Source organism: Lissotriton vulgaris, chromosome 4_1 (assembly GCF_964263255.1).
Source record: "Lissotriton vulgaris chromosome 4_1, aLisVul1.2, whole genome shotgun sequence".
Taxonomy (NCBI): Eukaryota; Metazoa; Chordata; class Amphibia; order Caudata; family Salamandridae; genus Lissotriton; species Lissotriton vulgaris.
In genome coordinates this window covers 2,074,527,275-2,074,671,453 of record NC_141691.1, presented here as the reverse complement: position 1 = coordinate 2,074,671,453, position 144,179 = coordinate 2,074,527,275, and the positions used below count along the sequence as shown (strand labels likewise).

General features: G+C 48.7%; 1 protein-coding gene across 3 annotated transcripts; it reads right to left on the bottom strand.

Moving 5' to 3' along the window:
- Positions 1-26,083: 26,083 nt before the first annotated feature.
- On the bottom strand, positions 26,084-137,264 carry LOC147725048 (uncharacterized). Of its 3 annotated transcripts, none has more exons than XM_086966514.1 (9): positions 136,751-137,264; positions 99,026-99,081; positions 75,078-75,131; positions 54,785-54,823; positions 40,764-40,817; positions 35,118-35,303; positions 32,793-32,837; positions 30,345-30,389; positions 26,084-26,526 (listed from the first exon to the last, which is right to left on the bottom strand). In XM_086966514.1, the coding sequence occupies exons 1-9, from the start codon at positions 136,765-136,767 to the stop codon at positions 26,504-26,506; spliced, it is 519 nt and encodes a 172-aa protein (XP_086822640.1). In that variant the 5' UTR covers positions 136,768-137,264; the 3' UTR covers positions 26,084-26,503. The 3 variants fall into 3 exon arrangements, with proteins under 3 accessions (XP_086822640.1, XP_086822641.1, XP_086822643.1); XM_086966515.1 differs by having other exon boundaries at positions 40,764-40,814; XM_086966517.1 differs by lacking the exons at positions 54,785-54,823; positions 75,078-75,131; positions 99,026-99,081; positions 136,751-137,264 and adding an exon at positions 43,554-43,695.
- Between the last annotated feature and the right edge of the window lie 6,915 nt (positions 137,265-144,179).

The following is a 144,179-nucleotide window of genomic DNA, read 5'->3' as shown; positions in this document are numbered from 1 at the left end:
GCCGGACATTGTTCTTAACGGTGCTTCACGGTCTTTTCTATCTTTCACTTTAACTGCTTGTTTCCCCTGAAGTCCCTTCCCCCCCTCTGGGCTGCCTGACGCTATCTGCATTCCTTTTTCCCCTGTTTATCTTTCCCCCTCTACCTTTCATTCCACATATGATGTTTTGTATTTGCTACGTAAAGTGAAAATAACTTATGTTATTGTGTAATAGCATGTTTTTCGTCTGTCTGTTCTCACTGTGGAGTCGAACAACCTTGGCCGATGCCCGGTGGAGCTGTCCTATAAAGCTATACAGGAGTTTGGCCCTGGTTCACCTCCTCGGCTGTCGCCTGCCCAGCCGGACATCTGGCATAGTTTTCCTCGCGTCTCCGTTATGTTTCCCTCCCCCTATCTTTCTCTGATGTCTATACTTGGACTCTGTAACTGAAGTAATTATGTAATCGTTAACTTGCTGATCCTCATGTAAAGCGCTCTGATACCTACGGGTCTAGCCAGCGCTATACAAAACTTTGCAAATAAATAAATAAGTAAATAAGCTAGGGTGCTAAAATGTGCTTTGTCTGTGATTGGTGAATGCTATATTCAGTGCTTAATTTGTAAAAAAAAAAAAAAAGTGCCAGGGCAGTCGTCAGGAGGCACCCACAGGTTGCACCACCCGTAGCCACTACCTGCACTGCCAATGGCAGTACCAACACAAGTATCAACCGCCACACTCTACAAGTGTGACAATTCAGACTGTTTGATGCCCCCAAAGCTATAGGAATGGCTTGAGCAGCAGGTACTAGTTGTTTTTAATGTATGTATGTTGTGGTCCTGCTCAACTCTAAATTCCAGAAATAGTGTCACCATGAGGCAGCCGTCGTAAGTGCTGGGGCTGACAATTAAGTGCTGAAATCACTGCCTCTAAATAAGCACTGTATATGATGCACGATAATATCATTCCATGTCCAATTTAGGTTTTCCTGATATTGATTGGGACAGTGGAAGGAAGCAATTAGAGGCTACCTAGATGCAATAAAAGGGTGGGCTTTCACAGGACACGAGTCAGGGGTACACGCGGTGGACAGCGTCCACCCACTATTTTCACAGGGTGGACGCCGTCCATCCTGCCAAGAAGTTGGGTCCCACTGAAAAAGATGCTGAATGTGTCCCAGTGCAATTTGAAACACTGGGACACATTCAACAGCGCCTGCACATTGTCTGCTTTCGATCCACAACAATGTGCATTCACGGGCGGGACTTTCTTAGTTCAGACTCCTGCTGGGCCCATAACAAAGGCCGGATCTGAGGGGTCATCAGGCCTCCTTCTGTTTGAGTCTCCTTGCTGGTAGCAGCCAGGAGCCTCACACCTGATGCAAATGAAGTGGAGGGGAAACAAAGGCTCACACCTTGTGAGCACTCACACATACTTTGAAGAGGCAGCTTTTCATCTTTGTTCAGGCTCTGTTTAGGAGACACGAATGCACTGTAAGAATGTCAGATGTGTTGGACTTTCCCTGTATGTACACAAAATAAATGTAATTTATATAGTGCTTACTACCCCTGAGGAGGTGTTGAAATAATTTAAGTACCACTATTTTCTTCTTTTAAAGCACTATGGGTAGAGGAAGTTTAAGTTTACGCTGACAAAAGACAACATTGTAATATGTGAAATTTACAAAAGCATGAAACCTCTTCCTAAATCAGGAGGTTTTCCCTGTATACTCGAAATATTCTCCAATGTGCTCATGATAGACAAGTTAAACATATATGTGAGGGCTTAAGATCTGATGTCACTTCTTGTGATGCCACTTCCTGTGATGTCAAGCACTGTGATGTCATGCACCGTGATGTCACTTGCGTTCTGATTAACTAGGTTGGTCCCCCCTTATATTTTTTAGAACTTGTGCCCTGGGCTTTCACACAGAAAAGGAATTGACTGGACAGGGTTGACCCTGGAATGAGGAATGACATGTGGACTCAGTTATTTATTATTACTGAGTCCATTTGCTGCATTTGAAACTCCATCCTGGGCCCACAAGTGGGCCCTCCCAGCCACCTATTGATCACTTGCTTCAAGCATGTGGTAAATGTGGAAGAGATCGCTGAGGGTCAGAGAGAGTGGGACGGGTGTCAAGGTCTGGGGGATGCTGCGGACTCATGGAGAAGGTTTCTCTGCTCCCCGTGTGGTGGTTGAGGGGGCATCCAATGGCCAAACTGTGCATCTGCCTGTGGCTCCTGGTCCTATCCCTGGGAATACCACTCCGTAGTACTACAGCCCACCCCATCCAATACTTTCTTCAGCAGTCTCTCATTCTATTAGACACTTGCACCCTTTTCTCCCCACATCTTTCTGAAATCCTCCAGCCGTGTAGCTCACTCTTTTGCACAATTGCAATTGGCACGTATTGACCGTCACTCTGTGCATTCTGCAGAGCGGCCAAGGATTGGATGTGCATGTAGTCTGAACATCTTTATGAACAACTGTCAGAAACTCACACAGACTTCTGTCCCAGCTTCGAGCTCTCAATCGTGTCCCGTCATGGCCTATTGCTGGCTTAGACCCGCCCTTTTCTCACCATTGGTTGGCATCATTGTCACCCTCATTTGTTTGCTTCTTATTCGTCAGCTTTCATAGGCTTTCCTTCCTATTCTTGTGTTTTTCCTGTCCCTACAGAATGGCCGCATCAATTTTATCCTTCACTGTTCCTTTTTCCTGCCCTATTTTTTAGTCCACTGTCATTAGAATGAAAGCAAATTTGGTCCACTCTTCCAGGCGAGTAGACAGGACTAGGACTGAACTCATTACATGGAACCAGCCTAGACTTTTTCATACCCACAAGATCAGTGTCAGGTGAGGGCCAAGTTCGGAAACCAAGATACCAGAGACAGGCGGTCATGGCACTCAGCGCAGGGGCTCGCGACTGTACGCCATGTGGGGGACATTGCTGTTCCAACAGAATCTAAGTAAACGTCTCACAGGTAATAGAGGAATTCTGTGCCTTTTATCAGGATTCCAGTAGGCCTGGCATGATCGGATGGGTGTCACACGTGTCCTGTAGATTTGCACGTTTCTCAGGATTCGTAGAAGTGACATCGTGAGGGGATGGCACACACTGGGGACAATGCTTGGATGCACCTTGGAGTTGAATTCTCAGGAACCTTCAGTTTGGAGTTACTTTGGTGAATAACTGCACTTCAATCTGGTAGACGTATTATGCTGCATATTCCACTCACATCCCTATCCATCTCCTCTGCAGGAAAATCTTAGCAAAGCCGACTAATCAATCAATCAATCAATCAAGAGTATTTGTAAAGAGCGCTACTCACTCGCTAGGGTCTCAAGGCGCTGTGGGGCGGGGCGGCTGCTACTGCTCGAAAAGCCAGGTCTTGAGTTGCTTCCTGAAGGAGAGATGGTCCTGGGTGAGTCGTAGGTGGGTGGGGAGGGTGTTCCAGGTCCTGGCCGCCAGGTAGGTGAAGGATTTTCCTCCGGTGGTGGTTCTGCGGATCCGTGGGACGGTGGTGAGGGCGAGGCTGGCGGAGCGGAGCTGGCGGGTTGGCGTGTAGAACGTGAGGCGGTTGTTGAGGTATTCGGGGCCCAAGTCGTGTAGAGCCTTGTGTGCGTGGGTGAGGAGTCTGAACGTGATCCTTTTGCTAAAGGGGAGCCAGTGCAGGTCCCTCAGGTGGGCGGAGATGTGGCTGTGTCAGGGGATGTCCAAGATGAGTCGTGCTGAGGCGTTCTGGATGCGCTGGAGTCTTTTCTGTAGTTTGGCGGTGGTCCCAGCGTAGAGGGCGTTCCCGTAGTCCAGACGGCTGGTGACGAGGGCCTGCGTGGCTGTTTTCCTGGTTCCAGTGGGGATCCAGCGGAAGATCTTACGGAGCATGCAGAGAGTGTTGAAGCAGGAGGAGGTAACAGCGTTAACTTGCTTGGCCATCGTGAGGGAGGAGTCAAGGATGAAGCCCAGGTTGCGTGCGTGGTCTGTGGGCTTGGGTGAGGGGCACAGAGCAGTGGGCCACCAGGAGTCGTCCCAGGTGGAGATGGATGGGCCGAGGATGAGGACTTCCGTCTTGTCTGAGTTCCGTCCAGGGCCGGACTGGGAACCAAAACCGGCCCTGGCAAAGTGCTCGGCCGGCCAGGGGGGGGCGGCCGCGCTTTCTGCCAGGGCGGTTTTCGGCCGATTTTGTTACAGGGCCGTTTTTCAGCTATGCTGCAAAAACGGCCCTGTAACAAAAACGGCCCCCATGGGCCCCAAACCGGCCCCCACCCCTGCGGCCCACCGGGGGATTGCCCGGTGCCTGCAACGGCCAGTCCGGGCCTGGTTCCGTCTTGTCTGAGTTCAGTTTCAGGCGGCTGAGCTTCATATAGTCTGCAATGTCTTTCATTCCATCCTGGAAGCTGGCTCTGGCGGAGGTGGGGTCCTTGGTGAGGAAGAGGATCAGTTGGGTATCGTCGGCGTAGGAGATGATGTTAAGGTTGTGCTTGCGTGGGATGGCTGCGAGGGGGCTCATGTAGACGTTGAAGAGGGTGGGGCTGAGCGAGGAGCCTTGAGGTACGCCGCAGATGATCTAGGTGGCTTCTGCGAGGAAGGGCGGGAGACGGACTCTTTGGGTTCTGTCGGAGAGGAAGGAGGTGATCCATTCCAGGGCCTTTGGATCCCGGCGTGGCGGTGGCGGGTTGTCAGGGTGCGGTGGCAGACCGTGTCGAACGCAGCCGAAAGGTCGAGCAGGATGAGGGCGGCGGTTTTTCCGTTGTCCAGCAGGGTCCGGATGTCGACTAACAGCTGAATTGCTGTTGTTCTGACACCGCCACTGTCCTACTGGGACTACTACTGTGCACTCGATGAATGGATCCATGTGCGATCCATAGTTGGACACCAAACAACATCAAATAAACGTTAGGGGCAGTGCAGTGCCTAATTTGCAAAAAGAATAAGTACCAGGGCCCTCGTCGGAGGTCACTTCCTCTTGCACCACCCATTGCCCTGTCAGCACTTCTAATTACAGGTACAACACAACTACTAAATCAAGCGACAATGCTGACTATTCTAGGCCCCCAAAGCTATAAGAATTACTTTGGCAGCAGGAATTAGTTATTTTAATGTATATTGAATTAATAAACAACTGTTGTTGAGCTTGTTTCTAAATTAGACAAACAGCGCCACCATGTGACAGATGACCGTAAGTTCTAGTGTTGACAATTAAATGCCGGTGTCGAACACCGGAAGCCACAGGCTCAAATTAAGCACTGGGGCAGGAGGAGAGGTAGAAAATCTGACCACATTACATCCTCCTGGCAGCTGCTCCACTTCAGCACTTCTCCTAAATGGGGCACCATAATGCTGAATGTGCTGGCTGTTGAATTACAACTGGCATTGATACCTCTATTTTACATAAGCCTTAGTTCTTATATACTTATATGTTTCGGTGCACCAGGTCATTGCATTGTTATTTTCTCAGTAAGTTCTGGATTTCTTCTCTAGAATGAGATGACACCTGACAGTATAGTTTTCTTTGTCAACCTTTATTGTTCGCTCGCACTCTACATCACAGACATCATTTCTCTAGAACTGGGGGGGAGAGCCAACGCAAGAGAAGAACAGTCAAGGCACCAGGAGGAATTAGTTAAACGGAGAAAAGCAATGCGGCTGCATTATCAGCTCTGACTTCAGTGCAAGGAAGGACCACAGGTGGACGAGAATATTCAACCAAGGAAGCCTTAACAAATTCAGGTTCATCCATCCTAAAGGAACAGGTACTCTCATGTGTAACTCTTCAGCTGTTTTGAAACCTACTTTCTTTAAGCCACCATCTTTGTAACATGAGGAACATGTTAGCACCGTGAGTTACTGTCAGTGCAGAGCAGTCCAATGGATGTGGACTGTGATACTCACAAACTCCTTGTATACCGGTACATAGAGGAGGCTTACGCGGGTTCCAGCGACTCACCCAGGGTACAACACAGAACTGTAAATGGAGAGATGCATCATGGGACAGTCCAAACAAGAGCACAGTGAGTGTTGTTTCAGCCAGCATAGAAAAGCAATTTAAAACCTAGCCTTGCATAGGAAAGAGATTAAAGCTGTGGGGAAGCACAGCTCTCAAGGGAGGTGTGCCTCACACCGGAAGTATACGCCACCCTATAGCACCACTCCCCAAGCTAGAGGAAACCTTGCAAGGGAGGTGTGCCTCACACCGGAAGTATACGCCACCCTATAGCACCACTCCCCAAGCTAAAGGTAACCTTGCAAGGGAGGTGTGCCTCACACTGGGCGTAGATCCCGTCCTAGAGTACCACTCCCCAAGATAGAGGTATCCTTGTAAGGGAGGTGTGCCTCACACCAGAAGTATACGCCGCCCTAGAGTACCTCTCCTGAAGCTAGAGGTAACCTGGTAACGTTGCAAAAGAGGTGTACTCACACCGGGCGTATTTCCTACTCTAAAATAGCAGATACCATAGGTGCTCCCCCCATTATAAGCACCCCTTGTAAGGGAGGTGTGCGTCACACGGGAAGTATACGTCATCCTAGAGTACCACTCTGCAAGCTAGAGCTGCACCTTACAAGGGTGGTGGGCCTCAAACCCAGTGTATATTCCACCCTACAGTACCACTCCCCAAGCTAGAGGTAACCTTGTAAGGGAAGTGTGCCTCACACTGCAAGTATGCGCCACCCTAGAGTACCTCTCCTGAAGCTAGAGATAACCTTGAAAGGGAGGTGTGCCTCACACCAAGTGTATACCCCACCCTAAAGTACCACTCCCCAAGCTAGAGGTAACCTTGCAAGGGAGGTGTGCCTCACACCAAGTGTATATCCCACCCTAGAGTACCACTCCCCAAGCTAGAGGTAACCTGGCAAGGGAGGTGTGCCTCACACCAAGTGTATATGCCCCCCTAGAGTACCACTCCCCAAGCTAGAGGTAACCTTGCAAGGGAGGTGTGCCTCACACCAAGTGTATATGCCACCCTAGAGTACCACTCCCCAAGCTAGAGGTAACCTTGCAAGGGAGGTGTGCCTCACACCAAGTGTATATGCCACCCTAGAGTACCACTCCCCAAGCTAGAGGTAACCTTGCAAGGGAGGTGTGCCTCACACCAAGTGTATATGCCACCCTAGAGTACCACTTCCCAAGCTAGAGGTAACCTTGCAAGGGAAGTGTGCCTCACACCAAGTGTATATGCCACCCTAGAGTACCACTCCCCAAGCTAGAGGTAACCTTGCAAGGGAGGTGTGCCTCACACCAAGTGTATATCCCACCCTAGAGTACCACTCCCCAAGCTAGAGGTAACCTTGCAAGGGAGGTGTGCCTCACACCAAGTGTATATCCCACCCTAGAGTACCACTCCCCAAGCTAGAGGTAACCTTGCAAGGGAGGTGTGCCTCACACCAAGTGTATATGCCACCCTAGAGTACCACTCCCCAAGCTAGAGGTAACCTTGCAAGGGAGGTGTGCCTCACACCAAGTGTATATGCCACCCTAGAGTACCACTCCCCAAGCTAGAGGTAACCTTGCAAGGGAGGTGTGCCTCACACCAAGTGTATATGCCACCCTAGAGTACCACTCCCCAAGCTAGAGGTAACCTTGCAAGGGAGGTGTGCCTCACACCAAGTTTATATGCCACCCTAGAGTACCACTCCCCAAGCTAGAGGTAACTTTGCAAGGGAAGTGTGCCTCACACCAAGTGTATATGCCACCCTAGAGTACCACTCCCCAAGCTAGAGGTAACCTTGCAAGGGAGGTGTGCCTCACACCAAGTGTATACCCCACCCTAGAGTACCACTCCCCAAGCTAGAGGTAACCTTGCAAGGGAGGTGTGCCTCACACCAAGTGTATATGCCACCCTAGAGTACCACTCCCCAAGCTAGAGGTAACCTTGCAAGGGAGGTGTGCCTCACACCAAGTGTATATGCCACCCTAGAGTACCACTCCCCAAGCTAGAGGTAACCTTGCAAGGGAGGTGTGCCTCACACCAAGTGTATATGCCACCCTAGAGTACCACTCCCCAAGCTAGAGGTAACCTTGCAAGGGAGGTGTGCCTCACACCAAGTGTATATGCCACCCTAGAGTACCACTCCCCAAGCTAGAGGTAACCTTGCAAGGGAGGTGTGCCTCACACTGGGCGTATATCCCATCCTAGATTACCACATACCTTAGGTGCTCCCCAAGTTAGAGGTGCACCTTGCAAGGGAGGTGAACTTAACACTGGGCATATATCCCATTCTTGAGAACCACACACCATAGGTGCTCCTTGAGCTAGGGTACACATTGTGGTGGAGGTGTACCTCATGCAACAGCTATGCCATGCACTAAAGTATCCAATGCCACTGGTGCACTAAAAGCCGCAGGCGCACCTTCACAAGTGATGTATTTCATCGCGCCTTTTGCCTGCATGTATTCCCTCAGAGTGATAAATAATGTGGGGCAACAGGCTGCCATCACTCCTCGCTATGAGTTACCTCCACTCTGCCAACATTCCTCAGTGTTATCCTGACAGTATGTCATCATTCGTCAGTGAAATCCTGACAGTCCGCCATCATTCCTTAGTGAAATCCTGACAGTCACTCCTCAGTGAAATCCTGACAGTCCCTCCTCAGTGAAATCTGACAGTCTGCCATCACTCCTCAGTGAAATCCCGACATTTAGAGATCACTCCTCAGTGAAATCCTGACAGTCTGCCATCATTCCTCGGTGAAATCCTGACAGTCACTCCTCTGGGAAATCCTGACAGTCTGCCATTACTCCTCAGTGAAATCCGGACAGTGTGCCATCACTCCTCAGTGAAATCCTGACAGTCACTCCTCAGTGAAATACAGACAGTCTTCCATCACTCCTCAGTGAAATCCTGACAGTTTGCCATCTCTCCTCAGTGAAATCCTGACAGTCTGCCATTACTCCTCAGTGAAATCCTGACAGTCCCTCCTCAGTGAAATCCAGACAGTCTGCCATCACTCCTCAGTGAAATTCAGACAGTTAGAGATCACTCCTCAGTGAAATCCTGACAGTCTGCCATCATTCCTCAGTGAAATCCTGACAGTCACTCCTCAGGGAAATCCTGACAGTCTGCCATCACTCCTCAGTGAAATCCTGACAGTTTGCCATCTCTCCTCAGTGAAATCCTGACAGTGTGCCATCACTCCTCAGTGAAATCCTGACAGTCACTCCTCAGTGAAATCCAGACAGTCTGCGATCACTCCTCAGTGAAATCCAGACAGTCTGCCATCTTTCCTCAGTGAAATCCCGACAGTCTGCCATTACTCCTCAGTGACATCCTGACAGTGTGCCATCACCCCTCAGTGAAATCCAGACAGTTTGCCATCACTCCTCAGTGTAATCCTGACAGTCTGCCATCACTCCTCAGTGAAATCCTGACAGTTTCTCCTAAGTCAAATCCTGACAGTTTGCCATCACTCCTCTGTGAAATCCTGACAGTCTGCCATCATTCCTCAATGTAATCCTGACAGTCTGCCATCATTCCTCAGTGAAATCCAGACAGTCTGCCAGCACTCCTCAGTGAAATTCTCACAGTCTGCCATCACTCCTCAGTGAAATCCAGACAGTCTGTCATCACTCCACAGTGAAATCCTGACAGTCTGCCATCACTCCTCAGTGAAATCCCAACATTTAGAGATCACTCCTCAGTGAAATCCTGACAGTCTGCCATCATTCCTCAGTGAAATCCTGACAGTCACTCCTCTGGGAAATCCTGACAGTCTGCCATTACTTCTCAGTAAAATCCTGACAGTGTGACATCACTCCTCAGTGAAATCCTGACAGTCACTCCTCAGTGAAATCCAGACAGTCTGCCATCACTCCTCAGTAAATCCTGACAGTTTGCCATCTCTCGTCAGTGAAATCCTGACAGTCTGCCATTACTCCTCAGTGCAATCCTGACAGTCACTCCTCAGTGAAATCCAGACATTCTGCCATCATTCCTCAGTGAAATCCTGACAGTCACTCCTCGGGGAAATCCTGACAGTCTGTCATTACTCCTCAGTGAAATCCTGACAGTGTGCCATCACTCCTCAGTGAAATCCTGACAGTCACTCCTCAGTGAAATCCAGACAGTCTGCCATCACTCCTCAGTGAAATCCTGACAGTTTGCCATCCCTCCTCAGTGAAATCCTGACAGTGTGCCATCACTCCTCAGTGAAATCCTGACAGTCACTCCTCAGTGAAATCCTGACAGTCTGCCATTACTCCTCAGTGACCTCCTGACAGTGTGCCATCACCCTCAGTGAAATCCTGACAGTCACTCCTCAGTGAAATCCAGACAGTCTGCCATCACTCCTCAGTGAAATCCTAACAGTCTGCCTTCACTCATCAGTGAAATCCAGACAGTCTCCCATCACTCCTCAGTGAAATCCAGACAGTCTGTCATCACTCCACAGTGAAATCCAGACAGTCTGCCATCACTCCTCAGTGAAATCCAGACAGTCTGCCATCATTCCTCAGTGAACTCCAGACAGTTTGCCATCACTCCTCAGTGAAATCCAGACAGTCTGCCATCATTCCTCAGTGAAATCCAGACAGTCTGCCAGCACTCCTCAGTGAAATTCTCACAGTCTGCCATCACTCCTCAGTGAAATACCGACAGTTTGCCATCACTCCTCAGAGTAATCCTGACAGTCTGCCATCATTCCTCAATGTAATCCTGACAGTCTGCCATCACTCCTCAGTGAAATCCTGACAGTTTCTCCTAAGTGAAATCCTGACAGTTTGCCATCACTCCTCTGTGAAATCCTGACAGTCTGCCATCATTCCTCAATGTAATCCTGACAGTCTGCCTTCACTCCTCAGTGAAATCCTAACAGTCTGCCTTCACTCATCAGTGAAATCCAGACAGTCTCCCATCACTCCTCAGTGAAATCCAGACAGTCTGCCATCATTCCTCAGTGAAATCCAGACAGTCTGCCATCACTCCTCAGTGAAATCCAGACAGTCTGCCATCATTCCTCAGTGAAATCCAGACAGTCTGCCAGCACTCCTCAGTGAAATTCTCACAGTCTGCCATCACTCCTCAGTGAAATCCAGACAGTCTGTCATCAGTCCACAGTGAAATCCAGACAGTCTGCCATCATTCCCCAGTGAAATCCAGACAGTCTACCATCATTCCTCAGTGAAATCCAGACAGTCTGCCATCATTCCTCAGTGAAATCCAGACAGTCTGCCATCACTCCTCAGTGAAATCCAGACAGTCTGTCAATCCAGACAGTCTGCCATCACTCCTCAGTGAAATCCAGACAGTCTGTCAATCCAGACAGTCTGCCATCACTCCTCAGTGAAATCCAGACAGTCTGTCAATCCAGACAGTCTGCCATCACTCCTCAGTGAAATCCAGACAGTCCGCCATCATTCATCAGTGAAATTCTCACAGTCTGCCTTTGTTCCTCACAGTAAGACCTCAAAATTCTGCAATCATTCCTCATTGTGCGATACCTACAGACCACCATCACACCTCACATTGTATTACCTACACTCCTCCATCATTCCTCACAACATGAAACTCACAGTCTAGCATCATCCCTCACTGTAAGATACTAACAGTCTACGGTCGTTGCTTGCAGGGATTTGCTCACAGTCTGATGTTACTTCCCACAGTGAGATATCCACTTTGTGCCATTATTCCTCATAGTGAGATATCTACACTCTACCGTCATTCCTGAGAGCACAATACACAGAGTCTACTGACATTCCTCATGGTAAGATATTTACAGTCTAATGTTATTCCTCACAGTACGGTACTCACGGTCTACCGTCATTCCTCACAATAAGATACTCACAGTCTAATGTCATTCCTCACAGTAAGATACTCACAGCCTACTGCCATTCCGCACAGTAAGATACCCGCAGTCTACTGTCATTCCTCACAGTAAGATACTCACAGTCTGTTTCATTTCTCACAGGTATCGCTCCACTGTCTGCCATCACTCCACATAGTGAGATATGTTCACTCTACCATCATTCTCCGATGTGAGATGTTCACAGCCTACTGTCATTCCTCAAAGTGAGATGGCTACACTCTGCTATCATTCCTCGCTGTGACATTTTCACAGTCTAACCTTCATTCCACACAGTAAGATACTCTGTCTGTGTCATCCTTTGCATTGAGTTGCTCACAGTCTGATGTAATTTCCATTGAATGTTTGCCATCATTCGTCATAGTGAGATATCCCACTCTATCGTCATTCCACGCGGTGATATGCTCACATTCTACTGTCATTCCTCAAAGTGAGATCACACTTTATTGTCATTCCTACAAGTGTGCTGCCTACAGTCTACTGTCTTTTCTCCCAGTAGGAAAATCATAGTCTACTGTCATTCTTCACAGTACGATACTCACGATCTACTGTCATTCTTCCAGTACGATACTCACGGTCTACTGTCATTTCTCACAGTACGATACTCACGGTCTACTGTCATTCTTCACAGTAAGATACTCACGGTCTACTGTCATTCTTCACAGTACGATACTCACGGTCTACTGTCATTCTTCACAGTATGATACTCACGGCCTACTGTCATTCTTCCAGTACGATACTCGCGGTCTACTGTCATTCCTCACAGTACGATACTCACGGTGTACTGTCATTCTTCACAGTACGATACTCACAGTCTACTGTCATTCCTCACAGTACGATACTCATGGTCTACTGTCATTCTTCCAGTACGATAATCACGGTCTACTGTCATTCCTCACAGTACGATACTCACGGTCTACTGTCATTCTTCACAGTACGATACTCACAGTCTACTGTCATTCCTCACAGTGTGATACTCACAGTCTACTGTCATTCTTCACAGTACGATACTCACAGTCTACTGTCATTCTTCACAGTACGATACTCACGGTCTACTGTCATTCTTCACAGTACAAAACTCTCATTCTACTGTCATTCCTCACAGTGTGATACTCACAGTCTACTGTCATTATTCACAGTAAGATACTCACAGTCTACTGTCATTATTCACAGTAAGATACTCACAGTCTACTGTCATTCTTCACAGTAAGATACTCACAGTCTACTGTCATTCCTCAAAGTGAGATCGCACTCTATCGTCATTCCTTATAGTATGCTGCCTACAGTCTACTGTCTTTCCTCCCAGTACGATACTGACGGTCTACTGTCATTGTTCACAGTACGATACTCACGGTCTACTATCATTCCTCACAGTAAGATACTCACGGTCCACTGTCATTCTTCACAGTACGATACTCACAGTCTACTGTCATTCTTCACAGTACGATACTCACGGTCTACTGTCATTCTTCACAGTACAAAACTCTCATTCTACTGTCATTCCTCACAGTGTGATACTCACAGTCTACTGTCATTCCTCACAGTGTGATACTCACAGTCTACTGTAATTATTCACAGTAAGATACTCATAGTCTACTGTCATTCTTCACAGTAAGATACTCACAGTCTACTGTCATTCTTCACAGTAAGATACTCACAGTCTACTGTCATTCTTCACAGTAAGATACTCACAGTCTACTGACATTCCTCAAAGTGAGATCACACTCTATCGTCATTCCTTATAGTATGCTGCCTACAGTCTACTGTCATTCTTCACAGTACGATACTCACAGTCTACTGTCATTCCTCACACTAAGATACTCCTAATCGGTGTCAATTCTTGCAATGAGATGATCAAAGTCTGATGTCATTTCCAACAGAGAGATATCCACTGTTTGCCGTCATTCCTCAGAGTGAGAAATCTACTCCCTACTGTCATTCCTCACAGTACAATACTCACAGTCCTCACAAAAAGACGCCTACATTCTGCCACCATTCCTCATTGTGAGATACCCACAGCCCACCATCACTCCTCACATTGTAATACTTTCTCTCTACCATCATTCATCACAGTTCTACTCACAGTCTACCATTATTCCTAACAGTAAGATACTCTCAGTCTGTGTCATTCCTGGCAGTGAGATCTTCGCAATCTGATGTCATTTCCTAAAATGAGATATCAACTGTGTTCCATCATTCCTCATAGTGAGATATCTACCCTCTACCATCATTCCTCGCAGTGATATGTTCACGGTCTGCCGTCATTCCTCATAGTGAGATATCTACGCTATACTGACATTCCTCGCAGTGATATGTTCACAGTCTGCCGTCATTCCTCACAGAAAGATACTCACAGTATGTGTTAATTCTTGCAGTGAGATGCTCACAGTCTGGTGCAATTTCACACAAAAATATATCCACTGACTGCCGTCATTCCTCAAAGTGGAGAAGTGTGGCTCAATAATTAGAGCGGCAGACCCTGATGCAGAGGTCTAGTGGAGAAGTGTGGCTCAATGATTAGAGCGGCAGACCCTGATGCAGAGGTCTAGCCTGGGACCAGGGTTCAATTCCATGCCTCGTTGGGGAGTTTGGGCTCAAAAATTCCACGGACCTGATGATTCTCGCCTCGGTGCCTATTCCAATCATGGAGTCCCACTCTGCAACTCTGGGCAATAGCTTGCTTAATCTCCACAACGGCCCCCAGAACGCTAAGGATGCCTGGCCTCCACCTTGGGGGTGCCCAGGAGTGGACGCCTCACAGGGAAAGCCAGGATGGGTTCCACAGCGGTATTCATACAAGCGCCTTGAGACCCTTGCGGGTGAGTAGTGCGCTATACAAGTATCAATTTACATTCCTCACAGTGATACTTGTAGAGCCTGGCATCACTCTTCACACTGAAACCTACGGTATGCCATCATTCTTCACAGTTAAATATGCACAGTCTGACATCATTTTTCACAGTCAGATAAGTACAGTCTGACATCATTCCTCACAGTAGGATAAGGACAGTCTGACATCATTCCTCACAGTAGGATAAGGACTGTCTGCCATCATTCCTCAGAGTAAGATATGTATAGTCTGACATGATTCCTCACAGTAAGATACGAAGAGTCTGACATCATTCCTCACAGTAAGATACGTACAGTGTGACATCACTCCTCACAGTAAGATACGTACAGTGTGACATCATTCCTCACAGTGACACTCCTAGAGTCTGGCATCACTCCTTACACTGAGACACCTACATATGCCATCATTCCTCACAGTAAGATACGTACAGTCTGACATCATTCCTCACAGTAAGATACGTACAGTCTGACATCATTCCTCAGAGTAAGATAAGGACAGTCTCACATCATTCCTCAGAGTAAGAAACAAACAGTCTGACATCCTTCCTCAGAGTAAGATACAAACAGTCTGACATCCTTCCTCAGAGTAAGATACGTACAGTCTGACATCATTCCTCAGAGTAAGATACGTACAGTCTGACATCATTCCTCAGAGTAAGATACAAACAGTCTGACATCCTTCCTCAGAGTAAGATAAGTACAGTCTGACATCATTCCTCACAGTAAGATACGCACAGTCTGACATCATTCCTCACAGTAAGATACGAAGAGTCTGACATCATTCCTCACAGTAAGATACGTACAGTCTGACATCCTTCCTCACAGTAAGATACGTACAGTGTGACATCATTCCTCACAGTGACACTCCTAGAGTCTGGCATCACTACTTACACTGAGACACCTACATATGCCATCATTCCTCACAGTAAGATAATGACAGTCTGACATCATTCCTCACAGTAAGATACGTACAGTCTGACATCATTCCTCAGAGTAAGATACAAACAGTCTGACATCCTTCCTCAGAGTAAGATAAGTACAGTCTGACATCATTCCTGACAGTAAGATACGCACAGTCTGACATCATTCCTCACAGTAAGATACGCACAGTCTGACATCATTCCTCAGAGTAAGATAAGTACAGTCTGACACCATTCCTCCCAGTAAGATAAGGACAGTCTGACATCATTCCTCACAGTAAGATACGCAGTCTGACATCATTCCTCACAGTAAGATACGTACAGTCTGACATCATTCCTCAGAGTAAGATACAAACAGTCTGACATCCTTCCTCAGAGTAAGATAAGTACAGTCTGACATCATTCCTCACAGTAAGATACGCACAGTCTGACATCATTCCTCACAGTAAGATACGCACAGTCTGACATCATTCCTCACAGTAAGATACGTACAGTCTGACATCATTCCTCAGAGTAAGATAAGTACAGTCTGACATCATTCCTCACAGTAAGATACGCACAGTCTGACATCATTCCTCAGAGTAAGATACAAACAGTCTGACATCCTTCCTCACAGTAAGATAAGTACAGTCTGACATCATTCCTCACAGTAAGATACGCACAGTCTGACATCATTCCTCACAGTAAGATACGAAGAGTCTGACATCATTCCTCACAGTAAGATACGTACAGTCTGACATCATTCCTCACAGTAAGATACGTACAGTGTGACATCATTCCTCACAGTGACACTCCTAGAGTCTGGCATCACTCCTTACACTGAGACACCTACATATGCCATCATTCCTCACAGTAAGATAAGGACAGTCTGACATCATTCCTCACAGTAAGATACGTACAGTCTGACATAATTCCTCAGAGTAAGATACAAACAGTCTGACATAATTCCTCACAGTAAGATACGCACAGTCTGATATCATTCCTCAGAGTAAGATAAGTACAGTCTGACACCATTCCTCCCAGTAAGATAAGGACAGTCTGACATCATTCCTCACAGTAAGATACGCACAGTCTGACATCATTCCTCACAGTAAGATACGTACAGTCTGACATCATTCCTCAGAGTAAGATACAAACAGTCTGACATCCTTCCTCAGAGTAAGATAAGTACAGTCTGACATCATTCCTCACTGTAAGATACGCACAGTCTGCCATCATTCCTCACAGTAAGATACGCACAGTCTGACATCATTCCTCACAGTAAGATACGTACAGTCTGACATCATTCCTCAGAGTAAGATAAGCACAGTCTGACATCATTCCTCACAGTAAGATACGCACAGTCTGACATCATTCCTCAGAGTAAGATACAAACAGTCTGACATCCTTCCTCACAGTAAGATAAGTACAGTCTGACATCATTCCTCACAGTAAGATACGCACAGTCTGACATCATTCCTCACAGTAAGATACGAAGAGTCTGACATCATTCCTCACAGTAAGATACGTACAGTCTGACATCATTCCTCACAGTAAGATACGTACAGTGTGACATCATTCCTCACAGTGACACTCCTAGAGTCTGGCATCACTCCTTACACTGAGACACCTACATATGCCATCATTCCTCACAGTAAGATAAGGACAGTCTGACATCATTCCTCACAGTAAGATACTTACAGTCTGACATCATTCCTCAGAGTAAGATACAAACAGTCTGACATCCTTCCTCAGAGTAAGATAAGTACAGTCTGACATCATTCCTCACAGTAAGATACGCACAGTCTGACATCATTCCTCACAGTAAGATATTCCTCAGAGTAAGATAAGTACAGTCTGACATCATTCCTCACAGTAAGATACAAACAGTCTGACATCATTCCTCACAGTAAGATAAGTACAGTCTGACATCATTCCTCACAGTAAGATACGCACAGTCTGACATCATTCCTCACAGTAAGATACGCACAGTCTGACATCATTCCTCACAGTAAGATACGCACAGTCTGACATCATTCCTCACAGTAAGATATTCCTCAGAGTAAGATAAGTACAGTCTAACATCATTCCTCACAGTAAGATACAAACAGTCTGACATCATTCCTCACAGTAAGATAAGTACAGTCTGACATCATTCCTCACAGTAAGATACGCACAGTCTGACATCATTCCTCACAGTAAGATACGCACAGTCTGACATCATTCCTCACAGTAAGATACGCACAGTCTGACATCATTCCTCACAGTAAGATACGCACAGTCTGACATCATTCCTCACAGTAAGATAAGTACAGTCTGACATCATTCCTCACAGTAAGATACGCACAGTCCGACATCATTCCTCACAGTAAGATACGCACAGTCTGACATCATTCCTCACAGTAAGATATTCCTCAGAGTAAGATAAGTACAGTCTGACATCATTCCTCACAGTAAGATACAAACATTCTGACACCATTCCTCACAGTAAGATAAGTACAGTCTGACATCATTCCTCACAGTAAGATACGCACAGTCTGACATCATTCCTCACAGTAAGATACGCACAGTCTGACATCATTCCTCACAGTAAGATACGCACAGTCTTACATCATTCCTCACAGTAAGATATTCCTCAGAGTAAGATAAGTACAGTCTGACATCATTCCTCACAGTAAGATACAAACAGTCTGACATCATTCCTCACAGTAAGATAAGTACAGTCTGACATCATTCCTCACAGTAAGATACGCACAGTCTGACATCATTCCTCACAGTAAGATACGCACAGTCTGACATCATTCCTCACAGTAAGATACGCACAGTCTGACATCATTCCTCACAGTAAGATAAGTACAGTCTGACATCATTCCTCACAGTAAGATACGCACAGTCTGACATCATTCCTCACAGTAAGATACGCACAGTCTGACATCATTCCTCACAGTAAGATACGCACAGTCTGACATCATTCCTCACAGTAAGATACGCACAGTCTGACATCATTACTCACAGTAAGATAAGTACAGTCTGACATCATTCCTCACAGTAAGATACGAAGAGTCTGACATCATTCCTCACAGTAAGATAGGTACAGTCTGACATCATTCCTCACAGTAAGATACGTACAGTGTGACATCATTCCTCACAGTGACACTCCTAGAGTCTGACATCACTCCTTACACTGAGACACCTACATATGCCATCATTCCTCACAATAAGATAAGGACTGCCTGACATCATTCCTCAGAGTAAGATATGTATAGTCTGACATCATTCCTCACAGTGATACTCGTAGAGCCTGGCATCATTCTTCACACTGAAACCTTCGGTATGCCACCATTCCTCATAGTATAATACGAACAGTCTGAAATCATTCCTCACTGTAAGATACGCACAGTCTGACATCATTCCTCACAGTAAGATAAGGACAGTCTGACACCATTCCTCCCAGTAAGATAAGGACAGTCTGACATCATTCCTCAGAGTAAGATACGTACAGTCTGACATCATTCTTCACAGTAAGATATGTACAGTCTGACATCATTCCTCGCAGTAAGATACGAACAGTCTGACATCATTCCTCAGAGTAAGATACGTACAATCTGATAACATTCCTCACAGTAAGATACGAACAGTCTGACATCATTCCTTACAGTAAGATACGAACAGTCTGACATCATTCCTTACAGTAAGATACGTACAGTCTGACATCATTCCTCACAGTGACACTCCTAGAGTCTGGCATCACTCCTTACACTGAGACACCTACGTATGCCATCATCCCTCCCAGTAAGATACCTACAGTCTGACATCATTCCTCACAGTCAGATACGAACAGTCTGACATAATTCCTCAGATAAAGATACGTACAGTCAGACATCATTCCTCACAGTCAGATACGAACAGTCTGACATCATTCCTCAGAGTAAGATACGTACAATCTGATAACATTCCTCACAGTAAGATACGAACAGTCTGACATCATTCCTTACAGTAAGATACGAACAGTCTGACATCATTCCTTACAGTAAGATACGTACAGTCTGACATCATTCCTCACAGTGACACTCCTAGAGTCTGGCATCACTCCTTACACTGAGACACCTACGTATGCCATCATCCCTCCCAGTAAGATACCTACAGTCTGACATCATTCCTCACAGTCAGATACGAACAGTCTGACATAATTCCTCAGATAAAGATACGTACAGTCAGACATCATTCCTCACAGTCAGATACAAACAGTCTGACATCATTCCTCACAGTCAGATACAAACAGTCTGACATAATGGGTCAGAAAGCGCCGGGACACTCCTTGGAGTAGCCGTGCGCTATATAAGTCACCCATTAACATAACATAACATAACATAATTCCTCAGATTAAGATACGAACAGTCTGACATCATTCCTCACAGTAAGATAGGTACAGTCTGATAACATTCCTCACAGTAAGATACGAACAGTCTGACATCATTCCTCACAGTAAGATAGGTACAATCTGATAACATTCCTCACAGTAAGATACGAACAGTCTGACATCATTCCTCACAGTAAGATAGGTACAGTCTGATAACATTCCTCACAGTAAGATACGAACAGTCTGACATCATTCCTCACAGTAAGATAGGTACAGTCTGATAACATTCCTCACAGTAAGATACGAACAGTCTGACATCATTCCTCACAGTAAGATAGGTACAGTCTGACATCATTCCTCACAGTAAGATAGGTACAGTCTGACATCATTCCGCACAGAAAGATATGTAGTCAGAAAACATTCCTCACAGTAAGATTCAAACAGTCTGACATTATTCCTCACAGTGATACTCCTAAAGTCTGGTATCACTCCTCACTCTGAGATACCTACAGTCTGTCGTCAGTCGTCATAGTAAGTTACGTACAGTGTGACATCATTCCTCACAGTAAGATTCAAACAGTCTGACATCCTTCCTCATAGTGATACTCCTATAGTCTGGTGTCACTCCTCACACTGAGACACCTACAGCCTGACTCCATTCGTTGTACTCCTAGCGTCTGGCTCCCTCCCTCCCATACAAACACCTATTAACTGACATCCCTCTCACAGATAGACAGCCACTGCCTGACATCATTCCTCACAATGAACACCTACAGATTTCCATCAGTCCTCACAGTGATATAACTACTCCCTGCCCTCTGACACCATTTCCAGTACAGTTTTTTGGTAGTAGGGCTTGAAGCTCTGGTTACTGACAGACAGCTCTAGCTGGTTTCTCTGCACCCCTCCATACAAGGCCATTCACTAATATAAGCAGCAACCAGCTTGGCTCGGCACCCCATAGCACGCGAAGGACCATTGACCTACTCATGAAACGTCAATGATTGATGTAGTGCTCTGGAGACTGCGCCCATTCAGTGCTCTTGTGTCTGGCCCTCACAACACCTTCTGATACAATTGGGGGTGTCTACATTAGGTCTATGAGACCCACACTGTCTTCTTCTTTTCCTCTCATGGGGAGCGCCGAGCATGGCAGACGTGTGTCCCCCATCTTGTTCACACTGGTTGGCACAATTCCTAACGTCACCTACTGCAGAGTTGACTAGATGTTGGACCAGCTGAACAAACTCCGCACTTGATACTCTGTTCCGCTTGTTACAATTCATGGTGGATGCAGCTGAAGACATGAGCCAGGAAGTGATGGGGGTCCTGCCCGCTCAACTGGTGGTGGTCTCCATCTCACCCTTGGATCTCTGGTCAGATGCCATTGAGAAGCATCATCCTGGAGGAGGCTAAGCTCAGTCGTAAAGGGAAGAAATTTGTGGTTGTAGACGCTAGAGAGAGACTGACTTACAATACATAGACTAATGTTGTATCTAGATGTCTAACGTAGGAAACCTCTTACCAAAGAGTTCATGCCTACCATGATGGCTCTAGACTAGATCTAGAGGTTGCTCATCTCAACTTATACACTGAACTCTGCTTAGATCAACTCACTACAAGCTGGTGTGATATAACAGAGCTTCTACGTGAACCCCATTAAGACGCAGAATTCTACCAGGACATGGATGACCATGCGTGAGTCACAAGCGAGTTTGAGGGAAGCGGTTTGTATAGTAGCACATGATAGACTGAACGTCTCATAGATGCGTCCAGGCAGAAAAGAACAATTCACATATCTTTTGGGCTTAATACTGGTGTCCCATTTGGTTGTAAGGACCACAACCTTTGAAGGGTAAAGGTACAAACTAGGGAGGGGACAGCTCATCAGTGTAGGATCCCAAAAGTTGGTCAAGTGTTAAAGACATCGTTAGACTCCATGTCTTGTGGTTCCAGAGTCAGCAATGTGGCCACTAGAGCACATCTTTCTCATAAGAACACTTTCCATTCACTTCATTACATTGCCTCACTGCGGAAGACAGCACTGCATATGGGAGAGTGATGGAGGCCGTCCACGTGGGTTTATTCATCCAAAATCATTCCTTTCTAAAGATACATCTCTTGTATCAGAACATAACTGAAATCAGCAAGAGATTAGGTGCAAGGCTATAAAGAATTGAAATTGTGTAGGTTTTTGGGAGTATTATTAGCAATTAGGGCAGGGGAAAGCAAAGTGAAACATAATGTCCCCTTGTGGGGGCCCATATTGACACAGGTTTTTATTGCCAGCATAAGTGGTTGACCTACAAATTATCATGCTCCTACGCCAACTGTACAGTGACGCGTCAGCAAGCGTCCGTTTTGGCAAGAAGGGAGAAAGCACTGAAGCCTTCCCAATCAGGAGAGGGGTCAGACAAGGTTGTGTGCTGGCCCCTTCCTTTTTAACCTTTATATAAATGGACTTGAAGATGCACTGCTTCTCCAGGGCAAAGACTCTCCCCAAGCTGCTGGCCAATCCATTCCCGCACTTCTTTATGCGGATGATGCCGTATTGATGGCTTGCACTCAAAACAGCCTCCATAGAGCGCTGGATAATTTTAGCACATTCATGAGCGATCTCGGTCTCAAAACTAATATAACCAAGACGTATGTTATGAGGTGTAAGCAAGGGACGCTGAAGACCCGTGAAATGTTTATAGACGGGAAAAAGTTACCATCGACAAAACATTTTTCTTATCTAGGTGTACTTTTTAATAAGCATGATTCATGGGCCCCCACCATATCCGCCAAAAAAACAGCTTTTGCTACATCTACTGCTGCACTATCAAACTTGGCTAACAAGCTAGGTAGGAAACCGCCCACAGAATTGCTGCATATATACAAAGCAAAGTGCGTCACCATGGCAACCTATGGAGCCGGGGTGTGGGGCTTTGTGGATATTAATCCCCTACAAATGATCGAAAATGCATTCACAAGGTACATCCTCTCTGCTCCACCTAGTACATCCACCTTTATTTGCCACAAGGAGTCAGCTCTCCATCATATAGCATACTTGGTAAAACTAGAGCCCATTCTTCTGTGGCATAGAGTCCAGTGTAAGGACCAGACTTTAATAGAGAGATCTTAAAAGATACCTTAAGACTAGAAGGGGTCCTTACAATCCCATGGAATACATTTGTACTTGACTTTATGAATGAACTGGGCCACCCTGAATATTTTTTAACCCCATCTTCAATGATGGAGATCTCAAGAAAGTCTTTAAAAAAGGAGGGAATCCAGTTCCTAGAAGCTAAAAGACTGCACGGAGACTCTGTAGCAAAAATAACCGTGAGACGCCATCAATTGTTACGTACTACCATAGGGATGGAGCCCTGCTTATCTTTTGTACCAGGAACTTTCAATAGATTTCTTCTTACTAGGTTAAGACTGGGTATCATCCACAGTGTGATGACATTCCCGAGAATTAATGATTGGTCTCGTACTCCAATACTGTGCCCTTGCGATAACATCTGTGCCCACTCCGACATGCATATAGTCCTGTTTTGCAAATTTTATCAAGAGCAAAGGAAAGCCTGGATTATTTATTTTCTAAAAAAACTTGGGCTCAGGTAGTGTCGCCAAGCCATGCTTTTACTCTAGCTACTAGAGAATGAGCATATAGCATGGAGGGTAGCTCAGTTCTTAAAAGCTGCATTTTATATATGGATAAGTATTTTAATGTAATAGTAATGTATATTCCATGTCTCCCCTTTTTTTTATTGTAAAATTATTTGTACTATGTATTACATGTAAATAATATGCTCTGTCTTTTCATTTTTGTGCTTTTATGACTGTTTTATATTACAGCTGAATAAAGCTTTCCTTGAACTTGAACTTGAGCAAAGTGAAGAAGTGAGCATCTTGCATCAAACTGAAAGATATCTCAGCATCGATGAAATAACATGAGAAGCCCTAATGGAAAAAAAATAATAATGACCCCCACATCTTGGAAGAAAACTCCCAGCATGTGAGGGAGTCATTTGTTTCTGTTTTCCAAGAATAAACACCAACTTCAGCAACATCCTCACTGACCTCTTCACTGCATTCACCATAAACTCCAAAGCCTTCTTACTCCTATGTGACCTAACGTCCATCTTGACAATGCCATGGATTCCAGCACCACGGAGTTACTAGACAACCTACAAAACATCGAACACACTCAGCTGGTGAAGAGGCCCACGTACGCTGCAGGACACATCCTGGACCCCATCTTTACCTCCAAAATCGAGGTCAGCCACATTCCCCGCTCACTTGGATGGACCACTTCATCATACACTTCAAGATCTTGACCGCACCCGCCACACCGATGGATTGGCGACACACCCCCAACCGTAGCTGGAAGAAGGTTATCAAAGTCACATGGCTCAACACCCTCCCGCTCCACCCCATCTTCTCCTACGACACCAACAGAAACACAGACTGTTTTAATAACTGGATCTCCACCTTCGTCAACATCCTCATACCCCTAATAAACGCCAACCCAAAGAGGACAAATACACAAGCTGGTGCATCGAAGCACTCAGAAAGTCCCAGAGGAAATGCAAACAGATAGAAAAAAAAATTGAGATCCTCACAAGAGCCAGCCTCCAGGAAGGTTTACAAAGCCTCCCTCAGGTGCTACACCCATGAACTGAACGAGACCAAGACGAAAGCTCTCAACTAGAGGACTGAAGCCAGAAACAACAAATACAAAGAACCCTTCAGTATCATCTTTTACGCCGATGACACCCAACTCATCCTAGCTCTCTAAGAAGACACCAGCACCACCAAAAGTAATTTCAAAATGTGAATGAGCAAAGTGGCCATCTGGATGAGAGATAACTTCCTCAAACTCAACACTGACAAGACAAAGGTACTGCTATTCTGCAACAATACCTCACCTGGGGACCCCATTTGGTGGATCACAGAACTAGGCCCCACCCCTTTACCCTCCAACCATGCCAGAAACCTGGGCTTTATCCTGGATACCAACCTCACCATGAGACATAAAATCAACACTGTCCCCTCTGCCTACTTACACATAATTTGCATCCACAGAAAAATTGTCAAACGGCTACCTCCTGACACGAGAAAGAAAGTCACACAGGCCCTGATCACAAGCAGACTGGAATATGTCAACACCTTCTACTATGGCATCTCCGCACACCTGCTACACAATCTGCAATCCATCCAAAACGCCTCCTCCAGACTAATCCTCAACCTTCCTCACCGCATGCACATCATAACTCACCTCCAAAAACTCCAAAAAGCTCCTCATTTAGAAACACTGCCAGTTCAAGATGCTCACCCACGCCTCAAAAGCACTTTACAACCTGTGCCCCACCCACCTCAACCACCATCTGCACTTCCACCAACAAACCAGGAACCTCCGCTCCGCCTACACCTCCCCCGTATCCATAGAAGCAAGACAGGAGGTAGGGCCTTCTCTTTCCTAGCAGCCTAATCCTAAACAACCTCCCCCGGCACATCAGGACAGTCGCGTCACTTGTCGATTTTCAGCAAGAAACTGAAAACCTGGCTCTTCCACTGATCCTTTTTGCAGAACCCGCACCTACTCAGCACCTATATACCCTCACGGGTGACAAGTTTCGGGCTCTACTGGTCCATATTACATTGCATTGCATTACTTTGGGAGTTCACTTCTGAAAAATATAAATTGTTAAAAGATTGGTGAACTGCCGTCAAAACTGAAAAAGACCATCTACCAAACATTTTGTATCTTAAAGGAAAACAGCTGAGACTGGGTTTTCCTACAACGTACAGAGATGACCACTAGGATCACCGTCTTCTCTAAATCGGATGGACTATTGTCAGTCAGGGTGGTGGACACTAAGTCTGGAAAACCCTATCTGTCTCAATCCAGGATTCCATGAAATCTACAGTGTATAGGGACCAGAGATTTGAACTGAAGAGTTCCTCTTTCAGGCAAAAAAGGGGACAAACACAACAGCCCCAGTTTCAAATTACTATTGGTCAAGCGAAGGTAGACGGTATGAGAAGAAGTAGAATGGAGTCCATCAGCCTCAGACAAGCGCCGCAAATGGTTTCGACTTGTAGGAGCTCAGACTGTCTGTTCCGGGACACTGGAAGCAACAATGAAGTTGACTTCTTACCAGGTGCTCAGTTTGGCCAACAGAGGGATCATTCATTTACTCAAATTTAAAGCACAGAAAATGTGTTTCACCATAATGTACTTATACAAAAGCATATACATTGGGAATCATTGAAAAGCGGACCCCCAGAAAATGCAAACAAGAGAAATTCAAGCAAAAACAGATTGCCTATGAACTACTTATGGGCCACCCTTGCTTGTCCACAAGAATAAAACAAGCATCCAATCCTCACATGTGGGTCGCCCGGATGAAGTCTTTGGAGTCCAGATGGACAATAGACAAGCCGTCACTGAGGTTTAACAGTGATTCAAAAGAGTTCTTTGACAGACTGAGAGAGGGGTGACAGGAACAGAGGGGTGCTCTAAGCAAGGAAGCGAGCATCAGTCCAGGGGCAAACTGAAGCTTGGCAGGAGCCTGAAGACAAGAGGGCGTCCAATGAGAAGCTTCTAGGTGTCCTCCGACATCCTACTTCAGGGCTGCGACAGCACCTAAGTTACGATTGAAGAAAGAAAGGTTAATTGTAAATGTAGACTGGTCTTGCCATGGCAGTCATGAAAGCTTTGAATAGAAATTCAGACATGAAGGTTAGTAGCTACATGTGGAGAACATGAATGCGACTGGTATGAGTAGGACTGGAAAAAGCTTCAAATACTCACTTGCAATCTCCTGCAATTCCCCTTTTTTATGAATTAGGTGTATTTTATGTAATTTTTGCCACGAGCTTGTTTTGCTATTTTGCCTCATTTTTGGCAATTGGACACTGGTTTGAGCAAAAGATTTTTTTGGGTTGGCTTAGAAACATTATCATGCTCAAACCAGTTTCCCAACAGTAACTCATGTAACCTTTGTTTAAAGTTGCACATTTTTGTGTGTAAAAGTTTGGGTAAAATTACAAACAAATTACAAACAATAGAAAAAGTCTCTGGAGATACCAGCAGGACACTGGTTCGAGCAGCAAGCATCTGCCAAGTAAAATGTTTTCTGTGCGTACCAGTCTTCTGCAGCTGAAAGTTACAGGGAAAAGCATGATGCATGATGCAAAATTTCAGGAAATTCCACAAATATTTCTTAACATAAAATGATCTCTCGCAATTCACTGTGTTTTCTTTTTGAAGCTTTTTTCTATCGCTCTTGGTGAGTTTGCATGATTTTCAATTTCTGGCACCATATTTTCTTTCTTTCTTGGTGTTTACATTCAGTAAACACTTTCCCTTAATGTTCTACCTTAAAAACATTTCATTAGAAGTCCTCATTGTAAGCCTATATTACCTATTTTCAAAACATCTGTATTGTTTCCTTGCAAATCCCACAGCTACTAATTCCGTTCTTTTCTGTATTTTACTCAAAGTCTTGATTTATTCTTGCATTCCTGAGTACGGTGTCCCTTCTCTTCATACTATAGTGTATATTTCCCACTCATTGTTGACATTTATTGTTCATTTATCATTTATATTTAAGGTGCTATCTCCCCCCATGTTTGTCCTGATGAAGTTTCTCCTTAAGTTGTTCTCTTCAGGGAAGACACATTGACAATAATGATGTTTTGGACTATGATTACTAATAATTCTGCAATAAACACTGTGAGCAATAAGAACGTTACTCTTGTGAGTACTTATCTTTTATGTTTGAGTTACTTTTTAAGCTCTACGTGTTTTTTTTCATGTATTTCACATGTTTTCACCATTCATGCGCACTGCTTTGTTTTATCACTTGGTGCTCCTGCAGTATATATATATTAAAAAATGTATATTTTTATTGTTATGTAATTTCAAAATGTATAAATGTTTGGTTGTCTAACGAAATTGTGTTGGCTGCAGTGTCAAAAATACTTCAGATATTTTATTTAATTGTTGTTATTTGGGCTCATATTTGAAACTACAAGCGGCCGCAGCCAGCAATCTATCTCCTCATGGCTTGGTATGTACGGGCAGTAACCCTTAAACACCTTCGACTTGGAGTGTGGACACAATCTGGGTTCAGCCCCTTACCAGTGAACCGAGGTTGTACTGTTGAATGTTGGACAAAAACCCAAGCCCACAGATTCTCAAGTCCACCGGGGGAAACCTTAAACAGGTCCCAAAAATGTTAAACAGGGAATAGCATGCATGAATAACTGTCTGTTCCTGCTCCTCTGGAGTGCTGTCAGCTGTTTGGGGTTGGTAGATAAGCCTTGTACCACCTGACGCTCTCTCCTCCTGTGGTTAGGCACATGCTGTTAGCATCTGGGCAGGTATCACACTGAAAGAGGCTTCTGACTGAGGCTACAGGAAGCCAGGGAGCCTGAAGGTAAAGCTACCAACATAAAGCAGCTGCAAGGGCAGGGGCAGACCAGGCTTCCTAGCATTGGCTGTTTCTGTTGTCAGTCCTTTTCAGGTCCACTCCTCCTCTTACCATTGGATGAACCCTGTAAAGTTTATGACATATTTGCTTTGCTTTAAATAATTTCATTTGTCTTTCTTTTGCCATTTCCCCTCAATATTTCGGTTCAATTTATAGATCACATTTATTGTAAATGGCATGTTTTACTTTCCCTCCTTATTCCTCTTAATGTGAACAATAGCAGGGGATCCTCCTTGCCCCATCTCTCACCCCCACTTCCCGTCCCTTCCTACTGTTTTCCTTTCTTCTCCCTTTCTCTGCTCTTCTATACAACACATGCTCTCTCCTCTGGCTTACTCTAATTTTGCTAGCAGCTCCTTCAGACATTCTGATTTGTATGTTTGTATGTGTTATTTATGTACATGGTATTTGCATAGCATCATTCTAAAGACACAAAGGCTAGGTTGGAGCAGCGCTGAGGCTGTCCTGATCGATCCAAGGATGTTGTTCAGGGCCCTGGGTGCATAGATGGCAATAGGCCTGCTGCTTTCTTATGTCTTCTCACCATCACACCAATTGCTTTTTGGTTGACTGTTGAGTTTAAGTTGTTTAGGCCCGATTCACAAAGAGCCTCCACAGTCGTGGTGGAGGCTCTGCATTCCTGGTGGGATCTTCACACACGTGGAGGATCTCTGCAATGACAAACTGCAGTGCGGAGATCCCGCCATGACTGCATAGCCTTTGCCACGACGGAGGAGCCTGAGCCTCCACAGTCGTGGCGGGATTTCTGCACTTGTGGTGGGATCTCTGCAATGAGAAACTGCAGTGCGGAGATCCCACCACGACTGCGGAGCCTACACCATGAGGAAGGAGCCCAAACCTCCGCAATTGTGGTGAGATTTTCACACTCATGGTGAGATCTCTGAAATGAGACATTGCAGCGTGGAGTTCCCGCCATGACTGCGGGGCCTCTGCCACAAGTGTGGAGGTTGAGCCTCTGCAGTCATGGTGAGATTTCCACACTCGTGGTGGGATCTCTGCAATGAGAAACTGCAGTGCGGAGATCCCACCAAGACCACTGAGCAGCCGCTACAAGAGTGGAAAAAGAGCCTCCGCATTCGGTGCGAGATTTCCACACTCGTGGTGAGATCTCTGCAATGAGAAACTGCAGTGCGGGGACCCGCCACAGCCATGGAGCTGTCACTACAAGTTTGGAGGCTGAGCCTCCGCAGTCATGGTGGGATTTCCACACTTGTGGTGTGATCTCTTCAATGAGAAACTGCAGTGTGGAGATCCCACCATGACAGCAGAGCAGCCGCTACAAGAGTGGAAAAAGAGCCTCCGCATTTGATGCGAGATTTCCACACTCATGGTGGGATCTCTGCAATGAGAAACTGCAGTGCGGGGACCCACCACAGCCACGGAGCCGCCGCTACAAGAGTGGAGAAAGAGCCTCCGCATTCGATGTGAGATTTCCGCACTCGTGGTGGGATCTCTTCAATGAGAAACTGCAGTGTGGAGTTTCCGTCATGACTGTGGGGCCTCCGCCACGAGTGCAGATGCTCTTTGAGAATCGGGCCCAGTGAGTGAGACGCGAGGCACCGTAGAACCCTCTGAACAGTAGACATAGGAGATAGACTGCTGCTCAGCCCACTATTTTATCCTGGTTGTTTTTTTAATGAACGTAACTTTGTTTGGCCTTGCTGATTTTGATATAAAACGTTTAAGATCGAATCACTTCCTTTGTGAAACAATTGCACTAATTCTGTAATTTAATTATTATTATTATTATTAGATTTTGTAAAGCGCGTAGTCACCCGTAAGTATCCCAGCGCTTATCGACATCAAAAATTGTCTGCGCCAAACCCACACGTAACCGATTTAAGACACTTACTATGGGTGAGAAGCAGAGGCCAGAGATGGTCGGTAAGAAGCAAGATGCACAAATATAAAACAAGACCTGAGGTCGCTATCCTTCTGGACTCACCTGGAGGTGTGAAGGACTCCTCCGAGTCCACATCAATGTCCACACCTAAAAACAAAGGAAAGATCTGGTCACTCCACATATTAACTAATCTCTTTCCCGCAGCCCACCCTCTTGAGTGCAACAGTAGGGTAAGTGTTGGATAGTGTAGGAGTAAAAAATACTATTCTAACTCCAGTGAGTGCAACAGTAGGGTAAGTGTTGGATAGTATAGGGGTCAAAATTGCTATTCTAACACCAGTAAGTACAACAGTAGGGTAAGTGTTGAATAGGGTAGGGGTAAAAATTCCTATTCTAACACCAGTGAGTGCAACAGTAGGGTAAGTGTTGGATAGGGTAGGGGTAAAAATTATTATTCTAACACCAGTGAGTGCAACAGTAGGGTAAGTGTTGGATAGGGTAGGGGAAAAAATTCCTATTCTAACACCAGTGAGTGCAACAGTGGGGTAAGTGTTGGATAGTGTAGGGGTAAAAATTACTATTCTAACTCCAGTGAGTGCAACAGTAGGGTAAGTGTTGGATAGTGTAGGGTACAAATTACTATTCTAACTTCAGTGTGTGCAACAGTAGGGTAAGTGTTGGATAGTGTAGGGGTAAAAATTATTATTCTAACTCCAGTGAGTGCAACAGTAGGGTACCTGTTTGATAGTGTAGGGTGAAAATTACTATTCTAACTTCAGTGCGTGCAACAGTAGGGTAAGTGTTGGATAGTGTAGGGGTAAAAATGACTATTCTAACACCAGTGAGTACAACAGTAGGGTAAGTGTTGGATAGGGTAGGGGTAAACATTCCTATTCTAACACCAGTGAGTGCAACAGTAGGGTAAGTGTTGGATAGGGTAGGGGTAAAATATTATTCTAACACCAGTGAGTGCAACAGTAGGGTAAGAGTTGGATAGGGTAGGGGTAAAAATTACTATTCTATCATCAGTGAGTGCAACAGTAGAGTAAGTGTTGGATAGTGTAGGGGTAAAAATTACTATTCTAACTCCAGTGAGTGCAACAGTAGGGTAAGTGTTGGATAGTGTAGGGTAAAAATTACTATTCTAACTTCAGCGCGTGCAACAGTAGGGTAAGTGTTGGATAGTGTAGGGGTAAAAATTACTATTCTAACACCAGTGAGTGCAACAGTAGGGTAAGTGTTGGATAGTGTAGGGGTAAAAATTACTATTCTAACACCAGTGAGTGCAACAGTAGGGTAAGTGTTGGAAAGGGTAGGGGTAAAAATTAATATTCTAACACCAGTGAGTGCAACAGTAGGGTAAGTGTTGGATAGGGTAGGGGTAAAAATTATTATTCTAACACCAGTGAGTGCAACAGTAGGGTAAGTGTTAGATAGGGTAGGGGAAAATTACTATTCTAACACCAGTGAGTGCAGCAATAGGGTAAGTGTTGGATAGTGTAGGGGTAAACATTTCTATTCTAACTTTAGTGCGTGCAACAGTAGGGTAAGTGTTGGATAGTGTAGGGGTAAAAATTACTATTCTAACACCAGTGAGTGCAACAGTAGGGTAAGTGTTGGATAGGGTAGGGGAAAAAAATCCTATTCTAACACCAGTGAGTGCAAAAGTAGGGTAAGTGTTGGATAGGGTAGGGGTAAAAATTATTATTCTAACACCAGTGAGTGCAACAGTAGGGTAAGTGTTGGATAGGGTAGGTGTAAAAATTACTATTCTAACTCCAGTGAGTGCAACAGTAGGGTAAGTGTTGGATAGTGTAGGGGTAAAAATTACTATTCTAACTTCAGTGCATGCAACAGTAGGGTAAGTGTTGGATACTGTAGGGGTAAAAATTACTATTCTAACACCAGTGAGTGCAACAGTAGAGTAAGTGTTGGATAGTGTAGGGGTAAAAATTCCTATTCTAACACCAGTGAGTGCGACAGTAGGGTCAGTGTTGGAAAGGGTAGGGGTAAAAATTACTATTCTAACACCAGTGAGTGCAACAGTAGGGTAAGTGTTGGATAGTGTAGGGGTAAAAATTACTATTCTAACTCCAGTGAGTGCAACAGCGGGGTAAGTGTTGGATAGTGTAAGGGTACTATGCGTTGTAATGACTTGCGATGTAATGCCTGCGTTGTAGTGCCATACATTGTAATGCCTGTGTTGTAGTGACATGCAATGTAATGGCTGCGTTGTAATGACATGCGATGTAAAGGATGTTGCGATGTAATGCCTGCTATGTAAAGGTAGTGCGATGTAAGGACTGCGTTGTAAATGTTGTTTCCCCATTAAAACACCTGTCACATAGGATGCTCCACAGAATTCTTGGGCCAAGGTATGAAACAATAGGATGCAGATATAAAATAAGGAACGCTGTACATAGAATTCAGAGCTCAAGGTCTAGAACAGTAGGATACAGTATAAATCAGGGTGAATAAGTTTCAAAATCAAACCCTTAAGACACAGGTTTTTTAAGTAGAATCAGCCACAAGATCCCGGGATGCACTTACTTTCCTGAGACTCAACAGACTCCTCAGGCACGTCTCCAGCAGGACCTGGAAGACAGACAGAAGGAGATCATTCTGGCTGTGCTTGCTGATGTCAACTCATCAAAGCCCTTCAGAGATCTGGACATTCTGAGAGGCCAACACTAAACAGGTCTATCAGAGGTTGTCAGCCTCTTGATCAAGATAAGTCAATGAGTAAACATTCAGATTGATGGAAAAACAGGAGTGTGAAGTCCATGAAGTCTGCAACTTCCTGTGCCTGATGCCATGGCACAGCCTATCAGTGTCTCCTGGAAGCACAGCAAACAAAAAGCATCAGCACCTGCAACATCAGCACCATAAGGCATCCTCACCGCAGGCATCCTCACCACAGGCATCCTCACCACAGGCATCCTCACCTCTGCAGACAGTGTACGCAACAACACAAGAAACAACAGACCTTAGAGAAACACAAGATATTAACTGCTGCAGCATCAGCACCGCAGACATCCTCACCACAGGCATACTCACCACAGGCATCCTCACCACAGGCATCCTCACCGCAGGCATCCTCACCGCAGGCATCCTCATCACAGGCATCCTCACCACAGGCATCCTCATCACAGGCATCCTCACCACAGGCATCCTCACCGCAGGCATCCTCACCGCAGGCATCCTCACCGCAGGCATCCTCACCACAGGCATCCTCACCTCTGCAGACAGTGTACGCAACAACACAAGAAACAACAGACCTTAGAGAAACACAAGATATTAACTGCTGCAGCATCAGCACCGCAGGCATCCTCACCACAGGCATCCTCACCACAGGCATCCTCACCACAGGCATCCTCACCTCTGCAGACAGTGTACGCAACAACACAAGAGACAACACACCTTGGAGAAACACAAGAAATCAACTGCGGCAGCATCAGCACTGCAGGCATCCTCACCACAGGCATCCTCACCACAGGCATCCTCACCACAGGCATCCTCACCACAGGCATCCTCACCGCAGGCATCCTCACCGCAGGCATCCTGACCACAGGCATCCTGACCACAGGCATCCTCACCACAGGCATCCTCACCTCTGCAGACAGTGTACGCAACAACACAAGAGACAACACACCTTAGAGAAACACAAGAAATCAACTGCGGCAGCATCAGCACTGCAGGCATCCTCACCACAGGCATCCTCACCACAGGCATCCTCACCACAGGCATCCTCACCACAGGCATCCTCACCGCAGGCATCCTCACCACAGGCATCCTCACCTCTGCAGACAGTGTACGCAACAACACAAGAGACAACACACCTTAGAGAAACACAAGAAATCAACTGCGGCAGCATCAGCACCGCAGGCATCCTCACCACAGGCATCCTCACCACAGGCATCCTCACCACAGGCATCCTCACCGCAGGCATCCTCACCACAGGCATCCTGACCACAGGCATCCTGACCACAGGCATCCTCACCACAGGCATCCTCACCTCTGCAGACAGTGTACGCAACAACACAAGAGACAACACACCTTAGAGAAACACAAGAAATCAACTGCAGCAGCATCAGCACCACAGGCATCCTCACCACAGGCATCGTCACCTCTGCAGACAGTCCATCATCATAGTTACACAGCTAACAACAAGACATCATTTCCTGCAACATCGCCTCTTCAAACACTCCATATCCCAACACAAGACACAAGACCTTATAGAAATACAGGAAACAATAAGGCGTTAACTCCTGAAGTATAGACTCAATATACATCATCACCTGTGCAGACAATCCAGCCTCCAACAGAACACACAACAGACCTGATGGAAGCACACCACACCAAACAACAAGCCAACCTTGTGCCATCAGCACCAGAGGCATCATCCTCGCCACTTCACACACCCACACAAGACACCACAGAGATGCATGAGTTATGCTGCTGTCTGAGTGTCTCCTAGTGAAGCATTGTGAACTTCTGGAGCCAGCAATTATGAGGGCTGAAGGCCACTATATCTTGGTCGAAATTTCAGTCAGGAAACATAGTGCATCCACTATATCGCCTACCACCAGATTGTACAGGTACGTTTATATTTACTGTTCTTAACTTACCTTTACAATATGGTGGTAGTCACCGTAGTAGATGCTGTGCTTTTGGAGGTCGAAAATCAAAGAGTAATATAGTGATAGAACAACATCTTACAAGGTTTCAGGGTCTTAACATTAAAGATGGAAAGGTAAACATGTGCCTAGGATCTCACCAAGCCATAGAGGCCCCTCTGGTCTACAGTCAGGGTGCCCGTGATCCTCAGTCCTGTCCACCCTGCTCTCTACAGCATGGAGGTCATGGTCCTCTTACCACTAGGAGTCTCCTCGTTCAGAGGCAGAAGGTCAGCATTGGTTGGGTCCACGTTGAAGGAGTCACTGTTTTGGGCTTCGCTGTTAGATGAGTCGCTATTGGACGAGTCGCCGTGGGAGCTGCCTCCTGGACTCATCTTCTCTGTGAGGGACCGATCAGCACCTGCAAAGCTGACAGGCAACATCTCTGGAAGGAGAAAGGGCCAGTTGAGTACATCAATAGCGAGCTTCCAATGAACTGTACACAGCAAGACACAATGATGACACCGGCTGTACACAATGGAAGATATGTCAAAACTTTAGGACTCCAAGGATGGAGGAAAACTGGCATGAATAGAGTTAGTATGAGAGGAGGTTACAGGTATGAGAAGAGTAGGTTTGAGAGAAGTTTACAGGTATGAGAAGAGTAGGTTTGAGAGAAGTTTACAGGTATGAGAAGAGTAGGTTTGAGAGAAGTTTACAGGTATGAGAAGAGTAGGTTTGAGAGAAGTTTACAGGTATGAGAAGAGTTGGTATGAGAGAAGGTTACAGGTATGAATAGAGTGGGTATGAGAGAAGGTTACAGGTATGAGAAGATGGTATGGGTAATGTGACAATATATAAGTAAAAGTATAGGGAAAGGAGTAGAGACTTCAGGGGAAAAGGGATGAGAGAAGGTTACAGGTATGAGAAGATGGTATGGGTAAGAGATGTGACAATATATAAGTAAAAGTATTGGGAAAGGAGTGAAGACTTCAGGGGAAAAGGATGAGAGAAGGTTACAGGTATGAGAAGAGTAGGTATGAGGGCAGGTTACAGATCAGGCATATCTACGACAGCTTCGACACCCAAGACCCTTCCACCATTCCTGGCACCACTGCATGCAACCATAACGCAGATCATGCTCAACTGGACTCCGATCACCACAGACAACACTCTCAAGACCATAAAGAGCATCCACTCCGGAGCCCCCTCGGACCATTGCCCATATCACATCTTCCATAGAGCAGCTACTTCCATCGCCCCTGAGCTTCGTCGCACCATCAACTGCTCCATCGACACCGCCACCTTCCCCTACAACTGGAAACATGCCGAGATCAATCCCTGGCTAAAGAAACCGTCGGTCGACACAATAAATCTCAAGAACATCAGACCCATCTCTCTGATCCCCTTCCCAGTCAAGGTCATCGAGAAGGCCATCAACGCTCAACTCTCCGAGTTCATCAGAGTGAACCACGTCCTGGACATCTCCCAGTTCGGCTTCCGAAGCAACCACAGCACCGAGACCATACTCCTTGCTGCCACTGATGAGCTTATGCCTCGACCAAGGCCAACCAGCAGCCCTCATCCTGCTGGACCTCTTGGCCGCCTTCAATAGCATCTCCCACCGCACCCTAATCACGAGACTCCACGACACCGGCATCCGCGACAAGGCCCTGGACTGGATCGACTCCTTCCTTACCTGCAGAACACAGCGAGTCAGACTACCTCCATTCCTCTCTGAACCTACAGAGATCAGCTGCGGAGTGCCCCAGGGCTCCTCTCTGAGCCCCACCCTCTTCAACGTCTACATGGCCCCCCTCGCTGCCACGTCAGGAACCACAGAGTCGATATAGTCTCCTACGCTGGCGACACTCAGCTGATTCTTTCCATCACCAATTAACCCACAGCCGCCAGAATCAACTTCCACAGTGGGATGAAGGCCGTTGCCACCTGGATGAAAGATAGTTGCCTCAAACTCAACTCAGACAAGACCAAAGTACTCATCCTGGGACCCACCCCATCAGCTTGGGATGAGTCCTGGTGGACTGCCGCATTAGGAACCCCCTCACCTCCACGGACCACGAATATAACCTCAGCATCATACTGGACTCCTCTCTCACAATGAACCCCCAGATCAACGCTGTATCCTCATCAAGTTTCCACACGCTCTGTCTGCTTTGAAAGACATTCAGATGGATCCCCATAGAATCCAGAAAGACGGTCACCCATGCACTCATCACCAGCAGATTCGACTACGGCAACACACTCTACATCGGTGTCACTCAGAAACTACTCAGGAAACTACAGAACGTTCAAAACACCACAGCCAGACTGGACCTCAACATCCCCCACCACAGCCACATTGACAAACGCCTTTGAGAACTTCACTGGCTCCCAGCCAATGAAAGAATCACCTTCAAGCTCCTCCCACATGCCTACAAAGCTCTCCACGACGCAGGACCCGCAAATCTGAACCACCACCTCTCATTCCACGTACCCGCCAGACACCTTTGCTCCGCTCAACTGGCCCTGGCCACCGTTCCACGGATCCACAAGACCAGAGCCGAGGAAGATCCTTCTCCCACCTCACCGTCAAGACCTGGAACACCCTGCCCCTCCACCTCAGGCAATCCCCGTCGCTGACCCAATTCAGGGAGGATCTCAAGACCTGGAACACCCTTCGGCTCCACCTCAGGCAATCCCCGTCGCTGACCCAATTCAGGAAGGATCTCAAGACCTGGAACACCCTTCGGCTCCACCTCAGGCAATCCCTGTCGCTGACCCAATTCAGGAAGGATCTCAAGACCTGGAACACCCTTCGGCTCCACCTCAGGCTATCCCCGTCGCTGACCCAATTCAGGAAGGATCTCAAGACCTGGAGCACCCTGCCCCTCCACCTCAGGCAATCCCCGTCGCTGACCCAATTCAGGAAGGATCTCAAGACCTGGAACACCCTTCGGCTCCACCTCAGGCAATCCCCGTCGCTGACCCAATTCAGGAAGGATCTCAAGACCTGGCTCTTTGACTGAATCCCTGCGCCCAGACGGATCAGCGCTCCCCCCTCCCCCCCTTCCCCTGTCAGTGCCTTAAGACCCTTACAGGTGAGTAGCCGCGCTATATAAACCCCTGATTGATTGAGGTATGAGAAGAGTAGATACGAGAGGTTACAGGTATGAGGAAATTGTATGAGAGAAAGTTACCGGTATGAGATGTTATCTGTAAGAGATGTGACAATAGATAAAAAAATGTTTAGAGAAAGGAGTAGAGACTTCAGGGGAGAAAGGATGAGAGAAGATATGTCGCACCGGGTCACTCAAAGATGGCGGCTTCATGAGCGAGTGGCTCACGGTGTAGACCCTAGTACTGTGGGTTCCAGCGGAAAGACTGCAGGGCTGACGGCTTCCTGCAGGAGCGGGTGATGAGTAGTTTCTGAATCAAGGGCTAAGACACACCTGCAGCCCAGGGGGTTGAGGTCTGTTCTGATCCTGGGCCCTTGGTTGGAGCTCCCTTAGATGGCTTCCTGCGTGCGCCATATTGGAGCTCTACTGCGCTGGGTGACGGGAAGGAGTGGGGCCAACACTCATCAGCAACCCCAGGGCATTCCTGGGGGAAGAAGGCTACCGCTTGTCTAAAACCCAGTCAAAGCTATTTCAAAAATGTAATCCAGACCAATGTTTTATGTTGCACCTGGTAGTTCCAAGATGGAGGTGTGCTCTTAATTGTGTATCCCTTTTTCCACTCTGTCATTGCTGTCATCAGGTGATTGCTTTGCCATTTCCTTCTCCTGTCTGTGTATGACTGTGTACTGCCCTTCTTTCCCTTGACTGCATCACAGCCAGTTGTAGTATTTTTCAGCAGGTTCTAGACCTCCTAGTCTATATTTTTGTCCCCATGTTGTCTTCTTGTTTTGTGGGGGTTTCTCCAGACAGCCTGTATCCAGACCTTCAGGCTCTTCTCAAGATCCCTCTTCGCTGTCTTCTAAGGTGCTGTCTTCTAGTATTCTGAGCCCTTCCTGTGGACACTTGTCTTTCACTCATATATCTCGTAGTGTGAAGGCACAGTGGCTTCAAGAAGGGATTTTCCTTACCTTGGGCAGACAAGAATCCGGACAAGGAACCTTCAACTGCGTCCAGCGCGTCACGAGGCATGAGCGAAGGTATAGAGAAGGGAGGTGACAGTGCATAAAAGAAGGTATGAGGAAGGGAATAGACACTTCAGGGGCACAGGGATGTGTGCAGGTATGAAAGAATATATAGAGAACAGATGTGACAGTGTATAAGGCAAGGTATGAGGAAGGGAATACAGACTTCAGAGTGCAGGGATGAGAGCAGGCATGAGAGAAGGTATGGGTAAGAGAAGAGAGGGTGCATCAGAAATGGTAATTGGAAGGGAGCAGGCACTTCAGGGGCAAAGGAATGAGAAAAGGTATAGATAAGAGATATGATAGTGCATAAGAGAAGGTATAAGGAAAGGAATACAGACTTCAGAGTGCAGGGATGAGAGCAGGCATGAGAGAAGGTATGGGTAAGAGAAGAGAGGGTGCATCAGAGATGGTAATTGGAAGGGAGCAGGCACTTCAGGGGCAAAGGAATGAGAAAAGGTATAGATAAGAGATATGATAGTGCATAAGAGAAGGTATAAGGAAAGGAATACAGACTTCAGAGTGCAGGGATGAGAGCAGGCATGAGAGAAGGTATGGGTAAGAGAAGAGAGGGTGCATCAGAGATGGTAATTGGAAGGGAGCAGGCACTTCAGGGGCAAAGGAATGAGAAAAGGTATAGATAAGAGATATGATAGTGCATAAGAGAAGGTATAAGGAAAGGAATACAGACTTCAGAGTGCAGGGATGAGAGCAGGCATGAGAGAAGGTATGGGTAAGAGAAGAGAGGGTGCATCAGAGATGGTAATTGGAAGGGAGCAGGCACTTCAGGGGCAAAGGAATGAGAAAAGGTATAGATAAGAGATATGATAGTGCATAAGAGAAGGTATAAGGAAAGGAATACAGACTTCAGAGTGCAGGGATGAGAGCAGGCATGAGAGAAGGTATGGGTAAGAGAAGAGAGGGTGCATCAGAGATGGTAATTGGAAGGGAGCAGGCACTTCAGGGGCAAAGGAATGAGAAAAGGTATAGATAAGAGATATGATAGTGCATAAGAGAAGGTATAAGGAAAGGAATACAGACTTCAGAGTGCAGGGATGAGAGCAGGCATGAGAGAAGGTATGGGTAAGAGAAGAGAGGGTGCATCAGAGATGGTAATTGGAAGGGAGCAGGCACTTCAGGGGCAAAGGAATGAAAAAAGGTATAGATAAGAGATATGATAGTGCATAAGAGAAGGTATAAGGAAAGGAATACAGACTTCAGAGTGCAGGGATGAGAGCAGGCATGAGAGAAGGTATGGGTAAGAGAAGAGAGGGTGCATCAGAAATGGTAATTGGAAGGGAGCAGGCACTTCAGGGGCAAAGGAATGAGAAAAGGTATAGATAAGAGATATGATAGTGTATAAGAGAAGGTATAAGGAAAGGAATACACAATTCAGAGTGCAGGGATGAGAGCAGGCATGAGAGAAGGTATAGTGCATAAAATACTTTACAGGGAATGGAAGGTTGAATGCATGGGAACGGTATGGGAGAAGGTATAAGAGAATGTGTGGGGAAGGGAAGGATGCCTGGGAGAAGTTATGAGAAGGTGTGGGGGATTGAAGGAAGAATACAGTGCATAGAAGAAGGTATGGGGAAGGGAATAGAGACTACAGGGGAGCCAGGATAAGAAAAGCTATGGGGAAGGAAAGGAGACTGCATGGGAAAATGTATAGAGAAGGGATATGAGCGAGAATGAAATACAGTTTGAGAGGAGGTATGGCAGTGCAAGGGTCCAGGGCCCGTGTTTCACTCACTCGCCACTTACCTTCAGTGGTTGCTTCATACATGGCATTGTCCGCAATGGTTGTTCCGTCCGCTGCTGAGAGAGTCACAAGTAAAGGTACATGGTTACTACATGTGGTATCGACACATACCAACATAGACACATAGAGTGAGATGGCAGATCCCACGTCCACCCACTCTCCCTTCTACTGTTTGTTCTTTGCTGAGGTTAGCAGCTTAATGTAAAACCACCTCTGAGAGCAGCCAGGACACAGAGAAAAAACACAAAAATATCCATAAGGAGGAACTTGTACTCAGAGAATATAAACTCAGGAATGACTTTCTTGAGGTCTCAGACTCCTTTTAGGGGTCCCAGAGGTTGGATACAGCCCCCACCCATGGCTTCCCTGTGGACTCCTCTGCCCCACCGCTGAGATCTCTCTCCCATTGGTTCCACGGACAGTGCCAGGAACAAGAGGTGAAGACAGCTCCCCTAAAGCTCCATTAGAGCTCTCTGAGGTCCCCCTTGTCCTTCCACTAGCCCTCACAACTGGACAGGAGGCTGTTGCTAGGCTGGGGGTGAGTCAAGGGGTGATGACTGCCAGCCTTGGTGGTCTTCTCTGGTGGGAACCCTCATCCTGAATACATCAGGCTCAAAAACTTGAATGAACCTTGACCCAGAGTTCTCCTCTATCCACAGATACCCAAGCTGGGGTCCTCATTGCCCCTGTGCCCCTTTTTGGAAGATCATCCCATATCAGCATCATCCAGGGATTGACCTCCTCCTGGTAAGTTTGCAGGAATGCTGTCTACTAGGGACTTCCAAAATAAGGTTTGTAAAAATTGTAACTTATTTAAACTCAAGTACCAGCCCACCCCTTCCCAGGAGGGAGCACCTATTGCTGTTTGAGAATTTTGGTTGGGTTCCAATACATACATTTTGTTCACGTGCCTGTGTGTGTTCACCTTCCTTTACTATAAAAACCTATCTATTGATTTATTTATGTGTTTGCATGTGGCCCAGTCATTACCTTTAGTTGCTAGTGTCCTTTATCATTGCCTGAGGCACACGATTACATAATCTGAAGATGTTGCTAAATTTAAATGAACCAAGAACATTAGATCATGGTATAAATTATACATTTCAGCAAGCACAAAAATTGAGCAACAATATGTGGAATGATGCCAAGTACAAGATGCAGTGTAGTGAAACTGAGATGCAGAGTTAAGCCTCAAGGGACCAATCAGTGCTGAGACTAAACCAAAGAGATGAAAACTAGGGAAGAGAGGTTACCTAAAATGTCTTTGAAAGAGGACAGCTTTCAGCTCAGATTTAAGATACCCTTCGAGGTGGTGGTGCCTAGGTTCAGGCTTAAGGAGTTCCATGTTCTAGTTGAACTTTCTGAGAAATATTGAGCCACGAGACATTCCTTTATAAGGTCAAGGATTCTAGCAGCCCTGCTTCGGCATTCTCTGATGGTCTCGTGTCCGCAGGTAACTTACGTTTATCAGCCGGGTAACGTGGAGTAGTTGTGTGAAGGGCCTTGTGGGTAATACAAGCCATTTTATACATAATCCCGGCTTCATGGGAAGCCAGTGAAGTGTAACCAGTATCAGGGAAATATGGCAATTCCTTTTAGCCCTATAGACAAAGAGTGGCGATGAATGTAGAATTGATGTTAGAGGCATGAGTTGAATCTTGGTAAGATCAGTCAAGAGAGAGTTGCAGTGGTCAATTCTGGATGGCCCCAGTCTTTGAACAAGAGCTTTCTGATATTGCTCTAGGATGTGGTGGCAAATTCCCCTGAGAAGACACAATTGAAACTTCGCATTTTAGGCAATGGTGTTGATTTGTGATTGTAAGTTGACCCATCTATCTAGGATGACTCCTATAGATTTGACACTGTGTTACATCCTGATCATCTCCTTCCCTGCTGCTCAGCCTGTGTGTGTGTGATGTCATTGGAATGTTCCTGTGTGCATGGTTTGAATGTGTAGTCAGTTTGATTGAGTGGGCTGAGCAGCTGGATGCTGCTCCCGGTGGGGCCATCTTCCTTCCTCCTTTTATCTCCTTCTTACCTTCTTCATTACCAACGTTAACCAATAAATATCCATTTAAGAATACCAACGTCTACTGGATCTATTTACCTACTTAAGTACTTTTTGAATGCAATAATGGCGACGAGGCAGAAAGAACTACGTGTGCAGGAACTGGATTTGAAAAAGGAAATTACAAAGATGGAAAGTAAAACTTTTAAAAGAAGACAAGCAACGTTTTTGATGCCCCACCGGTGTCATGTCACATCTGACAGCCTACAGGAAACATCTATAAAGGTATGTTTCAAGCGTTGTACTTTGTGGAGCTCATTGAATTTTAAAATCGGCAGATTTAGTAATAAGAGCGTCAAATTTCAAGTTATGACTTATGCCAGTGTCAAACAATGGAAAACTTAATTATATTTCGTGCTACGATGTTCAGAACCCAGTTTAAATGACTATTTATATTATTTACGGCAGTAATGTGAACCTTTCAGCAATTTATCTTAGGCGGCTGTTTCATTTATAAACATGAGACCAATTACTGCACTATTTCAAAGTGGATTTTGCTGTGAAACAAATGAGCGGTTGTAAAAGCTGTCTGCAAGCATAAGTACACACTGCGACTTTTTCCGCTCTGAGGCTTCCGTTTTTCATTACATTTTTTTTGAGCAGTGTTCAGGAAGTAATTGACTGCCACCGCAATCAACTTAACAGGTGCCAGCGCGCTCAACTAAATGGAGCTGCAACATTCATTAAACTTACTTAATTTTTCATGCTAATGCCTGACACTCACCGTCCAGTTTGAGGATGACGGTTGAGCTGTCAGTTGGTCTGCAGCGATCCTTTCCCTTCCCCTGCTTCACGCTGTGTGATGACGTCTTCAGAAGGTTCAGAGGAGTTGGCGAAGGGGAGCTCTCCTCGTGTTCCATTTCCGTGATGTCAGCCTATTACTCACCGCCTTTGTTTAAGCACATCTTCTCAGCCTATGAGTCATCGCCTTTGATCAAGTGCATTTTCACTATGAGCCATCGGGCGAAGACGTTACTGACAGCGTGATGTTTGCTGTGTGCTGCAAGCGTTTCTGACATAAAACCTTTTCTTTCCAATGTTTGTCATCGTTTTCATCATCGTGTCACAGCGACTGCCACGCTATGTTATTTTGAAACCCTGCAAGTCTCCTGGATGTTTTCGTTTATTTTCAAAGAGACAAGGTACTGTTTATTTCTTTTTTTCAGGTCTCGCAATTCACAACGTCTAGCATGACAACGGTGACTACTTTTATTATTTTAGTTTCTTATTTTCTATTAGTCGCTACATAATATATGTTTTGATGTACATGTTGTGTTCTGAATGATTTATGGAACTGTTATCTGCTGAAATTGATGGATTAATTTATTTGTGTTCTGAGTGATTTTCTTATTTACTGTTACTGCAGGGACTGTTATGTCCTGAAATTTATGAATTAATTTATTTACACTTTTCTTTAAAGGTCGATTTTAATGGTCAAGTTTTGATATGCTGAGTTCTGGCAATGTTTGAATTTATTTATGGAAATGAACCACATTTGTGCTCAATTAATTTGAGGTGTTCATTAAGTGTTCAGATTTATTATGCTTATTTTTGTTGAACCACTTATTTAACAGTGCTCTATTTTAGATAGAGGAGTTCACATTTTACTGCGAAGAGTCTACATTTATTGCTTGAAATTTGAGGAGTTCACATTTTACTGCGAAGAGTCTACAGTCTACATTTATTGCTTGAACTTTGAGGAGTTCAATGTTAGTGTGTATTTTCTTGAACTTTGAGGAGTTCAATGCTAGTGTTTTTTTTTTTTTGATTGGTAGTTTGCATATTCTGCGGAGCCACATACGTGCTCATGGTTTGAGACGCTCCTGTATTTTCTGAAGTTTAGTTCTCCAGTTTGGAATTTTATGATGCATATGTTGCGGAGCCACATACGTGCTCATGGTTTGAGGTGCTCCATTTCTTTGTGATGAAATTATATGAGGATGCAGAGTCCTCAATTCTGTTTATTCATGTTTTATTTTCCTGAACCACGCAAGTGCTCTATTTAGTTAGAGGTGTTCAGTTTTACAGAGAGTCGTTAGGTAGCCATGTACCCCATGCATTAGCTGTTATGCGCTTTGTTCCTTATACTTTATTTAAGTGTGTTTTGGGTAGCGTGGTAACTCCTATGTCCTAAATTTGTTATTCTATTGGGACGACATTTTGTTTAGTTTGATGCCCTTTTATTGCTTTTCGTGACAGTCTGGCCAACTGGCATGATTGGTGATATTTTGGGTTTTTGTTTGAGATGGGGGATGGTTGTTAGGTGATTCCTCTCTGGTTTTATGCGAGAAGATATTATTCCTCTCCTCATCTTTTATGATGATATATTGCTATTTCTTGATATTATTTACAGTTATTCATTTATATGTTGACTGCTTATTTCATGATAATTATTTACAGTTATTCATTTTCTATGTTGACTGTTTATTCGATATCCTGATTTTGTCACCATCAGGACATACTGTATTTGGTTTCACTTTCTCTCTTTTGTTTTCATTGTTCTAAAAGAGGGAGATGTGTTACATCCTGATCATCTCCTTCCCTGCTGCTCAGCCTGTGTGTGTGTGATGTCATTGGAATGTTCCTGTGTGCATGGTTTGAATGTGTAGTCAGTTTGATTGAGTGGGCTGAGCAGCTGGATGCTGCTCCCGGTGGGGCCATCTTCCTTCCTCCTTTTATCTCCTTCTTACCTTCTTCATTACCAACGTTAACCAATAAATATCCATTTAAGAATACCAACGTCTACTGGATCTATTTACCTACTTAAGTACTTTTTGAATGCAATACACTGTCCATACAGAGGGTTTGCTATGAAGGATGTTGAATGTGTCCAACAAAGATTGTCCTGTGTGTAATGATTTTGATGAGAAACTGCTGAGGAGCTCAGGTTTGTTTTGAAATGAGGGGAAGTCCTCCATAGCGTGTAGGCAAGGTGCGAGATGGCATTCGGAGAGGAGACATTCAGGTACAGTTGGGTGTCATCAGCATACGGATGAGAAAGGAGCCCTGATGTTCTTAGTAAGACTTCAATGGGTTTGATATTAAGGCTGAATACGGTTGGGCTGGGATAGATCCTTGAGGGACCCCTTGAGCTTTGGCCATCGGTGATGAGAAACAATCATTCATGTTTATCCTCAGCAACCTGCTCATGAGTATTATTCAAACCCCTGTGGATCGCGCCCTCAATGCCCATTCCCCTTTGGAGCGTTTCAAGAAGCGTACAGTGGTTTCCTGTATCATCGACTGCTGATAGGTCGAGAAGCATCAGGAGGATGGAGTTGCCTGAATCTTGGTTGCAAAGTGCATCGCCAACCACCTGGAGCCGTTCTGTGTCAGTGCTGCAGCCTTGATTCAAACTCGATTGATTTTTGTCTAGGAGGTTGTTATATTGAATGTCATAGGTAAGTGAATCTGATACTCATATTTTGACGATTTTTGCAACGACAGAGAGGTTGGAGACTGCACTAAAATTGTTGAAGTTTTTCGCCTCTGCAAAGGCACTTTTTGAGCGGTGGGGTGACTTCTCCAGGCGTGAGGCAGTCAGGAAGCATTCCTTCGCTGAGTGAGAGATTCACCAACTTAGTCCATTAGGGGAGCAGGGGTGCCTAAAGGTCTTCAGCAAACTTACCTGGAGTTGGGTCCACAAAGTGACTTGGTCTTCATAATGGTTGTTAGTGGTTCTTCCTTCCCAATTATGTCAGAGTTGCCAAAGGTTCTTGGATCTGCATGTTGCGATCAGGTTGGGATGTCCATTGCAACACAAGAATGATTTCGCTTTAGAGTAAAAAAAGGTGCACATTTTTCTGCATTCACAGCTGAGTAATCGATTTTCATGGACGTGGACATAGAGGGGCTGTTAGCAGCTTTGACTAGTTCCAAAGGTTGTTCAGGTGGGTTCTTGAGTGAGCTGATGAGGGATCTAAAGTGATTCTGTGGCATCCATCTTGTTTCAGGTTCCATTTTGTGACACTCACTAAGAAGCCTGCAGAACATAGGCCTGTAGATGGAGTGGCTTTGCTCTCACTGCAACCGCAAGGCGTTGAGCAATGAGAGTCGCAATGTTGTTGACAAAGTGTTGCTATGCTTCGTCGACTGATCGCATTAGTCAACACCCACGTAATGCCTAATGTTTGATTCAGATTAATTGGATAAATCCATGGAAACTGTCGAGTCCCTCGGCATGCTGCGCAGCGCCCCAGCCGCTGCGCACAACAAAGGACTCGGGACACGCTTTTACTCTCCGCGTGGTCCAGACTAGTTCCGTGACCACGCCCTCTTTTATTTATAGCTTGCGCGGCCGTGACGTATCACGGTCGCGCTAACGCACTGCTAAGTGCGTAACAACTAGACCGCACGTATGCGGTCTCCAAACATTACACTCCTTTCAACCTTTATTAAATCAAAAGAGAAAAGGTGAACCACAACAATAGTCTGTCTCAAAGTCATTTGGTTAAACGGGGCATGTGATAAATCAAAATGGCCCGCAGGCCTGTTACCAGTTTGATGAGCAGGTACCACAGTCTCAGCCCACAGCAAAGTCCGCCAGCTGCGAAGAGGGAGCGGGGTTTCTTCTCAACCCATAGCCTGCAGCTTCCCCTCGGAACAGGACTCTCCGAGGAGTGTCTTGTCGGGCTGGGATAGGTGATAGCCCGTCGCCGGAGGATTGGAGGCTATCTGCATCTGACCTCCCAGAGGGTTCGCCTCTGCTCTTTCCTCAGGGCTCCCTTGCACACTCACTGGGGAAGTGGTGCTGGACGTCGTGGGGCTTGAGATGGCTCTGTCCTGGTCTTGATCCGGGTGATCTCCCGACTGGGTGAACGCTCGCTTGAAGAAGGATACATTTCGGGTGACGCTCTCGCCGTCGCGCTGGGCAGTTACCATCGTGCCAGGCCGGCGAGTGACAGTCCTCGGACGGGGCTCAAACGGGAGCCTGAACTTGCTCCCAGGGAAACGGTCTCTCACGTAGACCCAGTCTCTTTCCTCTATGGGCGAGTTCCTGCTCCGGCGCCTGAAACTGGCATACTCATTCGAGCGTCTTCGGTTGCGCAGGGTTTGCTGAGGGTCTGCCTCCTTTGGGGTCCAGGTGCGATGATGAGGAATGGTGTCTCAGACAATCCTGCCCATAGCGGAGGGTCCCAGGGCGGCAGTAGTTGTGCGATGGGGCGTTAGCCTGTATTCCCTCAGGAATGTGTACAGGGCCCTCTCGACTGGTGTCCCTTCTGCCTGAGCGATCCTGATGACTTTGTTGAGGGTCCTCATGAACCGCTCAACCTCACCGTTGGCTTGGGGCCATCTGGGGGTGATCTTCCTGTGTTGAATCCCCCATTCCTGGAGGTAGTCGGCAAACTCTTGGCTTATATCAGCAGGTCGTCGCTGACATTGAGAACTCCTGTTATTCCGCTCAGTACCTCTCGGATTGTATTTTGGAATACTTCTGCTGCGCTCGATATCCCAAAGTTGAGCCTTCGATAGCGCCGGAGTCCGACATGAGTGGAGAAAGTGGTGATATATCTGGAGTCCGGGTGCAGGAGCAGTTGGTGATATCCTGACCTCAGGTCCACTTTAGAAAACCACTTCGCTCCATTTAACTCTCCCAGGATGTCGTCTATCGTGGGCGTCAGATGTCTTTCTGTTTTGACTGCGGCGTTGGGCAGGCGCATGTCGACGCAGATGCGCACTTGCCCTGGCTGCTTGGGTTTTCGCGCCACCATGATTGGCGATACCCAGGGGGTGGGTCCACTGACCTTCTCAATTATTCCCTGCTTTTCGAGGGTCTCCAGCTCCTGTTCCACCTTCTTTCTCAGGTGGAATGCTATCCGTCAATGACGCAGGGCCACCGGCTGAATGGACCGGTCGATGTGTAAGGATACTTCCTTTCCACGGAGACATCCGATGCCTTTGAAGACGTCTTCAAATTCTTCAATGATCGTTTCGAGTTCTTCCTCCAGTACTGCCATTGCGAAAGATATCAGATGAAGTTCTTCGGCTGCTTCGCCGCTGAGTAGCATTCCACTACCTTCTTTGGTGACGTAGATTGTAGATGGTGCTCTCTTGTCCTGGTGTTGTATTTCCGTTTGGAAGCACCCGATTAGCTGTATGGGTGTCTTTTGGGCGTAAGCAAAAACTCTGATCTTCGCTGGTTTCAGACTCGGCTTGTCTCGCAGTTGAGCATAAACGTTTGCCGCCATAAGTTCGATGGATGCACCTGTGTCGATGGTTGCTCTCACCTCTTGATTCTGTATCATTATCCTGCACTTCGGGAGTCGCCGTTTTTTCCTCAGCGGCTGGTCTATGGCAAACACATAGTGTACCGGGTAGCTGTGTGCATCGTCGTCCATGTCTTTGCTGTCGGGGTCTTCCCGTATAGCGTGAGCAGCTTCGGGTTTGGGCCTGGACGACCTGCATACAGATGCGAAGTGATTCATGCGCCCGCATGACCCACACTTTCTTCCTCGGGCTGGGCAGTCTTGCGCTCTGTGTGGCACACCGCCGCAGTATCCACATTCTTTGCGGCGTTCTATTGGCCTCCCTCTCCCTGCCGGGCGTTGTTTGGGCCGCACCACGTTGACGTGTTCTGCTACGTGCACTTGTTCCGTTTTAATCGGTCTGTGGAGTGCTGCTTCCATATGAGACGCCCTTGCCTGGGATAATTCTTTAGAGCGGCCCAGCTTTAGGATTTCCACTAATGGTTTGCCGTCCTCTTGGAGGATTTTCACCCTCAGGTCGGAGGAGTAACAGCCTTGGATGATTTGTCCGCGAATTTCTTCTTGCTCGTCGCGGAATCCGCACGTGCTCGCGAGCTCCTTCAGGCAGCCGTGGAAAGCGTCGAGGGATTCTTCCGCTTCCTTTCGCGCATCCTGGAAGATGAACCGCTCGTAGTCCTTGCTTTGCTCGGCTCAAAATGGGTGGTTGAGCGCGTTAAGGAGCGTGACATATGTGTGAGGAGTAGCTTCCGTCAGGGTCTTGTAGATCCGATAAATGTCCTTCCCACCAAGATGTAGGAGGAGCGCCCTGCGTCTCTCCCTCACCGTACCTGCACCTTCGAAGTAGAATTGTAGCCTTTCAACCAAGTCCTTCCATCTTGGGGCAAGGGCTGCTGGCGCGCCGTCGATGGAGAAGGGTTCAATGGGGGGAATGGACGCCATGGTGGGAGGAGGTGTTGCCTCTCACTGCTTTGGGCACACCGGGCGAGTAGCCGCAGGGCCGATGCTCCACACTGTCCGGGCCGCCGGGACGCTTCTGCAAGGAGCACTGTACCGGGCCGTCTCCAGCGGGGCCTCTACAGGACACTGGACAGGATTGCACTTGCGCCGTCCCTCTGTACCACTGGGAGCGCGGGGAGCACGCAGGTCTGTAGTGCCTGGATTCTCTGCTCGGGCCGGGGCTGTGGAGAGGGCAGAGCCCACCTCTGACCTGCTGGCAGCTGGTATTGCTGGTGCGCTCTGTCAGCCGTGTGACCTTGGGCACCTCACACCACGTGGTAGCGCCAGCGTGGGCCCGGCCGGGCAAGGAACATCGTCAATCAGCTGAGGGGGGGCTGGGCAGGGAGTGGTTTAGGGCACCTCGCGGGCTCGTCAGGCCCTCGTCGCCATTGTTGAGTCCCTCGGCATGCTGCGCAGCGCCCCAGCCGCTGCGCACAACAAAGGACTCGGGACACGCTTTTACTCTCCGCGTGGTCCGGACTAGTTCCGTGACCACACCCTCTTTTATTTATAGCTTGCGCGGCCTCGACGTATCACGGTCGCGCTAACGCACTGCTAAGTGCGTAACAACTAGACCGCACGTATGCGGTCTCCAAACATTACAGAAACCTCTATCCTTTCACTGAGCAAATGTCTCTCATTGGCTGTGCATCTTTGACCAGAATGTGTGGCAACTTATTAAAACTTCATGCAAACTTCTGCATTTCAAGCAGGTCCGGGATGGCCCTTCGCTGCTCACAGCTGTGATTATAAAGTTACCCTTTGTATCTTACTGCCAGGGTGTTTAGTCATTTTTAGGCTTCCACGGATGTGGTGGAGAATGGTGGCCTGGTTCGTGGTGTGCTGGCAGCTGGCGTTGACTTCACACTGATAAGTGGGGATGGTCCAGCCTAACGGAAGGAACTTGTTTTTCCGCTTGCACACAGGTCTCTTTCCGTGTCCTTCCGCCCTATCACAGGTTAGAGCTGACGGTTCCAGTGTATGTCACTGTTTTATTTGCCGCTTGATTCCAACTGTGGCGTTTCGATAAAGACCCTATTACTGTTTAGTTCATGGAAATATTGAAGTGTCAGTATTATTAAAGTGTTAAGAGTGGGCAGGTAAAGCCTCTCTTTCTGTTTACATGTTCCTAAATAGGGCACTCAGTCTACACAGGTGTTGTGACCACATAAGAAGTGCATGACACGTTCCACCGAGTAGCGCACAACTTGTAAATAAATTGTGTGGTCACCTTTGGGGGTGTAGACGAGGCATGTTATCAAGAACGGCGTTAAAATAGTCGCCGCTTTAGCGGCAGGAAACTGCCACTAAAGCGGCGATAATTGGCTTGATAATATGCCCTTGAGAATACCCATAGGCGCCCATGTTCTGGTGTGAACCTGGGCTACCGCGGCAATAATTTTAACGCCGTTCTTGATAATATGCCAGACATTTGCATGCTTTCATGGGGTAGAAACATTTCCCACTGAAGTTTACTCAGTACTTAGGTGTCGATAGGTTTATCTGCGAGCAGTGCCCAAATGGTCTTGGGTAACGGGCACCATGGGTGTAGGATGGTATCACATCTTCAGATGGAATGTACTGTGGGGCTCCAGGATGGGTAGAGGTGTCCCATTGAGGTATGACTGGGTGCATGGTAGGTCCTGAGTCCTCCCATGTTGGGTTACGGAAGGATAGAACATGCGTGTGATCAGCTAGCTGCGAAGGTGGGGTAACTAGCAATATCCTGTTGGGAGTAGGACTTCCAATCCCTGGATGCGAGTCAGTAGGGGGAGATGTTGTAGGGGAATTTGCGAGGTCAATAGTGAGAGTTTGGTTGGCTGACTGATGTAAAGCAGGGATCTTGTGGTGCGTAACTCTTCCTGTGACATGACAGTGGATCTGCCCTTGATCTAGTGAAAGAGGGGAAGCTGTGTGTAGGTGCCTGTGGGTGTTGGATGCAGGAGGAGCGAGGGGGCAGAAGGATGTGAGTAAGAGTCGAGCAGCGCATGAGGAGGATTGGCATAGGAGACTCACAATACCGCGCTGAAGAGGACTGAGCATATGTGGTCGAATAATGATGGACACACTTCCGCAGACTGAGGGCCCGATTCACAAAAGTAATCTGAGACAAAATCTTAACTTTGTGACTTTTGGTTTTCACAAAAGGCATTTAGTAATCGTAGTAAAGCTAGGATTCCTAACTTTACTACTACTAAACTGAGAAAAACCCTAACTTTACGACTTTTGGTATTCACAAAGGGCATTTAGTAGTAGTAAAGTTAGGAATCCTAACTTTACTACTACTTAAACTGAGAAAAATCCTAACTTTACGACTTTTGGTATTCACAAAGGGCATTTAGTAGTAGTAAAGCTAGGAATCCTAACTTTACTACTACTTAAACTGAGAAAAATCCTAACTTTACGACTTTTGGTATTCACAAAGGGCATTTAGTAGTAGTAAAGTTAGGAATCCTAACTTTACTACTACTTAAACTGAGATAAATCCTAACTTTACGACTTTTGGTATTCACAAAGGGCATTTAGTAGTAGTAAAGTTAGGAATCCTTACTTTACTACTACTTAAACTGAGAAAAATCCTAACTTTACGACTTTTGGTTTTCACAAAGGGCATTTAGTAATCGTTGTAAAGCTAGGAGTCCTAACTTTACTACTACTAAACTGAGAAAAACCCTAACTTTACGACTTTTGGTATTCACAAAGGGCATTTAGTAGTAGTAAAGGTAGGATTCCTAACTTTACTACTACGAAACTGAGAAAAACACTAACTTTATGACTTTTGGTATTCACAAAAGGCATTTAGTAGTAGTAAAGCTAGGAATCCTAACTTCTGTGAATACCGAAATGAGTAAATGTCATTTGTGAATACAGAAAGTGGTAAAGTTAGGATTTTGTCTCAGATTACTTTTGTGATCGGGCCTGAGTCATTATCTTTCCACTCTGTGTATGGAGATGGTGATTGAGATTGATCCATTGAACTGAGGATGGATCAATTCTACGCCAGCAGCCATGAGGGATATTTGATGATGATGATGCAACATTAAGCTCACAGTGGAAAATGTCAGTCCAAGACCTGGTGTTATGAGTGAAGAAGACAGAGTCTGTTGTCAGCTGCCTATAACCCCCACTGTGGCACTGATTGGTGAACAGGGTATGCAGACACCTTTCCATACTGTGTTTGAATCTTTTTTCTGATGTTTTGGAGATTTTTTAAAGGGCCGAGGATCTAAGATGAGATTGATCCTGCATTCTCCAGCTTGATGGATATTATTGAGTAGTGGGAAGATGCTTGTTCAAGCTAATTGCAAGCTGGGTACAGGGCCTAAAACCCCTGGCATCTTTCGAGAAGAGCTTCTAGGAATATGGTCACTGAGGAAGGCTTCAGTGGGATCCACCGTGACAAACTAGTGGGGCTTTGAAAGGGTCTGAGGGCACTGTAATGCGGCAACAAACAGTGGTCAATGCCTACTACAGAGATGGCAGACGCGGTGGTGGGGAGGTAGTGGTGTGGTGCTGGAGAGACTGCAACGTGGTGCTGGAGGGAGAAAGATCTTCAAATGGTTGCCTCAGAACACTAGACAGACCATCACACAAGCACTCATCCCCAGCATGCTGGACCAAGGCACCACTTTCTATGCCAGAACCTGCAAACAACTCCTACACCAACTTCAGACAATCCAGAACACAGCCACACAAATCATATTTGACCTTCCATGCCGCACCCACATCAGACCGCACCTCAAGAAGTTTCCCTGGCTCGCCATTCACAAGTGCAGCCAGTTCATACTTCTCACGCACACATACAGAGCCCTACACAACACAAGACCAGAATACCTGAACAGCTGCATGCACTTTCACCAACCCACCAGACACCTAAGCTCTGCCTCACTCTCACTCGTGCTCACTCAACGCATTTGCAAAAGCAAAACTGGAGGTCGATCCTTCTCCTACATGGCACCCAAGAGATGGAACGACCTCTCCCGACACATCAGAGCCTCCGCCCCCCTTCTTGAGTTCCGCAAGAAGCTGAAAACCTGGCACTTCGTATAAGCACCTTGGGGCCACGCACCTTGCCCTAGCGCTTGGATACCCTCTTGAGTGTTAGAGTGCCATACAAATTAACATCACATAAGCATGGTCAGGTGGCTTAGTGGACTGATGCGTCCACTGCAGGGGCCTCTGTTTGACCTCATGGTTACCGGTACAACTTTCAGCTGATCCACTCAGCCTTTCATTCTTCTGAGGTTGATAAGTGAGAAACATATATGTGGGTATCATTAAACAACTGTTATTCAGCTCCAATATACTCTTCAGGGTGAACATGCGCATTACGAATACACATGTTGTGTCATTACAATGGCCAGGCGATGTAGTCGAAGCACACCTAACATATCACTGTAGTGCCCACAATCATATATGGGTAGTAAATAAAATAATTGTGATTATTATTAACTTTCTCTTCAAGTTCATGGGCATCAAGTCCTGTGAAGTCATCGGGGTCTACGGTCCTGTGAGGTCACTTCCTGTGTTGTTTGGGGGAAGAAGGGTCAAATGATACACAATGTCAGTTTTAATTTTTTTTTAAAGGATCACTCTCAGCTGTACTTTCCTCTCAACAATCACTGTTTCTGTAGTAGCTGTTTTCATTATGCCCCATAGATGATGTCATTTTTGCCAGCCCTGTGGTCAGATCTCCCCCCCATGTGCTGACTGAGCTCAGTCAGTGATGCCCTGATGGTCAGTCCATACTCACTCTCCTCCGGGGCCTCCGTCTTCTCCGGCTCCTTGGCTTCTGTAAGGGACAATGCAGGCCTCACATTAGCAGGTACCACAGGTGTGTCACAGCTCACAGAGTAAGGGCAGCTCGTGCAGGGGCTAGCAGGGGCCCCGGGGCCAGAGGCCCCACATGCAGCAGCCAGGAGTGAGTTTCTGGGGTCTGAGGTGTACCACACGCTGACCTGAGGAGAGGGGAGTGCAAGCAGGGGGCTCTCCAGGGATTCCCAAAGACATGCATAGAGCTGTGGTTTACCTTCAGAGGGGAATGTTACATTATTACGAGCCTGGGGTCATGTGAGCCATGGGAAGTGCAGGCACTTCAAAGTGATCCTGCTACATTAGTGTATTAAAGACAAATAGCCCTGCCTAAGCACGGGTCTTATTTTAATATTAAGAAAATAGTAGAAATGTACAAGTTACTTACCTTCGGTAACGATGTATCTGGTAGAGATGATTCTAGCTGCAGATTCCTTCACGTAGAATTATCCCCAGGCATGAGACTGGATCTAGAAACCTTTACCACAGCATCCCTGCGTGCCAGGGGTGGGGGGACACCACGCGACTCCGCCCAGGCGTCGTCCGCGTATGTGACATCAGCGAGGTCGCATAAGACCCACCCCGGCACGCCTACGTCAGTTTTCTTCGGAGAACTTTTCCGCACCACAACGCGGAGCCACAAGACAAAAAACTGAGGGAGCATGGGAACAGTGTGCGAAAGAGTAGAAAAAAAAGAGAGTGGAGACAAACGACACCATAAGGAACAGAGCAACACTGCAGTGTCCAAAGGCAGGATTAGAAAAAAGAACAGAGCAGAAGCCTGAGCAGCCACCCTGACAGTATGTAGACAGCCTTCCCCCTCCCCTCCCCCGTGTCCCGGCATGACCCATGTAGCAGGGCTACCACCTCCAGCCAGTCCCTAGACAGACAGGAACAACAAACCTCCAAGCAACCCAGCATAGAGGGCAACCACACACCAAGGAACAAGGGCAAGGCATGGCCAGAGGACCCCTATTCAGAGGTTAGAAGCGGGCCGGGACCCCTAGCAGCAAGAGGAAGGAAAGGGAGGGAAGGACAGAGATTGAAGGCAAACCCCCTCCCCCCCCAAACCTGGAGTAGCCAGAGCAGCTGGGCACAGGAGCACCTAACCCCATCCTCCAAGAACCAAGAGGAGGAATGAATCACAACCAGACGGAGCAGCCCGCCAAGAGCAAAGAAGGCACTCACAGGAGACACAGCCCCCCACCGGGAGGTGAGTACCGAAGACCAACCCAAGGGCGGGCCGTGAAGGAATCTGCGTCCAGAATCGTCCCTACCAGATACATCGTTATCGAAGGTAAGAAACCGTACATCTGATAGAGACTACTAGCCGCAGATTCCTTCACGTAGAATAGATACCCTAGCAATACCCACGGGGAGGAGGGTCTGCGAAAGGACCCCACCAGCCTGAACAGAATAGAGGGTCCCGCAGGGGACCAGATCTGTGGATCAGGTAGAACCTTGTCCCAGCCAGGCAAGAGGAATCCCACAAGCAGAACATCACCGACCCCCAGGAGATGTAGGAGGGAGAAAGAGGCTGAAGAGGGCCGCACACTCACGGCAGAGGAACCGAGGGCAAGGCGGAAGCACCCCACTCCCCTACAAGGCAACATACCTTCCATCCAATGCTAAGACAGGATGAAGAGAAGAAGAAGAAGCCTAGAGGGCCCATGGAAACGAGGGCAACATGCCAGGCAGAAAGGCGCCGACAGTTATAAGCCGCCAGAAGCAAGAAGAACAGCCCAGGGCCCCAAGAAGGCCAGGCAGGTGGTGCCTGACAGGGGAGAACACAAAATCACTCCAGCCCTCAGGACAGGGGCAGGGGGAGGAGGGAATGCCCGGCACACCACTACGAGAGGCTGTGCACGCGACCTCAAGAAGCAAAAGCAACATACGCAAACGCCATGGAGAACGGACACCCGAAGGCGACCAGAACTCCTCAGCAGAGCGTAAGCTATATAACAGCTACCACTACCCCACATAGGGTACGTTAAGTCCCAAGATATGGGAACCCTCTTTGGAAGAACGTCTGCAGCAGAGGAAAAAAACAAAAGAACCACAGGGAACAAAACGCCCCCGCGGAAGGCTTGACAAGCAGCTCAAGCAATGCAAAAGGCCAAATCTCAGGGCCAAGTCTGCGCAACAACTCCAGCAAAACACTCACACATAAACATCAAAGGGCCGTCCAGCCCAGAGTACACACTCCACAGCCAGACCAACCGGTCAAAGAAGGCCCAGAACCAGCCCAACTCAGCAGTCACTGAGGAGGAGAAGGAGGAGGAGGAGGAGGATAAGGCGGAGGAGGAGGAGGAGGAGGAGGAGGAGGAGGAGGAGGAGGAGGAGGATAAGGCGGAGGAGGAGTATGGAGCCCTGCCAAGAACCTTTGGATGGCCGAGTCAGCCGGGGCATGAAACAACAGGCTGCCATTAAACGGAAGGTCAATGAGTCGCTCCCGAATGTTCTCGGGTAACACTCCGTCCGGAAGCCAAGCATGGCGATGGAGAGCGACTGAGGAAGCCGTGGCCCAGCCCAGCACCTCTGGGATGTCCAGAGCGGAGAATAAACGCTGCAAGCTCCCCGCCATCCAACACATGACGCCGCATGATGCCGTAAGTCCACCTGAGCATTCTCCTGGGACGATGAGGATCCCAGAGACTCAGCCGAGTCCCAAAAACAGGAGGAGGCCCTAGCCAGAACACACAAGGTGTTAATAGCCCACAGGGCAGAGCTGGTGGAGCCAAACATGTTGCGCCCCCAAAAGTCCACCCAACGGGCCTCCAGGGAGGTTGGAGTCAACAGTGGCGGCAGGGAAGGAAAAGCAGTCCTCAAAAGCAGACTGGCGGCAGAGGGGTGAAGGGAAAGACATAAATATATATAGTAAGGGTACTCCCAAATTTGCTTTCAGGTCTAGAGGAGGGAGAATGAACAACAGATGCGAAAACAGAGCCTCTAATCTGGCCTAAAAATACTTCATCGTAGAGTTAATCTGAAACTTACACGGAGATGCAACAATGAGGGAACATATTCACATAGACATAGTGCTCTTTAGTTGGTCATTTATTTTCATTTTCATAGCTTAAGATAGAAAAGACATTTTTAGCCTTTTTTAGTCTTTTTGTAACACAAAACAAAAATATGAAACAATGTTTTACAGTAAAAAGACTTTTTCTGAACCCCACATAAAAGCTAAACAGTGCTGTCACTCTCTCTGTCACTCAATCTACATCTTTCATACAAGTTACACACATACTCTTACTAACGACAAAAATCCATAAAATACAACGACATCAATACATCTGAGTATCCCAAATGCTCTATAGTGATTGGACTTCCAAATTTTTCTCCACTTAGTGAGTTCAATTTCTATGTTATTTCTTGATTTAGTTCTTATTCCTTTTATATTTCTCTATGCCGGGGTCCCAGATGTATAGGGCCTTTACATCTGGGACCCCGGCATAAAGAAATATAAAAGGGACAATTAACCCTGGCCTCAGGCTCAGACCCTCATTAACCCGGCCCTCAGACCCTCATTCACCCAGGCATCAGACTCTCATTCACCCAGGCCTCAAACCCTCATTAACCCAGGCCTCAGACCCTCATTCACCGAAGCCTCTGACCCTCATTAACCTAGGCCTCAGACCATCATTAACCCAGGCCTCAGACCCTCATTAACCCAGGCTTCAGACCCTCATTCACCCAGGACTCAGACCCTCATTCAACCAGGCCGCAGACCCTCATTCACCCAGGCCGCAGATCCTCACTCACTCAGTCCTCTGACCCTCATCAACCCTAGCCTCAGACCCTCATCACCAGGCCTCAACCCCTCATTAAACCAGGCCTCAGACCCTCATTCACCCAGGCCTCAAACCCTCATTAACCCAAGCCTCGGACCCTCATTATCCCAGGCCTCAAACCCTCATTAACCCAAGCCTCAGACCCTCATTCACCCAGGCCTCAGACCCTCATTCACCCAGGTCACAGACCCTCATCAACCCTGGCCTCAGACCCTCATCACCCAGGGCTCAAACCCTCATTAACCCAAGCCTCAGACCCTTATTATCCGAGGCCACAGACCCTTATTCACCCAGACCTCAGATCCTCACTTACTTAGGCCTCCGACCCACATCAACCCTGGCCTCAGACCCTCAATCCCCAGGCCTCAGACCCTCATTAACCCAGGCATCAGACCCTCAATAACTCAGGCCTCAGGCACTCATTAACCCTTGCTTCAGACCCTCACTAACCCAGGCTTCAGACCCTCCTTCACCAAGGCCACAGACCCTCATTAATCCTGGCCTCAGACTCTCATTCACCCAGGCCTCAGACCCCCATTCACCCAGGGCTCAGACCCTCTTTCACCTAGACCTTAGACCCTCAATAACCCAGTCCGCAGACCCTCATTCACCCAGACCTCAGATCTTCACTCACTCTGGCCTCAGACCCTCATCACCCAGGTCGCAAACCCTCATTAACCCAACCCTCAGACCCTCATCATCCAGGCCACAGTCCCTCAATCACCGAGCCCTCTGATCCTCACTCACTTAGGCCTCTGACTCTCATCACCCAGGTCTCAAACCCTCATTATACCAAGCGCCAGACCCTCCTTATCCCAGGCCACAGACCCCCATTCACCCAGACCTCAGATCCTCACTCACTTAGGCCTCTGACCTTCATCAACCCTGGCCTCAGACCCTCAATCCCTAGGCCTCAAACCCTCATTAACCCAGTCCTCAGACCCTCATTAACCCAGGCCCCAGACCCTCACTAACCCAGGCTTCAGACCCTCATTAACCCTGGCCTAAGATCCTCATTAACCCAGGCCTCAGACCCTCATTAACCCAGCCTCAGACCCTTATTCTCCCAGTCATCAGACCCTCAATAACCAAGGCCTCAGACACTCATTAACCTAGGCCTCAGAAGTTCATTAGCCCTGGCTTCAGACCCTCACTGACCCAGGCCGCAAACCCTCATTCCCCCAGGACGCAGACTCTCTTTCACCAGGCCTCAGACCCTCATTCACCCAGGCCTCAGACCCTCATTCACCTAGGCCTCAGACCCTCAATAACCCAGGCCTCAGACCCTCATTAACCCCAGCTTCAGACCCTCAATAACCAAGGCCTCAGACACTCATTAACCTAGTCCTCAGACCTTCATTAGCCCTGGCTTCAGACCATCATTAACCCAGACCTCAGACCCACATTAACCCAGGACACAGACCCTCATTCACCCATGTCACAGACCCTCATTAACCCAGGCCTCAGACCGTCATTAACCAAGGCCACAGACCCTCATTCACCCAGGCCGCAGACCCTCACTAACCCAGGCCTCAGACCCTCATTAACCCAGGCTCAGCCTCTCATTAAACCAGCCCTCCAACCCTCATTCTCTCAGACCTCAGATCCCTAATCACTCAAGCCTCAGACCCTCATCAACCCTGGCCGCAGAACCTCATTCACCGAAGCCTCTGACCCTCATTCACCCAGGCCGCAGACCCTCATCACCAGGCCTCAAACCCTCATTAACCCAAGCTTCAGACCCTCATTATCCCAGGCTACAGACCCTCATTCACCCAGGCCTCGGACCCTCATTCACCCAGGCCTCGGACCCTCATTCACCCATGCTGCAGACCCTCATTAACCCAGGCCGCAAACCCTCATTCCCCCAGGACGCAGACCCTCATTCACCCAGGCCTCAGACACTCATTAACCCAGGCCGCAGACCCTCATTCACCCAGGTCTCAGACCCTCATTCACACAAGCCTCAGACCCTCATTCACCCAGGACACAGACCCGCATTCACCCTGGCCTCAGACCCTCATTCACGCAGGCCTCAGACCCTCATTCATCCAGGCCTCAGACCCTCATTAACTTAGGCCTCAGACCCTCATTCACCCAAGCTGCAGACCCTCATTCACCCAGGCCACAGGGTCTCATTCACCCAGGCTCAGATCCTCACTCACTCAGGCCTCTGACCCTCATCAACCCTGGCCTCAGACCCTCATCACCCAGGCCTCAAACCCTCAATAACCCAGTCCTCAGACCCTCAATAACCCATGCCTTAGACCCCCATTAACCCAGGCTTCAGACCCTCATTCACCCAGGCCTCAGACTCTCATTCACCCAGGCTCAGATCCTCACTCACTCAGGCCTCTGACCCTCATCAACCCTGGCCTCAGACCCTCAATCCCCAGGCCTCAAACCCTCAATAACCCAGTCCTCAGACCCTCAATAACCCATGCCTTAGACCCCCATTAACCTAGGCCTCAGACCTTCATTAACCCTGGCCTCAGACCATCACTCACTCAGGCCACAGACCCTCATTCACCCAGGCCTCAGACCCTCATTCACCTAGGCCTCAGACCCTCATTCACCCAGGCCTCAGACCCTCATTCACCCAGGCCGCAGACCCTCATTCACCCACGCCTCCGACCCTCATTCACCCAGGCCTCAGACCTTCATTAACCCTGGCCTCAGACCATCACTCACTCAGGGCACAGACCCTCATTCACCCAGGCCTCAGACCCTCATTCACCCAGGCTTCAGACCCTCATTCACCCATGCCTCAGACCTTCATTCACCCAGGCCGCAAACCCTCATTCACCTAGGCCTCAGACCCTCATTCACCCAGGCCGCAGACCCTCATTCACCCAGGCCTCAGACCATCACTCACTCAGGCCACAGACCCTCATTCACCCAGGCTTCAGACCCTCATTCACCCAGGCCTCAGACCCTCATTCACCCAGGCCTCAGACCCTCATTCACCCTGGCCTCAGACCCTCATTCACCCAGGCCTCAGACCCTCATTCACCCAGGCCTCAGACCATCACTCACTCAGGCCACAGACCCTCATTCACCCTGGCTTCAGACCCTCATTCGCCCAGGCCTCAGACTCATTAACCCAGGCCGCAAACCCTCATTCACCTAGGCCTCAGACCCTCATTCACCCAGGCAGCAAACCCTCATTCACCTAGGCCTCAGACCCTCATTCACCCAGGCCTCAGACCCTCATTCACCCAGGCCTCAGACCCTCATTCACCCTGGCCTCAGACCCTCATTCACCCAGGCCTCAGACCCTCATTCACCCAGGCCTCAGACCCTCATTCACCCAGGCCTCAGACCCTCATTCACCCTGGCCTCAGACCCTCATTCACCCAGGCCTCAGACCCTCATTCACCCAGGCCTCAGACCATCACTCACTCAGGCCACAGACCCTCATTCACCCTGGCTTCAGACCCTCATTCGCCCAGGCCTCAGACTCATTAACCCAGGCCGCAAACCCTCATTCACCTAGGCCTCAGACCCTCATTCACCCAGGCAGCAAACCCTCATTCCCACAGGACGCAGACTCTCATTCACCAAGGCCACAGACCCTCATTAATCCTGGCCTCAGACTCTCATTCACCCAGGCCTCAGACCCTCATTCACCCAGGGCTCAGACCCTCTTTCACCTAGACCTTAGACCCTCAATAACCCAGGCCGCAGACCCTCATTCACCCAGACCTCAGATCTTCACTCACTCTGGCCTCAGACCCTCATCACCCAGGTCGCAAACCCTCATTAACCCAACCCTCAGACCCTCATCATCCAGGCCACAGTCCCTCAATCACCGAGCCCTCTGATCCTCACTCACTTAGGCCTCTGACTCTCATCACCCAGGTCTCAAACCCTCATTATACCAAGCGCCAGACCCTCCTTATCCCAGGCCACAGACCCTCATTCCCCCAGACCTCAGATCCTCACTCACTCAGGCCTCTGACCTTCATCAACCCTGGCCTCAGACCCTCAATCCCTAGGCCTCAAACCCTCAATAACCCAGTCCTCAGACCCTCATTAACCCAGGCCCCAGACCCTCACTAACCCAGGCTTCAGACCCTCATTAACCCTGGCCTAAGATCCTCAATAACCCAGGCCTCAGACCCTCATTAACTCAGCCTCAGACCCTTATTCTCCCAGTCATCAGACCCTCAATAACCAAGGCCTCAGACACTCATTAACCTAGGCCTCAGAAGTTCATTAGCCCTGGCTTCAGACCCTCACTGACCCAGGCCGCAAACCCTCATTCCCCCAGGACGCAGACTCTCTTTCACCAGGCCTCAGACCCTCATTCACCCAGGCCTCAGACCCTCATTCACCTAGGCCTCAGACCCTCAATAACCCAGGCCTCAGACCCTCATTAACCCCAGCTTCAGACCCTCAATAACCAAGGCCTCAGACACTCATTAACCTAGTCCTCAGACCTTCATTAGCCCTGGCTTCAGACCATCATTAACCCAGACCTCAGACCCACATTAACCCAGGACACAGACCCTCATTCACCCATGTCACAGACCCTCATTAACCCAGGCTTCAGACCCTCATTAACCAAGGCCACAGACCCTCATTCACCCAGGCCGCAGACCCTCACTAACCCAGGCCTCAGACCCTCATTAACCCAGGCTCAGCCTCTCATTAAACCAGCCCTCCAACCCTCATTCTCTCAGACCTCAGATCCCTAATCACTCAAGCCTCAGACCCTCATCAACCCTGGCCGCAGAACCTCATTCGCCGAAGCCTCTGACCCTCATTCACCCAGGCCGCAGACCCTCATCACCAGGCCTCAAACCCTCATTAACCCAAGCTTCAGACCCTCATTATCCCAGGCTACAGACCCTCATTCACCCAGGCCTCGGACCCTCATTCACCCAGGCCTCGGACCCTCATTCACCCATGCTGCAGACCCTCATTAACCCAGGCCGCAAACCCTCATTCCCCCAGGACGCAGACCCTCATTCACCCAGGCCTCAGACCTTCATTAACCCTGGCCTCAGACCATCACTCACTCAGGGCACAGACCCTCATTCACCCAGGCCTCAGACCCTCATTCACCCAGGCTTCAGACCCTCATTAACCCAGGCCGCAAACCCTCATTCCCCCAGGACGCAGACCCTCATTCACCCAGGCCTCAGACACTCATTAACCCAGGCCGCAGACCCTCATTCACCCAGGTCTCAGACCCTCATTCACACAGGCCTCAGACCCTCATTCACCCAGGACACAGACCCGCATTCACCCTGGCCTCAGACCCTCATTCACGCAGGCCTCAGACCCTCATTCATCCAGGCCTCAGACCCTCATTAACCTAGGCCTCAGACCCTCATTCACCCAAGCTGCAGACCCTCATTCACCCAGGCCACAGGGTCTCATTCACCCAGGCTCAGATCCTCACTCACTCAGGCCTCTGACCCTCATCAACCCTGGCCTCAGACCCTCATCACCCAGGTCTCAAACCTTCATTAACCCAATCCTCAGACCCTCATTAACCCATGCCTTAGACCCCCATTAACCCAGGCTTCAGACCCTCATTCAACCAGGCCTCAGACCCTCATTCTCCCAGTCATCAAACCCTCATCAACCCTGGCCGCAGAACCTCATTAACCTAGGCCTCAGACCTTCATTAACCCTGGCCTCAGACCATCACTCACTCAGGCCACAGACCCTCATTCACCCAGGCCTCAGACCCTCATTCACCTAGGCCTCAGACCCTCATTCACCCAGGCCTCAGACCCTCATTCACCCAGGCCGCAGACCCTCATTCACCCACGCCTCCGACCCTCATTCACCCAGGCCTCAGACCTTCATTAACCCTGGCCTCAGACCATCACTCACTCAGGCCACAGACCCTCATTCACCCAGGCCTCAGACCCTCATTCACCCAGGCTTCAGACCCTCATTCACCCATGCCTCAGACCTTCATTCACCCAGGCCGCAGACCCTCATTCACCCAGGCCTCAGACCATCACTCACTCAGGCCACAGACCCTCATTCACCCAGGCTTCAGACCCTCATTCACCCAGGCCTCAGACCATCACTCACTCAGGCCTCAAACCCTCATTCACCCAGGCCTCAGACCCTCATTCACCCTGGCCTCAGACCCTCATTCACCCAGGCCTCAGACCCTCATTCACCCAGGCCTCAGACCATCACTCACTCAGGCCACAGACCCTCATTCACCCTGGCTTCAGACCCTCATTCGCCCAGGCCTCAGACTCATTAACCCAGGCCGCAAACCCTCATTCACCTAGGCCTCAGACCCTCATTCACCCAGGCAGCAAACCCTCATTCCCACAGGACGCAGACCCTCATTAATCCTGGCCTCAGACTCTCATTCACCCAGGCCTCAGACCCTCATTCACCCAGGGCTCAGACCCTCTTTCACCTAGACCTTAGACCCTCAATAACCCAGGCCGCAGACCCTCATTCACCCAGACCTCAGATCTTCACTCACTCTGGCCTCAGACCCTCATCACCCAGGTCGCAAACCCTCATTAACCCAACCCTCTGACCCTCATCATCCAGGCCACAGTCCCTCAATCACCGAGCCCTCTGATCCTCACTCACTTAGGCCTCTGACTCTCATCACCCAGGTCTCAAACCCTCATTATACCAAGCGCCAGACCCTCCTTATCCCAGGCCACAGACCCTCATTCACCCAGACCTCAGATCCTCACTCACTCAGGCCTCTGACCTTCATCAACCCTGGCCTCAGACCATCACTCACTCAGGCCACAGACCCTCATTCACCCAGGCTTCAGACCCTCATTCACCCATGCCTCAGACCTTCATTCACCCAGGCCGCAAACCCTCATTCACCTAGGCCTCAGACCCTCATTCACCCAGGCCGCAGACCCTCATTCACCCAGGCCTCAGACCATCACTCACTCAGGCCACAGACCCTCATTCACCCAGGCTTCAGACCCTCATTCACCCAGGACTCAGACCCTCATTCACCCAGGCCTCAGACCCTCATTCACCCTGGCCTCAGACCCTCATTCACCCAGGCCTCAGACCCTCATTCACCCAGGCCTCAGACCATCACTCACTCAGGCCACAGACCCTCATTCACCCTGGCTTCAGACCCTCATTCGCCCAGGCCTCAGACTCATTAACCCAGGCCACAAACCCTCATTCACCTAGGCCTCAGACCCTCATTCACCCAGGCCGTAGACCCTCATTCACCCAGGCCTCAGACCATCACTCACTCAGGCCACAGACCCTCATTCACCCAGGCTTCAGACCCTCATTTACCCAGGCATCAGACCATCACTCACTCAGGCCACAGACCCTCATTAACCTAGGCCTCAGACCCTCATTATCCCAGGCCTCAGACCCTCAGTAACCCTGGCCTCAGACCCTCATTAGCCCAGGCCTCAGACCCTCATTAACCCAAGCCTCAGACCCTCATTCACCCAGGACGCAGACCCTCATTAACCCAGGCCTCAGACCCGCAATACCCCAGGCCTCAGACCCTCATTCACCCAGGCTCAGACCCTCATTCACCCAGGCCTCAGACCCTCATTAACCCAGGCCGCAAACCCTCATTCCCCCAGGCCACAGACCCTCATTCACCCAGGCTTCAGACCCTCATTCACCCAGACCTCGCACCCTCATTCACCCAGGCCTCAGACCCTCATTCACCCAGGCCTCAGACCCTCATTCACCTAGACCTCAGACCCTCATTCACCCAGACCTCAGACCCTCATTCACCCAGACCTCAGACCCTCATTAACCCAGGCTCATACCCACATTAACCCAGGACACAGACCCTCATTCACCCAGGCCTCAGACCCTCAATAACCCAGGCCCCAGACAATCAATAACCCAGGCCTCAGACCCTCATTCACCCAGGCCTCCGACCCTCATTCACCCAGGCCTCAGACCCTCATTCACCCTGGCCTCAGACCCTCATTCACCCAGGCCTCAGACCCTCATTCACCCAGGCCGCAGACCCTCATTCACCCACGCCTTCGACCCTCATTCACCCAGGCCTCAGACCCTCATTCACCCTGGCCTCAGACCCTCATTCACCCAGGCCGCAGACCCTCATTCACCCAGGCCTCTGACCCTCATTCACCCACGCCTCCGACCCTCATTCACCCACGCCTCCGACCCTCATTCACCCACGCCTTCGACCCTCATTCACCCAGGCCTCAGACCCGCAATACCCCAGGCCTCAGACCCTCATTCACCCAGGCCGCAGACCCTCATTCACCCACGCCTCCGACCCTCATTCACCCAGGCCTCAGACCCTCATTCACCCTGGCCTCAGACCCTCATTCACCCAGGCCTCAGACCCTCATTCACCCAGGCCTCCGACCCTCATTCACCCACGCCTCCGACCCTCATTCACCCACGCCTCTGACCCTCATTCACCCAGGCCTCAGACCCGCAATACCTCAGACCCTCATTCACCCAGGCCTCAGACCCACATTAACCCAGGCCTCAGACCCTCATTAACCCAGGCCTCAGACCCTCATTCACCCACGCCTCAGACCCTCATTAACCCAGGCCTCAGACCCTCATTAACCCAGGCCTTAGACCCTCATTCACCCTGGCCTCAGACCCTCATTCACCCACGCCTCCGACCCTCATTCACCCAGGCCTCAGACCCTCATTCACCCTGACCTCAGACCCTCATTCACCCTGACCTCAGACCCTCATTCACCCAGACCTCAGACCCTCATTCACCCAGGCTTCAGACCCTCATTCACCCAGGCCGCTGACCCTCATTCACCCAGGACGCAGACGCTCATTCACCCAGGCCTCAGACCCTCATTAACCTAGGCCTCAGACCCTTATTCACCCAGGCCTCAGACCCGCATTCACCCAGGCCTCAGACCCTCTTCACCCAGGACACAGACCCTCATCAACCCTGGACTCAGACCCTCATTCACCCCGTCCGCAGACCCTCATTAACCCAGGCCTCTGACCCTCATTAACCCAGGCATCAGACCCTCATTCACCCAGGCTACAGACCCTCATTCACCCAGGCCACAGACCCTCATCAACCTAGGCTTCAGACCCTCATTAACCCAGGCCTCAGACCCTCGTTCACCCAAGCCACAGACCCTCATAAACTCAGTCCTCAGACCCTCATTAACCCAGGCCTCAGACCCTCATTAACCCAGGCATCAGACCCTCATTCACCCAGGCCACAGACCCTCATTCACCCAGGCCACAGACCCTCATAAACTCAGTCCTCAGACCCTCATCAACCTAGGCTTCAGACCCTCATTCACCCAGGCCACAGACCCTCATTCACCCAGGCCACAGACCCTTATAAACTCAGTCCTCAGACCCTCATTAACCTAGGCCTCAGACCATCACTAACCCAAGCCTCAGACCCTCATTATTCCAGGCATCAGACCCTAATACACCCAGGCCTCCAACCCTCAACAACCCAGGCCTCAGACCCTCATTAACAAAGGCCTCAGACCCTCATTAACCCAGGCCTCAGACCCTCATCCACCCAGGCAGCAGACCCTCATTAACCCAGGCATCAGACCCTCCACAACCCAGGCTTCAGACCCTCATTAACCCTGCCCTCAGACCCTCATTCACCCAGGCATCAGACCCTCATTATCCCAGGCCTCATACCTTCATTAGCCCTGGCTTCAGACCCTCATTCACACAGGCCTCAGACCCTCATTCACCCAGGCCGCAAACCCTCTTTTCACCAGGACGCAGACCCTCATTCACCCAGGACACAGACCCTCATTAAGCCAGGCCTCAGATCCTCATTAACCCAGGCCTCAGACCCTCATCAACCCTGGCCTCAGACCCTCATTAACCTAGGCGTCAGACCCTCATTAACCTAGGCCTCAGACTGAGACCCTCATTAACCCAGGCCTCAGACCCTCATTAACCCAGGCCTCGGACCCTCATTAACCCAGGCCTCAGACCCTCATTCACCCAGGCCTCAGACCCTCATTAACCCAGGCCTCAGAACCTCATCAACCCTGGCCTCAGACCCTCATTAACCTAGGCCTCAGGCTGAGACCCTCATTAACCCAGACCTCAGACTCTCATTCACCCAGGCCTCAGACACTCATTCACCCAGGCCTCAGACCCTCATTCACTCAGGCTTCAGACCCTCATTAACCTAGGCCTCAGACCCTCATTCACCCAGGCCTCAGACCCTCATTCACCCAGGCCTCAGACCCTCATTCACTCAGGCCTCAGACCCTCATTCACCCAGGCCTCAGACCCTCATTCACCCAGGCCTCAGACCCTCATTCACCCTGGCCTCAGACCCTCATTCACCCTGGCCTCAGACCCTCATTCACCCTGGCCTCAGACCCTCATTAACATAGGCCTCAGACCCTCATTCCCCCAGGCCACAGACCCTCCTTCACCCAGGCTTCAGACCCTCATTCACCCAGACCTCGCACCCTCATTCACCCAGGCCTCAGACCCTCATTCACCCAGGCCTCAGACCCTCATTCACCTAGACCTCAGACCCTCATTCACCCAGACCTCAGACCCTCATTCACCCAGACCTCAGACCCTCATTAACCCAGGCTCATACCCACATTAACCCAGGACACAGACCCTCATTCACCCAGGCCTCAGACCCTCAATAACCCAGGCCTCAGACAATCAATAACCCAGGCCTCAGACCCTCATTAACCCAGGCCTCAGACCCTCATTCACCCAGGCCTCCGACCCTCATTCACCCAGGCCTCAGACCCTCATTCACCCTGGCCTCAAACCCTCATTCACCCAGGCCTCAGACCCTCATTCACCCAGGCCGCAGACCCTCATTCACCCACGCCTTCGACCCTCATTCACCCAGGCCTCAGACCCTCATTCACCCTGACCTCGGACCCTCATTCACCCAGGCCGCAGACCCTCATTCACCCAGGCCTCCGACCCTCATTCACCCACGCCTCCGACCCTCATTCACCCACGCCTCTGACCCTCATTCACCCAGGCCTCAGACCCGCAATACCTCAGACCCTCATTCACCCAGGCCTCAGACCCACATTAACCCAGGCCTCAGACCCTCATTAACCCAGGCCTCAGACCCTCATTCACCCACGCCTCAGACCCTCATTAACCCAGGCCTCAGACCCTCATTAACCCAGGCCTTAGACCCTCATTCACCCTGGCCTCAGACCCTCATTCACCCACGCCTCCGACCCTCATTCACCCAGGCCTCAGACCCTCATTCACCCTGACCTCAGACCCTCATTCACCCTGACCTCAGACCCTCATTCACCCAGACCTCAGACCCTCATTCACCCAGGCTTCAGACCCTCATTCACCCAGGCCGCTGACCCTCATTCACCCAGGCCTCAGACCCTCATTCACCCAGGCCTCAGACCCTCATTAACCTAGGCCTCAGACCCTCATTCACCCAGGCCTCAGACCCTCATTCACCCAGGCCTCAGACCCTCTTCACCCAGGACACAGACCCTCATCAACCCTGGACTCAGACCCTCATTCACCCCGTCCGCAGACCCTCATTAACCCAGGCCTCTGACCCTCGTTAACCCAGGCATCAGACCCTCATTCACCCAGGCTACAGACCCTCATTCACCCAGGCCACAGACCCTCATCAACCTAGGCTTCAGACCCTCATTAACCCAGGCCTCAGTCCCTCGTTCACCCAAGCCACAGACCCTCATAAACTCAGTCCTCAGACCCTCATTAACCCAGGCCTCAGACCCTCATTAACCCAGGCATCAGACCCTCATTCACCCAGGCCACAGACCCTCATTCACCCAGGCCACAGACCCTCATAAACTCAGTCCTCAGACCCTCATCAACCTAGGCTTCAGTCCCTCATTCACCCAGGCCACAGACCCTCATTCGCCCAGGCCACAGACCCTTATAAACTCAGTCCTCAGACCCTCATTAACCTAGGCCTCAGACCATCACTAACCCAAGCCTCAGACCCTCATTATTCCAGGCATCAGACCCTAATACACCCAGGCCTCCAACCCTCAACAACCCAGGCCTCAGACCCTCATTAACACAGGCCTCAGACCCTCATTAACACAGGCCTCAGACCCTCATCCACCCAGGCAGCAGACCCTCATTAACCAAGGCATCAGACCCTCCACAACCCAGGCTTCAGACCCTCATTAACCCTGCCCTCAGACCCTCATTCACCCAGGCATCAGACCCTCAATATCCCAGGCCTCATACCTTCATTAGCCCTGGCTTCAGACCCTCATTTACACAGGCCTCAGACCCTCATTCACCCAGGCCGCAAACCCTCTTTTCCCCAGGACGCAGACCCTCATTCACCCAGGACACAGACCCTCATTAAGCCAGGCCTCAGATCCTCATTAACCCAGGCCTCAGACCCTCATCAACCCTGGCCTCAGACCCTCATTAACCTAGGCGTCAGACCCTCATTAACCTAGGCCTCAGACTGAGACCCTCATTAACCCAGGCCTCAGACCCTCATTAACCCAGGCCTCGGACCCTCATTAACCCAGGCCTCAGACCCTCATTCACCCAGGCCTCAGACCCTCATTAACCCAGGCCTCAGAACCTCATCAACCCTGGCCTCAGACCCTCATTAACCTAGGCCTCAGGCTGAGACCCTCATTAACCCAGACCTCAGACTCTCATTCACCCAGGCCTCAGACACTCATTCACCCAGGCCTCAGACCCTCATTCACTCAGGCTTCAGACCCTCATTAACCTAGGCCTCAGACCCTCATTCACCCAGGCCTCAGACCCTCATTCACCCAGGCCTCAGACCCTCATTCACTCAGGCCTCAGACCCTCATTCACCCAGGCCTCAGACCCTCATTCACCCAGGCCTCAGACCCTCATTCACCCTGGCCTCAGACCCTCATTCACCCTGGCCTCAGACCCTCATTCACCCTGGCCTCAGACCCTCATTAACATAGGCCTCAGACCCTCATTAACCCAGGCCTCAGACCCTCATTAACCCCGGCTTCAAACCCGCATTCACCCTGGCCTCAGACCCTCATTCACCCAGGCAGCAGACCCTCAGTAACCCTACCCTCAGACCCTCATTCACCCAGGCCTCAGACCCGCAATACCCCAGGCCGCAGACCCTCATTCACCCAGGACGCAGACCCTCATTCCCCCAGGACGCAGACCCTCATTCACCCAGGCCACAGACCCTCATTTACCCACGCCTCCGACCCTCATTCACCCAGGCTTCAGACCCTCATTCACGCAGGCCTCAGACCCTCATTTACCCACGCCTCCGACCCTCATTCACCCTGGCCTCAGACCCTCATTCACCCACGCCTCCGACCCTCATTCACCCTGGCCTCAGACCCTCATTCACCCAGGCCTCCGACCCTCATTCACCCTGGCCTCAGACCCTCATTCACCCACGCCTCCGACCCTTATTCACCCTGGCCTCAGACCCTCATTCACCCACGCCTCCGACCCTCATTCACCCTGGCCTCAGACCCTCATTCACCCACGCCTCCGACCCTCATTCACCCTGGCCTCAGACCCTCATTAACCCAGGCCTCAGACCCTCATTAACCCAGGCCTCAGACCCTCATTCACCCAGGCCTCAGACCCTCATTAACCCAGGCCTCAGAACCTCATCAACCCTGGCCTCAGACCCTCATTAACCTAGGCCTCAGGCTGAGACCCTCATTAACCCAGACCTCAGATTCTCATTCACCCAGGCCTCAGACCCTCATTCACCCAGGCCTCAGACCCTCATTCACTCAGGCTTCAGACCCTCATTAACCTAGGCCTCAGACCCTCATTCACCCAGGCCTCAGACCCTCATTCACCTAGGCCTCAGACCCTCATTCACTCAGGCCTCAGACCCTCATTCACCCAGGCCTCAGACCCTCATTCACCCAGGCCTCAGACCCTCATTCACCCTGGCCTCAGACCCTCATTCACCCTGGCCTCAGACCCTCATTCACCCTGGCCTCAGACCCTCATTAACATAGGCCTCAGACCCTCATTAACCCAGGCCTCAGACCCTCATTAACCCCGGCTTCAAACCCGCATTCACCCTGGCCTCAGACCCTCATTCACCCAGGCAGCAGACCCTCAGTAACCCTACCCTCAGACCCTCATTCACCCAGGCCTCAGACCCGCAATACCCCAGGCCGCAGACCCTCCTTCACCCAGGACGCAGACCCTCATTCCCCCAGGACGCAGACCCTCATTCACCCAGGCCACAGACCCTCATTTACCCACGCCTCCGACCCTCATTCACCCAGGCTTCAGACCCTCATTCACGCAGGCCTCAGACCCTCATTTACCCACGCCTCCGACCCTCATTCACCCTGGCCTCAGACCCTCATTCACCCACGCCTCCGACCCTCATTCACCCTGGCCTCAGACCCTCATTTACCCACGCCTCCGACCCTCATTCACCCTGGCCTCAGACCCTCATTCACCCAGGCCTCCGACCCTCATTCACCCAGGCCTCAGACCCTCATTCACCCAGGCCTCCGACCCTCATTCACCCTGGCCTCCGACCCTCATTCACCCAGGCCTCCGACCCTCATTCACCCTGGCCTCAGACCCTCATTCACCCACGCCTCCGACCCTCATTCACCCTGGCCTCAGACCCTCATTCACCCAGGCCTCCGACCCTCATTCACCCTGGCCTCAGACCCTCATTCACCCACGCCTCCGACCCTCATTCACCCTGGCCTCAGACCCTCATTAACCCAGGCCTCAGACCCTCATTAACCCAGGCCTCAGACCCTCATTCACCCAGGCCTCAGACCCTCATTAACCCAGGCCTCAGAACCTCATCAACCCTGGCCTCAGACCCTCATTAACCTAGGCCTCAGGCTGAGACCCTCATTAACCCAGACCTCAGATTCTCATTCACCCAGGCCTCAGACCCTCATTCACCCAGGCCTCAGACCCTCATTCACTCAGGCTTCAGACCCTCATTAACCTAGGCCTCAGACCCTCATTCACCCAGGCCTCAGACCCTCATTCACCTAGGCCTCAGACCCTCATTCACTCAGGCCTCAGACCCTCATTCACCCAGGCCTCAGACCCTCATTCACCCAGGCCTCAGACCCTCATTCACCCTGGCCTCAGACCCTCATTCACCCTGGCCTCAGACCCTCATTCACCCTGGCCTCAGACCCTCATTAACATAGGCCTCAGACCCTCATTAACCCAGGCCTCAGACCCTCATTAACCCCGGCTTCAAACCCGCATTCACCCTGGCCTCAGACCCTCATTCACCCAGGCAGCAGACCCTCAGTAACCCTACCCTCAGACCCTCATTCACCCAGGCCTCAGACCCGCAATACCCCAGGCCGCAGACCCTCCTTCACCCAGGACGCAGACCCTCATTCCCCCAGGACGCAGACCCTCATTCACCCAGGCCACAGACCCTCATTTACCCACGCCTCCGACCCTCATTCACCCAGGCTTCAGACCCTCATTCACGCAGGCCTCAGACCCTCATTTACCCACGCCTCCGACCCTCATTCACCCTGGCCTCAGACCCTCATTCACCCACGCCTCCGACCCTCATTCACCCTGGCCTCAGACCCTCATTTACCCACGCCTCCGACCCTCATTCACCCTGGCCTCAGACCCTCATTCACCCAGGCCTCCGACCCTCATTCACCCAGGCCTCAGACCCTCATTCACCCAGGCCTCCGACCCTCATTCACCCTGGCCTCCGACCCTCATTCACCCAGGCCTCCGACCCTCATTCACCCTGGCCTCAGACCCTCATTCACCCACGCCTCCGACCCTCATTCACCCTGGCCTCAGACCCTCATTCACCCAGGCCTCCGACCCTCATTCACCCTGGCCTCAGACCCTCATTCACCCACGCCTCCGACCCTCATTCACCCAGGCCTCAGACCCTCATTCACCCTGGCCTCAGACCCTCATTCACCCAGGCCTCCGACCCTCATTCACCCAGGCCTCAGACCCTCATTCACCCAGGCCTCAGACCCTCATTCACCCACGCCTCCGACCCTCATTCACCCAGGCCTCAGACCCTCATTCACCCTGGCCTCAGACCCTCATTCACCCAGGCCTCCGACCCTCATTCACCCTGGCCTCCGACCCTCATTCACCCAGGCCTCCGACCCTCATTCACCCTGGCCTCCGACCCTCATTCACCCAGGCCTCAGACCCTCATTCACCCTGGCCTCCGACCCTCATTCACCCAGGCCTCCGACCCTCATTCACCCTGGCCTCAGACCCTCATTCACCCACTCCTCCGACCCTCATTAACCCAGGCCTCAGACCCTCATTCTCCCAGGCCTCAGACCCTCATTCACCCAGGCCTCCGACCCTCATTAGCCCAGGCCTCAGACCTTCACTCACCCAGGCCACAGACCCTCATTCACGCATCCCTCAGACCCTCATTCACCCACGCCTCCGACCCTCATTAACCCAGGCCTCAGACCCTCATTCTCCCAGGCCTCAGACCCTCCATGGCAGGTCTGGTCCCCCCACTCTTACCTCTAGTCTGGCCCTCAGAGTAGGGGGTGGGCTCCACCGTGGAGGCGGTCACTTCTGCAAAGAAAGAAAGGAAAGAGCTGAGCTTAGAGATGTGTTCTTTAACCCGTCGAGCTGCCCCTACTGCTGTTGGGGGTCGCAGAGGTACGTGGGGGATGGGGCGTACAAGAACCTGGCCCCCACCAGAAGGGTATTTCACATTTCATATACTGAGAGTGAGGAAACTTTAATGGAGAGCCAAGAGCAAAGCGAGGGTCACTCTTTACCTTATATAAGGGGAGCTGAAAATAAACAGTGTAAACACTACGGGTTTTGGGGTCCTTGATACTCTGAACTCACGTTCATTTACCCTCTTCAGACGTCCTCGTCCCCGCTCCTTAGTGCGCGCAGGCGAAAGTAGCACCTGGGCAGCGTATTTAGTGCAATGTCCGTAAATTCAAATCCCCCTTGTTATGCGAAACTCCAAATTCTATCCTATTACGCTACATAACATAATAAAGCACCGATTCACAGTAAAAATGTGCCTTCACAGTAAACATTTAACATGAAAAGACAGCAACAACGCGAATGACTGAGTTCGAGCGGCTGTTGTTCACAATACTTTTGTTTTTGTTGCTGTGTCTTTGCTTTCAAAGTAGGGTGCCTTCCGTGCTAAAAACATAAACGAAAGACACTTCCGCATTTCGCGTAATTACGCAGCAGACATTTTTGGGCGAAATTTGGCATAATTGCGCGAGCGCGAAATATGTAGATTTCCCGCACCACTAGTCCTTACCATTGAGGAGTGAGATTTCTCACTCTCCGACAGATCTCCCTCGCTCAGGGGCGTAGGAGACATTAGAATTCTGGGGGGTTTGGGACAACCTTGTGGACTTTCCTTTGACCCTATACAAATCACCGCCCGTTAAACAAATACAGTCGCATAGTTTTGAAGTGAAATATTGAGAAAAGCAGGCATGTAGTCACAGTTAGCATTATGCTTAATTGTTATTTACATTCACATAGTAATCAGACTAAATGTTAACAAAAGACTGGTATATAAATCTTGCATCTTCATGCACCAAGCAAAAAAGGTCGCTGACTCAGGGTGGGGCGTCGTGTTTGCAAGTGCATTATGGTTTGAAAAGTACCTGCTGCTGCGTTCCTGGTCTCCAGCAATTTCCAGGTAACAATAAAAATGTGAAGATAACTCTGGTGTTTAATGTTCTTTATTGAGAGGATCGGAGGTTTGTCTAGTGGGAGTTTTGACTCATGGTAATGTAGCCACAGTGGGTTAATATGCCTGCTGCAAAGAACGTGTACCACACCGATCACAAAATGCATATAATGTAAATAGGTCAGCGAGTTTCTGCTTTTGTCTGAGAGATTCTTTTGCTATTTGCAGTTTATAAGTTAAAATTCTAACATTGAACAGTGAGCTATTAACCGTCGTTAAAGAGCCGCATGAAAACTGCAAGGTATAGATTAGAACATTATGATTTTTCCCCAGTCTTTCATTATCCTAAGGTTGGAAAATTGGTTCATTAGGATGGAAATCAATTCTGATTATGAAAGAGAACCCCCAATCATGATTTTATGTTCAAATTCTAGGTTTGTGCTTCTCTTGTGTTGCAAAGCCATCTGTACCCTGGCACTCCCCAACTTTTTGCTGACTTGTACTGGTGGTACCTCACTCTGACTGACCCAGGCCTCTGACTAACCAGGCCCAGGTCCAGTGCTATGTTGAAAGAGACACTTACAAATACAGTAAAAACACCTACATACACAAGGGTGCACTATGGGTTAGGATACCTCCATGATTGACATGCCCTCTCCTATACGGCCCTAGTACATAATAGGGCATGAGGATTGGAACGACCTTTAAGCCCTAGTACATATTAGGGCGTAGTGGTTTAGAGGCCAGCACCCCTTCCTGCTCTTGCATGTGTGCAATGCTGTAGCCTGAGGTCAGTTTAAAAGCAGGCCCGTGTTGGAGGACTGCTTTTAAAATGCAAATTGTGCCCAATATTGACTTTTGGGTTTGGGGCACTTACAAATTGATAAACTACAATGTTGGGGCATATTAGGTATCCCCAGGGGTTCCCCTAGGTGTCCCAGGGGTTAGAGGTCAGGTATCTACAAGGAGGAGAATCCTACTACCAGTTGGAAGGAAAAAGTGAAGGAAGGGGGGAACACTCAGTGTTGTGTAAAATACCCCTCACACACCAACAGGCCCCTTGGTGTCATGCTTCATCATCGGGGTCTTCGCACCCCGCTAAGGGGATGCGGCACGCTACGACCTACGACTACGCGGGAGCGTTGACAAATCAGACTATGTGTGGTGTGTGTTGAGTGCAAGTGAAGGGATTGGATGTGAGTGGGAAGTGTAGTGAGAAAATTAAAAAGTACCTGGCTAGTGGGTAAAAAGAAAAACTTTATTCCGTACCCCTGGCTGGTGCTATTAAAAAAAGTGCAAAAGGGCGAGGTTTTGTGTCTTAATTAGGGACAGAACCTCTGGTGTGCGTCGACATGTTTCGGTACAGGTGTACCTTCTTCAGGACGGGGCACAACTCCCAACCCTACTCACGTTTTTCTAAAGAAATAGGATTTTGTTCTAATTTTTCTAAAAAGTGATTACACTCATTAAAGACGGCTACAATGTGCCTACAGCGGTTCTCTGGAACATGTAATTACATGTCCTGAAAAAAAGAAAAAACCATTAGGTTTGGTTACCATATAGGGTTGGCTCAGACAGGTGCAGTCACCTGGAGCCCCAAACAGTTGATTTAACCTGTAAAGGAAAACAGACATACAAAACACACAACACACAGACACATTTAGGACAAACTTAGGATTCTGTGTTTTTAGATATACCTATGGTATGAGTTGGCTAATGCCTCATGAGCAAGTCCTGAACATCAAGGTAGGTAGGTGGATCCACAATCTATAAGGATAGAGGAGTGGATTCAGTGTTGTTGTTTCTACTCACTTTTTGACTCTGTAATACACCTACAGAGGTCGGACTCTGTTTAGCAAATACTCACGAAATCCGCCTATATTGGCCTCCTTCTACCACCCTGTGCTGCTCCGCCGTAAATGGAGTACGGACGAGCTTGGTGGTATATAAAGGGAGATAAGGTGAGTTCCCATTGGTTAATTAGCGGAAATGGCAAATGGCCATATAAGGGCGATACCCGTGTTGCCGCCTCCTCCATGCATGTGATTTAGTCACATGTAACATGGAAACCTCCGTTATTTGTTAATTACCGGGTTTTGTATGCCCAAATATGGATTTTCCGCTTGCCAGCCACTCACTTGCCGATACTTTCGCTCACGCTGGAGGAGCGCCCGTGTGATGCAGCCGCCGTTGTCTCCCGTTCGCGCATGTGCACTGCCGGGTCTCCGGTATTCTGTTGCGCATGCGCAAAGGTCGGATGTCGACCGCGCATGCGCGTTGGTGTTTGCGCTAGTCATCAATGGTGCTTCTTCGCCCGAATATATCCTCATTGTTGGTTTTGTTGTTTGTAGTTTACAAAGTAGAATTGTAACTAAATAAATCGATAAGGGCTTTTGGTTCTCGTAGGTCTATTCGTTGTTTCAAAAAGGTTTCAGTGCCTTATCATTAGAGTGAGATAAATACTCTGATGTGGTTGACACTATAATACATGTTATTTATACAGGAGGTAATACATGTATTTGCCCTGACTACAGGAGTGGTTCCCCGATTTGCGCTTGTTATTACTCTTGTTTTTCGGGGGTGTTTAGGAGATTTGGCTCCACGGTATGTCATCATTGAGTCCAGTGACATGAGTTGCCAGGCGGAACACCCAACGTTGTTCCTTTTGGAACAGGCCTGATTCAGAGGCTAATCGCTCAATGACGGTCCAGCGTAGATCGTTGACGCAGTGTTGGTGTGACAAGAAATGTGATGCCATCTTGGTTGTTGTTTTTTTGCAGCGTATATTACTTTTGTGTTCCCCTATCCTTATTTTGACGGGGCGGGTGGTCATGCCTATATATTCTAGTCCGCAAGGGCAGTTTATTAGGTAAATCACATTCCTCGTATTGCAGTTGGTAAAGTGGCGCTGCTCCCATGTTGTGCCATTTCTGAAGGTTAGGTTTTTGCTTTTCTGGGTTTGATGACAACAACTGCAATCCCCACATGGGAAATGACCCTGTACACCAGTTACATTGAGTCTCTCCATCCGGTTTTCCCGTGGTCTGGTATGGACCACGATGTCCTTTATGTTTTTGCCCCTCCGATGTGCATGCATCGGTTTCTCAAAATTCAAGTCTCCACAATTCAAAATGCCCCAGTGCTTATTAATGACCTTCGACACCTGGTTTGATATGGTGGAGTAGGTTGTTACACAGATCGGCCTCTTATTTGCTTCTTTTCCTTGGAGATTTTCTTCTATGAGTGCCTCCCTGTGATTGTTTTTTGCGCGCTTCATCGCTTTCTCGATGGTTCTGGTGGGATATTGCCTTTGTACAAGTTTAGTTTTTAGATCTTTCGCTTGTCGGTTGAATTCACTCAACTCTGTGCAGTTTCTCCGGAGTCTAAGAAATTGCCCATAGGGCAGATTTTCCCTTAGATGTCTCGGGTGGAAACTGTCGTAACGTAGCAGACAGTTTCTGGAGGTCGGCTTGAAGTGTGTAGTGCTTTTTAGCCTTCCGTCCTCACTGTAGATGTTTAGATCCAGAAAGACCATTGACGTATTTGAAACGGTGCTGGTGAATTTTAGATATTCGTTCTGGTTATTTAGCCAGGTTACAAAATTCATGGCGCTGTTGACATCACCGTTCCAGATGATCAAAATGTCATTGATGTATCGTTTCCAGATGCCAATCTGGGAACGATAAGGGTTACTTTCATGTAGGATCTTTTGTTCCTCTAGATGGTAGACGTATAGTCCTGCTAAGCTTGGAGCAAAAGTACTTCCCATGCTCGTTCCATGGGTTTGTAGGTATAGTGTCTCCTTATACTGAAAAAAATTGTCTTTCAGGGCCATGGTGATACACTCTAGGACAAGATTTCTCGGTGTTTGGTATTTCCAAGTTTTGCTGAAGAGTACTTCTTCGATGATCTCTAGTGTCTCTTCATGGGGCAGGCTTGTGTATAAGCTCTCCACGTCCAAGCTTATCAAAAGCTGCGTGGTTGGATCAAAGGTTGTATCTTCCAGCAGTTGTAGTACCGATTTGGTGTCCTTCAGGTACGTATGTGTTGCTTGTACCATCGGTCTAAGAAAGGCGTCTGAGAATTTTGATAGGGGTTCCAGGATGGATCCAATTCCAGAGACTATTGGTCTTCCAGGTGGGTTGTCAATGTTCTTATGTATCTTGGGGATACAATAAAAGTATGGTATCCTAGGGGTGGGTTGTTGCAGGAATTCAGCTTCCTTCTTGCTGATCCAGTTGTGGGCTAGTCCTTCCTCCACCATACCTCCAATCCGAATTCTTAGTCGTTCTGTTGGATCACTCTCCAATATTTTATAGTTCCGTTCGTCAGACAACAGACGTTGGCATTCTCTGTCATACTTCTCAAGGGATTGTAGTACTATTGCTCCCCCCTTGTCAGCTGGTTTGATGACTAGCTCGCTGTTGGCCGTTAATTCTCGAAGTGCTCGCTGTTCTTCTCCACTGGTGTTGTAGAAGACATTCCTCCCTTGTGTGTTCAGCTTGTTGACCTCTGTTATCACCGCCTTCTCGAAGGTTAGAATCTCTACGGGGATGCCTGAATCGGGAGGGGTGAATGTCTTCTACAACACCAGTGGAGAAGAACAGCGAGCACTTCGAGAATTAACGGCCAACAGCGAGCTAGTCATCAAACCAGCTGACAAGGGGGGAGCAATAGTACTACAATCCCTTGAGAAGTATGACAGAGAATGCCAACGTCTGTTGTCTGACGAACGGAACTATAAAATATTGGAGAGTGATCCAACAGAACGACTAAGAATTCGGATTGGAGGTATGGTGGAGGAAGGACTAGCCCACAACTGGATCAGCAAGAAGGAAGCTGAATTCCTGCAACAACCCACCCCTAGGATACCATACTTTTATTGTATCCCCAAGATACATAAGAACATTGACAACCCACCTGGAAGACCAATAGTCTCTGGAATTGGATCCATCCTGGAACCCCTATCAAAATTCTCAGACGCCTTTCTTAGACCGATGGTACAAGCAACACATACGTACCTGAAGGACACCAAATCGGTACTACAACTGCTGGAAGATACAACCTTTGATCCAACCACGCAGCTTTTGATAAGCTTGGACGTGGAGAGCTTATACACAAGCCTGCCCCATGAAGAGACACTAGAGATCATCGAAGAAGTACTCTTCAGCAAAACTTGGAAATACCAAACACCGAGAAATCTTGTCCTAGAGTGTATCACCATGGCCCTGAAAGACAATTTTTTTCAGTATAAGGAGACACTATACCTACAAACCCATGGAACGAGCATGGGAAGTACTTTTGCTCCAAGCTTAGCAGGACTATACGTCTACCATCTAGAGGAACAAAAGATCCTACATGAAAGTAACCCTTATCGTTCCCAGATTGGCATCTGGAAACGATACATCGATGACATTTTGATCATCTGGAACGGTGATGTCAACAGCGCCATGAATTTTGTAACCTGGCTAAATAACCAGAACGAATATCTAAAATTCACCAGCACCGTTTCAAATACGTCAATGGTCTTTCTGGATCTAAACATCTACAGTGAGGACGGAAGGCTAAAAAGCACTACACACTTCAAGCCGACCTCCAGAAACTGTCTGCTACGTTACGACAGTTTCCACCCGAGACATCTAAGGGAAAATCTGCCCTATGGGCAATTTCTTAGACTCCGGAGAAACTGCACAGAGTTGAGTGAATTCAACCGACAAGCGAAAGATCTAAAAACTAAACTTGTACAAAGGCAATATCCCACCAGAACCATCGAGAAAGCGATGAAGCGCGCAAAAAACAATCACAGGGAGGCACTCATAGAAGAAAATCTCCAAGGAAAAGAAGCAAATAAGAGGCCGATCTGTGTAACAACCTACTCCACCATATCAAACCAGGTGTCGAAGGTCATTAATAAGCACTGGGGCATTTTGAATTGTGGAGACTTGAATTTTGAGAAACCGATGCATGCACATCGGAGGGGCAAAAACATAAAGGACATCGTGGTCCATACCAGACCACGGGAAAAACGGATGGAGAGACTCAATGTAACTGATGTACAGGGTCATTTCCCATGTGGGGATTGCAGTTGTTGTCATCAAACCCAGAAAAGCAAAAACCTAACCTTCAGAAATGGCACAACATGGGAGCAGCGCCACTTTACCAACTGCAATACGAGGAATGTGATTTACCTAATAAACTGCCCTTGCGGACTAGAATATATAGGCATGACCACCCGCCCCGTCAAAATAAGGATAGGGGAACACAAAAGTAATATACGCTGCAAAAAAACAACAACCAAGATGGCATCACATTTCTTGTCACACCAACACTGCGTCAACGATCTACGCTGGACCGTCATTGAGCGATTACCCTCTGAATCAGGCCTGTTCCAAAAGGAACAACGTTGGGTGTTCCGCCTGGCAACTCATGTCACTGGACTCAATGATGACATACCGTGGAGCCAAATCTCCTAAACACCCCCGAAAAACAAGAGTAATAACAAGCGCAAATCGGGGAACCACTCCTGTAGTCAGGGCAAATACATGTATTACCTCCTGTATAAATAACATGTATTATAGTGTCAACCACATCAGAGTATTTATCTCACTCTAATGATAAGGCACTGAAACCTTTTTGAAACAACGAATAGACCTACGAGAACCAAAAGCCCTTATCGATTTATTTAGTTACAATTCTACTTTGTAAACTACAAACAACAAAACCAACAATGAGGATATATTCGGGCGAAGAAGCACCATTGATGACTAGCGCAAACACCAACGCGCATGCGCGGTCGACATCCGACCTTTGCGCATGTGCAACAGAATACCGGAGACCCGGCAGTGCACATGCGCGAACGGGAGACAACGGCGGCTGCATCACACGGGCGCTCCTCCAGCGTGAGCGAAAGTATCGGCAAGTGAATGGCTGGCAAGCGGAAAATCCATATTTGGGCATACAAAACCCGGTAATTAACAAATAACGGAGGTTTCCATGTTACATGTGACTAAATCACATGCATGGAGGAGGCGGCAACACGGGTATCGCCCTTATATGGCCATTTGCCATTTCCGCTAATTAACCAATGGGAACTCACCTTATCTCCCTTTATATACCACCAAGCTCGTCCGTACTCCATTTACGGCGGAGCAGCACAGGGTGGTAGAAGGAGGCCAATATAGGCGGATTTCGTGAGTATTTGCTAAACAGAGTCCGACCTCTGTAGGTGTATTACAGAGTCAAAAAGTGAGTAGAAACAACAACACTGAATCCACTCCTCTATCCTTATAGATTGTGGATCCACCTACCTACCTTGATGTTCAGGACTTGCTCATGAGGCATTAGCCAACTCATACCATAGGTATATCTAAAAACACAGAATCCTAAGTTTGTCCTAAATGTGTCTGTGTGTTGTGTGTTTTGTATGTCTGTTTTCCTTTACAGGTTAAATCAACTGTTTGGGGCTCCAGGTGACTGCACCTGTCTGAGCCAACCCTATATGGTAACCAAACCTAATGGTTTTTTCTTTTTTTCAGGACATGTAATTACATGTTCCAGAGAACCGCTGTAGGCACATTGTAGCCGTCTTTAATGAGTGTAATCACTTTTTAGAAAAATTAGAACAAAATCCTATTTCTTTAGAAAAACGTGAGTAGGGTTGGGAGTTGTGCCCCGTCCTGAAGAAGGTACACCTGTACCGAAACATGTTGACGCACACCAGAGGTTCTGTCCCTAATTAAGACACAAAACCTCGCCCTTTTGCACTTTTTTTAATAGCACCAGCCAGGGGTACGGAATAAAGTTTTTCTTTTTACCCACTAGCCAGGTACTTTTTAATTTTCTCACTACACTTCCCACTCACATCCAATCCCTTCACTTGCACTCAACACACACCACACATAGTCTGATTTGTCAACGCTCCCGCGTAGTCGTAGGTCGTAGCGTGCCGCATCCCCTTAGCGGGGTGCGAAGACCCCGATGATGAAGCATGACACCAAGGGGCCTGTTGGTGTGTGAGGGGTATTTTACACAACACTGAGTGTTCCCCCCTTCCTTCACTTTTTCCTTCCAACTGGTAGTAGGATTCTCCTTGTTTATGTATCAGTGCCCGTGGAGTAGGAATCCTACTTTGTACTCTACCTCCCTTCTTTGTTAAGTATAATCTACAAGGAGGACCCTTATAAAATGAGTGTTATATGCCCTGGGTTTAGTGAAATTGCACATTCACTGCCTACATTGTAGTATAGTGCTTCCCCAAATCGGCTTTGTGCTAGGAGCACTTTGAAGTGAGGATCTGCAATATTATGATCAAATCAGAACCCTTAAAGTCTTTCCTATGTATTCTAGGGGTGGGGGGTCCTGTAGGTATACTAGGATCCTTATACAGGCCCTGGTATTGGAGAAATTGGCCAGGTAATTTTTCCATTGCAGATCCCCAGCCCATAGGTTAACATTGCAAGAGGTTATTAATTAATAACTGGAGAAAGGAAAGCCATGCAACTAGGATTAAAGGACTCGGAAGAATGTTAATGATAAATGCAACAATGTGGTATTGTTGAATTTATTCTAAAATGTAGAGACACGAAGTTATAAGACTTTCTTGTCTGCAAGCCACAATTCAGCCCTCTAGTGCCCTGTCTTGTTTTGTCAGAGGTAAGTGGATTGGACTGGCTGTTTGAAGAGGTGATAAATGACCCCTGGAGTTAGGTGGCCTGTCTGGGAGTAGAGGTGTCTGGGCATAGGAATGCCAGAGCCAGGGGGAGTGGTAGTAAACAATGCTCTTCAAGAGAAGGAGCCAAGCTGGAAAAATCACTTTCACCTCTCCCACTGCCGGATGGGGGGATTAAGGAAGAATTCCCAGATGTAAGGAGAGTGGACCTAGGTAGATAAAGCCATCCTGTAGGCTGGTTTAGTTAGTTCTGTTCTCTCAGCTGGAAAATCAGCCATGATGAATTTTGGAGAAAATGTGCTCTCTTTGGGGAAATAATGCCATAGTTTAGAGGATGCAGTCATACCTTGGAGCATTGCCCTGCACCTCATTGGACAGGAGTGTCTTCCTTCTTGACCCAGACAACTTGGAATAAGTATCTGAAAGGGACAAAGCCTCTCAGATGATGCTGCTTCAAACTTGGGAGAAGAAGGGTCCCTGCTGAGGAGTTTGATTTGAACCAACCAGGCCCTGGACTGAAGATTGCGCCTGTTGCACAATCTGGAATGACAGACCTATGGACTACCTTGCTTCAAAAGGACTAAAGAGTGGACTCCCTGCACGCTGAAGGGTAACAGAGCTAACCTGGTCCATCAAGAATCCCCAGCCTGGAGAACTACCAGTGAATTTGAAAGTGTTTTGTCCAAGTGGATTGTGGTAACTGAAGTCCATTTCAAGGACCATCTTGGTTATTCCAGACCCGTGGAGTAAGTTTTGGACACTTTGAGACCCTTTGGAAAACTTCAGGAAGAAGTTCCAGAGGTTTGGAGAAGTTTGGAACAACTTTGGTAAAAAGCTCTATAAGTGGACCGACTCACTCTGGCTAGCCAAGCCGACAACCATCAACCATGAGTTGGCCTGCCGTCCAGGTTCCTCCCGCTGAGAAGCTCCAGGGGTCCGACTTCCAGAGTTTGATCGGGCGTAGGCAGAAACCCAAGCTGGCAAACCCTCACCGAATCCAGCCTAGTGAAAAGCATTGAGGGACCCTGCAAGAAAAAGCTCGGCAAACATTTCTAATTCCGAACTTAGAAAAGGTGACCGGGGCCAACCATGAGAGCCAAGCCACCCACCATCAACTGTGTGCCAGCCTGCATCCCTAGCTCGTACCGCTGGAAAGCTCCGGAGCATGGACTTCCATAAGTTTGACCGGGAGTTTGTTGCAAGGCAAGCCGGCGAACCCTCACTGAATCAGGGCTGGCTGAGAGCTTTGACGGACCCCGTGAAGAAAAGCTCCAGAAAAGTTACTAAGTCAGAAGGTAAAAACTTTGACCGAGACCTACCGCAAGGAGTAGCCCCACGGGGCTTCATCGTGGTCAGCCTGAAACGTTGACTTTAAGCAGGTCCAGCGTGACTCGATGTACCAAAGAGGGATATAAGTTTCTATTTTCTATATCGTGCTAAATTTTTAAAAAGTCATATTCCCGGTTCCCTACATTGGATTTTTTTCATTTTAAAGAGAAAAATATTTTGTATTTTTATAAATTGGTGTTGGATTTTTATTGTGTGTTGTGTCTTAATTATTTACTGAATTGGTGTTTTTAAATGCTTCACATACCTGCTCACAGCCAAGCTACCAAAGCTTGAGCATGAGAATAATTTTCGAAGACCGGTAGGAAGCTATATATTGAGGTAGTGTCCTTATTGCCGGGGACAGATATCCATTAGCCCCTACGATTAACCCAATTTCCAACATCCAGAGCAATCACTCTTAAACAATACTGTCTACAAGTATGGATGACATGGGACTCCTACACCCTGTAGTTTTATTTAACATTTCCTATACACAGACTTACACACCTATGATTGACTGCCTCTGTGTAGTGTGAATGATGTAAAGTGCTGACACCCTGCACTGGTATGAGCGGCGCTATATAACTAATTGAATGCTTCTGAGAGAGTAGGTATGGAGACTTGGGCAGCACTATTAAAGGGTGGTAGTGAGGGAATCTGTGGCGGAACTAGGTTGTTGAATACCAAGGCTGTCTATCTGATTTCATCTCCTGCCTCCTTTATCCAACAAAATACTCTCCCTCCACATTATCTCACTCTTCCAGGTTCTTTCTCATCTTTGCTTTCTCCTTTTTCTCTGTTTTCCATATTTCCCTTCCTCCTTCTGCCAACAACTCCTAATGCCTTTCTCTTGTTTGGTTTTACAGTCTAATGGTTTAAATAATGTACCGGTCTCTAACAAAGAATACAGTTACGCCTCACCTGCAGACACCAACTTAAATTAAGCATCATTAGCTTGCAGCCCACAAAGGGAATGCCAGAGTGGCTATTCTGGCCCTTTCTGCATTGTATATCCTTCCTGAAGAGCAGATACACCCTTTTCTCTCCTTTCTGCAAGACACAGGGATCCCAGCCTTCTCCCTTCCCTATGGAATGGAGAAGTGTGCGTGGCGATCGGTCTCTTCGACTGCCAGGGAACCGCCCGCCATTGTTATATGGCGGGCAGTAATGCAGTCATCAATGGTGGTTGGACTATCAACGACGCGGTGATGTGGCAGTCCAACCACCATTATAATCACCCCCTAAGTTTAATGTGCATGCAAATCCAACATTACCAACCCCAAGTAAGTTGCACTACTAGTGCTGAAAAAGTCCAATGGAGGTGCCAATGGACGAGGTGGACTGGCCTCAAGGGTCTTGTGACCTCAGTGACAGAGTCACTGTCGCTCTAGTGTGTGCTTCTTCGTATGCCTGCTCGCAAGACTGGAGGTGAACTGCATGGATTGTGGTGGACAGGCATTCAAGGTTAACTCACACTTGCCACTGTTAGGGTCCACCTGCTGGTGCTAAGACACCAGGGCTTCTAAGGTCTATCGGGCCTTCTAAGGTGTAGCATCGGAATGAGCTCTGTCAGGAGTGTGGACTGGTGGACTGGTCATGAAGGCTGAAAATGGTGCTCCAGTTCCAAATTTGTCAGCTTTGGCCAGAGTGCCAAATCCTCTCCCCTACTTAACACCATATTGCCCCACTGGGAGAAACTGGCACTGCCTTCAGCTACAACCCAATTGTGCTGAGACTCAATTAAAATTATGCATTGGACAAGAGTAAAATGCTGCCTGAAAAAAAGTAACAACACCGTGTAAAAAGCAAACACTGAATGCAAGGATGAGCAAAGCATGTGAAATGTAAGCAGGAACAACATGGTTACCCTAACGGTTTTAAACTCATTATTCAGAAATCAGTAAGTGATTTTGCCTGAAAAGTTCAGGACATGATTACAGGACCAGGAAGGGACCCGTTTCAATGTCCAATGCTTATATCCTTACAAAATGTAAGCAATTTGGTTTAAAAAAGACAAAATCCCTCAACACAGAGCTGCAGTACACATTTTATAGGCTAAACTAATTAAAACAGTTGAAAACACTCATATTAAACGTTTTCCAGTCCACCCCTCCACCAGGTATTGCAGTCCCTTTATGAATGGTGCACTTCCCCACCCTGGGAAAACAATGTGGTTCAAAGAAAGAAGATAAAAAGAAAGTAGCGCTTCACTGGAAAACTCTGTAAAGCAGCGCTAAGGTGCATGGGTGTAAATAACAATCTGGCCTGTCTGCTGACCACTCTGTATTGCTTTATTTGGTTATTTAATTATTTTTCTTATTTTGATACATTTTTCTCTCCGTCCCAAGGTTGTACTTTGGGATAGAACCTGGTCAGAAAATGAGGACATTTCCAGCCAAAGTGTTCTGCTCGTTTTTAGATCCATTTCAGGGGGAACAAATAAAGAAAAGGAGAGGCAAGAGAGAGTATGTAACAGCTGTCTTTTGAAATCAGCATTTGAGGGTAAGCGAGACAGACACAAAGAGATGGAGGAATAAAGAGAGAGAGAGGGGGGGGAAGGGAAGCTACCAGAGGCAGAGCAGGAGAAGCTGACACTGGTCTTGCTTTCTCTGGGCATGACGGAAAAGAGACAAGTTTTTTCCCTTCTCTGCTCTTCCCAGACTGGCCAAGCCTTACTGCAGAATAACAAAGGGCAGAGGGCGGGTGGCCTCTTTGACTGCAGGCAGGTGAGGTCACAGGTCAAGTACAGGGCCATTAGGTAGCGCTTTTGTGCGCTAATGGTCCTGCTAATAACAGAAGGGAGAGGGGAAATTCTTTTATCCCCTCGTACACCCCACCCTTGTCCCCTGTGTCCCCCCCACTCCAAAATCTGGGGCGGATATGTCCCCCGCGTCCCCCACACTTCCTACGCCCATGCCCTCACTGCTCTTGCTTTTGGGCCTGATTTACAGGTCGACAGGGGGGGGGTACTCTGTCGCATAAGCATCTGAGCACCCTTTCTGCCAAACCCTCATGTAGAGTCGGGCGGACCTTAAGGATTCCATTGACCGAGGTCCCATTGGCTTTGTGGACAGAAAGCTTCCCACAATGCAAGACATGATAGGGGTTGTTGGAGGAATGAACGTTCACCGCTCGCCCTATTTAGGGTGGATGCTCTAATGCTTTTATTTTCTGTCCGTCACTGGCAGTGAGGGACAGAAAAAAACTATAATAACCACCTCACCTTAGATAAAAACGCCAGGGTGTGGGAGTCATTAGCTTTTTGTTTTTCATAAACAAACTCTGCTTCGGGACCTTGCTTCTGAAAAAGAAAACTTTGTGAAAAGTTTGGGTGATGACCCTCAAAACTGAGGGCAGCTGTCCACCCAAAATTTTGCACATTAAAAGGAACTGCCATGGCGGTGGTTTGTTTAAGCGTACAGAGATGACCGCTGGGCCAGCAGGCAGCTCTAAATTTGGAAGTCCGCCAGGGTGGTTGGAGGTAATGTTCTCTGCCACTCTGAAGGATGGAGCACGGTGCGTCAAACCTTAAATCCAGCCCTTAGTCTTTTTTCTATTTTAATCATAAACAACAAATTCCTCCAGGCTAAGACCCCATCCCCAAACAGTTCTTGTTTTTTGTCCAGCTCAAGGAAATATCTGGTGGGGTGCACCAAAGTCCTAAAGAGAACAGTCAGGTGGGATGACTCGGTTTTAGCAAGTACAGTTGTTCAGTGGTATCATTTGTTGTGCCCCTCGGTGTTGTGCAAGAGCCATGCAGGGTGTTGGCAGAAATAATACTTGAGAGTGAGTAGACACGAGCATCAAGAGAAGGCTTGCCGTAGGTACTCTCTGTATATACAGATGCTTCCACCTCTGGGTAAAAATGTTGGGACGATTCAGAAACTGCATCTTGTAGTGCTTTAGTGGTACTACAATCTCACCACTAAAGTACTACTGACTGCTATTCACAAACCTACAAGTGTAAATATGAACATTGACCTGTACTACATTTCTATGGAGAGATCCTCACACATGTAAGTTTACTACTTAGGGGTCGATTCCAATCTCGCTCGGAAGGCCTCCGAATCGGATTTGGCTTTACCGGATCTGATTCGTAGCCCTTGTTAACGACCGATTCGTACACAGGTCTGAAGGACCAAGTAGGATGCGAAGTTCGAGTATGCGCCGACCGAATCGTTTCCGGGACCCGAACCTGTCCGAATGACTCGTACATAGACAAAACATGCTGCGCAATGGAGCCTGATTCCGACCGAGTACGATGCATGATCCGAATAGCCGCTTTGCCTCGGTCTCAGCGAGATGAAACAGCTGTCAGAAGCGTACCTCAGGGGCCGTACCTGGACCCCCTTCACCCGGGGCCACCCGAATCTGTCAAGGGGGGTGCCCATGGGTCCCCCAGATCCAAGCATGCACAGTGTGTCCACCTCAGGGTGTACGCTTTTCCCTACCGGCCCATAGAGTTCAATGGAAGTCCGAGCAAATCAAGTCTGTATGCTTACGGACATATCATACTCGCTCGCTTGGAATCCCGGAGCACATTTCATCCGGAAAGCCCTCCGGATCCAAGCCGACCAGAGGACTTTACGGATGGGATCAGAATCGGACCCTTAGTAGTAAACGTAGGAGGGACTGGGGGAGTAGCTGGAAACAGGGGCACACTTACTACTAAATGGAAGGGTTGGGGTTTTTGGAGAGAAATATCGAGGGGTTTATGGAAGGGATTTGCAAGGGTCGTGCTCTAACCCACAAAAAAGTTAGCCCATTGCTATTCACAAATCTGCACTTCTAAAGTTACTAGAGCCAAAAGTGACCCACAACAGTAGTAAATTACTCCGGTTCAGAACTGCATTCACTCCAGCATTACATATGGGCAACTACTGATACTGCAATACTCTCCCATAGAAAATAATGGAGGTAGGGACTTAAAATAAAACCACATAGGAAATAAATTTACATTAAAGTAGATTATTTAAAATATATATATATATAAATATAGTTTAATGTTTTAAAAAAATCTAAAAGTAAAATATTTTTTATTTAATTATAAAATAATTGAACACCTTTTTTTAATTTCTAAAGTAATGTAACAATTCTTTACTAAGACATAATTAAATTTTGTTCAATTAATTGTATAGATCACTTTTAATAAATATTCAAGTATACTTTTTTTTACGGGTGGTGGGAATTTATTTTGTAATTTAAAATTCAGGGAGATGATTTTTATTTAATTTATTAATTTATTATTTCTACATTCATGAAAGATCTAAGTTAATAGTATTTTTTCATTTGTTCTACATTTAAAATACATATATAGCATCATTTACATTTGATATTTAACTTAAAGATATTTAACAATTTTTTTGAGTTGAATAAATGTGTTTTCTTTTCCATATAAGTTAACATAGGGAGACTCCACAGTCGAGAAGGAGATCTCCCTACTGTAAAATCTAGGAGAAATTAACAAAGTGTATTAAAATGTATAACAAATTAGTAAAAAAAGGTTTATGTTAAATATGTATGTACATTCATATTGTATATTTATTTTAAATGTAGAACACATTTTAAAAATTGCTACATCACCATTAACTTAATTCTGAATAAAATCCTCTATTAATTTAAATATATTGGATTAAATAAAAACTATTTTATCTGAAGTTTAAGTTAAAAGAAAATACCACTTAAAGTTAAAAAACACATTCTTATTATGCACTAATAATAATTATTAAAAGTGAGGTTTAGCATTATTTAAAAGTAGTTTAATAATTTTTTTGTAAAAACTAATGTTACATTAATTCTTAAATTCAAAACTTTGTTCAAATATTTTATAATATAATAATGAATGTTTTCTTTTTTAGATCATATTAAAATTAAAGTATACTTATTTATATTTGTAACTATTTTTAAATATTCATAAAATGTAGCATTCTTTCCTATGTTTTTTTTAAGTCTCTACCTTCATTATTTACAATGAGATGGTATTATAGTACCACTGGTTGGCCATGCCTGGTGTTGGGCTTAAACTGTGTCTTTGTGGCAGTTATAACTTACACTTGTAAGGGAAAATCCGCTCCCTGTTTTGAGGAACTTTACACTTGAATTTTGTGAATAGCCCAAAATAGTAACGTTATCACACGTGTTAGAGTAACTGACATACAACTTCCTCACAAGTGTAAGTTACCCTGGTGAATATCCTTCGCTCTCTTCCAAGTAAGACTCTAGGAATGAAACGTGAGTCTGGTATGTTGCTCAGCCTGGTGTATTTGATTGAGCACATCTCTCCTTTGTGCATGTGCACTTCAGTTCAGACTCTATTTCCAAGGCAACTAAGAAAGCAGGACATACTTGCTTACTTAGGCCTACTACCCCTCATGGTGTGTAGGTCATCAACCAGGGCTCTCCAGCCATCTCTGCCCTGGGCTCTTCTTTCAATCTGAATTCAGGTGTAACCTGTCTCCTTGCAGTCCACCTCAAGGTCTCAGCACCAGGTGTTTCTTGGCCTTCCTCTTTTCCTTTTCCCTTGAGAGTTCCAGGTCAGGGCTTGCCTGGTGGTGTTTGATGTGGGCTTGCTCAGGGTGTGGCCTATCCAGCACCAGCATCTTTTCATGATTTCTTCATGAGCATAGGTCATTGTTGCTGATGAAGTCTGGCCAGTGGATTTAGAGGATTTTCCTCAGATGAGTGTTGATAAAGGACTGGACTTTGTTGGTGTCAGTCACTGTTGGCTTACAAGTTTTGCTTCATACGGAAGGACCAACTATACATTGTTTTTTTTAAAAGCCTGATCTTGGTTTGCAGAGTTAGGTCCTTGGAGCTCCAGATCTTCTTTGGCTGAATGAAAGCAGCCCTTGCGTTGCAGATTCTTGCCTTGACGTCCATGTCTGTGCCTACCTGCTGGTCTATGACACTGCCCAGGTAGGTGAAGGCCTCAACCTCTTCCAGTGCATCGCCTGCAAGAGTGACTGCCGCTGGGCAGGCTGTCTTAGCCTTCAGGCTTTAGCTCCCCCTGTGGATGTTGAGGCCAAGTGTTGCTGATGTGGCTGCCACCTTGTCGATCTTCTCTTGCATCTGCAGATGAGCATGGGAGAGTAGGGCCAGGCCATCTGCAAAGTCCAGGTGATTTAGCTATGTCCAAAGTGTCCACCGGATCACATTTCTTCTCCTTGCTGTGGATGTCTGCATGATCCAGTCTACGGCCAACAGGAAGAAAAAAGGCGAGTGCAAACCACCCTGGTGACTCTAGTCCTGCCTGGACCATCTTGCTGGTCAATCCCGTACAAAAATTCCTGATGATTCTTATAACCTTATCTGGCTCATCGAAGTGGAGGAGTAGTTTCCATAGGGTCTCCCTGACCATGCTGTTTAAAGCCTTCTCAGGCAAACACAACAAGCCAGAAAGACCGGTTAAGGCCAAAGTTGAGAAGATAATCAATGGTAACCAAGGCCAACAATGAAGATGGGTTGAGCACTTAAAAAACTGCTGAACTGGTCTGCACCAGACATACAGCCAGCTGACAAGGACTTGCCAATCACTACAGCAGACCAACACTGGAAGAAATACGGCAAGCCATCAAACATCTGAGAAACGGGAAGGCAGCAGGACTTGATACAACATTCCTGCAGAGGCACTGAAGGCAGACATTGAAACATCAGTAGACACGGTGTACCCCATGTTTGGAAGGATCGTGGAAGAGGAAAAGGTGACATCAGACTGGAAGGAGTCAAGATCCCTAAGAAAGGTTCCCTGAGTAACTGTGCAAACTACAGAGGGATAACTCTTCTATCACCCCCAGATAAAGTGTGTGTTCAACAGATTCATCCTGAGCAGAATGAAGGAACAAGTCGATGTTTAGTTGTGAGACCAGCAGGCCGGCTCCCACAAGGATAGTTTCTGCACACTTAAATTGCAACACTGCATCATCATCAAGCAGTTGATGGCATGGAACTCCCCCCTCTATGTCATCTTTATCGACTGTGAGTACATGGGAAGAGGTTGCTCTATAATACCAGTTACTTCTGGTCTTCCTTGTTTCCACAAGAGCGTCTGGGCCAAAAGGAAGGCTGCTAAACAGGTGAAAAATGCAGTAATTTTGAAGAGCCCCTGCAGAAAAAAGAAAAGCAAAGAAATGTCCTCGCTCCAGGACAGTTTACGGCAATTATAAAAGAGGCTGTAAACCTAGCTATGACGAATCAAGCTGATAATGAGCATGAAGCTAATCAAGTCTTAAATGAGGAACCTATAGGTAGAATACGAAGCATTTTTGGCACTTACCAAAGACAAAAATGTTTAACCCATAGTTTGAGCCATTGAAAGGAGGATTTGTGCCAAACTTAGATCCTCAGAAGAAGAGTCTATCTGGTGCATGTGGCTGTGCAGAATAAACTGGATAAAGAATGGATGGTACTGAAAAGCAATCCTTACCAGGTCCTGGCAAAACAATATAGACTTGACAAATTTGCAGACGAGGTTCCAGAATTAACCAAAGTCCATTTTCAGATACATGACAGAATATATTGCCGCTCGGTTGTTTACCAGCTCCATTTTCAAAGGCCTGGGGAGTGGATGGAGGCTCTATGAGCTAAAAGACCACAAGGTCTATGCATGCTTTAAATAAAAAATAAATTCTCTGATTTGTAGAGCGCAGGTAATCACCCTGGAGGGTCTCTAGGTGCTCTTCGTGCATATGGGGAGGGTATACAACGTTTAGCAGGCATTTTTTACAACGCACTACCATTACAACGCAGGCATTACCACGCATACCATTACAACGCATTGCGCTGGGGGGCGCTCTAGGATAGGGAATAAGTTTAATTTTATATCCAACACCTTCCCTAGTGTCCACGGGGACTGGAGTTGAAATATAAAATTATACTTACCACTATCCAGCACCTCAAAGCGCTATGCGTTGTAACGGTATTCGTTGTAAATACCGCGTTGTAAAGGTATGAGTGGTAAAAGTATGCGTGCTAACGTCATACATCCTATGGGGAGATTACGCGATTTGCCCAGAATCATATGATGTTGATTCAACAACAAGACTTAAACCTGGATTCCCAGCTCCAAAATTGGCAGCTCTGGCTATTAGCCACACCCTCTCCAACTCACCCTCTGCCACTTCCCTCTAACATCGATCGTGACGCAGTTCCTGACTATAGTCTGGAGAGGGGTTTGATGCCAGATGCAAGTGATCGATTCAAAATATTGGAGCTTCTGAGACATGGCTTTCTTAAAAATGCACCAGTTTCCAAGTTAGGAGCGCAGTGGGCTTGTATATGACTTTTATAAGGGATTGAGATCTAGAAAAAAGGATACCTTTAGCAAAGAGATTATTACCTAGTTTTTTGTAAAAGCAAATGGACCAGGGGATGATTCCCTGCCAGGTAGAACTTCTGTTCCATCCTAGGTCACCCGCGGGCTGCCACAGTGGGTCACTTTCTCTGGCCTGTCACCTGATGTTGACGGATGGAGCTGGACTTACTAAAACATCTATACATTGTACGTTGTTTGTTCACGTCCACACAGCCGCTACCATGGTGCGCTGAATGGCATTTTCTGAGCCTGGTCCACGTTCGAAGGGGTGTGGATTTTTCCTCCAGGGTGTCCATCACAAGAACGTCATCTCTCGTAAAAAGATCTATTTTTGGCTCACCAAGTCCTTGTTTCTTGATCTTCTCAGAAGGTTTGTGGTGGAATCCAGGTGTTGAGGAACCCACCAAGAGCCACTCGAAGGAAGTCCTGATGCACCACCGGCTGATGATTTTGCAATAAGGTCCTATTTTTTTTTATTGCTTTTGGACCTGCATTCTGTATCACTGGGGGTACAAATTCCTCTGTGTTTGCCCTCCTGATCCCTGTGGCACATGAGAGGGGGGAGATTGACAGTCTGCTGGGTTGTCTGACCTGGGATTGAGAAGTTGTACTTTTGGAGCTGAAGAGCCATTTTTCTGTCTTCAGCAGCAGCACTTAATTTGTTAACACATAAGTGCCAGGTCTCTCGTCAGGAGGCCACTGCAGCTTGCACCACACATTGCCCCCGCCAGCGTTGCCAATGATAGTTACAACACAGCTACTACCCATCACACTCCTACAAGTGTGACAGTTCAGACTACGCAAGGACATTAAAGCTATAAGAATGGCTTGGGCTACAGGTAATAGTCATTTTAATGTATATTGATTTAATAATAAACTATTGCTGTGGTCATCTTAAATCAGCCAGACAGCGCCACCTTGTGGCAGACTGTCACAAGCGCAGGAGTTGACAACTAAGTGCTGGTCCCAAGCACTGGAGACCACTGGCTCAAATTAAGCACTGCTTGTCAGCGGACAGTAAGTAGTACCCTGGAACATGGATACAAGAGGCTTGTGGTCAATGTCCGCGTGGACTTCATGGCTGTATAAATAGAGGTGAATGTGCCACAGTCCCACTCAGTGGCCAGAGCCTCCCTCTCTATCTGCAGGCAGTGTTTTCTGTGTCTGTCAGTGCTCCACTAGCCACCAAGGCCCACTGCTCTCCAGTATTCCCGCAGTATTACCGCACCTCAGCCCACTGAACAAGCATTTACCACCAGTAATATGCTGGCCTTTGCATAAACATATCTCACTGTGGTTTCACTCAGGATGCAGACGTGTTCAGGAAAGCCTGGCTGTGTTCCTCATTATGCTGCCACACTCGCTTGGCTTTAACAAGGCTGAGTAGGGCTTCTGTGGGAGTGCCTAGAAGTGCCCTCACCATCCGCATCATCATATCATTCATGGAGATTCCAGATGGCTAGTGCCTAGAGACAACGTTCTTCATACGCGTAATTTGTAACGTGCATAGGATCCAAAATGCATAACCCGGGAGCTTCAGGTCTTTCATTAGCTCCCCATAGCTAGACGTTCTGCCTTCAAGGCGCTGTGCATCTTTCAGAGAGCCATCCGTGGTAAAGGGCCATTGTTCATCCAAGATAAATTCCAAGATACTCACTGACTACAACACTCTGCTCTAGGCCGGCAGCTCCTCTGTTGTCAGAACTATGGAACTCCAGCTCAGCTAATTTAGAAACATACAAGACCGTCTCAACTGTGGGGTCTTGCGAGTTAGCAATGACCGAACCCATCTGGCACCTGAAGGACTCCGTAGAGCTATGACGTAGGTGTTAGAGTGGGATGCAATGAAGGCGGATTTAGAATGTTTAGTTTGCAGTTACACATGGAAGAATAAAGACATGTAATACTAAGCTCTGTGAGTGGCGTAGTCATTTGCGGGGACCCAGGCTGGGGAAGACGCTACTTCAACCTTACCATGGAAGTGAAGACCTTGCTCTGCGGAATGATCCCACAGGGCTTTTATCCCACCAGCCTCTGGTCAGAGTGTGCCACAGGACACTTTCTCTGCTGCTCTCTGTGCTCTTCTAAAAATGTCCTATGACTGTCCATAACCGGAGCTTTGGATTGGACACTGGCTGTTTGCGACCATAGATGGAATAATGCTGGTAAAGTTGTACCTGTGGCTGCTCTCAAACCAGGGGTCGGCCCATCGGTCACATGACTGGGGCTTAGAGCCTGCTTCTCCCCATATACCCTTGGGTCTCTTGATCTCCAGCCTCTCCATCTGGAGGGGCTGTGAAGCGTGGACACCGCCCACGTTCTTTCCGTTCCGCACTTGTCAGGGTGCAGGAGGGGCTCAAGGTCTGAATCCATGGCTATGGTAGTCAAGCCTCAGTTATCCTTCACTAAACCCCCCATTAATTCACTTCATCTAAATTTCACAGCCTTAACCTATTACTCAACTACCAACTCACTGGGAGCGCCAAAAACACTATGTTATCAAAGACTACGTATCATCTGAAAAAAATATTGTGCTTAAATATCCTTTAGGGACCTATTGCACCACTGTAGGCAATAATAGAAACTCATTAACAAATACACACACAACAGGTATATACGTCGCTATACAGAGACCACAATCGGATATCTCATCACCTATCCCAGGTATCAAAAGATACTGGAAGAAGAAAGGTCACCTTCGCCTTTTCATGGCATACTTCAATATCTGTGCCCTCCCAGATCTAAGTGGGTGAAACCACCTGGATAGACTCAGACAATAGTGGGACTTCTGAATAAATTTGCTGGGATTGAAGTATGGATCCAGTAAATGTAAAATATTTTAGGGTATACCCAGATTTGCCTAACTAATCCAATTTTTTTCCATGCAATATAATGGTCCCTTAAGGCTAATAAAGGGTCATAGGCAAACAGCGCTGATCTATTGATGAATGCTTGATTACAGGGAAGTGCCCTTTCTGTGTGGCAGGAAGTGAGAGTGACCCTAAATCAGGGTACCATCTTTTCCTAATAGGTATGAGAGATTTACACCTGATTTTACAAATATGTTACGTGAAAGAATAAAGATTAGTTGGGATCTTATAAGGCCTGAAGAAGGCCTATGACCCACAAGGGCATGAGAAGGGTCCGAAACATGTAGTCAAAAATAACTGGATGTATGAACCATTGTGTTTAATGAATATTCTAATCTCAGGGCAGGTTTTAATATAGGCACAGAAAAAGGGACATGGTTGGGGTTTTTTTACAGGCAGATGGGATCTGTACATGTTCATAGGACATAGTGAAGTGATATATGTTATAAAACAGAACACATGGGGTATATAGAAAACATTTTGGTATATAGAGTATACATGGTATGGAACATAGATCTAATACCATGCATAAGGTATATTGTAATAAAGGCAGTGTTTACATTAGGGTCCATAGGGATACAGGGGACTTTGAATACAAAGAGTCTGATGACGTCTTACCATCAGCAGCGACAATTGCCAAGATGAAGGCCACAGCGCAGGAGAGCAGCAAGACCCTGCAAAACAATTAGAAAAATAAGAACCAAGCAAAAATATGAAGGAAAAAAAAGATAATCAGACAAGGATATGTATTTAAAAAACATATTCATATGAGTATATCTAGATTAAAATTAACATCGAAACTCACACAAGTACATCGAGAGAAACAAAAATAGAAAAAAGGCACCATGACACCGCCACTATTAGTAGCCACATCGTTTCGTAGGCACGTGCAGGTGTGATGACATATGCACTCCCAAGGTGAAATGCACATGTGTGTGCCTGCTAAATGATGTGGGTGCAATTTTTTTAATATCACAGATCTGAGATGGATCAATAAATAAAATGATATTGGAGAAGCGCAAAAGCCTGGCCCTCCAAAAAATATGACTTTGTTTTTAAAAAAGGGCCACATCAGTGGACAAATGGAGAAGGAGGTGGCATGTAAAATTAAATGAAAAATAACTAAGCCGAGTTGGGAGAAGAGGGGAAAATCAGCACAGCAGGAGAGACCAACACTGTGGATGGGGAGACGCACACAAGGGAGAAACCAACACGGAGCATAGGGGAGAAGCACACAATGAAGAGAGCAACCAGGAGCACGGGGGAGAGTACATGAGGGAGAAAGATGGAAAACATATGCACTCCCATGGAGTGGGTCATGAAAAATAAGAAAGTAGATCCTTAAAAGGTAATGGGGGGAAGGATAGGGGAGACAGCCAATCAAAAGGATGGTAAAGAAGCAATGCACCAGAGGAGTGACAAGTACAGGAAGTGGTAGGCAAGCAAAAGAGAGTGACAATAAAACCAGATCCGGTTTACGAGGGTATCATCAGGTTCTGAGAGGGTGACTGGCGTCGAGGGCGGTGTGCCAATTACGCCACCACCCCCCTCCCGAGATCCATGGTGTGCAACTGACTCACCATTCAAGTGCATATACACTAACCTTGAGGTCTCCTGAATTGGGAGTACCATAGGAGGAGCTCGCTCCTTCTAAATGCACTTTTTTACACGTTTTTCACTTTCACGTCCCTAGGTCAGGGTGAGCCTTAGAGTGCTCATACCGCCAGGGTTTATTTCACTTTTGTCCTGATGGATGCCTGGTAAATTCACACAGTTTCAAGGCGGAAACATGTTGACTGACTATTAATCTATTAGAAATAACCAAACAATTTATTTGGACTATTTTCCACACTGTTTTTAATCTGTCCAAGTGATCAAATAATAAAAAAAAAATTTGAGACACTTAAGACATTTTTTATCATCACTATCACTTCTAAACCACTCACTTCACGTCTATTTCACAAAAACCTTCTCCGCGGTAGATCTGGCGTTGAAGCACACTGGGGAGGCACTCGGCCTCTCCAGTAGGGCCATGTAGGAAGGTGGCTACCTGACTATGGTTACCCCAGATTTTTTGTCTTGTGTTTAGCTGGTTTTCGACTTAGTTGGCCTGGTTCCCTGCTAATCAGGGCCCCAGGCTATCTGCTCTCTCTGTAAAATGGATTCCATGTACCCTAGGTGCATAACTAGATTGGCTTGGGTCACCTTATCAGCCCCTGTACAGAGCACTATAGGTGCCCAGGGCATAGGTGCATCCAAGGCCTACCAGGGGCTGCAGCATATCTTTTGCCACCCCTGGCTGGCTATCTAAAATTGACACAACTGGCTGATCACTCAGCTGGGGCAAGGTGGTGTAATCACCCCTTGCTTAGATATAGTATGCCTATATCTAAACCTATCTGGACACATATAAACCTGTGAGCCACTCCTATGGCAGGCCTTAACAATCCTGAAGGCAGAATGCGTGGTTTAATGTGAGATGGTGCTCTAGCATGAGCTGAGCCTGTCTGCAGCTGTCGGGACCAATTCCCTTAGCTGTTCCGGGATAATGCCAAACCATATACTATTAAGTGCATTATAATCCTCGCGGTTATATGTCAACTTTGGTTTGGCTTTATCAAAACATGTCGTGTAAGGTGTCATACGATTTGGAATACTACCCCCTCGCCAGTCCTGGCGACGGGGGTAGCATTCCACCCCTCTAGAGGGGACGACATGTTACTTTTGCTAAAACGCGGTTGATTTTTAAAAGAGCCTCAGATCCACAAAATGGATGCTTCTGCCACAGACACATGTCTGACCTCCTGCTGCTGACCGAAACTCAGCAGAGGAGGCCTGGACAAAGGATTTCCTGTCACAGGGAGGTGTGACACCACCCCAGACAGGAGATAGTGGATTGTAGCAGGGAGGTTTGAATGAAACCAGACAGTGCCTGGGGAGCACAAGGCTTCCCCTTGCATAATCCGGTCAAACCGGTTCTGGGGCAGCCCAGCCCCAGCTCCAGTGAGACCTGGACAAAGGAAAGGGGGTGTAACCACCCCCCTTCCTGGTCCCACCCATAGGGGAGGGACCTAGCAGGAGATCCACCCCTCAGATTGGAATAAGAGGGGGAGCAGTGCCAATGCAACTCAGATCATCCTGAAGAAACATAAGAAACGAAATCTGGACCCTTCGACTTTCTACACGACGTGAGAAGACTGAAGAATCTCCCTTGTGGTCAAGGAGTGACCACCCTGTGCAAACAGGCACCATCCAGCCCTCGACCCTTGCTTTGTTGCAGTTCCCGCCGGAACTCGAGCGACAGAGATCGACGAGATCAAGCTTGCCTGCCTTCTACCTGCCCGATCCACAGTCCCTGCAGAGCTGAGACCCGTGGAGGCGACCGGAAGCGTGGGGCACGCCATCTTGAAAAGGCCACGAGACGCTGACCGTGCAGCCCACGAGTGACCCTCGAAGCTGTACACCGGGGTTTGAGAAGCCCCAGCCCCGAGCTCCACTTGCACCAAAGCTCACCCCTCCACACTCGACGAGTGCTGCGTGGGGCCCTTCTGCCTGTGTGTGCTCGACGCGTTGGCCCGGTCACTTGCCAGCTGGCTTGTGGCCCCTGTGCCGACGAAACTTGAAATCCGACTTGCTTTTCTGGTTGCTCCAGATCTGCACCAGCTCCCGTGAAAAGGAGCACCCACTCTGACCCTCCTGGTTCGAGTGATAAGCAATCTCCCGGTTCCGCGTGGATTGCTTTTGCCAAGTACTGTTTGCTACAATCTTCAAGCCGACGGTGCTGACGGCGAGAGCCTACGTGGGACAGATCGTGACCTGCTCCTGGACGTCGCAGATGCCCCAGAGCCCACGTGACAGCGGAGAGAAGCCTATCGACAACCGCCTGACTGCGCCCGACATTGCCTGGTTCCGTCCTGGTTCCACCCTGGTCACTGCTGAGTGACCCAGACTCTGTCCCCTCTGCTTTCAGGTACTTTTCTACTTCGATCCACCCTTGGATCGCACCGGACACTTCTGCTTCACAGCGCCTGCAGCTGCAACAGCTCCAAGCACCAAGAACCTGCGTGACAGAACCCGACGCCACTTCGACCCTGTGCACCCACGGCCTGTGGGTGAGGTAACTTTGCAACGCCGGTGTCCTTACACTGGCACACACCTCTAGGGTCTGTGTCTGAAGTTTTGTGTTCCTAGGTTCAGCGGAAGTATCATTTAATTCACTTTAACTAACTTTTACGCACCATTGACTTTACATTGGTGCGCGCCGCACTTTCCGTGCTGCACCCGTATCCTGTGGGCTACTCCCGACTTCTTCATTGCTTGTCCTGACTGCTCCCAGCGAATCTCTAGGCCCTAGGCCTAACCATTGCTCGATAAGTGTTACTTATACCATTTTTTTAGTATATGGTCTGAGTGGCCCCCCGCCCTCAGCCATAATTGTGCCAACTTTATATGTTTAACAGTGCTTTTGATTTAACGCTTGTGCCCCTTTCCTCATAAAGAGTACTGGGGAGTAATTTAGAAATAAATACATATATTTTTACAATATATACTTGTGTGGTGTCCTTTCATTTGATTACAGGATTGTATGTGGTAAAACAGCTCGCTTAACACGACCTCTTAAGTTTAGCCTTTAGGCTGCTTAGTCCATGCTACCACTAGGATAGCTTGTCTAACAAGGTTGACTTACAACCAGACATCTTTGGGGTTTGTTTGGACTGATACCCAGTGGTTCCAGAATTGGAAACACTACATATCAGGCCAACTTCTCACATTGGTGTGCAGCGGTGCGGATTTGAGCTTGCTGTTTGTTTTACCATTGCAATCTTTATCAAATTGAAAGATCACATTAAGTACCTCTAGGTACATATAAATCAAAAGCTTAGCATATTAAGTTCTACTGAACTTAGTAGTTGTAGATTAAAGGGATTAGCACACCCTGACTACAACTCACTAGCAAGGTACAGTAGGAAAACACTTAGTGTAGGTAAGTGCATCACTTACACCTCACTAGCAGTCATGTCTGATACAGATAGAGCCTCAGGCTCTGCTCCTGTAGTAGTTGATCCTATAGGGACAACATCCAGATATGACAACCTTAGCCACAAAGACCTGAGTGCCTTGTGCACAGCCAGGGGGCTAAAAAAGGGCAGAGGCCCTACCATTCCTTCCCTAGTAGCACTCCTAGAAAAGGATGACCTAGATAAGGTGAGTCAGGCTCCCTTAGAAACAGGTGAAGGGATAAACTCCCCTGAGAATGAGGATCTTCCTGAAGATGTAGTAGAGGAGGAGGAAGAGGAAGAGGAAGGCTCTGATTTAGAAGAGCCCGAAGATCAGGATCAGAGGGGAAACCAGGTACAGGTGGCCAGGCTTAACCAGGCCAATCTAGACCTACATGAGAATGGAGAGGGCCAGCACCACTCCAGATCTCATAACCAAATTCTCCCAGGTAACAGGAGGGTGAGATCTCCATCAGGGGACTCTCGTCTTTCTAGTGCCTCAAGAGAATCTCAAAGAGGGATGACTCCCTCCCAGAGAAAAGAGCATAGGGCCAGGATGAGGGCTGTCCAACTCCAAATAGAAAGGGAAGAGGTAGCCTTGGCTCAAGCTAAACTTGCTTTAGCAAGAGAAAGAAAATTGTGTGGCTTAGATGCCACTGGTGGCAGCAAAATTCCTAAAGAGAAACCCAGGTCCTATGATAGTAGAAACCTGACAAAGATTGTGCCCCCCTACAAGGAAGGGGATGACATCCACAAATGGATGACTGCTCTGGAGAGAGCCTGCATGGTACAGCAGGTTCCTGAGGAACAGTGGGCAGCAATCTTATGGTACTCCTTTTCAGAGAAAGGGAGAGATAGGCTCCTCACTGTCAGACATGAGGATGCCAGCAATTACAAAGTCCTGAAGAGTGTTCTAATAGATGGGTTTGGCTTAACCACTGAACAGTACAGGTTAAAGTTCAGAGATACCCAGAAGACACAGACTCAGGACTGGACTGATTTTGTTGATTGTGCAACTAAGGCTCTGGAGGTTTGGCTAAATGGCAGCAAAGTACATGACTTCACAGGATTGTATAATTTGATTATGAGGGAGCAGATCCTTAGTAATTGTCAGAACCAGCTCTTACACCAGCACCTGGTGGACTCAGATTTGACCTCTCCCCAAGAATTGGGAAAGAGGGCAGATAAATGGGTCAGAACCAGGATTAGGCCTAAGAATCAGGACAATAACCAGAAGAAGGAGTCTACCAAGCCTCAAGATAAGGGTGGGGATAAAAGTAAAGAAAAGACTTCCCCAGGGCCCCAAAACTCCAAGAATGGGGGTGGGTCCCAAGACACTTCATCAACTGACAAAAAGCCTTATTGTCATGCCTGTAAACAGGTTGGGCATTACAAAACAGACAGCTGTTGTCCCAAGAATGGCAATAAAGAAAACATACCTCCAAAGCCAGCTCCAACACCTCCTGTTACTGTCAGCAGTAATCCCCCAGGAAGTGGAGCACACCCAGGAATCTGGGTGGGTTTACTTTTGGAGCCCAAGGGGACCCTGGCCTATCCAGGTCCCCATCCCCAAATGATCTTGTTTATGAGACTGGCATGGGGTTTGCCAACTTCTCAGTTTGCCCAAATACCTTGAGCAAATATAGACAAGAACCCATCATCAATGGTTTGAAAGTTGAAGCTTTTAGAGACACAGGGGCTAGCATCACCATGGTGACTGACTGTATAGTCCCCTCTAAGCAACTTTTACCTGGTGCCACATACCAGGTAACAAACATTGATGGCATCCAAACAAATCATCCCATGGCAGTAGTAAGTCTCAGCTGGGGAGGTGTCATTGGCCCAAAGAGAGTGGCAGTGTCACCAAACTTGCCTGTAGACTGTCTACTGGGTAATGATTTGGAAATCTCAGCCTGGGCTGAGGTTGAACAGGAAATCCATTCTAGAATGGTACATTCCAATGGAAAGGTTAGTGGGGCTGTACTGGCTATAGCCCCAATTCAAGATGTCCTTCCTGAAAGGGTTGGTAGGGCTGAGCAACTCTCTGCCCCATCTTTACCAGAAGCTCTTCCAAAACAGAATAGCAAAGCTGTTATGATAACAGCAGAAACCCAAACTGAGTCTCCTCCTGAAAAGGTTGGTGGGGCTGTGATGGCCACAGCCCAAACTCAAACAGATATGTGTGTTGTGAAGCCTGAAATTATGGATCACTCCACCCAAACTGAGAGCATGGAGGAGGAAGAGAAATCTCCCCCTCACCAGACAGTAGGACAGGATCAGCCTCCTCAGGGAACTGATCTTACCCCTGATGAAGGAACTGCCCCAGAGGTTGTTAGGCCTGGCCTGACAGAGCCTCTGATGGCAGTGGACCCTTCTCAGGTGGGATCCAGTCTGGAGCAGGTAACCTGCCCCTCTCTACCTTGCCTTAGTCAGCCCAGGGCTGCAGAGGACAAGAAGGACAGTGAGACCCAGAGGGCCCCCTGTCAAATAAAGCACCCCCATCAACAGATTAGGGGCACCAAAACTAGTAGGCCTAGTAAGGTGAAAACATTAAAAACTCCTGAGGGAGCCCCCTTAAAAACAGTTAGGGACCTCCCACAGATGGATTCTGTTGGGCACAGCCAAACCTGGGACCCAAAGGGCCCAAACCTGAACTGTCCCTCCAGCAAGCCAAACAGAGGGACCCAGCCTCCAGCTTTAGGTAGCCAGAGGTTGACCCTGAGAGCTCAGTGCAACTCAGTTGAAGAAAGAAAGGCACACATGGTGGAAGATAATTGGAGGAAGTTGAGCCCAAAAATAGTGGAGCCTCACTTCAATGCTCCATATCCAAACCAGCCTTTAACTTTGCATAAACACACCCAAGGTAGTGATTCCCTATGGTGGAGACCCTCTAATACCCCTAGGGGGAGGGACTGCTTAGTGGACCATGAGACAGGGGGTACCCATGCTAGTGCAGGTACTTCCTTATATGGCCACTCAGGCAATAAAGGCTTACCTGGCCAAGGATAGCCTTATCTCCTTTCGTTTGGGGGGGGGTTATGTAGGAAGGTGGCTACCTGACTATGGTTACCCCAGATTTTTTGTCTTGTGTTTAGCTGGTTTTCGACTTAGTTGGCCTGGTTCCCTGCTAATCAGGGCCCCAGGCTATCTGCTCTCTCTGTAAAATGGATTCCATGTACCCTAGGTGCATAACTAGATTGGCTTGGGTCACCTTATCAGCCCCTGTACAGAGCACTATAGGTGCCCAGGGCATAGGTGCATCCAAGGCCTACCAGGGGCTGCAGCATATCTTTTGCCACCCCTGGCTGGCTATCTAAAATTGACACAACTGGCTGATCACTCAGCTGGGGCAAGGTGGTGTAATCACCCCTTGCTTAGATATAGTATGCCTATATCTAAACCTATCTGGACACATATAAACCTGTGAGCCACTCCTATGGCAGGCCTTAACAATCCTGAAGGCAGAGTGCGTGGTTTAATGTGAGATGGTGCTCTAGCATGAGCTGAGCCTGTCTGCAGCTGTCGGGACCAATTCCCTTAGCTGTTCCGGGATAATGCCAAACCATATACTATTAAGTGCATTATAATCCTCGCGGTTATATGTCAACTTTGGTTTGGCTTTATCAAAACATGTCGTGTAAGGTGTCATACGATTTGGAATACTACCCCCTCGCCAGTCCTGGCGACGGGGGTAGCATTCCACCCCTCTAGAGGGGACGACATGTTACTTTTGCTAAAACGCGGTTGATTTTTAAAAGAGCCTCAGATCCACAAAATGGATGCTTCTGCCACAGACACATGTCTGACCTCCTGCTGCTGACCGAAACTCAGCAGAGGAGGCCTGGACAAAGGATTTCCTGTCACAGGGAGGTGTGACACCACCCCAGACAGGAGATAGTGGATTGTAGCAGGGAGGTTTGAATGAAACCAGACAGTGCCTGGGGAGCACAAGGCTTCCCCTTGCATAATCCGGTCAAACCGGTTCTGGGGCAGCCCAGCCCCAGCTCCAGTGAGACCTGGACAAAGGAAAGGGGGTGTAACCACCCCCCTTCCTGGTCCCACCCATAGGGGAGGGACCTAGCAGGAGATCCACCCCTCAGATTGGAATAAGAGGGGGAGCAGTGCCAATGCAACTCAGATCATCCTGAAGAAACATAAGAAACGAAATCTGGACCCTTCGACTTTCTACACGACGTGAGAAGACTGAAGAATCTCCCTTGTGGTCAAGGAGTGACCACCCTGTGCAAACAGGCACCATCCAGCCCTCGACCCTTGCTTTGTTGCAGTTCCCGCCGGAACTCGAGCGACAGAGATCGACGAGATCAAGCTTGCCTGCCTTCTACCTGCCCGATCCACAGTCCCTGCAGAGCTGAGACCCGTGGAGGCGACCGGAAGCGTGGGGCACGCCATCTTGAAAAGGCCACGAGACGCTGACCGTGCAGCCCACGAGTGACCCTCGAAGCTGTACACCGGGGTTTGAGAAGCCCCAGCCCCGAGCTCCACTTGCACCAAAGCTCACCCCTCCACACTCGACGAGTGCTGCGTGGGGCCCTTCTGCCTGTGTGTGCTCAACGCGTTGGCCCGGTCACTTGCCAGCTGGCTTGTGGCCCCTGTGCCGACGAAACTTGAAATCCGACTTGCTTTTCTGGTTGCTCCAGATCTGCACCAGCTCCCGTGAAAAGGAGCACCCACTCTGACCCTCCTGGTTCGAGTGATAAGCAATCTCCCGGTTCCGCGTGGATTGCTTTTGCCAAGTACTGTTTGCTACAATCTTCAAGCCGACGGTGCTGACGGCGAGAGCCTACGTGGGACAGATCGTGACCTGCTCCTGGACGTCGCAGATGCCCCAGAGCCCACGTGACAGCGGAGAGAAGCCTATCGACAACCGCCTGACTGCGCCCGACATTGCCTGGTTCCGTCCTGGTTCCACCCTGGTCACTGCTGAGTGACCCAGACTCTGTCCCCTCTGCTTTCAGGTACTTTTCTACTTCGATCCACCCTTGGATCGCACCGGACACTTCTGCTTCACAGCGCCTGCAGCTGCAACAGCTCCAAGCACCAAGAACCTGCGTGACAGAACCCGACGCCACTTCGACCCTGTGCACCCACGGCCTGTGGGTGAGGTAACTTTGCAACGCCGGTGTCCTTACACTGGCACACACCTCTAGGGTCTGTGTCTGAAGTTTTGTGTTCCTAGGTTCAGCGGAAGTATCATTTAATTCACTTTAACTAACTTTTACGCACCATTGACTTTACATTGGTGCGCGCCGCACTTTCCGTGCTGCACCCGTATCCTGTGGGCTACTCCCGACTTCTTCATTGCTTGTCCTGACTGCTCCCAGCGAATCTCTAGGCCCTAGGCCTAACCATTGCTCGATAAGTGTTACTTATACCATTTTTTTAGTATATGGTCTGAGTGGCCCCCCGCCCTCAGCCATAATTGTGCCAACTTTATATGTTTAACAGTGCTTTTGATTTAACGCTTGTGCCCCTTTCCTCATAAAGAGTACTGGGGAGTAATTTAGAAATAAATACATATATTTTTACAATATATACTTGTGTGGTGTCCTTTCATTTGATTACAGGATTGTATGTGGTAAAACAGCTCGCTTAACACGACCTCTTAAGTTTAGCCTTTAGGCTGCTTAGTCCATGCTACCACTAGGATAGCTTGTCTAACAAGGTTGACTTACAACCAGACATCTTTGGGGTTTGTTTGGACTGATACCCAGTGGTTCCAGAATTGGAAACACTACATATCAGGCCAACTTCTCACAGGCCATATGATGAAGCATGTCACCAACCAGGGTGGTGAGTGAGGGCTTTCTATACTGACCTGAGTGGGGTCATATACTCATTGTTCTTTTGCTCCATTTGTATTCAAGCTGTGTTTTTGGACACTCTTTTTTTGTTTAAATAGGCAGTAGAATCCTCCAGTCGAAAAAGAATCTGGCAGTCGTCCGCATATTTGTATAAAATGCAAATTCTATTCCCAAGTTCTTTGATGAAAGGCCTCACATAAAGATTAAAGAATTTGGGGATAAAGAAGATCCCTGAAGCACCCCACAGTTGACCTGGACCTCCTTGGCTTCAAATGAACCAGGAGCAGTTCTCAAGGAAAGATTTAATCCATTTTAAGGACAGCCTTTTAATACAGCAGCTTTGACACTATTGACCAAGATTTCATGGTGGATCATGTCAAAAGCCGCAGAAAGGTCCAACAGGACCAAGTCTACTGTTTGTTTATAGTCACCTGCCCCGGGCATATCAAGAGCGGAAAGCATTACCGACCAGTACTGTGGACTAGCCGAAAGCCTGCCTGAAAGGGGTCAAGAAAGTTAGTTAACTGTAAACAGGGACTTCTGCAGAATGCTGCATGAACCGAATCCCCCTGCCTTGAATTAAACTTTAACAAGCACTGGCAAATCCAATAAATGCTTTCCCTCTACAATGTACCTTCCAATGAGGAAAGATGTGGTACCTTTGTGCATCTTTAGCTTTCCAGATCTATTTTACACTCCTGTGGCGACACCTGTCGGTTCATAGTGCAACTTCAGCTCTGCATTTCCACTGGTGCTAGAAAGAGGAAGCCACTGCAAGGCCCAGCTCCCCAGGGCCGGATAGGCCTTCAATTCCACCAGGCATTTCCCCAGTGGGCTGGCACCCTGGGAGGCCTGTTTTGGAAGCCGAGGGCCGGTCTTCCTGGTGCTGCTTTCACTTTCTCCAGCTCCCAGAGATGACTTGCAGCAGGAAGGGGGAGGCTCTGAGAGAAAAATGGAGGGAGGGGCAATGTAGAGGGAAAGTCATGAGAGAGGGGAGAAGAGGAGAGAGAGAGAATAGATGGAGGGAAAGAGAGAGATAGCACAAAGAGATGAAGGGATCGCGTCTGGATTGAGCCTTTTATTTTGCTAGGGTGGTGTTTGGGTCTCAGCCTGGCGGGTCCTGGAGTTAATGCAGGAGTCGCTGTCAGCAGCAGGCATGCAGTGGTCTGGACCCAGACGAAGCTGGGACAGGCTTCCAGTGCTTAATTTGAGCAGGTGTTTTCCGGTCCTGGGCACCAGCACCTAATTGCCAGCACCAGGCCTTATGACAGTCTGCCACTTGGTGGCGCTACTGGGCTGATTTAGATTCACTCCATTCTTATAACTTTGGGGCCCGGAATAATATGAACTGTCGCCCTTGTAATAGCTGATGGTTAGTAGTCGCATTGTTACGGTCATTGACAGCTGGCAGGGGCAAAGCTGCAGAGGCCACCCGACGAGAGCCCCGGCACTTATTAATTTGCAAATTAAGCACTGCAAGTTGACACATCTCTGGCTTGTCAGGATGCTGATGGCTCCTTGTCAGAACAAGTCGCCTCACACTCATGCTCAGGCACTGGCAAAAGCAATAAGAAAATGTCTGCTACTGTAAAAGATGTTTTAAGCATTACTTTGTGTGTAAAAGGCATGAAGGGTGTGATAACAGAGTGCACTTTTGTGATGTAAAATAGTCCATGCATTCCGGCGGAGGCAGAAGGACACACCTAAACAGCCAATAGAAAGAAGGTGGGACTTAAATGCTTACGTGGGCTGATCCAAGATGTGATTGATAATGTCTTAGGCCAATGACAAGATTCTTGGGAGAAAGAAGCCAATGTCTGAAGGAAGCTGACTTAAAGTCCCTTCCTGTATGCGAAGAGTATGTTTGAATACTTATTTTCGCATAATGATGCGAATGCCAGTATACGACACATCAACCCATTTCTTACCTTTTTTAATTAAATATGTCACAGTGACATCTAGTGGAAGTAAAGAGAACTGTCTCCGTTGTTTAAGAAGAGGATACTTCACTCCCTTCATAACTGGTGAAGAGTTTGCTGTGCAAGGCTTGGCTGCAGACTTTGGTCTGCTGGATTTTACCTGGCTCAGAGCAGAGGTTCAGGAGAGCTCCCGTCTGGTCTTTCTGTCCTGTTACCTCGTTTGGCTCCTTGCAGCTAAACAGATGGGGCCACCTCTAAATGTGAGGCCACGGGCAGCATGCCTGCTAAAGGGGTAAAATATTAAAGGGACAATTCTTGCAAATGATTCCAAAACACGTGTTCTGCTCTGCGTTGTCAGTGCAGGGGCTGTGTGTCACAGTGACGTAACACAAAATGATGGGCCCCCAGCAGAATTTTAAGCCGGGCCCCTGAGTCTCATATCTCACAGACATTCATCGGCCTTGGTTTGAATTGATGCCCCCTTGAAGGATATGGGGGCCCATTTACAAGGGCAGTGTAAAAAGGAGGCAGCACCAAAATTAAGTGCAGAACGATCAGAAATGCATTCTTTCTCCTCGTTTTTGCTGTTTCTATGTGTGCTGCACGGGGCAGCACACATCGAACACCATGAGGGTGTCCCTTCTTATTATTATTATTATTAATAGCATTTGTTAAGCGCATGGTTGCACAAAGAACAGTGCGTCCCCGCGCTGAAAATCCCAATAATCATCACATCAGCCAAACTAAGGGGGAAAGCACAAGGCCCTGCAGAAAACTAAACTAATTAGCCTTGGGGAAAAGAAAGGTTTTCATCTTCTGTCTGAACCTTGCTTCAGACGGTTCCATCCTCCATTCGATCGGCAGGTCATTCCAGTCCTTACTGGCCAAAAATCTAAACGACCGACCTCCCATCCTAGCTCTATGGATCCGAGGAACCACTAATAGCATGCTACCCATCGACCTAAGATGGCGGAAGGGACGATAGATAGGAAGCAACTCCTGGAGATATAAAGGTGCCTTTTTGTGAGCTATGCGATGGGTGATACACATAGTTTTAAATGTAATGAGTTCCTTGATTGGAAGCCAATGTAGGCAACGCAAAGCATGCTTCCCAGAAGCCCTCCTTGGGAGGTTCAAGACAAGCCTAACAGCAGCGTTCTGGACGCGTTGCAACTGCATTAGGCCTTTTTTACTGAGTCCACATAGGAGGGAATTCCCATAATCCAAATGGGAGGTGACTAATGCGTGAACCATTGTTTTCCTGGTGTTGGGAGGCAGTAGGTCAAGGATCTTCCTCAAGACCTTCAGGATGCCATAGCATTTGCCAGCAACATTGTTAACATGCTTAGTGTAGGCAAGATTAGAATCCAGGTATATACCCAGGTTTTTGACTGTGTCCACTGGGGCAGGGACAGAGCCCAGTTCTGCAGGCCACCAGGCAGATGTCCAGATAGAGGGACAAGAACCAACGATAAGAACCTCTGTCTTGTTACCATTAAGGCGGAGGTAGTTCTGTTTCATCCACCCATCAAGTGCCACCAAACAGGTCGAAAATTTCTCTGCATCCACAACTGGATCACGGGACAAATTGATCACCAGCACATAAACGATCATTCAATAACTACGGTTTGCAGCTTCGATGTGCTGCACAATGCAGCACAAATAGGAGTCACAAATCACCATTTAAGATTGTTTATGTGCAGGAAGGGGCACCTTCCTGCACATAAACAATCATTCCCTGGACGCAGGCACCCTTGCACTACGGTGAAAGGGTGCCTGCATTAGCGCTAGGCAGCGGAGTTCATCTACTGGTCTTTAACATGGAGGGAAAGTAAGCACCAAACTGCGTGACACGCCAGGTATGGGAACATATGGAGAGAGATATTGCCTTTCAGCAGGAAATGGTATAGTCCAAAGCTCTGTTTTAAATATAAAACCTTTGGTGGTCATATCAATGAAAATACAAGATTTGAAATAAATATTATTGTACACGGGTGCTGGTGGAAGACAATTTCTATGGACTGGAATCTAGAGTATGCTAAAGTGATTCTGGTATTTTACTGACCCCTGCTGGTCGTTTTCTATCAAGACAGTTACAAAGAGGCAGTTGAACAGAAAAAAAAGTCTCTAAGCAGAAACAGACAAGTCCTAGGGCTGATCTCCAGAGCCCACAAAGTACATACACATATAAGTATATATTAAAGTATATACAAGAGGTCTCAAATGCTCGACCTAAAAAGAAAGTTAAAAACATGAGAGTCTGGCTAGACCAATCAATCCCTTCCCATAAAAGAGCAGGTTCCGTCCATTACAGGCTCTTGCATTCATATGATGCATTTGCTGAGAAGACTCCCGAGTTCTGGAGGCCACTAATCAGTATTCCAAAGCAGGGAGGAAAACGTTGGCCTCATCAAAGTGGCACGACGACCACCCAGCTTTCATCTGGGTAACAGTTTCAGCACAGAGGCCAAGCTGTGGTTGAGCACATGCTGAGTAACAGCCTGCCTCCCCACATCCATGGTAGGGTTGATGCCCCAGAGGGGCGAGTGATTCGGTGAACACGGTGGCCTGTTGCTTCAGCTTGACATGTACTTACAGGGCAGTGCGTAGTTTTGCTGCAGGGCAGGGTTAGCACAGACTGTCCCCAACCTGGTGCCTTGGTCAGTCACTCAGTTTACACCCTAAATTCGACAAGCTGTGAGACAATGCATTGGTCACTTGTCTGCAGGACCCACAATGTTCCTGCACCGCCACTCGCCAGGACTGCACCTCGGTGCCTCTCACAACCCTGACCCAACAGCGCAGCGTCAAAGTGCCTTGAAGTAACACACTAAGCACTGGTGTCTGACTACACGGACACTCACTGCTCCTCCCACCCACCTCTACTGGAACTTACACCCTGAGCTCAGACAGGGCCACGGCCCCAGGAAACAGCAGAGACCTCTGTCAGGCCAGCTCTTCAGGGCCTCTGCATCTCAGGGGTGACAAGGGAACCCTTGAAACAAGTGCTGCCACTGTCACTGATATCAATCCGCCATTGCTCCCGTGACGTAGGACGCCGGGTTTTAAGTTCGCCTTCGATTATTCTGAAAAGATGTCATTTTCAAGAGTCTGGAATACTATTGGCGCTATCAAAGGCTATATACCTGCTGCAAGAAGTTGCCAGACTCTATCGTGAGTCATCGCGTATGGGAATTGGATGCGAAGCCCTCTCCCTACTCCTCGTTATTGATCTAAAAGACGGCTATACTGCTATATTGGAAGAATTTAAGATTAGGGAAACTTTGATCCTTGTACCATACCTGTCAAAACTCGTCATCCCGAATAAGACAGTACTGGAGAAATAAATAATATAATTTTGACAAAAGCTAATGCTGTAACTATAAATACGTGATTACAAGTGTGACACTTATATTTTTATCGTTTCTGTTGAGGTTACTCTGAATGTTCGTTTGAAGTAATTAGTGGCTATTCCTGAAGAAGGCGCTGATTCGCCGAAACGCGCGTCAACTATTATTGTGCCACATTTCCGTGTTTTTAAACTGTACTTATACATTTGAACCTTATTTATATTGTATGTTGATACAATTTTTAGCTAAAGTGTATACCATATAATGTGTTTTTATGAACTAAAAATAAAAAATCTGGTCAATAAAGATAGAATTCTAACTAATTTTTGTTCTGTTTACTCTCCCACTTATCATTGTACAGACAAGAATATACAATTGCCTAGGTGTTTTTTTCGCATACACTGAAACCACAGGAGCCAGGCACGACTGCGAGCTCACTGAATTACTGAGGACCTCCTTACTTCCAGGGATAACCAAACAATCCTTGCAGTAAGTACTGCCATCGTCACTGACACCACCGGTGCCAGGTACTACTGCGAGCTCACTGGATTACCTAGTACCTCCTTACTTCAAGGGGTAACTAAGCAATCCTTGTATCCAGCACCGCCATTGTCACTGACACCACCGGTGCCAGGTACTACTGCGAGCTCACTGGATTACCTAGTACCTCCTTACTTCAAGGGGTAACTAAGCAATCCTTGTATCCAGCACCGCCATTGTCACTGACACCACCGGTGCCAGGTACTACTGCGAGCTCACTGGATTACCTAGTACCTCCTTACTTCAAAGGGTAACTAAGCAATCCTTGTATCCAGCACCGCCATTGTCACTGACACCACCGGTGCCAGGTACTACTGCGAGCTCACTGGATTACCGAGTACCTCCTTACTTCAAGGGGTAACTAAGCAATCCTTGTATCCAGCACCGCCATTGTCACTGACACCACCGGTGCCAGGTACTACTGCGAGCTCACTGGATTACCTAGTACCTCCTTACTTCAAGGGGTAACTAAGCAATCCTTGTATCCAGCACCGCCATTGTCACTGACACCACCGGTGCCAGGTACTACTGCGAGCTCACTGGATTAGCTAGTACCTCCTTACTTCAAGGGGTAACTAAGCAATCCTTGTATCCAGCACCGCCATTGTCACTGACACCACCGGTGCCAGGTACTACTGCGAGCTCACTGGATTACCTAGTACCTCCTTACTTCAAGGGGTAACTAAGCAATCCTTGTATCCAGCACCGCCATTGTCACTGACACCACCGGTGCCAGGTACTACTGCGAGCTCACTGGATTACCTAGTACCTCCTTACTTCAAGGGGTAACTAAGCAATCCTTGTATCCAGCACCGCCATTGTCACTGACACCACCGGTGCCAGGTACTACTGCGAGCTCACTGGATTACCTAGTACCTCCTTACTTCAAGGGGTAACTAAGCAATCCTTGTATCCAGCACCGCCATTGTAACTGACACCACCAGTGCCAGGTACTACTGCGAGCTCACTGGATTACCTAGTACCTCCTTACTTCAAGGGGTAACTAAGCAATCCTTGTATCCAGCATCGCCATTGTAACTGACACCACCAGTGCCAGGTACGACTGCGAGCTCACTGGATTACCTAGTACCTCCTTACTACAAGGGGTAACTAAGCAGTCTCTGTAACAAATACCTCCATTGTCACTTGACCCTTAGGAGCCAGGTACTACTGCGAGCTCACTGTATTACCTAGTACCTCCTTACCTCAAGGGGTAACTAAGCAGTCTCTGTAACAAATACCTCCATTGTCACTGACACCACCGGTGCCAGGTACTACTGCGCGCTCACTGAATTACTGAGTATCTCTTTGCTTCCAGGGCAACTAAGCAATCCTTGTATCCAGCACCTCCATTGTCACTGACACCACCAGTGCCAGGTATTACTGCGAGCTCACTGGATTACCTAGTACCTCCTTACTTCAAGGGGTAACTAAGCAATCCCTGTATCCAGCACCGCCACAGCACCGCTTGTATCCAGCACCACCGGTGCCAGGTACTACTGCGAGCTCACTGGATTACCTAGTACCTCCTTACTTCAAGGGGTAACTAAGCAGTCTCTGTAACAAATACCTCCATTGTCACTGACACCACCGGTGCCAGGTACTACTGTGCGCTCACTGAATTACTGAGTATCTGTTTGCTTCCAGGGAAACTAAGCAATCCTTGTATCCAGCACCGCCATTGTCACTGACACCACCGGTGCCAGGTACTACTGCGAGCTCACTGGATTACCTAGTACCTCCTTACTTCGAAGGGGTAACTAAGCAATCCTTGTATCCAGCACCGCCATTGTCACTGACACCACCGGTGCCAGGCACTACTGCGAGCTCACTGGATTACCTAGTACCTCCTTACTTCAAGGGGTAACTAAGCAATCCTTGTATCCAGCACCGCCATTGTCACTGACACCACCGGTGCCAGGTACTACTGCGAGCTCACTGGATTACCTAGTACCTCCTTACTTCAAGGGGTAACTAAGCAATCCTTGTATCCAGCACCGCCATTGTCACTGACACCACAGGTGCCAGGTACTACTGCGAGCTCACTGGATTAGCTAGTACCTCCTTACTTCAAGGGGTAACTAAGCAATCTCTGTAACAAATACCTCCATTGTCACTGACACCACCGGTGCCAGGTACTACTGTGCGCTCACTGAATTACTGAGTATCCCTTTGCTTCCAGGGAAACTAAGCAATCCTTGTATCCAGCACCGCCATTGTCACTGACACCACCAGTGCCAGGTATTACTGTGCGCTCACTGAATTACTGAGTATCTCTTTGCTTCCTGGAAACTAAGCAATCCTTGTATCCAGCACCGCCATTGTCACTGACACCACCGGTGCCAGGTACTACTGCGAGCTCACTGGATTACCTAGTACCTCCTTACCTCAAGGGGTAACTAAGCAGTCTCTGTAACAAATACCTCCATTGTCACTGACACCACCGGTGCCAGGTACTACTGCGCGCTCACTGAATTACTGAGTATCTCTTTGCTTCCAGGGCAACTAAGCAATCCTTGTATCCAGCACCGCCATTGTCACTGACACCACCAGTTCCAGGTACTACTGCGAGCTCACAGGATTACCTAGTACCTCCTTACCTCAAGGGGTAACTAAGCAATCCTTGTATCCAGCACCGCCATTGTCACTGACACCACCGGTGCCAGGTACTACTGCAAGCTCACTGGATTACCTAGTACCTCCTTACTTCAAGGGGTAACTAAGCAATCCTTGTATCCAGCACCGCCATTGTCACTGACACCACCGGTGCCAGGTACTACTGCAAGCTCAGTGGATTACCTAGTACCTCCTTACTTCAAGGGGTAACTAAGCAATCCTTGTATCCAGCACCGCCATTGTCACTGACACCACCGGTGCCAGGTACTACTGCGAGCTCACTGGATTACCTAGTACCTCCTTACTTCAAGGGGTAACTAAGCAGTCTCTGTAACAAATACCTCCACTGTCACTGACACCACCGGTGCCAGGTACTACTGCGAGCTCACTGGATTACCTAGTACCTCCTTGCTTCAAGGGGTAACTAAGCAATCCTTGTATCCAGCACCGCCATTGTCACTGACACCACCGGTGCCAGGTACTACTGGGAGCTCACTGGATTACCTAGTACCTCCTTACTTCAAGGGGTAACTAAGCAATCCTTGTATCCAGCACCGCCATTGTCACTGACACCACCGGTGCCAGGTACTACTGCGAGCTCACTGGATTACCTAGTACCTCCTTACTTCAAGGGGTAACTAAGCAATCCTTGTATCCAGCACCGCCATTGTCACTGACACCACCGGTGCCAGGTACTACTGCGAGCTCACTGGATTACCTAGTACCTCCTTACTTCAAGGGGTAACTAAGCAATCCTTGTATCCAGCACCGCCATTGTCACTGACACCACCGGTGCCAGGTACTACTGCGAGCTCACTGGATTAGCTAGTACCTCCTTACTTCAAGGGGTAACTAAGCAATCCTTGTATCCAGCACCGCCATTGTCACTGACACCACCGGTGCCAGGTACTACTGCGAGCTCACTGGATTACCTAGTACCTCCTTACTTCAAGGGGTAACTAAGCAATCCTTGTATCCAGCACCGCCATTGTCACTGACACCACCGGTGCCAGGTACTACTGCGAGCTCACTGGATTACCGAGTACCTCCTTACTTCAAGGGGTAACTAAGCAATCCTTGTATCCAGCACCGCCATTGTCACTGACACCACCGGTGCCAGGTACTACTGCGAGCTCACTGGATTACCTAGTACCTCCTTACTTCAAGGGGTAACTAAGCAATCCTTGTATCCAGCACCGCCATTGTCACTGACACCACCGGTGCCAGGTACTACTGCGAGCTCACTGGATTACCTAGTACCTCCTTACTTCAAGGGGTAACTAAGCAATCCTTGTATCCAGCACCGCCATTGTAACTGACACCACCAGTGCCAGGTACTACTGCGAGCTCACTGGATTACCTAGTACCTCCTTACTTCAAGGGGTAACTAAGCAATCCTTGTATCCAGCATCGCCATTGTAACTGACACCACCAGTGCCAGGTACGACTGCGAGCTCACTGGATTACCTAGTACCTCCTTACTACAAGGGGTAACTAAGCAGTCTCTGTAACAAATACCTCCATTGTCACTTGACCCTTAGGAGCCAGGTACTACTGCGAGCTCACTGTATTACCTAGTACCTCCTTACCTCAAGGGGTAACTAAGCAGTCTCTGTAACAAATACCTCCATTGTCACTGACACCACCGGTGCCAGGTACTACTGCGCGCTCACTGAATTACTGAGTATCTCTTTGCTTCCAGGGCAACTAAGCAATCCTTGTATCCAGCACCTCCATTGTCACTGACACCACCAGTGCCAGGTATTACTGCGAGCTCACTGGATTACCTAGTACCTCCTTACTTCAAGGGGTAACTAAGCAATCCCTGTATCCAGCACCGCCACAGCACCGCTTGTATCCTGCTCCACCGGTGCCAGGTACTACTGCGAGCTCACTGGATTACCTAGTACCTCCTTACTTCAAGGGGTAACTAAGCAGTCTCTGTAACAAATACCTCCATTGTCACTGACACCACCGGTGCCAGGTACTACTGTGCGCTCACTGAATTACTGAGTATCTCTTTGCTTCCAGGGAAACTAAGCAATCCTTGTATCCAGCACCGCCATTGTCACTGACACCACCGGTGCCTGGTACTACTGCGAGCTCACTGGATTACCTAGTACCTCCTTACTTCGAAGGGGTAACTAAGCAATCCTTGTATCCAGCACCGCCATTGTCACTGACAACACCGGTGCCAGGCACTACTGCGAGCTCACTGGATTACCTAGTACCTCCTTACTTCAAGGGGTAACTAAGCAATCCTTGTATCCAGCACCGCCATTGTCACTGACACCACCGGTGCCAGGTACTACTGCGAGCTCACTGGATTACCTAGTACCTCCTTACTTCAAGGGGTAACTAAGCAATCCTTGTATCCAGCACCGCCATTGTCACTGACACCACCGGTGCCAGGTACTACTGCGAGCTCACTGGATTAGCTAGTACCTCCTTACTTCAAGGGGTAACTAAGCAATCTCTGTAACAAATACCTCCATTGTCACTGACACCACCGGTGCCAGGTACTACTGTGCGCTCACTGAATTACTGAGTATCCCTTTGCTTCCAGGGAAACTAAGCAATCCTTGTATCCAGCACCACCATTGTCACTGACACCACCAGTGCCAGGTATTACTGTGCGCTCACTGAATTACTGAGTATCTCTTTGCTTCCTGGAAACTAAGCAATCCTTGTATCCAGCACCGCCATTGTCACTGACACCACCGGTGCCAGGTACTACTGCGAGCTCACTGGATTACCTAGTACCTCCTTACCTCAAGGGGTAACTAAGCAGTCTCTGTAACAAATACCTCCATTGTCACTGACACCACCGGTGCCAGGTACTACTGCGCGCTCACTGAATTACTGAGTATCTCTTTGCTTCCAGGGCAACTAAGCAATCCTTGTATCCAGCACCGCCATTGTCACTGACACCACCAGTTCCAGGTACTACTGCGAGCTCGCAGGATTACCTAGTACCTCCTTACCTCAAGGGGTAACTAAGCAATCCTTGTATCCAGCACCGCCATTGTCACTGACACCACCGGTGCCAGGTACTACTGCAAGCTCACTGGATTAACTAGTACCTCCTTACTTCAAGGGGTAACTAAGCAATCCTTGTATCCAGCACCGCCATTGTCACTGACACCACCGGTGCCAGGTACTACTGCAAGCTCAGTGGATTACCTAGTACCTCCTTACTTCAAGGGGTAACTAAGCAATCCTTGTATCCAGCACCGCCATTGTCACTGACACCACCGGTGCCAGGTACTACTGCGAGCTCACTGGATTACCTAGTACCTCCTTACTTCAAGGGGTAACTAAGCAGTCTCTGTAACAAATACCTCCACTGTCACTGACACCACCGGTGCCAGGTACTACTGCGAGCTCACTGGATTACCTAGTACCTCCTTGCTTCAAGGGGTAACTAAGCAATCCTTGTATCCAGCACCGCCATTGTCACTGACACCACCGGTGCCAGGTACTACTGGGAGCTCACTGGATTACCTAGTACCTCCTTACTTCAAGGGGTAACTAAGCAATCCTTGTATCCAGCACCGCCATTGTCACTGACACCACCGGTGCCAGGTACTACTGCGAGCTCACTGGATTACCTAGTACCTCCTTACTTCAAGGGGTAACTAAGCAATCCTTGTATCCAGCACCGCCATTGTCACTGACACCACCGGTGCCAGGTACTACTGCGAGCTCACTGGATTACCTAGTACCTCCTTACTTCAAGGGGTAACTAAGCAGTCTCTGTAACAAATACCTCCATTGTCACTGACACCACCGGTGCCAGGTACTACTGTGCGCTCACTGAATTACTGAGTATCTCTTTGCTTCCAGGGAAACTAAGCAATCCTTGTATCCAGCACCACCATTGTCACTGACACCACCAGTGCGAGGTATTACTGTGCGCTCACTGAATTACTGAGTATCTCTTTGCTTCCAGGGAAACTAAGCAATCTTTGTATCCAGCACCGCCATTGTCACTGACACCACCAGTGCCAGGTACTACTGCGAGCTCACTGGATTACCTAGTACCTCCTTACCTCAAGGGGTAACTAAGCAATCCTTGTATCCAGCACCGCCATTGTCACTGACACCACCGGTGCCAGGTACTACTGCGAGCTCACTGGATTACCTAGTACCTCCTTACTTCAAGGGGTAACTAAGCAGCCTCTGTAACAAATACCTCCATTGTCACTGACTCCACCGGTGCCAGGTACTACTGCGAGCTCACTGGATTACCTAGTACCTCCTTACTTCAAGGGGTAACTAAGCAATCCTTGTATCCAGCACCGCCATTGTCACTGACACCACCGGTGCCAGGTACTATTGCGAGCTCACCGGATTACCTAGTACCTCCTTACTTCAAGGGGTAACTAAGCAATCCTTGTATCCATCACCGCCATTGTCACTGACACCACCGGTGCCAGGTACTACTGCGAGCTCACTGGATTACCTAGTACCTCCTTACTTCAAGGGGTAACTAAGCAATCCTTGTATCCAGCACCGCCATTGTCACTGACACCACCGGTGCCAGGTACTACTGCGAGCTCACTGGATTACCTAGTATCTCCTTACCTCAAGGGGTAACTAAGCAGTCTCTGTAACAAATACCTCCATTGTCACTGACACCACCGGTGCCAGGTACTACTGCGCGCTCACTGAATTACTGAGTATCTCTTTGCTTCCAGGGCAACTAAGCAATCCTTGTATCCAGCACCTCCATTGTCACTGACACCACCAGTGCCAGGTATTACTGCGAGCTCACTGGATTACCTAGTACCTCCTTACTTCAAGGGGTAACTAAGCAATCCCTGTATCCAGCACCGCCACAGCACCGCTTGTATCCAGCACCACCGGTGCCAGGTACTACTGCGAGCTCACTGGATTACCTAGTACCTCCTTACTTCAAGGGGTAACTAAGCAGTCTCTGTAACAAAAACCTCCATTGTCACTGACACCACCGGTGCCAGGTACTACTGTGCGCTCACTGAATTACTGAGTATCTCGTTGCTTCCAGGGAAACTAAGCAAACCTTGTATCCAGCACCGCCATTGTCACTGACACCACCAGTGCCAGGTATTACTGTGCGCTCACTGAATTACTGAGTATCTCTTTGCTTCCAGGGAAACTAAGCAATCCTTGTATCCAGCACCGCCATTGTCACTGACACCACTGGTGCCAGGTACTACTGCGAGCTCACTGGATTACCTAGTACCTCCTTACTTCAAGGGGTAACTAAGCAGTCTCTGTAACAAATACCTCCATTGCCACTGACACCACCGGTGCCAGGTACTACTGCGAGCTCACTGGATTGCCTAGTACCTCCTTACTTCAAGGGGTAACTAAGCAATCCTTGTATCCAGCACCGCCATTGTCACTGACACCACCGGTGCCAGGTACTACTGCGAGCTCACTGGATTATCTAGTACCTCCTTACTTCAAGGGGTAACTAAGCAATCCTTGTATCCAGCACCGCCATTGTCACTGACACCACCGGTGCCAGGTACTACTGCGAGCTCACTGGATTACCTAGTACCTCCTTACTTCAAGGGGTAACTAAGCAGTCTCTGTAACAAATACCTCCATTGTCACTGACACCACTGGTGCCAGGTACTACTGTGCGCTCACTGAATTACTGAGTATCTCTTTGCTTCCAGGGAAACTAAGCAATCCTTGTATCCAGCACCGCCATTGTCACTGACACCACCAGTGCCAGGTATTACTGTGCGCTCACTGAATTACTGAGTATCTCTTTGCTTCCAGGGAAACTAAGCAATCCTTGTATCCAGCACCGCCATTGTCACTGACACCACCGGTGCCAGGTACTACTGCGAGCTCACTGGATTACCTAGTACCTCCTTACCTCAAGGGGGAACTAAGCAGTCTCTGTAACACATACCTCCATTGTCACTGACACCACCGGTGCCAGGTACTACTGCGCGCTCACTGAATTACTGAGTATCTCTTTGCTTCCAGGGCAACTAAGCAATCCTTTTATCCAGCACCGCCATTGTCACTGACACCACCAGTGCCAGGTATTACTGTGCGCTCACTGAATTACTGAGTATCTCTTTGATTCCAGGGAAACTAAGCAATCCGCTATCCAGCACCGCCATTGTCACTGACACCACCGGTGCCAGGTACTACTGCGAGCTCACTGGATTACCTAGTACCTCCTTACTTCGAAGGGGTAACTAAGCAATCCTTGTATCCAGCACCGCCATTGTCACTGACACCACCGGTGCCAGGTACTACTGCGAGCTCACTGGATTACCTAGTACCTCCTTACTTCAAGGGGTAACTAAGCAATCCTTGTATCCAGCACCGCCATTGTCACTGACACCACCGGTGCCAGGTACTACTGCGAGCTCACTGGATTACCTAGTACCTCCTTACTTCAAGGGGTAACTAAGCAGTCTCTGTAACAAATACCTCCATTGTCACTGACACCACCGGTGCCAGGTACTACTGTGCGCTCACTGAATTACTGAGTATCCCTTTGCTTCCAGGGAAACTACGCAATCCTTGTATCCAGCACCGCCATTGTCACTGACACCACCAGTGCCAGGTATTACTGTGCGCTCACTGAATTACTGAGTATCTCTTTGCTTCCTGGGAAACTAAGCAATCCTTGTATCCAGCACCGCCATTGTCACTGACACCACCGGTGCCAGGTACTACTGCGAGCTCACTGGATCACCTAGTACCTCCTTACCTCAAGGGGTAACTAAGCAGTCTCTGTAACAAATACCTCCATTGTCACTGACACCACCGGTGCCAGGTACTACTGCGCGCTCACTGAATTACTGAGTATCTCTTTGCTTCCAGGGCAACTAAGCAATCCTTGTATCCAGCACCGCCATTGTCACTGACACCACCAGTTCCAGGTACTACTGCGAGCTCACTGGATTACCTAGTACCTCCTTACCTCAAGGGGTAACTAAGCAATCCTTGTATCCAGCACCGCCATTGTCAATGACACCACCGGTGCCAGGTACTACTGCGAGCTCACTGGATTACCTAGTACCTCCTTACTTCAAGGGGTAACTAAGCAATCCTTGTATCCAGCACCGCCATTGTCACTGACACCACCGGTGCCAGGTACTACTGCGAGCTCACTGGATTACCTAGTACCTCCTTACTTCAAGGGGTAACTAAGCAGTCTCTGTAACAAATACCTCCACTGACACCACCGGTGCCAGGTACTACTGCGAGCTCACTGGATTACCTAGTACCTCCTTACTTCAAGGGGTAACTAAGCAATCCTTGTATCCAGCACCGCCATTGTCACTGACACCACCGGTGCCAGGTACTACTGCGAGCTCACTGGATTACCTAGTACCTCCTTACTTCAAGGGGTAACTAAGCAATCCTTGTATCCAGCACCGCCATTGTCACTGACACCACCGGTGCCAGGTACTACTGCGAGCTCACTGGATTACCTAGTACCTCCTTACTTCAAGGGGTAACTAAGCAATCCTTGTATCCAGCACCGCCATTGTCACTGACACCACCGGTGCCAGGTACTACTGCGAGCTCATTGGATTACCTAGTACCTCCTTACTTCAAGGGGGTAACTAAGCAGTCTCTGTAACAAATACCTCCATTGTCACTGACACCACCGGTGCCAGGTACTACTGTGCGCTCACTGAATTACTGAGTATCTCTTTGCTTCCAGGGAAACTAAGCAATCCTTGTATCCAGCACCACCATTGTCACTGACACCACCAGTGCCAGGTATTACTGTGCGCTCACTGAATTACTGAGTATCTCTTTGCTTCCAGGGAAACTAAGCAATCCTTGTATCCAGCACCGCCATTGTCACTGACACCACCGGTGCCAGGTACTACTGCGAGCTCACTGGATTACCTAGTACCTCCTTACCTCAAGGTGTAACTAAGAAGTCCCTGTATCAAATACCTCCATTGTCACTGACACCACCGGTGCCAGGTACTACTGCACGCTCACTGAATTACTGAGTATCTCTTTGCTTCCAGGGCAACTAAGCAATCCTTGTATCCAGCACCGCCATTGTCACTGACACCACCAGTGCCAGGTACTACTGCGAGCTCACTGGATTACCTAGTACCTCCTTACCTCAAGGGGTAACTAAGCAATCCTTGTATCCAGCACCGCCATTGTCACTGACACCACCGGTGCCAGGTACTACTGCGAGCTCACTGGATTACCTAGTACCTCCTTACTTCAAGGGGTAACTAAGCAATCCTTGTATCCAGCACCGCCATTGTCACTGATACCACCGGTGCCAGGTACTACTGCGAGCTCACTGGATTACCTAGTACCTCCTTACTTCAAGGGGTAACTAAGCAATCCTTGTATCCAGCACCGCCATTGTCACTGACAACACCGGTGCCAGGTACTACTGCGAGCTTACTGGATTACCTAGTACCTCCTTACTTCAAGGGGTAACTAAGCAGTCTCTGTAACAAATACCTCCATTGTCACTGACACCACCGGTGCAAGGTACTACTGCGAGCTCACTGGATTACCTAGTACCTCCTTACTTCAAGGGGTAGCTAAGCAATCCTTGTATCCAGCACCGCCATTGTCACTGACACCACCGGTGCCAGGTACTATTGCGAGCTCACTGGATTACCTAGTACCTCCTTACTTCAAGGAGTAACTAAGCAATCCTTGTATCCAGCACCGCCATTGTCACTGACACCACCGGTGCCAGGTACTACTGCGAGCTCACTGGATTACCTAGTACCTGCTTACTTCAAGGGGTAGCTAAGCAATCCTTGTATCCAGCACCGCCATTGTCACTGACACCACCGGTGCCAGGTACTACTGCGAGCTCACTGGATTACCTAGTACCTCCTTACTTCAAGGGGTAACTAAGCAATCCTTGTATCCAGCATCGCCATTGTCACTGACACCACCGGACCAGGTACTACTGCGAGCTCACTGGATTACCTAGTACCTCCTTACTTCAAGGGGTAACTAAGCAATCCTTGTATCCAGCACCGCCATTGTCACTGACACCACCGGTGCCAGGTACTACTGCACGCTCACTGAATTACTGAGTATCTCTTTGCTTCCAGGGCAACTAAGCAATCTTTGTATCCAGCACCGCCATTGTCACTGAAGCCACTGCAGCCAGGTACTACTGTGAGCACAAGTGGTACCTGGGCACATCAACAGCAAAGTTCTGGTAAGGACAAGTTGGATGAAATTCTTGGCCTGGGGGCATCCATGATGAAATGCTGGTCCTGGCTCATTATTGACATATGGGGTACCCATGGGAAATTGTGATCAAAAATTGGGTTAAATCCTGGGGACCTTCAGGCTTTATTGTCAGTGGTTACACCATGAAAGTCCTTGAATATTTACTGGCCGCCTCTTCAGAGCAACTGTATGTGGAACATTGTTCTTTAAAAATGCTCTGTTAAACACCATTTTTTCAAAGTGTTGCTGAGGAGAGCCCCCGCCGAGAGCCTTCTTGGAGGAGGTTGGACTGCTGTCTAAATGTTCAGGAGAGGTAGTGCGCTCCCCACTTTCAGACACCAAGAGCTACCAGGGTCTGGGGGAGTTTGCTGCCAGGTGCCAGTCTGGGGGAGTTTGCTGCCTGGTGCCAGGGTCTGGGGGAGTTTGCTGCCAGGTGCCAGGGTCTGGGGGAGTTTGCTGCCAGGTGGCAGGGTCTGGGGGAGTTTGCTCCCAGGTGATGGGGGAGTTTGCTGCCAGGTGCCAGGGCCTGGGGGAGTTTGCTGCCAGGTGCCAGGGTCTGGGGGAGTTTGCTGCCAGGTGCCAGGGTCTGAGGGAGTTTACTGACAGATGCCAGGGTATGGGGGGTTTGCTGCCAGATGCCTGGGTCTGGGGGAGTTTGCTGCCAGGTTCTGGGGGAGTTTGCTGACAGGTACCAGGGTCTGGGGGAGTTTGCTGACAGGTACCAGGGCCTGGGGGAGTTTGCTGCCAGGTGCCAGGGTCTGGGGGAGTTTGCTGCCAGGTGCCTGTGTCTGGGGGAGTTTGCTGCCAGGTGCCAGGGTCTGGGGGAGATTGCTGCCAAGTGCCTGTGTCTGGGGGAGTTTGCTGCCAGGTGCCAGGGTCTGGGGGATATTGCTGCCAGGTGCCAGGGTCTGGGGGAGTTTGCTGCCAGGTGCCAGGGTCTGGGAAAGTTTGCTGCCTGGTGCCAGGGTCTGGGGGAGTGTGCTGCCAGGTGCCTGTGTCTGGGGGAGTTTGCTGCCAGGTGCCAGGGTCTGGGGGAGTTTGCTGCCAGGTGCCTGTGTCTAGGGGAGTTTGCTGCCAGGTGCCAGGGTCTGGGGGAGTTTGCTGCCAGGTGCCAGGGTGTGGGGGAGTTTGCTGCCAGGTGCCTGTGTCTAGGGGAGTTTGCTGCCAGGTACCAGGGTCTGGGAAAGTTTGCTGCCAGGTGCCAGGGTCTGGGGGAGTTTGCTGCCAGGTGCCTGTGTCTGGGGGAGTTTGCTGCCAGGTGCCAGGGTCTGGGGGAGATTGCTGCCAGGTGCCAGGGTCTGGGGGAGTTTGCTGCCAGGTGCCAGGGTCTGGGAAAGTTTGCTTCCAGGTGCCAGGGTCTGGGGGAGTTTGCTGCCAGGTGCCAGGGTCTGGGAAAGTTTGCTGCCTGGTGCCAGGGTCTGGGGGAGTTTGATGCCAGGTGCCAGGGTCTGGGGGAGTTTGCTGCCAGGTGCCAGGGTCTGGGGGAGTTTGCTGCCAGGGTCTGGGGGAGTTTGCTGCCAGGGTGTGGGGGAGTTTGCTGCCAGGTGCCAGGGTCTGGGGGAGTTTGCTGCCAGGTGCCAGGGTCTGGGGGAGTTTGCTGCCAGGTGCCAGGGTCTGGGGGAGTTTGCTTCCAGGTGCCAGGGTCTTCACCAAGAGGCAAATCTTCAAACTCCAAAAGACCTTTTGCTTCCTAAGCAGGTGAGCAAACACCTCTGCTAAGGAGACATTTAAACTTTGCAAGGTGTTTTATGATGGACATTGACAGGGATCCCCAGTGGAGGAAACCCCAGGTCTGTCTCCTCAAGAGTGCACGAGGAGCAGTCTCTAGCGATGCCCGTGCTGCGGTGTCCATTGGTGGCAGAACTGCACAAAAAGTTGGCCAAGACATAAAATGGCGTCAGTCGGAGTGAGTTGATTGAGCATTGGAGAAGAAAGAGCCATTTTAACAATGTGTTTGAAGTAGAGAGGGTAGAAGGACCTTCAGGGTCCGAACATGAAGGCACCCCAGGGTACCCACGGTGAGGTGCCCCCCCCCCCCCCCAGCAGCTTTTGAAAACAATACAGACATCGCCATTGAGGAAGAGATGGAGCCATCTAAGCTGCTGCGAGGTGGGCGCCGCCTCATGGCCGGTCTTCTCGGCACCCTGGACTGTATTTTTAAGTACAGTTGGGTAAGAAAGGTGGGAACCAATAAAGAGGGAGCTAGAGAGGGAATCTATAACAAGGGCGCCTTCCGCTCAAACCGACCAATCACAACAAAGCCCTTGATAGGACAAACACATTCTGTTTTTTATTTGGGGGTCCTCCAATCACATTGGATTACTTCAGGGTGGGGTCTGTCCAGACCCAGTCCCCCAATCACATTGGATTACTTATTATGGGAGGGTTCTGTTCAGGTCCAGCCCCCCAATCACATTGGATCACTTATTCAGGGCGGGGTCTATCCAGACATAGTCCCCCAATCACATTGGATTACTCATTCGGGGAGGGTTCTGGATAGACCCAGTCCCCCCAATCACGTTGGACTACTTATTCAGTGATGGTTCTGTCCAGACCCAGTTCCCCAATCACATTGGATTACTTATTAGGGGGGGGGGGGGCTGTCCAGACCCAGTCCCCCAATCACATTGGATTACTTATTCAGGGAGGGTTCTGGACAGACCCAGTCCCCCAATCACATTGAATTACTTATTCAGGGAGGGGTCTGTCCAGACCCAGTCCCCCAATCACATTGGATTACTTATTCAGGGAGGGTTCTGTTCAGGCCCAGTCCCCCAATCGCATTGGATCACTTATTCAGGGCGGGGTCTGTCCAGACCCAGTCCCCCAATCACATTGTATTACTTATTCAGGGCGGGGTCTGTCCAGACCCAGACCCCCAATCACATTTGATTATTTATTCAGGGTAGGGTGGGGTCTGTCCAGACCCAGTCCCCCGATCACATTGAAGTACTTATTTCGGGAGGGTTCTGGACAGACCGACTCCCCCAATCACATTGGATTACTTATTCAGGGTGGGTTCTGTCCTGGCCCAGTCCCCCAATCACATTGGATTACTTATTCCGGGCGGAGTCTTTCCAGACCCAGTCCCCCGATCACATTGGATTACTTATTCCGGGCGGGGTCTTTCCAGACCCATTCCCCCGATCACATTGGATTACTTATTCCGGGCGGGGTCTTTCCAGACCCATTCCCCCGATCACATTGGATTACTTATACCGGGCAGGGTCTTTCCAGACCCAGTTCCCCGATCACATTGGATTACTTATTCAGGGCAGGGTCTGTCCTGAACCAGTCCCCTGATCACATTGGATTACTTATTCAGGGAGGGTTCTGTCCAGACCCAGAACCCCGATCACATTGGATTACTTATTCAGGGAGGGTTCTGTCCAGACCCAGTCCCCCAATCACATTGGATTACTTATTCCGGGCGGGGTCTTTCCAGACCCAGTCCCCCGATCACATTGGATTACTTATTCCGGGCAGGGTCTTTCCAGACCCAGTCCCCCGATCACATTGGATTACTTATTCAGGGCAGGGTCTGTCCTGACCCAGTCCCCCGATCACATTGGATTACTTATTCCGGGCAGGGTCTTTCCAGACCCAGTTCCCCGATCACATTGGATTACTTATTCAGGGCAGGGTCTGTCCTGACCCAGTCCCCCGATCACATTGGATTACTTATTCAGGGAGGGTTCTGTCCAGACCCAGAACCCCGATCACATTGGATTACTTATTCAGGGAGGGTTCTGTCCAGACCCAGTCCCCCAATCACATTGGATTACTTATTCCGGGCGGGGTTTTTCCAGACCTAGTCCCCCGATCACATTGGATTACTTATTCCGGGCAGGGTCTTTCCAGACCCAGTCCCCCGATCACATTGGATTACTTATTCAGGGCAGGGTCTGTCCTGACCCAGTCCCCCGATCACATTGGATTACTTATTCCGGGCAGGGTCTTTCCAGACCCAGTCCCCCGATCACATTGGATTACTTATTCAGGGAGGGTTCTGTCCGGACCCAGTCCCCCGATCACATTGGATTACTTATTCAGGGAGAGTTCGGGACAGAATCCCATTGGATAAGTAATCTAAAGTGATCGGGGGACCCCTGAAATGAAAACCAGAGTGTGTTTGTCCTATCAGGGGCTTTGTTGTAATTGGAAGACAGATGGAAACCGCATCTGTAAGTGGATAGACCCAGATAAACACAGAAGACGGACAACTGGATTCCGAGTCAGGTAAAGATGCGTTATTGGATATTTGAGGAGAGCAACAGGAAGAGAAGAGCAGATGAGAGAGAATCAGCGTTTGGAAGGGAGGTTTCAAAGAGGAAGATGGCTAAAGGCTCGAGTTTACAAATGCGATAGAGCAGAGAGCTGGAGGGTCTTATAACAGAATCAATGTGACCATCGGAGTCTAGAGCAGAATAAAACAGGCAGGGGCGTAGCTTGGTCAATCAGTAAGATTGGGGGGTGTGAACTTCAGATTTTCCAACAATCACGCTGTCACATCACGCTAAAGTGCAATATATTGTCAAGTAACCAACATTTTTGAAGACTTTCAAAACAGAGAGAGAGAAAGTGTGTATTTTGTCTGTATGTGCAAACATTCCTGGTGAAATCCAGCAGACACCTCACCATAACCGACTGGAAGCACCTGTGCCCAATTATTTACCAGAAAATACATGTATTGAGGGGGTGTAACACCCCGAATACCCCCCTGAACCTACGTCCTTGTATACTGGAGGTGTAAAAAGTGAGCTGTGATGAGAGGGGGGCGGGGGGAGTCCAGTTGTGGCATTAAACTCTGGCGCCCACTGTGCATGTCTTATGCCCACTCTGGTAAACATAACATGTACTTGTAAAGCACACGTTCACCCAGAAGGGTATCTTGGCACTGAATAAAGGATGCTTATTGTTACCCAACTCAATGGTACTCATTTTATCGACCTGAGAAGAATAAAAGGCTGAGTGGACCCGCTGGGATTTGAACCTGTGACTGTGAGGTCACACACAGGCCCCTCCAGTGGATGCATTAGTCCACTGAGCCACCAGACCCTGCAATCATATGCAAGTAAAGTTCTCCGAGACTGCATGCATTTAGGATACCGACTCAGCAGTGAGTGATCCTACCCGGGAGGTGTGTTGGAGTTGGGGCCAAGATTTGCATTAGTACCTGTCGGTATGGTTCCGCATGCTCTCCTTCTCTCGCGTTAGGCTGAGATTGGGGTTTCAGGCACTGCCTGGGGTCGGCTTAGGTCCTTCCTGGAAGGGCGGGTCCAGCAGATTTGGCTTCCGCCGTTTTATTCTGCTCCCTAGCCCGTGACTATCGGTGTCCCCCAAGGGTCCTCCCTTAGCCCTCTGCTCTTTAATATTTATGTAACTCGCCTTGTGTATTTGGCAGAGGGTCTTGGGGCTAAGGCCATGGCCTACGCTGATGACACTTAGCTTCTTTTTACCTGGGATCGGAGTGGGGACTCGGTCTCCTCTGCCCAACATTGTCTGTCTTCTATTTTTAAATGGCTACCCAGGGCGCAACTGAAGTGCAACAAGGAGAGGTCAGAGATCCTCCTATTTGAGTAGTTCCCTTCCAATTTTAAGGAAACTCTTGGCCGCCTGAGTTCCCCCTACCAACTTCTATAGGCAAGCCCACCAAAAACCTGGGGCTGTGGTTCGAGGATAACTTGTGTTTCTCCACGCATAGCAAGAAACTTGCGGGACTTGTTTTGGCCTTTTGAAAACTCTAAGGAAATGTCTTCCTCTTCTGCCCAGGGCGGCAAAAGAAACTGTCATCTGCGCACTTATTCTGTCCCGATTGGACTATGCCGATGCTTTATTGGTGGGCATTCCAGGCCATCTGTTAAAAAAACTCCAAGTGGTTCAAAACGCGGCGGCCAGACTTCTTCTTAAGATTTATTCTAGGATGAGCGTGAGTTGCCACTTATGCTCCTTTCACTGGCTTACGATGGCCCTTTGGGTCAAAGGTAAAGTCTTAGTTATGGCTCACCGTGCTCTTCATTGTCTTGGCCCAAGCTACTTACAAAAACGCCTTTCTTTCTATGCCCCACGCGGTATCTGCGATCCATGTCTCAACGCCTTGCTCAGGTTCCGCGTTTTAAATGTAGGAGGCTTGGAGGCAGCTCTTTTGGCGGGAAGGCAGCTGAGACGTGGAACGCCCTTCCTCTCAGCCTGCGGAATAGTCAGGACCCGCGGATCTTTAAAAAGAACCTGAAAACACACTTCTTGGCTTAATACGAGACTCTGACCCGCTTCAGGTACGCGCCGGGACACTTTCGAGTATCCGCGCACGATATAAATTTAATTAACATAACATAACAACATAACTGCCCGTATGGCGCATTCAGGTGAGATTTGCGTTTCATTGGACAGGTAGGTGAAAGAGCAAACACTGTCCAATGCCAAGTACAGGGCTGTGCAAGCCACCTTCCACATGGACATCAGTCAAGGTTCATTGCAGACTACAGCTCTGAGGCGGCCACTACTCCAGAGGAATGAGGCACTCCTCATCGCAGCATGCAGAGGAGTGCCTCATTCACCACAAGGGGGGCTCCTATCTCACCCACGTCAGGGTCTCGTGAGACCTATGACCGTCACATGATAGGCCGATGTCTAGGGTCCATGGCATGGCTCCTGCAAACCCCAGTCTGCCCACATTGGCCCGGGGGAGAGTGTGCAGGCATCAGTTCACATTTGGCACCAATCACCGTGCCACCAGAGCGGTCTCCTGCTGCCAGGTTTCAGCAGGGCTTAGTTTGAGAAAAAAATAAGTGTTGGGGCCCTTCTCAGAAGAACACTCCAGCTTTAACCACCCATTGCCGCTACAAGAAATGCCAAAGAATGGCTTGGGAGGCAGGTATTAGTCATTTTTAAAGTATATTGAATCAATAAATGCTTGTCTCTAAATCAGACAAATAGCACCACCGTGTGGCAGACTATCATAAGTGTCAGTGTGGCAATTAAGTGCCGAGGCCGAGCACCAGAAACCCCAGGCTCAAATTAAGCACTGGGTTCCTGCAGTCCAAAGCAATCGATCCAAGATTCATCTATGTGCAGATGACATATACATAATGGCCACTTCCAAGAGCGCCTCTCCATCTCCCAGGCGCAGAGATCACATGCTCACTACAAGCTGCACTAAGAGCAACAAGCTAAACTCCAGGCCTGAAACTGAGAGGGTTCACCCCAACAACCAGAAACACACACCAACATGTATGTTTGACTAGGACAGGGAGCCCAGCCTGGCCTGAAATCTGCAAACTGCAAGGAAGGTAAAAAGAGCTCTCACAGCTAAAGGCAGCTAAAGGCCAAAACCTTCTCTTTGTTACATATAAAACTGAAAGAAAGTGGGGTTTGGAATGACCGCATGCAGCCCTCCCTCCAAGTGTGGACTCAGGACCCAGCTATGTAGGACCCTTGTCTTCATCAACCCATTCGGACTCTCATCAGAGACCAATCAGGAAAGCACTTAGGGCCAGATGTAGGTAATCTAAAATTACCAATTCTCAAATACCGAATCATACCGATTCAGTATTTAAGAACAGTCAAATGGGATGTAGGTAATTTTTCTTTAAAAATTACCGAATCGGTAAGTTTCGGTAATTACCGAATCGGTATTTAAGAATTCGGTAATTTACCGATTCCTTAAATTACCGATTCGGTAAATTACCGAATCCTTCCTTTTTAGCCTCCTACATCTGGAAAGCCTATTACCGGTAATAGCCTACCTACATCTGGCCCTTAGTTTCATAAAATATGATGATGTGCAGCTTTGTATTCCCTGGACCCCACCCATACTCAACCCACAGGTGCAGATGAGAGGCTGTCTGTCAGCGGACAGACCAAGAGAATGCAGCCCACTGCCTTAACTCTGATTGGCTGTTGCCAACCAATCATTGTGAATAGGTGTTTCAGAGCAATGAAAGTGTGTTACTATGACTGAGCTGGTGAGGAATAAGAAGTAGGGATGATGGGTGAGAAGTAGGGATGATGGATTAGAAGTAAAGATGAAAAAAAGGTATCATGGATAAGGGGTACGGAGGATGGATGAGAAGTGGGGATAAACAAGTGGGGATGATGGGTGAGAAGTAGAGAAAAAAACATGAGAAGCATGGATGAGAAATAGGATAGAGAAGTACGGCTGAAGGATGAGATGTAGAGATGGTGGATGAGAAGACGTTATGATAGATGAGAGGTAGGGAAGATAGATGAAAAGTAGGGATGAAAAGTAAGGACAAGAAGTGGGGATGATAGGTGAGAAGTAAAAAGGATGCCGGAGAAGCAGGGGTGAGAAGTAGGGAAGATGGATGAGAAGCATGGGGGAGAACCAGAGATGAGAAGTAGTGAAGATGGGTGAGCAGTAGGGATGAGAACTAGAGATGAGAAAAAGGAATGGTGGATGAAAACGGGGTGATAGAGTAGAAGCAGGGATGATAAATGAGAAGTAGGGATGATAAGCAGGGATGATAAGTGAGAAGTAGGGATGATAAGCAGGGATGATAAATGAGAAGTAAGGATGAGAAGCAAAGACAATGGATGAGAAGTAGGGATGAGAAGCAAGGACAATGGATGAGAAGTAGGGATGAGAAGCAGGGATGATGAATGAGAAGAAGGGGTGATGGATGAGAAGCAGGGATGTGAATCAGGAATGATGGATGAAAGAATGGGTGAAGGATGAGACGAAGGGGTGAGAAGATCGGATGATGGGTGAGACACAGGGGTGAACGCAGAGATCAGAAGGGATGGTGGGTGAGAAGTAAAGAGTATGGATGAGAGGTAGGGATGAAATGCACCTGAGCCCATTACTCCTAAAGACTCCATGTTCAAGCACAGGGCCTGTTGTACTCGGGGCAAGAGTGACCCTCCGAACTCCGGCTGTTCCTTACTCCATGTTCATCCTTGTGGTTTGTTGTATTCTCGGTTTTGTCATATTTAGGCGAGGGGCCTGTCTGGCTGTAGCCTTCCCCTTGTGGGGCCAATCTACTTCAGGGGCGCTCACCGGGTGAGGGAAGAGTACAGGGCCCTAAGTTTGGGCGTGAACACCCTCTGGTGAGGTCGCTTAATGTAGGGTGAGGACGGGGGCATTGCAGGAAGTACTTTCACTTTTTGGCCCTCATCTCCAGGGCGGCTGGTTGGACCACAGCAGGCAGCCCCCATACGATAGATACAGCGCCTAGAGGCCCTGTGGGTATGAAATGCTATATACATGCTGTTAGGTAGGAGGGTAATGTGCCAAGTGCAATAGCTGGGTCGCCAGATGTAGTATCCAGATGAGTCACAAACTCACTATTGGGTCGGGGCGACTTCAAGGCACTCTGTTTCAAAGTTTACGTACAGCGAAGCAAACGGGTTCTTACCGGCAGCAGAATTAGTATATGGTTTGCACCGGGGAAAGAATGGAGCAAACTTATTTTTATCTCATTGTATCTACATCTGCTGTAGGAATGCGCGGAACCAAGTGAGATTCAGTGTAACTCAGTTTAATGTATGTCATGTGGCGCAGCAGCAAAACCTGTTTACGTCATTCCGTAATACGCAAGCAACAAAAATGATGCAATGCGGACGTATCTTCTTTTTATCAAGGACACAAAACTTTCCAAGGTGCCCCAGAAGGTCTGCGCCTGCGTGCAGTGATAGGACAAGGGTTACATGGCGTGCTTGTGGGCGAGCTGGGATTTAGCAATGTAAGAATACATGTACGTAAAACCAGACGGACTATTTTATCTCAATTAAACTAACAAGTAAAATCCGCATTATGCCATACTGAATTCTGTTGTTCAAATGTACTGGGATGATGAACTCAAAAGCCCAGCCGTCTCACTTCTAGGCGCTGTAACTAGAAGGTCTCACTAGGCGCTAGCAGGAGCACGTGCACTCTTACCTGGCCAGGGTGCTCATGTTTCCGGCTGTGGAGGGCCTCTGCTGGTCGAGGTCTGTGGATGGTCAGGTGAGTTGTGCCCCCGAAGCAAAGACCGTGGGACAGGCAGGGGCTGGTGGAGACAGACAGGTACAGGCAGGTAGAGACAGTCAAGTACCTGTAGTGGCAGTCAGGTACGGATAGAGGCAGTCAGGGACCGCCGGAACAGCCAGTTACAGGTACAAGACAGCCAGGTACCGTTAGAGGCTGCCAGGTACTGGCAGAGAAGACCAGGTAGGGTTAGAGACAGCCAGGTACTGGCAGAGACAGCCCTGGACCACTGGACTACCCGGGACAGTGCTCTCACTCACAGTGACAGCCAGGGACCGGAGACCACAGACCTGGCACCGATGGGCACGGAGCTCTCACTAAGAGGGGCAGGTGTAGGTGGGCACGGAGCTCTCACTGAGAGGGGCAGGTGTAGGTGGGCACGGAGCTCTCACAGAGAGGGACAGGTGTAGGTGGGCACGGATCTCTCACTGAGAGGGGCAGGTGTAGGTGGGCAGGCACAGAGAGCCCTCTCTTATAGGCCTTTGGGGTGGGCGGACAGCAGGGAGAGGCAGCCAACCAGCAGCAGGCGCCTTAGGCTGCGGGGGAGGGGGGCGCACCTGTACACAGGTGGGGGTGTCCCCCTCCCTGGTCACTGCCCGCCACAGGTGGACAATGCGCTCCTTTCATGCACAGGCGCTCGGGTCTTTGCCAGCACCAGCGGTGCCTGCAGCATCCCTCGCAGGAAGAGGGGGAGGGGTAGGGGCGAGGAGAGAGAACCGCACGGTTCACTAAACTTCGTAGCAGGTGCATGCACCCACTGAGCTGCCAGAACAAACCGCTGGGTTCATCGAACTCCGCAGCAAGTGCATTCTCCCACTGAGCTACCAGAACAAACCGCAGTAGCAGTACTAGTTGGAGTAGGGACCAGTACAGACGACAGACATGAACCAGGGCTCACTGGGGTCTATCAGAGGGAGGACGCGAGGTGCTCACTCAGAGGTAATGCAGGATGTGGCAGGTGGGAGTGATGTGCTCACTCCGAGCGAATACAGAGGTCAGCAGAGATGGAAGGAGAGTGATGGGCTCACTGAGAAACAGAGGGAGGAGAGTGACAGGCTCACTGAGAATCAAAGCAGGAGGGAGGAGAGTGACATGCTCACTGAGAGCTAGAGGGAGGAGAGTGACGTGCTCACTGAGAACCAGAATCAGAGGGAGGGGAGTGATGTGCTCACTTAGAACGAGAGCAGGAGGGAGGGGGGGGGGGGGCGGGTAATGTGCTCACTGACAACCAGAGCCAGAAGGAGGAGAGTGATGTGCTCACTGAGAACCAGAGCCCGTGGAAGGAGAGTGATGTGCTCTCTCAGAACCAGAGCCAGAAGGGGGAGACTGATGTGCTCACAGAGAACTATAGGAAGGAGAGTGGTGTGCTCACTGAGAAAGAGAAGCCAGAAGGAGGAGAGTGACGTGCTCACTGAGAGCTGCAGGGAGGAGAGTAATGTGCTCACTGAGAGCTAGAGGGAAGAGAGTGACTTGCTCACTGAGAGCTGCAGGGAGTGGAGTGATGTGCTCACTAACAAACAGAGCCAGAGGGAGCAGAGTGATGTGCTCACTGAGAACCAGAGCCCCCTTTAAGGAGAGATAGAGCCAGACGGAGGAGGGTGATCGGCTCCCTGAGAAGCAGAGCCAGAAGGAGGAGAGTGATGTGCTCACTCAGAACCAGAGGGAAGAGAGTGACATACTCACTGAAAACCAGAGCCAGAGGGAGGAGAATGATGTTCTCACTGAGAACCGGAGATTGAGGGAGGAGAGTGACATGCTCACTGAGAACAAGAGCCAGAAGCAGGGGTGATGGGTTCACTGAGACCCAGAGCCAGAAGAAAGAAAGTGGCGTGCTCCCTGAGAAGCAGAGCCAGAAGGAGGAGAGTGATGTGCTCACTCAGAACCAGAGGGAAGAGAGTGACATACTCACTGAAAACCAGAGCCAGAGGGAGGAGAATGATGTGCTCACTGAGAACCAGAGACTGAGGGAGGAGAGTGACATGCTCACTGAGAACAAGAGCCAGAAGCAGGGGTGATGGGTTCACTGAGACCCAGAGCCAGAAGAAAGAAAGTGGCGTGCTCCCTGAGAAGCAGAGCCAGAAGGAGGAGAGTGATGTGTTCACAGAGAACCAGAGCCAGAAGGAGGAGAGTGATGTGTTCACAGAGAACCAGAGCCAGAAGGAGGAGAGTGATGTGTTCACAGAGAATCAGAGCCAGAAGGATACAATCAATCAATCAGGAGTTTGTTAAAGCACGACTACTCACCCGTAAGGGTCTCAAGGCGCTAGGGGTGGGGTGCAGGTTCCATTCCATCAAGGAGGGGGTCTGTCGAAGAGCCAGGTTTTGAGGTTTTGTTGCGAAGATGGGGAGCGATGTTGTCTGTCTGAGGTGGAGCGGAAGGGCGTTCCATGCTTTGGCCGCGAGGAAGGAGAAGGAGCGACCGCCCGATCTGCTCTTTCTGGTTCGGGGACCTCGGCGTAGGAGAGCTGGGCTGATCGTAGGGTCCTTTGGGGTGCGTGGAATTTGAGCCGGCTGTTCAGGTATGCTGGTCCGGTGCCGTGGAGGGCCTTGTGTGCGTGGGTGAGCATCTTAAAGGTGATTCTCGCCTCGACGGGGAGCCAGTGGAGTGTGCGCAGGTGCTGGGAGATGTGGCAGTGTTTTGGCAGGTTGAGGACCAGTCTTGCGGCGGCGTTCTGGATGTTCTGTAGCTTGCGGATGAGGTTTTTGTTTATTCCGGCGTAGAGTGCATTGCCGTAGTCGAGTCTGCTGGTGACCAGGGCGTGAGTGACTGTCTTTCGGTGTTCGAGGGGGATCCATTTGAAGGTCTTACTAAGGAGGCGGAGGGTGTGGAAGCAGGAAGATAAGACAGAGTTGATCTGGCGGTCCATTTTGAGCTCGGAGTCCAGGATGATTCCCAGGTTGCGTGCGTGGTCTGTGGACGTTGGCGGGTCTCTGAGGGTGGTGGGCCACCAGGTGTCGCTCCAGGCGTCGGGGTTTGGGCCCATGATGAGTACTTCTGTTTTGTTGGTGTTTAGTTGTAGGCAGCTGTTTTTCATCCATTTGGCGGCGGCTTCCATGCCTTCTCGAAAGTTGCGTCTGGCGGTGTTGGGCTCGTTGGATAGGGAGAGGATGAGCTGGGTGTCTTCTGCATATGACACGATGTTGCGTCCGTAGGTTCTGACGATGGGAGTGGAAGTGGAGCCATGTAGACGTTGAAGAGCGTCGGGCTGAGGGAGGAGCCCTAGGGGACTCCGCAGGTGGTAGGTGTGGGGTCCGAGAGGAAAGGGGGGAGTCTGACCCGCTGCGTCCTGCCGGAGAGGAAGGAGCAGATCCAGTCGAGGGCCTTGTCCTGGATTCCTGCATCGTGGAGTCTGCGTATTAGGGTGCGGTGGGAGACTGTGTCGAACGCCGGTGATAGGTCGAGGAGGATGAGGGCTACTGTTTCTCCTTTGTCCAGTAAGGTGCGGATGTCGTCTGTTGCGGCGAGGAGGGCGGTTTCCGTACTGTGGTTTTTTCTGAAGCCGGATTGGGAGGATTCGAGGATGTTGTGTTCTTCAATGAATGTGGCGAGTTGGCTGTTGATGGCTTTCTCGATGACTTTCACTTGGAACGGGAGCAGGGAGATGGGTCTGTAGTTTTTGAGGTCGGTGGGGTCCGCTGAGGGTTTCTTTAGGAGGGGGTTGACCTCTGCGTGTTTCCAGTCATCGGGGAACGAGGCGGTCGCCAGGGACCTGTTGATGGTTTGGCGGAGCATGGGTGCGATGGTGTTGGCGGCTCTGTTGAAGATGTGGTGGGGGCAGGGGTCCGTGGGGGCCCCTGAGTGGATTGACTTCATTGTCTTCAGTGTGTCTTCGGTGGTGAGGGCTGTCCAGTCATTAATCGCTGGTTTCCGGGTGTCGGGGGTAGTTGGTGAGGGTTCAGTGTGCTGGTTGTCTTCGTCGAAGTTGTCGTAGATGCTCTTGATTTTGTGGTGGAAAAAGATGCTGAGTTTGTCGCAGAGGTCTTGTGAGGGAGGGATGTCGGTAGACTCGCTGGTGGGTTGGGCGAACTCCTTGATGATGCTGAAGAGTTCCTTGCTGTTGTGTGCGTGGGTGGAGATTCTGTCTTCAATCGCTTTTTTCCTCGTTTCTCTGATGAGTTGATGGTGGGCGTTGGTGGCGGCTATGAAGTTGTTGTGGGCTTCTGTGGATTTGGTGTTTCTCCAGGCCTTTTCGAGGCGGCGGCATGTGCGCCTGGACTCTCGAAGTTCGGTGGTAAACCATCTGGCTTTCTTGGCACGGGTATTGTTTTTCTTGAGGGGGGCTATGGTGTTGGTGCTGTCCGAGATCCATCTATGCAGGGTTCGGGCTGCAGTGTTGGGGTCTTCGTTTTCCGCGATGGTTGGGGTGGAGTTGTTAAGTGAGGAGATGAGCTGGTCGCCGGTGATTTTGGTCCAGTTTCTTTGTGGAAGCAGGTGCTGGTGTCTGTGGATGGTGGGTGTTCTGAAGGTGAAGTGGACCAACGATGGTCGGTCCATGGGAGTTCGGTGGTGTGGCTGAAGGTGATGGAGTTTCCTGTAGTGAAGAGGGGGTCGAGGGTGTGTCCTGTTGAGTGCGTGGGCTCGGTCACGATCTGGCGGAGTCCAATGTTGTGGAGGTTGTCCAGGAGGCATGTGGTGTTGGGGTCCAGTTGATTGTCGAGGTGGAAGTTGAGGTCTCCCAGCAGGGTGTAGTTGGTGGATGCGATGGCCTGCGGGGAGATAATGTCCGTGATGGAGTTGGCAAAGGGTCCGAGGGGTCCAGGGTGTCGGTAGATGAGGGTTCCTCGGAGGGCGGCGGTGGGGCTGGCCAGTATCTTGAAGTGAAGGTGTTCCATCAGTTCTGTGGACTCGTCAGGGAGTGTGCTCAGGCGGAGGCTGGATTTGTGGACGATGGCGATTCCTCCTCCTGGGTGGGTGGGGCGGCCCTTCCTGGAGATCTTGTATCCTTGGGGGATGGCGATGGCGATGTCTGGTCCCGAGGTGGTGTTGGTCCAGGTTTCGGTGAAGAATGCTACGTCTGGGGTGGTGCTGTCGAGGAGGTCCCAGATTTCTGTGGCATGTTTGTGGAGGGATCGGACGTTGAGGAGGATGCATTGCAGGGTCTTCGGTTTGGTTGTGTTCTTGTGGGTGGGTTGTGCTGGATCCGTGTTCTTGGCGGTGCTGCAGGTGTGCCGGCAGCGGTGACAGCTGAAGGGTCCATGGGTGTCGGCTGGTGATGCTAGCTTGCCGTTGTGGTTGCAGCCTGGGTTGAGTGCGTGGATTGCTGCTGGGTCGTAGCGTTGGCGGGGCGGAGGTCCAGGGAAGAGAGTGGTGTGCTCACTGAGAACCAGATGGAGGAGAGTGATGTGCTCACTGGGAGCCAGAGCGAAGAGTGGTGCACTCACTGAGAACCAGAGCCAGAAGGAAGAGAGTGGTGTGCTCACTGAGAACTAGAGCCAGAAGGAGGAGAGTGACGTGTTCTCTGAGAACCAGAGCAAAGAGAGTGGTGTGCTCACAGATAACCAGAGCCAGAAGGGAGAATAGTGATGTGCTCACTGAAAACCTGAGTCAGCAGGAGGAGAGTGATGTGCACACAGGGAGCCAGAGCGGAGAAAGTGGTGTGCTCACTGAGACCCAGAAGGAGGAGAGTGACGTGTTCACTGAGAGCCAGAACAAAGAGAGCAGTGTGCTCATTGAGAACCAGAAGGAGGAAATAGTGAGATCACTGCGAACCAGAGCCAGAAGGAAGAAAGTGATGTGTTCACTGAGAACCAGATCCAATGGGAGGAGAGTGATGTGCTCCCTGAGAACCAGAGGGAGGAGAGTTAAGTGCTCACTGAGAATCAGAGCCAGAAGGAGGAGAGTGAGGCGCTCACTGTGAAGCAGAGGGTGGAGAGTGATGTGTTCACTGACAACCAGAGCCAGAGGGAGAATAGTGATGTGCTCACTCAGAACCAGAGGGAAGAGAGTGACATACTCATTGAAAACCAGAGCCAGAGGGAGGAGAGTGATGTGCTTACCAAGGCAGAGGACCCGGAAGTGCAAAAATTTCTGGACATGACATCCTACGCGGGGTTCAACATGTACCTACAGGCACCTACACATGAGAAAGGGCACATTTTAGACCAAATCTTCTCTACTGCCCCAGTGACCCTATCCTCCCTCGCCCCAGTCCTCTGGTCGGACCATTTCTTAGCTGACTTCCAGATAGCACATCACACAGTGACCCCACGCAATGGTCAGATGCACGAAGCACGTACTTCCAGAGCCTTCCACAAAATCTCTCCAGCCATGCTCACTCTGGCTTTAGAGACCTATCCGTGTGTACTCAGAGGCAGGCTAGAGGACGATGTTAAGTGCTTTCAGGATTGGCTCACTGCACGCCTGGCAGCCCTTGCGCCACCTCGCCAGGTTAGATCACAGCTGGTAAAAGCTTCTGCCCCCTGGTTTTCCGCTGCCTTGGCAGGCAAAAGAAGGCACTGCAAGAAGCTCGAAAGAGACTGGCGGAGGCAGTATGATTCGACCTCTAAACAGTCCTATAGAGAAGCGGTGAAAGAATATCACCGGGACATTACAGCAGAAAAGAAATCCTTTCTAGCCAGAAGGATTGAGGAAGCAGATAGCTCCTGTAAAGAGATTTTCAAGATTGTTAAAGAGTTTATCGCTCCCACCTGCTGTACTCCCACGTCTTCCTTTTCGGAACCGTGGATAACTGATCTAGCAGAATTTTTCACCAACAAAATTCTCACGATCCAAGCGGCCTTGAAAGGAACATACAATGTCCCTGTTTCCAGCCCTGAGGTCAATGATCCTCTTGTTCCCTGGTTACACCAATCCGATCTGGACAAAGTCATAACCGGTCCCATTCTTGACTGTTTCCCTGTCCTAGAGCTCCATACCTCGCTGGACCTCTTGGCCAAACTGAAATCAGGCTCTCCGCTTGACCCTTGCCCCGCCAAATGTCTTGCGACCTTGGCGCCCGTTCTTAACCCTATCATCAATCCCATCATTAATCTGTCTCTGAGCACCGGCAAGGTTCCCACTTCCTGGAAGCAGGCCCTCGTCCTTCCTCTTATTAAAAAGCCCAATGTGGATCCTAAACTGCACTCCAATTACAGGCCAATCTCGCTGTTGCCTGCTCTGGCAAAAATAGCGGAGAAGCATGTGCACACCACCCTATCCCACTTTGTAGAGTCAAATTCCTTACTTCACCAGTCACAGTCCGGGTTCAGAACCAACCTGAGTACAGAAACCGCTTTACTCGAGGTGACCGAGGCTGTGAAGGAAACTCTGGACAGTGGTGGAAAGGCCATGCTTATCATGCTTGATCTGTCGGCGGCCTTTGACACCGTTCCCCATGACCTT

Bases quoted from the DNA above. Each gene is read 5' to 3' on its own strand.
- LOC147725048 (XM_086966514.1), bottom strand. The intron at 75,132-99,025 runs GTAAGACGTCAT...CTTTCTTTGCAG, and splicing joins GGCAATTGTCGCTGCTGATG to AAGTGACCGCCTCCACGGTG. The intron at 32,838-35,117 runs GTAAGAGGACCA...TCTGTCTTCCAG, and splicing joins GAACGAGGAGACTCCTAGTG to GTCCTGCTGGAGACGTGCCT.